A 137,063-nucleotide genomic window follows, 5' to 3' on the forward strand; every position below is an offset into this window, starting at 1 on the left:
TTAATGATATTGTGTTATCTACAAAATATCATTTAAAACCTAATATATATGCTGATGATAAAAATTTGTTTTTTTAAAAATAACAATTTGAATAATGACATTGATATACACTGTATTTAAAGGTTTACTTGCAACAAAATTCACATTACAGTTATTTGCTATCCAAAGATTCATCATGTTTTACTCTGCTGTGTTGTAGGTGCAAAATATGTGGAAATGTGATTACAAGCTCTTAAAAGCTCAAAAGCGAACAGTTAATCGCGGCCATCACGAAAACGTTGTAGTTTGGAATCAGTTTATTTTGATGACGTTCTCAAACATTTTGGTTATTGTTTTGACATTGTTTTGAATTGAAAGGCCAATAAGAGGCTCAATATAAAACGTCTCGTAGCACTAGTTTATGACAAACACTTTGGGTTTTACCAAAAAGCTCGTATCAAATATAAATGCTAGCTACTTTAAAGTTTCGTTTCAGCCTGGGCTGATCATCTAGTCGTAATCTGATCATGTGACCCATACTTCTTGCCAAGCAGCTCGAATAATTTCTGCAGCATTTTTCGACTATCATAGGTGACCGACAGGCTCGTCATGTTTATCAGAGGATGATGTGCACTCCTTCGAGCTAAGATTAAAAAATTAAATGAGTTTTACGGTAGGTTATAAGATATCAGTGCTCAAAGTGACAGCATTACAATGATGATGAAATAGACGCGTAATGACAATAGACATAATTATATTGAATGCGTGAAGTATATTTGGGAAAATATTTTGACTAATGAGGTTGTATGAAAATGTAAACAGAAGCCATCGTGTTCAATTACGTTCCATTTGAGCCGTTTTGGAAAGAGATTCTGATCTATGGCGTTTTCATGATGGCCGCGGTGAACTGTTCATGTTTTAGCTTTTGAGAGCTTGTAATCACATTTCCACACATTTTGCAGTTACAACACAGCAGAGTAAAACATGATGAATCTTTGGATAGCAAATAACTGTAATGTGAATTTTGTTGCAAGTAAACCTTTAAATACAGTGTATATCAATGTCATTATTCAAATTGTTATTTTTAAAAAAACAAATTTTTATCATCAGCATATATATTAGGTTTTAAATGATTAGTAGATAACACAAGATCATTAATATGTAGATTAAGAAGAAGGTTGGACCCAGGATAGTACCTTGAGGAATGCCGCAATTTATACTTGAAAAACTAGATTTAAAGTTTTCTATAAAAGTTTACCTGTTTTCTATATTCCAAGTAGTTTTTTATCCAGTGAATAGAAGATGATGAAAAATGTATATTTTATTTTGTGAATGAGTGTATTGTGGTGAATAGTGTCAAAAGCCATGCTAAAATCAAGAAATATCTATAGTACTGCTTTGCCCTGGTTCATTGTTGATAAAAGTTTATTTGTGAGCTCAATTAATGCTTGGCTATTGTTTCGATTTGTTTTAAACCAATTTGTTGTGTCGTAAGAATGCTTTTGTTTTCTAAATATCGGCATATTTGCGCATTAGCAACTTTCTCAAAAATCTTAATAAAAACTGGCAATATAGATATTGGTCTCTAACTTGATAAAAGTTTTGGTGAACCCTTTTTAAACCTTTTTAAACAAAGGTTTAACTTTTGCTATTTTAAGGCTGTCAGGGAATATACTTAATTGATAAACTAGTATTTATAATATGAGCTAGAGAATAACCTAAAGCATGTGCAGCAATTTTCACAAACTTTGCTGGAACTGGATCTACTCCTGTAGCTTTGTTGCATTCAGCAACAAATCCTCAACATAATCCTCACCAACACTGCTAAACTGAAACTGCAGGTCTGTTAGCAACAGATAAACATTTTCCTCATTTTTCCGAAGGCTTGGAGTGTTGCTAAAGGCCTCAGCTAATGTAGCTCCTACGGATGTGAAAAATTGATTAAAACAATTGGCTATCTCTTGTGAGTTCTTAATTTCTGCCTCATTGTGCATAATTGATTTTGGAGCATCGCTACATATTGCTGATTTTTCTAACTGCTGATTTAAAATTCGCCAGTATATTTTAGCATTCCCTGCTGACCCTAGTAAATTTTTAACATACAAAAAATTTGCATTACGTTGTCTCTTGTTCACCAAGTTTCGAGAAAATTTGAATTTTTGTTTCAATTTTGTATTCAGAAGGGAATTTAAAGATTTTTTAAATATGTCTCTCTTTCTCATCAATAATAGGTAGTCTCTCTTTCTCATCAATAATAAAATTTCATCAGTTATTCAAGGTTTTATACATTTTTGTTGTCTAGAAGACGCTGGATAGTTTTAAAAAGGGCATTTTTATCAAGTATTGATAGAAATTTGCTCAAAAATTCATTAATGGGTAGGCTATCCGTAGACTAAATTCATCAATCCGTAGGCTATTATGGTGCTCCGTAGGCTATTATGGTGTTTCGTAGGCTATTATGGTGCACTAGTGCTGTGGCAGTCGAGTGCGCTGTGAGAGATTGTCAGATGCTGATAAAACACAGAGAATAAGAATGTGCACAAATATTCTGTAGGCCTGGAAGATGGTTGTTAGCACGGGTGCTAAGATGGCAGGCTACCAGGCCTAATGTTTTGAGTTTGAATCCCGTATAGTGCATTAATTTTTTCCAACTTTTAACTGCAGCTCCGGAAGACAGGCATGCTCTTATTATTGTGATACGCTGGCAGGCCTGTGCTCCATGAGAGATCATCATGTGTAATACCTATGTGCACAAATATTCTTAGGTTTGGATTGGTGGGAAAGTGTCACAGATGGTTGTGTGCACAGTTGAGAATTGGATTGTGTTGTTGGATTTTTGTGTGATGCAATCTTTTTGCTAATGTTCTTAGTGTCACTTTAAACGGATGAGCACAGTTCTTATTATAATATAGATTTTTAAAATAATCGTGAAGTTATTCAGCTGTTGACTTTCCATGCAAGCTAGCTTTTGTATTTCCAAGCCAATCACAGAAGAGCTGGGCTTGGCAGTGCCATCACTGGTGCGGTACAATATTAACTAGTTTCAGCTCCTGTCTTGCCTTTCATTCTAATGCATGCTATGATGTCATAGCTAAAATACAAATATTAGAGTAAACATGAGTTCAAATCCCATACGATGCAATCTTTTTTCCTAAACTCAAACCGTAGCTTCAGATTGGCACATCTTTTATTAAGTTACAAATTGTAGTGGAACACTCACATTTGCTTCAAAGGTTATGATGAATACATACTTTTATTCATAAGCCATTAGGCTATTAAAATCCTACAACAGTCTTTTGCATACAATATTGAAAAGCCGAGTCAAAATATTCAAATATTTTAAAAAGGTCATTTAATGATGTCACGAGAAAGTCTGTCCGACTGGTAAAGCAGACAAACTATAACTTTTGGATAAAGAAAGGCATAAAAATGATTGAAATCGGAATCACGATTTTTCATAAAGCAAAGATAGAACTAATATATGGGCTTGCTGGTAATATTTAATTACTGTATATGTAATCCCTTTTTGGTTACCTCATAATACACATCAGAAGCTATTCTGATGTGTATTATTGAGGTAAAGTAATTCTATCATTTGGTAAAATAATTATATCACTTGGTAAGGTAATTATATCACTTGGTAAGGTAATTATATAACTTTTTAAGGTAATTATATCACTTTGTAAGGGAATTATATCACTTTGTAAGGTAATTATATGACTTTGTAAGGTTATTCTATCATTTGGTAAGGTTATTCTATAGTACTATTTGATAGACAGATGAAAAATAATAAAAATGTATTACAGTTTATATCTGACACTTACTAGTATATAATATGATTTCAATATTAAGTCTATAGTTTTTCTATCACACAAATTTGTCCAAGAGCAAAAAAAATAAAATATTGATGGACGCAAGAAGACAAGAATGTGTGTTACAATATAGTCGACAATATGTGATTTAGGTAAGTTGCTATAGTATGTACATGTACATGCACTTTATTTGCAAAAACGCTTCTATTAAAGTAACTACTTGTCTTACAAAACTTTAACTGCTCTTTACATTAAAGCTGAAGGGCTTCCCAATACATATTATGCTATACCATACTGTAATGAGTATTGTTAGAGTGGTGTTGTGGTATGCCTTTGCGTAGTGCTTAGCGTCGCTTAAACATGGCGGAAGTAGCAGCACCAGATAATTCATATCTAGCTGACTTATTCAACATATGGGAGGATACTTTACAATGCGCCATTTGCATCGGTCCATACAAAAACCCTGTGGCTTTAAACTGTCTCCACAGTTTTTGCAAATCATGCATAGAGCTCATGATGAAGACATTAAATAGCCGGAAGATTCCGTGCCCAACCTGCCGGAAACCAACCTTTATCTACAACAAGTCGCACGGAGCTGACCAGCTAGCTAGGAACTGGTACATTGAGGATATCTATGACAAGGTAAGTTCCTATTACCGTAGAATTTTAGAGTAAAACTATCCGAGCATATGGTTTACAAGTGTTAAACTTCATATGAAAGTTGGTCGGCCTAGGACAGCTAAGGTGGTTAGTATGCTTGTACAGTGGACCCCAGATTATGACATTTCAGCCTTACGGTTTTTCCATCTTACGATGTGGAATATGAAGTTTTTTTGGCTCCTCGTTACAGCCTTTTTCTTGCCATACGACGTCAACAACATTGATAATGTCTCTTGAAATTCAAATTTTGTGGTCGTCGGCCTCTTTCGAGAACAGATTCGCTTGGTCTTTCTTGGCAAATTAATTTTGAAAAGGTTTTCATTATAAGGTCGACTAAAAGTTGTAGTAAAGAGAAGCACTGAAACCAGGTAATAAAACCATTAGGATGATAAAAAAATTAAAGTGTAGTAAAATAGATACCAAAACTTAGTTTTAAGCGTGTTTTTAGTAAGTTATATTCATTTAAGTTAAATTCAAAGTTTATATTATGTCACATAGCATCGAAAAAATCTAGTGTATCGAACGAGTTTGAAGGTTGACTTGCAACAAAATTTACAGAACAGTTATTTGGTATCAAAAGATTTACCATATCCACTCTGCTGTTTTGTAGGCGCAAAATATAAAGAAATGTGATTACAAGCTCTTAAAAGTTCAAAAACAAACAGTTAATCGCAGACATCACGAAAACACCTAAGGTTGGAATCCCTTTTTAAAATGGCTCAAATGGGACATAGTTGAACACAATGGCTTCTATTTACACTTTTATGCAGTCTCATTCGTCAAAATATTTTCACAAATATACTTCATGTATTCAATAAAACTGTCTATTTTCCTTACACGTCTATTTCATCATCATTGGAATGCTGTCACTTTGAGAACTCAAAACCTATTGTAAAAACACGTTAAATTTTTTAACTTTAGCTCTAAGGAGTGCATATCACCCTCTGATAAACATGAAGAGCCTGTTGGTCATCTGCGATGCGACACACCACCATGTTGCGCTGCAATGTCATGATGGAAACAGCCATGTTGCTTTCATTCTGTCGTGATTTAGTGTCATTGTTTGGAAGTGAAATACCTGTGCGACGCGCTACTGTTGTGCCACGGAAACAGCCTCAGCGAGCAATAGCATCGCACTTGCGTGCCCGCGTAGGCTTGTTTTCCTGTTGCTTTGTATGCGACTCTCGCTCGACTATAACGCCTTATGGAACCATGATCTGCTTGCCAGCCCAGAGTAGCTTTTCTGCACAGGCTCAACAGCGGTGTTGTTACACTATCACTGTATAAAAACTTAGTATAATTTTTAGAAGAGAAATTGCGGCTTTTTCAATGGCGAATACCAGGAAGTAATTATTGTAACTAAACTCTGACAAGGCGCCGTACGTAGCTGCTTTCTTTTTATCGATGCACGTTTCTTGTTGGCTAGCGACGAAGGCCTTAACTCTGTCAGGCTACAGACATAGGAATGCAGAGGTTAACTTATGTGAGTACTAGTGAGAAGCTGGTGCATAAAGGTTACAGTTTTACCCTGCGGCAATGTGCACCAGACTAGAAAAGGGCAACAAGTAATTTTAATAGCTCAAGCAGTCAGCAATACAAAGTTTATGACACAGATGAGCGACTCCGCGGTGGTTCCACAAATGTTTAGAAAAGGGTACGCTAATGGCTAAATTGCAACTTTTTTTGGTATGTTTAGACTTCTTCATGCTGACCCATGAAGCATCCCATTCAAGGCCCACAAATCTTTTCTACATTTCCCAGCTAACGAAACATTACTGCAACAACAGGCTTATTAATGAATAGATGCCAAAGCAAAAGCAGAAGTATTGACTGCTGGTTCTTAATTGCTATAATTAAATTACTGTTTAAGAAGTGTTTGTTCTTATTTGTTCCAGATACGCAAGACTCAAGCGCATCTATCACAGCTAGTTAATCACGGCCTTGACCCGGTTTCAAGAGCTAGAAGTGATGCGGAGAGATTCGCTGCCTGCTCAGATCATTCAAGGTGTAGTGCTCCTTATGGAACCGTATGCACGATGTGTGTACTTGAGATGACCTGTTACTTACAGAAGGCAAGCACCCACACCCTTATCTACGATACAAACAAGAAACGATACCAACCGCTTTTACCATACATTATTGAGGTTTGTGATTTTTTGAAATTGGAAACAGTTAAGGCAGAAAACTCAGCATTGTCACGAAATGACGAAGTTTGTCGCAGTTAACTAGTTTATTAAATACTGTAACCTGCAGACGAGTAAAACAAATGCCACTACAATTGACACATTCGACTTGGTTGATGAACAATATATGAAAATACATAAAATTCTATTGATACCGGGATATAATACCTAGGAAAGAAAATTACCTAGTTATAACCCTTTATACCATGTTATACTTCATGTGGATGTATTTCCAATCGCTCACTTGTTAAAGAATTCAAAATTATAGGCTTTTTAATAAAACCAGATACTCACGGGCTTTATGTTATTGTCATGGTGTGTATATAAGGGTCTTATCTAAGTAATGTTTGACAGTCTGTTTCCTTGCAATAAACAAGATTAAAACAAAAATAACAAAATCTCGGTGCTCTGAAACCGTTGTACGTAATGTATTACAAATGCCTTACTAAATGATAAGCTTATATAAATGGGTACTAGTAATTCTGTTGAACTACTAGAGCATGCATGGGCAACCTTTGTTCACATGTGGGCCAGATTATGTTTTCCAAGACTGGCCACGGGCCAGGAGTCCTAATTATAGAATTGCACTATATGTATACATATATACTTATAATTTCATATATACTATGCAGATAAACATATATTAAACTACTGATTTTTTTTATCCATTTGTCTAATACATAGAAAGGGTGAGGAAACAAAAATGTAAAAGCTAAAAATATTTATTAAAAACAATTTATGGAAACACAGTTTATTAATATTATAATTACAAATGAGAAAAAAATATTGAAGCACATAGGTTATTAATCTTGTAATTACGAATGAGAAAAATTGTAACAAAACCTTATTCTAATGGGAAATTTGGGCTTGGTGTTTCTTCACCAGTCCTCAATGTTTGGTGAAATGCTGGAGGCGGCTACTCTAAGGTTATTTTCAAGGTGATTATCTGTCAGCCTTGTTTTTGACTTTGCGTGTTTCATTTTTGTAAACAGCTGCTCACATATGTAAGTACTCCCAAATAGTGACATTTTCTTTCTTGCAAAGTCTGTGATCCTGGGGAAACTTCTTTACATAGATTTTTATAAAATTCCAGTAATGAATAATCTCTCATTCCTCGTCTTATGTCTTCATTTCCGTGGAGTTCAACCAATTCCATCTGCAATTCTTCGGAAGCCTCTTCAACATTGACATCAAATTGTGAAGAGAAAATACGTAGATTAGCTTCTTGTGATTTGAAATCTTGAAATCTACTAATGAATTCTTTGTGAATTAATACAAGCTCATCAGCGTAGGAAGTACAGTCTGCTTTGCAATAATTTGCCAATGTAGGAAAATGGAAAGTATTACCACTTCTCAGCTGTTTTTCCCACAGTTGAATTTTGTTTTGAAATGTCCTGATATGACTGTACAACTGATGAACAAATTGGTCCTTTTCTTACAGTTTTGAATTCAACTCGTTCAGATATGAAGTAAAGTCAACAAGAAAAACGAGATCCCGTACCCAGCCATCATCACTTAATTCAGGGATAGACTTGCCTTTCATTTCCATAAATGTGAAAATTTCACCCCTCAGATCATAAAATCGTTTTAACATTTTTCCTTTGCTCAACAATCGCACATCACACTAGTAAACCAGATCTCCATGTTCTGCCTCGATATCTTCAAGGAATTCTTTAAACTGGCGGTAGTTTAAAGCTTGAGATTTTATAAAATTGATATTCGAAACTACTTTAGACATGACGTGCTCAAATTTAAGGGACTTGGCACACAAATTCTTTTGATGAATTATGTAGTGAAACACATAAAAATCTTTTGTGTCTATGTTCATAGAAGTCAACTCCGTCTTAATTTTAGAAGTTAAGCCAACTTTATTACCAACCATTGCTAGTGCACCATCTGTTGATATACCATAAAGTTTATCAAAAGGAAAATTAAATTTAGCCATTAATATTTTCAGTTCTTGGAAAATATCCTTTCCTGTATTAGTGTCTTTCATTGCTTGAAGACCAAGCATATCTTCTGTGATATTGAAATCGGCATCAACTCCAAGTACAAAAGCTGCAAGTTGGGTTATATTTGCTATATATCAGTACTTTCATCAATAGCCAAGGAAAAATACTTAAATTTCGAAGCAAGTTCTTTCAAGCCTATTTATATATTGGTAGCAAGTTCGTCAATCCGTCTTGTTACAGTTCTACGAGACAAACTAATATTATCAATTTCTTTTTTCTACCTGGACACAAAATATCAACTACTGCTTGTAGCCACTCTTTCACAAATTCGCCATCGGAATAATTTTTCGAATGTTTTGCGATCTTCTCACTAATAATGTAACTAGCACGAATAACATTGTTGGCATCATCACGTTTCTTGACAAAAATTGTCTGTTGCTCTTTCAATTCTTTCATCAGTTTTTCAACTTTTTTTCTCTACGTTCACCTTGAAAACTATCATACACTGATGAGTGTTTGAAAATGTAGTGTCTTTTCACATTATATTCTTTCATGACAAAAATTGACTCTGAACACAATAAACACATTGGTTTTTCTTTGATTTGTGTGAAAAAGTAGTCATTGATCCACTTTTCCTTGAACACTCGAGATTCGTTATCCACTTTCCTCTTTTTTGAGGACGACATTTTGGGTTGGATGTGTTCAAGAAATTTAAAAGAAAAAAAAATGTATCAGAAATATAGATTTGTTTCTTTGTGGAAAACTTTGCGGTTAGAAGTGAAATTTCACGCTAAATCGTTCTTGACTGCTAAAAATTACTTAACAAAACGTCATGTTAACATCAGGATATGGATGCTAAAGGATGGTTTTTATTTATTTATGATTATTTCTCATGAATGCAGAGGCTGATGAGATTCTCATAGAGGGAGTTTCATTGTCATTAAGGGAAATTTTATTTTTGAAATCATTTTTTTTCCTTTTTAAATTTAAGAATAAAAACTATATTTATCAAAGGTCTCCGCGGGCCGGATGAAAAGCCTTTGCCGGCCTGATTTGGCCCGCGGGCCAAAGGTTGCCCATGCATGTACTAGAGCCTCAACAAGTACTGCATTCTAAAGACCTAGTGGTTATCGTACCTGAGCATCTATTTCTTAACCAACATTTCGCAGCTCTGCTACTAGTTATGCTAATGTTTAGATTGCCCGCAGAATCATAAATCATTGCTAGTATGGCTACCTGCGTTTTTATGTTTCTAATCTTTAAAAATATTATTAGAAAAGCCTTTTTATAAGGAAAGACATCGGAAGTATATACTTGTGAGCCAAAACTCTCGCACATAGTTTTTCAGTTGTTTGTAAAAATAATTGACTGGCTTCCATTACTTTATCTATTTAATACACGATGAGACAAGCCCTATTAGCTCAGTAGCTCCGAATAAGGATATTTAAACCCTGTTTACCAAATGGACAAACTACATGATTAGTATATTTTTTTGGATAACTACGACGCACACAATTGAGACCTGATACGTTTTGTTTCATAGAAAACCGTTGTCTCTGAATTTACAAATTCTAAACCAGTATTCTATGACTTGAGCATTCAGGGAACAAGTAGAGAATTTTCCCTAATACATGTACTGTAGTTCTTTTTTGGTAGCGGTATTATATTTTGATATAATAAATTCTTTGATACCTGCTTGATTTGCCCTTAAATATTGAGATTCTGTATTTGCTGCGTTTAATATCCCTATGGTAGATGCCTATTGATGTGATATTTATTCCTTGTGCATAGCTGAAATTAACTTTAACCTTGATTGTTTTTTTATTGAGCAGAAAACTCCCAGTATGCTAAAAATGGTAGAAATGGTTGATAAGGTCTGCGACAGACCTCGGATACCACCAATGATGATGGCAGTACCTGTTTCTCCATCAAAGAAGCCAAGTAGCAAAGTAAAAGGTAGCCTATCTGGAAGCAAAAAAGTAAAAGCCAATATGCTTAATCCTGCAGAGCCTTGGGAAGGGCCTGGCAGCGCGAGGCAGAAGGGCCCAAGAGACTTTGGAGAGAAAGAGAAAACTATAGGTTTAGCCAGAACTAATCATGTAGGGCATACAAAGCGCCTGCCTGCTCCCACACATCAGAGACCACCTTCAACTCCATCTCCACCTCCAACGGTTTCTGTCCCAGTCACTGGAGCCGATGGGACTTCTTCAGGTATTGCTCAGAATACCTGTATACCAGAATACCTCAGAATTTGTCAGCGTCCAGAAACAAACCAAACCTCAAACCATGAACAACCTAACTTCTCCTTCCACCTGTCGGCTAAAAAAAAAGATCCGTTTCAAGGAATGGTCGCGCATGGGCAGCCACCAGGATGGAGTTTGGTTGCGAACAGATCAAGTGAATTACTTCTAGCTATGAACAAGATAGGAAAAATGACTGGCTATGATGAAGCACCAACCAATGACCATATTAGTATGCCAAACCTCTCTTTTCCGGATGATGCAGGAAAACCCGCAGTTGAAAATTACAACTCTGGTGACTTGTTCAAAGCGCAGGCGAATCCGTGTGAAAAAGATAAAAACTACGAAACGTCCATTCCCGATGCATTCCCTGTGGATGAAATACCATCGTCCACAAGTACCTTGCCACAAACTATCAACTTCAACTTTCTTTCTGTTCCAAAAGACTTGAAACTTTCCAAAAGACATCTAGAAAGATCATTGCCAGGAAGTAAGTGTAACTCGCCGACTCAAGGACATGCTCCACCAATTTTAACAGAAAACCAAAATAGGGAAGAGGATGGTGACCAATCAAGCAAAAAGAATACCCAAATATCAAATACCATGAAACCTCCAACATACTTCTATGCAATCCATAGAACTGATGCTAAAGAGCAGATTACAACAGTGGAAAACTTATACTGTCAAAAAGGAACCGAGTGTGACTTCAATCTGAATGCAAGGCAAACTGAACCCCAATCTGCAAGACCTAGTACTGAGGAGTTGGGAACTCGACCTAAAATTCCAAGGGTGCCCCAAGAGAAACCAGTTGAAAAAATGAAAGAATCAAAACAGAAAAATAATCCAGAGTCTGAATCAGACTATCAATCTTTGGAAAAACAGGAGAAGGCAACTGGATGGATATGGAAGGTATTTGGCCTGGGTGACAAAAAACAAGGGGAGAAAGCCATTAAACATTAAACTAGCAGTAAATACACTAAAAATCAAAAAACTGGATTCAAGCTGTAAATAGTTTCTTTTGAATATATCCGGGTAATACAAAGTATCAAATCTACTTATATGTTTTACTTGCTTAGAACTTTCATATTTCTTATCACAAAACCTTCATATAGAAAGCTTAGCATAGCACATTTTGACAGTGCTTCAACGCTAGTTAATAGTACATGTACATATACATGTATGGTGCAAATATTACATAAGAAAGAACGAAATGGTAGAGTCGCATTATATTACGTGTGGCAAAAGATTACATTTTTTCAATAATTACAAAACAACATCCACAAACGTAAAGTTTTTGTGCTGACACAAAAAAAAACTTACACAACTAACACAACTAATAAGCTAACGAGCTAACTAACGAGCTAACAAAACTATAAATACCATAGCAATACATAAAACAACATTACAAAAAACTTCAGCAAAATGATCAAAGGACAACAAACAAACACTTCTGTACCAAGCTCTACTTGACAACCCAACAGCGCAAAATGAGAATTCATAACCTTTTCCAGTAAATCATATTGGAGCAGATAAATATATCGTTAATAGGATATTGGAGAGAGCTGAGAAGAAGCGAAGTTGTTACTACTTTACTGTGTCTTATTGTAATTTTGAGCCTGTGACATTATCTGCATCTGGTACGGGTTCATCCATTTGGCATCTGATGGGAACATCATACCAGGGAAGGCCATCTGATTGTACCTAAATAAGGATGAAATACACCTCTACACGAATTACCTTTCATAGAAGTCAAACATTCATTTGAATAGAAATAGGCAAGATAATAAACATGTACTCAATGTACTAATGTTAGAGTGGAACACCAGAATTTGGTCTATGAATACCATAATGATACATATGATACTTCCATGCCAAACTATTTTAATACCCTTCGAGTCATTTGAACCTCAGTTACTAAACACAGGGCTATGTCGCAATATATGCAGAATTCACTTTGATAAGAAATGAGCTTCAGTATAATGTAGTTGTGAAACAACAATTTAATAACACATCTGTCGCCTGATTGGACAAATGTACTAAAGGTAAAACGATACGTTTAATTTTACAAATAAAGCAATACATTTGATTGTTTGGCAATGTCTCAGCAGGAGTCAAAGGCTGATCCTTATCAGACTCTTGGGCATCGTCCTCTCCATTGTCCTCTATCAGGTTACCCTGATCGCCCTTCTTCTCTGCTATCACTCTCCTGTGTATATAGATGCCCGATAGCAAAGTATGTAAAAAGTGCCAAATGCACTACATAGTTTTTCAGCAAACTCGCTACTTAGGATATACAGTATGCCATGCATACCCTATACAGTAGACACTCCTATAATGTAAATTCTATGTAACGTAAAAAATTTATGTAAAGTTTTGCTTCGTACTACGTAAAAAGCCCCAGATAATGTAAAGTGTCAAGTCTGTACAAATTCTCAAACTCTAATTGAATAATGATAATCTTGTAGTTGGCCTTAAAATATCGCTTTCTTTTACCACACTTCTGAGACAAAAAGACATACGTATAGTGTTATCTCTATTATTTATACAAGTTCCATAACACTCTAGTTTGCTGTGATAGAGCATCAGATGTGTCAACAAAACAGAGAGAATAAGTACCTCGCTATTGTTCAGTAATACTTTTATGGTGATCGATTGGTGCAGGTGTTATAGCGTCAATTTACCAAAGAATGTCACGAGTTGGAGTATCGTTAAAAAATATCTTTTATCCTACCCTTCAACCCTGATGACATACGGACATGTCGACACCACTCTTATTATAGTAAAAATATATTTTTGTTTGACTTTATCGTAAGCGCATAAAATATGTAACGTACTTTTCGGACTATTAGCCACTAATTTTTTTTGACGATTTGAGCCACGTGGCTTATATAAGGGTGCGGCTATTCTGTGGCTTTTTCTTTTATTGCTAGGGCGCATTAACCAGAATCTCCGGTTAGTGCGCCCCTAGCGGTGAAAAAAAATACGAAACAATGCGTAACAGTACTGTTCCGTTAGACACTAGGTTAAAAAGCTTTGGTTAATACGAAACAGTGCCGTTAGGCACTGTTCTGTTTTAACCCATTCAGGACTAATTAGTTATTGGTTGACTGCTCCCCCAGCCCAATTAATTTTTCACTAGCCTTACAATTAAAATAGAGCTACACAAAATTGAGTATAACTAGAGTTCTTTTCAAAATAATCTTGATTTGTTTTTTGCAGCATAACAAAGACATTCCAGGCTACAATGTGATATAAATTTTTGTGCACCTTTACAAATTCTACTGACCACAATTTCTAATAATTCTGTGAACTTTTTTTTATCAAAATTGTTTTTCATGTTTCGTAGCAGCTCACAAGCAGTTTTTTGATACTGACATTGTTGGACCTATGTTAGATTGATAGCAAACTTTATCAGCAGCAAATAAAAAAAAAGATTTCTCAATTCCGAGCAATAGAACAGGTGTTACTAGCTTTTAACCAACACTACGTCACTGACAGTTTTATCAATTATATAATCAAACAATTTGTTAATTTATATTGAAATGCATTGCAGAGGTTATTATGAATATATTATGCATAAAAAATACTCAAGTTACCAGCTAACAGACAATCAATTACTAGCAAAAAAAATAGGTGTAAAAATACAGTAAAATATATTGTAAAAAATACAGTAAAAATGAATATGCATGAAAACGAAACAATATATACATGTATAATAAGGGTGTGTTCATTAAAAAATTATGACACGGTGAGAGTTATTTGATGCCAACTACACATGCATATTTGCTGCCATTATAAGTTAGTTGATGCAGTATTCATCAGATATTGGTGTTGAAGCCCTTGGCTCATCAACAATGGCATCATCACTCACAAGCCCTTGACTGTCTTCACCTACATGTAGCAAATATGATCGGTAGTAAGCAACCTATTTGCTTTCAAACTTCTTGTACAGCCTAGAAAAAATTGTGCTTTAGTAGCTTTTCAGGGTAAATACCTAATAACAAATTGAAAATACGTAGTCTACTGCAGCTAACAATTGGTAATACAAATTGCAAATATTTTTTGATACTGTAAATATAAACACAAAAAGTCATGAAGATGATTACTGTGGTAAGTGTCCCCTATCGACCAATATTAGAGTTTAGTGGTTGAGGCTAGTTTATAGTAGATGTTGAGGTTGAGAACTATATGCTTGACTAATTGTGGGTTGAACAATTGGATATAAATGAAATAAGAAATTTTTATTATCTTGTAGTTCTACAAGGAAATCATAAAACTATTGTTTATTATGGGGTAATAGAGTGATGAGTTCATGCTGCAAAAAGATCTAAATTTTATTGGATTGAAAATGTTATAATCATGTGTATCATGAAAAAAATCCATATCTTACACTGTTAGAATAAAGTTTGTTAGAAATTCACAAGAAAAATTTCGGCTTTTTATCGTTTTTTTTTCGGTAAAATTCTATAAATAGCCACATAAAACTTACCTTCTTCCATCAGAAAATTCTCATTTTCTTCTTGAACATTACTTTTGTTGCTATTTTCTTCCCCTGAGCTGATTACCGCATCTAATTCACTTAAAAATTTTGCCATCGTTCGGATAAACCTTTTCCAATATGGCGATCATCAAATTTCCAAAACAGTTGATATCTATCACATAATTTGTTAGTTAAAACTTTCTTGTCCAATCACATATTTGGTATCAAAATGATGCCCAGACTCTTAAACTTCGTTTGGTGAATGAATAAAACCGATGTACCTAAACAGCTAAGCAATAGAGCAAATCAAAGTTTAACCCGAGTACTTCGGGAATGGGCCCTGGAGAGCACAACTCTTCCCGAGGTATTCGGGAACAGTCCTGAGTGGGTTAAACAGCAAAGTTGCTGCCGCGTTAAAAAACACCGTCCTGAGTTCTGCAGCCTATGCAAAGGTGCAGCCTATGTATTGTTTTATTATGTTTTTTTGGAAAACAAAGCAGATGCGGCTTATATAGGGGTGAAGTTGATAGTCCGAAAAGTACGGTGCTAGTTTTCCTTTGCGGAATAGACCTTGCTGTCTAGAGAAAATAAAGAAATCATTGTGAACAGACATCGAAGATGTGTTAAACTTGTTGTAAAATTACAACAAGGCGATTTACAATACAAGGCAAATTACAATAAAAAGGCAATTTACATGTATTTCATTGTCCGTATAATGCAAAATCTCTATAACGTAAATGTTTCTGAACAGAGTATTTACGTTGTAGGAGCGTCTACTGTATATTTAATAAAAATGTACAAAATGCAGACAAACTATCTAATGCAGTATCGATCCAATATAGAAAACAATCTCATCAAAGTACTTCATAAAACCGTAAAAGCGAAAATGTTGTATAGAGGGTTACACGAAAGTATTGCATGCAATATGAGACCAAATAAGAAATTGACAGAGTACATGGATCCCGGCTAAACAACTTTAACTCCTTACGGTGTTCCTTAACGCCTCATTGTAAAGCGAAAACGTTGTATAGAGGGGTAGAGAAACCCATAGTAATTATCTAATGCAAACACTTCCTGGTAAAAATCATCAAAATTTTATGTATGTACGGCACATACTAAAAAATAGTTACAAAAGAGATGTTAGCCTTAGTAACTATAGTTAACTACAATAACTTCAGTGTATTTAGTGGCTGTGATCTGTAAGAAAATGTAACATTACAATGTACTATGTGCAGTAGCAGCAGTAGATACCATAAGGTAAAAATTAACAAATTTTATATAGGTATTGGACATATTAAAAATTAGCAACAAAATGGTATGTTAACCTTCCTAACTACATGTAACTATAGTTACCAACAATACCTTTAGTGTATTTAGGTCACTATTTAGCATTTAGTGTATTTAGTGGTTATTATCTGCAATAAAATGTAATAATACAATGTAAAACGCTTATGTGCAGTAGCAGCAATGTACTATGTGCAGTACGTACCGTATGTAACTCTTACCTTCGAGACAGACGTCTAACATAAACTTTGAATTTAACTTAAAATGAAGTTAGCTTACTAAACAAACACTTGAAACTAAATTTTAGTATGTATGTTTTTTGAACTAAACTTTAATTTTAGCAATGTCTAAAATTTTAGAACACGTCTGTTTCCGATTTCGTGTTCTCTATAACTTATAACGAATAACGCTGAACCGAGAGTGAGCATTGTATCTCTTTCAGGCATTATGGGAAGGATTTTGGCAAATAGCAAATCGGCATTTTTGTTATTTCAACGTGTTCAGCACACCGACTGCCAAATTTGAATTTTGAGAGAAATTTTTTGTTGATGTCGTACGGCGGAAAAAATGTCATGTGGTGGGGCAACAAACCTCGTGTTCCACTTCGCAAGGCAAAAAACGTATAACAGGGTAATCATATTCCGGGTTGCAGTGTATATGATATATGAAATATACAATACATAGTGCAAAATTTTACAAGATGTAATATGCAGCAGGTAGCATATTTCATTTGCTAAAGGAAATGTGCAAAATCACTTGAGTTTTTACTCCTCTGACAATAGGTGACAATTAGTATGCGTGCAAGTGCTAAAGCTGTGCATGTTAGAGACTAATCACAACAAAGACTTAATAAATAAATAAATAATAAAGGCTCAATGAAGGCTAAAATAAATACAAAGTAGATGTAATCCACAGCAACAACTTTTTGACTTACTCAGCCTCTATCCTACAAGCAGTAGATGATCCAAACGATGAATGAACCAATAATTAAGAAAAAACAAATTTTGATAGAGAGAAAACTATTACAGAGAGAAGACGAATCCTTTGATGAATACATCAACGTAGGTGAGGAATGACAATCATCTCTTATGTAAAGAAGCACCAAGTTATTTAAGTCTATTTGGCAACTGAAATCATCTCATGCTTCTGAAATAATCATCCATAACAAATTAATAGCCAGGCTAAGACTACCCCTTGGATGAGCTTGAGGAAGTCAGTGACTATATCTATGTAAGTTCGAAGTCAGTAACTACGAGGTCTGATCCAAAAGTTCCCGGAATGGAGTTGTATTCTTGTGCATATTCGCATGACGGAAAAACCCAATGCAGGGTTGGCTGAGAAACACCTCTGGAGTGTTGTCACAAAATTTCAGGTTGCTATGACAATGCGTTCTCGTGTGAGCCGACGATATGTCAAGGTCTGTCCGGTGCTTCCATCGATTGTTTAACAAATTTATCGTCATGTCTAATCAATCAGAACAGCATATTTGCATTAAGTTTTTTGCTAAATTTAGGAAAACAAGTACTCAGACAGCTGAAATGTTAACTATTGCTTTTGGAGATGCTGGTCTAAAGAAAACACAAATTTTTAAGTGGTACAAATGTTTATGTGAAGGTAGAGACAGCACTAAAGATGACGCGAGGTCTGGCAGACCAGCGTCGGCAACAACCTGCTCGTAAAATGACAGTGTGAGGTCACTAGTCTTGCCAGATCGACGTTTAACCATTAGAGATATCTGAAGAGACTGGACTTAGTTTTAGACATGTTCAAAAAATTTTAACAGACAATTTAAACGATTTTTTAACAATTTACGAGGTCTGATCCAAAAGTTCCCGGAATGGAGTTGTATACTTGTGCGTATTCGCATGATGGAAAAACCCATTGCAGCCTTAGCTGGGAAACATCTCTGGAGTGTTGTCACAAAATTTCAAGCTGCTATGACAACGCGTTCTCATGTGAGCCGACGATATGTCAAGGTCTGTCAGGTGCTTCCGTCGATTTAAAAAAAAATTATCGTCATGTCTAATAAACCAGAATAGCGCATTTGCATTAAATTTTGGGTGAAATTAGAGACAACAAGGATATTACGACCTATGAAATAAAGTTTTGATCATTCCTGAAAGCTTTCTTAAAATCGTTGCAAGCGTGCATCCTGATCTCGTTTTGGTCATCAGTTAGCAAGCTTGGCACGAACTTTGCTGCGACTCGTTTACGAGTATATCTATGTAAGTTCTCGTATATCTATGTAAGTTCAAGGTCAGTGACTATATTTATGTAAGTTCAAAGTCAGTGAGTATATCTATGTAAGTTCAAAGTCAGTGACTATACCTATGTAAGCTCAAGGTCAGTGACTATATCTATGTAAGTTCAAGGTCAGTGACTATATCTATGTAAGTTCAAGGTCAGTGACTATATCTATGTAAGTTCAAGGTCAGTGACTATATCTATGTAAGTTCAAGGTCAGTGACTATATCTATGTAAGTTCAAGGTCAGTGACTATATCTATGTAAGTTCAAGGTCAGTGACTATATCTATGTAAGTTCTCGTATATCTATGTAAGTTTCTCGTATATCTATGTAAGTTCAAGGTCAGTGACTATATCTATGTAAGTTCTCGTATATCTATGTAAGTTTCTCGTATATCTATGTAAGTTCAAAGTCAGTGACTATATCTATGTAAGATCAAGGTCAGTGACTATATCTATGTAAGTTCAAGGTCAGTGACTATATCTATGTAAGTTCAAGGTCAGTGACTATATCTATGTAAGTTCAAGGTCAGTGACTATATCTATGTAAGTTCAAGGTCAGTGACTATATCTATGTAAGTTCAAGGTCAGTAACTATATTTATGAAAGTTCAAAGTCAGTGACTATATCTATGTAAGTTCAAAGTCAGTGACTATATCTATGTAAGTTCAAATTCAGTGACTATATCTATGTAAGTTCAAGGTCAGTGACTATATCTATGTAAGTTCAAGGTCAGTGACTATATCTATGTAAGTTCAAGGTCGGTGACTATATCTATGTAAGTTCAAGGTCAGTGACTATATATCTATGTAAGTTCAAGGTCAGTAACTATATCTATGTAAGTTCAAGGTCAGTGACTATATCTATGTAAGTTCAAGGTCAGTGACTATATCTATGTAAGTTCAAGGTCAGTAACTATATTTATGCAAGTTCAAAGTCAGTGACTATATCTATGTAAGTTCAAGGTCAGTGACTATATCTATGTAAGTTCAAAGTAAGTGACTATATCTATGTAAGTTCAAAGTCAGTGACTATATCTATGTAAGTTCAAGGTCAGTGACTATATCTATGTAAGTTCAAATTCAGTGACTATATCTATGTAAGTTCAAGGTCAGTGACTATATCTATGTAAGTTCAAATTCAGTGACTATATCTATGTAAGTTCAAGGTCAGTGACTATATCTATGTAAGTTCAAGGTCAGTAACTATATCTATGTAAGTTCAAAGTAAGTGACTATATCTATGTAAGTTCAAAGTCAGTGACTATATCTATGTAAGTTCAAAGTAAGTGACTATATCTATGTAAGTTCAAAGTCAGTGACTATATCTATGTAAGTTCAAATTCAGTGACTATATCTATGTAAGTTCAAGGTCAGTGACTATATCTATGTAAGTTCAAGGTCAGTAACTATATCTATGTAAGTTCACTGTCAGTGAGTATATCTATGTAAGTTCATCAGCTAGTCTGGATAGAAAAGACCACCGTTTAGATAGTATAAAACCAGGTTTTAAATGACTATTTGAATTTATTGAATTTTGAACTATTTTATTTGATTTGCTAGTTTTTTATCCCAATCAAAGTAAAAAAAATCAGATTAGTACTTAAGAGAACCATTTACTATTTACGATAAAAACTAAGTGTAAAGTCGAGACGACTGTGAGAATAGAGAGGCGGAGATCAGAAATGACCGCTCTATAAAGCTATTTGATCAGAAAGTATCAAGCTAATGAAAATAAGCATGAAAGCAAATAGTCTTGTGTGATGTCTAGAATAAAGAGATGCTGAACATGAAAATACGGGATATATACATGTAGATATGAACTTTGCTATCATCCGTCAATGCTGTTCAAAGTAAATTAGACAATGATAGAAAAATAATAAGAATTAGTCAAGTGAATTGGAAGAGAAAATTCTTTTTGCACAACCCGTTTAATAATGTGGATTGGCAAAGTGTTGGTGTAAAGTGTGGTAAACATTTTAGGGAAGTAGAAATGTAATGGATGGTCGGCAGATTAGAGACCTGAGTATTTTAAGCAGCAAATAACTAAAAATACAGTTAGTTCATCAGCATTAAGGACATTTAGACACTGACCATAACTGTTCATATTAACTCTAAATAACTCTAAAACATAATTTTTTGAAAGTGTTCTAATTTTTCTTACTAGTCTTCGATATTAAGAGATACCGACTTGGATATGACAAAGTATGATTCTAGTAGAAGAGCGATAGACCTTTTGGTGTTACAACTAGACTCTGATGAGCAGAGAGACATTTATTAGGCAAGTAATCAATCCAACAAACTGACCGAGTGAGTAGTCAACATGATAAATGAGAATTCAAGCATGGACTGAAAGGCATGCACTGTGAGCAACCACAATATGAAGAAATGCACCAAATACATAAAAATCTGAGACAGTTAAACCACAAATGAATATTTTTCCTACAATTATACTTTCTACAACAATCAGCTCTAGTTGCCCAAATGTGAAAATACATATGACATTGGCAGCATGCTGCCTCTAAAAAGACATCTAGTCAAGATCGACCAACTTACTGTTTCCAGTATATTGTGAGCAAGAGAATCCCAAATATTGCTGCGGCACCTATGACAAGCCCCATGACAATGAAGGCTATATCGGTAGCACCCCCTCCTCCACTTGATATTATGGGCTTAGCTGTGACAGTGATGATGTCAGAGAGGTTTCCAAAGTAAGAGTTTAGTTGAGCCTGGTTAGCGTTGAGAACCCTGTAAGAGAGAAACAGGTCTACAAATTATATTTGCTATAATGCCGAATCATAGAGCAAACATTGGCCTCTATCCACAAACATAAATGCGTATTTCAACAAACCAATATGATATAAATTGATAGCGTGTGCAAAATACTTCAGCAAAATCTTACAATCTTACTTAGAACTTACTTACAATCTTAGCAATCTTACTTCAGCAAAATCTACAGCTTTGACCCGAAATATTGTATGCGTTTATACTTGTACTGTATTATCAAAATGAAGAAATCGACCTTCTATTCAGAGCCTTAAGTTACATTCAATGAACGATATTTTAAAAGCAATTCAGTTAAAGTCCAGCTCTGCAGAACTGTCTTGGCATTCATATCTATACTATCATTTATTCTACAAAAAAATGTGTGTCAACGGAATTGGTCTACTCAAATTGATCACAGTTTATCCAATTTTACCCTTTTATAAAATCTTACCCAGAGAGTTAAGGCTTTTATTAGTTAAGATTGTAGCGGATCCCACTGTGCCATTTCTTTCTATTAACTGAACATTAATAAACAGCTGAACGTGAACAACATAAACTTGCAATAGTAAAGTTCCAAGTAAAAAGGACACAACAAAAATTATTTCTAATGGAATTTGTTGGTCTTGTTTATTTTTTAACTGAGAACTCCAACTTTTAAAATAAGAATTAATCCATAACTAAAGTGAATTCTTTTATTCTACATAGAAACAGATCCTTAAACTCTGTGTTTGCCACACATCGTATTACATTGAAAGTATCCCACTCGGTAAGAAGTTACCCAAGCAGATCTCTTCGGTCCATCATAGTATTCTTATCAGCAAAAGCAAACATAGTGATAGTGGAGATCGTTTCTGACACAGGTTGTGTTTGTTCAACTCGAACATCAATTCCTAGAATCTTGCTTAGGTTTCCAGCTAAGTGAAGGACAGCCGGTAAGTCTTTATATGGAATGCTAGCTTCATATGACACTCTGCTCTCATTCCTAGTCACCAACAACTGTAAGTATAAGACTCTCACTAGATGTAGTAGTAATATGTAATAATAATATATAGTACTAATATAACGATAATATAAGCTCGTCTATGGCTTAATTGGTAAGGCTGTGGACTGGCAACTGGGAGTGTCCGAGATCAAATCTTTTGCGATATGGATTCTTTATTTCAAGATTTTAATAGCTATCGCTGGACATACGCAGAGACAGATACACGAATTAGCAGAAACACAGACATACTTTGAGATATATATATATATACATAGTAATAATCTGGTAAGAGATATATAAAACTTCACGATTTCCAAAAATCAGCAGACGATTGAGTATTGCAAGTAGATGATTCATGATATATTGCAATATTATTATGCAAAAAAGCATGTAAATTTGTATTAATATTTTTATATACTTCAACTTAAAAAAAACTGTTTTGCATTCATGACAATTAGAAACATTTATTTCATGAATTTATTTTTATGACCTTGAGTGTGGAAGGCCATGGAATGAGCAGATTATAAGACTAGAAGGTCCGTGCGTTTTAGTTCCAGTATCACTCACTATAGAAATCATTAGGTGGGAGATAAATCACCATTCCATGATTATATCATGGATACGATTGGCGATATCTTTTAAATCATGGCGATGTATAAATTGCCATATCGTGAAGATCTACAGATACTAAAAAGAGTAGAGAAGACAACTACAAAGAACTGCTGAATAAGAAAACTATAATCGGAGAGTTCAGTGTTGAAAGACCAATCCTGAGTTCACACAAATTTTCTTATGTTAAAAATTCTTAATAGGCCATGGGGCTTCAAAAATATTTAAGCTTTTATAGAAAACCTTCTCCGTCATGTTTTGTCATATTTTATAGAAAATGACTTGGGCACTCCTAAGCATAAGCTCCAACTGAAGTAAACAGAAGAAATCTCTATGCAACAAATAATCACTACTTTGATGTTACACAGTTGTTTACTCGCATGCCATATTGCTTCTTCAATCACCTTATGACACTGTGATTTGTCGATCATTTTAATGACCGCTGTTGTTTTTAAACGGGCCATCTGAAACTTTGTCCAGTCTTGCTGCATTATTAGCAGCGAGGTAAAATTAACTGTGCTCAGATAATAAACTCACAGCAGAGCGTCGCATACCAACACTCTGCAGTTATTAGCCCATGGGAGGTATTGGCTTATAGGCAAAATAGTTTATCACCCAAAGGTTCTCATTTTGAGTCATTCTATGATAGCCGTGGGTTAATTTTTCTAAGAACAGTATATATATATAAAGCAAACCATCCACTAGCACTTAGAGAAATTATTATTGCCGAGTGCGCAAATCATTCTGCTAATATATATTTAACCTTGAATCGCTTGCTGGATCTTTGACCGGTGCTGTGTCCATTCCTGTCGACTGCCTCGACTAAAAGGTCATACTGAGAGAGAGTGATAGTTGAAGCCAACAATACTACTGCTCCACTGTCAGATATTATCTTAAAGTAGGCACTCGGTTGTATAAGACCAAAGGCTAATGTAGAGTTGTCTCCCTCGTCTGGATCTGAAGCCTATGAAATGTGAAAACGAGGATTATTTTCACACCATGAATTATATACCAAAAGCAGCTAAGCATTGTCTCAAATCTTGTCATCGGATTACTGAGTTTTATCCAATAAGAAGTAATAAAATATAATAAAACAACAAACAAACAATTTTGATAGAAATTAAATATGATTCGAACTCTATGACTATACAAACTACACTCATAATTCACTAGAGCTATGATCTACAATTTAATTTAATAAGCATGTCTATACACGTACAGACATGCCTATACATGTATAGGCATGTCTGTACATATATAGGCATGTATAGGCATGTCTGTACATATATAGGCATGTCTGTACATGTACAGGCATGTCTGTTACATGTATAGGTATGTCTGTACATGTATAGGCATGTCTGTATATGTATAGGCACGTCTATATCAATAACAAATACATATGGTCTTTTTATGCTTAGATAGCAGACACTTTGTTCCCTTTTGCAGTGTAAATTGAAAACTTGGCTGGTGATTGGCTTTTTTTACTATTTATTCTCCTGATTGGCTTACTTTTACTAGCTATGTTCTGATTGGCTTACTTTTACTAGCTATGTTCTGATTGACTTCTTTTAACAAATTGTTCTACTGATTGACCATTTTTCGTTAATTTTACTCCTAATAGCTACTTTATACTAATAGCCCTCCTGCTTGGCTCTTGATCACTAGTGTCATCCTGGCTAAACCATTGTTATGTTCAGATTTATCTCAGCCCAAAATAATGTTTTCCTAACAACAAATATGACAATAGAGCCCATCCAGTATCAGACAGTATACAGTACGTGTACTTGTTGTCTAAATTGGTATGTGAGATGTATGTGGCAACCACATTGTGCATAGAGCACAGCAAGGTAAGAGGTCACTAGACTTACCCTAATGTAGGCCACAGTATCACCCTGGGCGGCGTTATCTGGAATTCCAATATGACCTGCTGTGTCAAACCTTGGAGGGTTGTCATTTTCATCACGTATTGTCACCTAAAACACAGATAAAACTATATATAGCGCTGACATAATAAATCACAGCTTAGAAGAAGTTACCTGAACCCGGGAATTACCTAAAGTGTGGTAGAAGTTATTGCGGTACCAGTTTTTCAAATGCACATGTCATTCAGGAACTTAAAACATTAATGAATTTTGATAAATAAGTTACTTACATCGATGATACGATTATCACCCTACTTTTCAACTAATAACAAAGCACCCAAAGCAGAAGTCTCACATGCTTAGTATTATTATTGCTTGTTACCTTTCATTCTATTGGCTGCAATTAACCTTCTAAACAAAAGTAAGGTCCTTGACCTAAATATAGCAGTAAATGTTTAGAATAAATTTTATTAGAGAGTTCAGTAGAATACCAATGAGATCGCAAGGATTTTGTTAATTGTTTTGACAGATTCAAAGTTCGCACAGGCCAATGAGAGCAGGACTACCCAGCCATGTCAGCCAATGAGAGCAGTGAACAACAGTTATTCTAGCTAATAAAAGCAAGGCCACTCAACCAAGTCTACTAATGATAGCGAGGAACTGTTTAGTTTAACTAATGAAAGGCCACTCAGCAATGTCAGCCAATAAGAGCAGGAAACAACAGTTATTCCAACCAATGAGAGTAGGACTACCGAAACAATATTAAATAAATATAATGCTTCTTTTAATGATAATTTTTTTCAAACCAACACAAACGAAGATAAAATAATTCACAAAAAATGCTTTTCTATAGAAATTATTATTGAGAATGTGGATATTATCAAACAGAGTCAAAAGCGCTGCTTGTATGAGTAGAATCCGGACAAGGACAAGAAGTTTATAGACTTTTGTTGTGATTGTATAGCTGGCATGAGTAAGGGGAGATAAATGATGAACAACTGTCAAAAATAAACAAATAAATAAACAAATGCAAGTAGCATGGACTACTGAACAATATGATTGTTTAAAAAGATTTTCAGAGCGTTAATAACAATTTCCATCAAACAGTAGGAAAGCATAATTAACTGGAAAAATGCAAAGCATTGGGACGACTCTGTTACCATGTTACAGCAAAGGTACAATTTATTTCAGCTATTTGATGCATTGCCAAAGCCCATGATATACATGTATAGTCTATTGTAGCAAGTGTAGCCTGTGGTTCATACATTTTCTTTGACAAAATGTATGTGGCGGAAGCTAACAATCAGACAAGCAGAATGCCGACTCGGCCCGACTCGGGAACCACTCCTAAACCGACCCGTAAAGAGGCGGAGCGAAGCCCCACAAAAACTATATAAAGACGAAATGAAGGCCAAGAAAGCAGAGTTCCCTTTCTTGTCAATACATGTTCTGTATAATGTTCATGTAAAGTAAATACTTATATTCTCAACTGGAAACATACTGCATTGTATCTTTGAGTTTAGACGTAGAGCCAGCAAAGGGGACGCGGCAAATTCCTTTACATGTAAAAACTTACAACGCAGCATTTGCAAAAGAGCTTCATAGATGTATCGGCTTAAATATAAAATGAATCAATTTACAGCATTATAAAGGTTTTAAACACATGATGACAATTTATCAGGGGAGATAATGCCAAAAGCATATATACCTGGATAGTGGTTACATCAAGCTGTCTGGTTACCTCTCTTGCCATGCGTAGTTTGTGAGTAAAATTATATCCTGAATTGGCGCTGTCTAGTGCTATATTAGGGATAACATGCATTAGTTCTGAAATGACATCTTCCTACAATAAACCAACGAAATATTTGAAAAGAAAGCAATTGAAATACTGTATGTTTAAAATAGAGCTTTCCGGAGCTATAACATTGTTAAAACAAGTCAATCACCAGCATAGAAATGCAGGAATTTACTGCATACCTGTTTTAAACCAGTGACTTGTTCAAAGATGTCAGCACTTAACTTGCTGAGCAGGTATTCAGCATCCCTCTGATGTCTAGGGCAGTTTGACATGTCTCGCCTTTCGCGATACTCTTCACGAAATGCTTGAATTTTTAAACTGTATAAAACTCTCTCTTCCCGATCAAATGTAACATTTGAGAAGAGCTTGCCAGTAAACTGGTCCAAGTAGAACAGCCCATCTACAAGTTATGAAGGTTTAATTGCTTGAGCCATCTAAGCTCTGGCACAATGTACTTGAATGGGGCTTTGAAAAAGGAAAGTTGCTGAGGGCAAGAAGTGAAACTATAAAGTGGAGGCGAGAAGGAGGGCTAGAAAAATGAGCGAAAAAGTGAGACAGAGAAAGGGACATGGAAAACGATTAGATGAAGGCTGGAAAATAAAGTGAGGAAGGAAGGCAACAGAAGAGGATGCAATATTGGCTAAGAAAAGAAAGCTAAAAGAAAGGGTTACAAAGGTTGCTTAAGAAAAGGGGCTAAGAATAAAGGCTAGGAAAGAGACTTCGGGAAAAAGACTTCACATAAGGGAGGGCTAGAGAAAAGAGCCACATAAGGAGGGCTAGAGAAGAGGGCTACGAATGATGGCTTGGAAAGGGGGGCTATGAATAAGCGCCGAATGATGGCTTGGAAAGGGGGGCTATGAATAAGCGCCGAATGATGGCTTGGAAAGGGGGGCTATGAATAAGCGCTAGGGAAGAGGGTTACAAATGGGTGTAGGGAAAAGGGCCACAAAGGGCGGCTAAGAAAGAGAGCTACAAAAGAGAGCAATGAATGAGGGCTAGAGAAAAAGGCTATGAATGAGGAATAGGGTTATAAAAAGAAAACATTAGGGATTTACAATGCCAGTTATCGAATTACTTGAGCGTCTACCACACTACCTGTAGAGCTACATAATGTTATAACATTAACCATAAATAAGCATTATCCATGATTGAAGGATTTGTTATGCCAAAATAACAGCAATAATAATATAATACTTTTAACTAAAACTTTGAAAACAACTGAAAAAGTGAAATTTCATTTGAGAAGAAAATTCGCAAGCTCTATATAAAGCAATTCTCCAAGTCTGCTAGTAGGGATCAATGCCTATTACACTGCAAGTACAGGTAACCAATTATACAAACATACTAAATGGCAAGTATATATTAATAGAGCGATCTAATGTTGATTAACTTTATGAATGTCAAGCAGGAGCTGTTTATAGTTCTGAGCCATCTATGTGCAAAAGATCATGGGTAAACAGTAAGTCACACCAACTATACCCACGGTAATCACTGACAGTTCATATGAGCAGGTCTGAAGTGACATCACACGCAACTAATCGGTGATGACATGATGGTGATTGGCTGTTGCAAATTACTTGATCTATATTTCCCTTCATGATTGTTGCTGCGAGACCAGCATTTCACTTTTTTATCAGCCACATGGTATAATGAGAACGCTATACCAAGGGCTCTCCGCTGATGTAAATGCAAATGGTTTTACGATAGTGTGAACAGCGTCTATGCAACTAAAATCTAGTCCGCCAAACCCCAATAGGTGTGACAACCTTCACCTATGTGAAGATTGGACTACAATGTTTGTTATAGTAAAGAGTATTGATTACATCTAAGACTAGACAGTCATCGTGGTCATACTTTCCTGAACATGTAAACAGCTGATAACTAGCGTATGGTAACAGTGGTGCCCACCATAAACCAGGATTAAGCTATTAAATATTTCTCAATGACTAGCGCTATACAACAACCAGTTTGTTTGCTTGTATTTTGTATCATTAAAAGTTACTGATATTTAAAAGAAAATAGAAAAGTTATTTTAAAAGAAAATAGATTACGTAGCCATTGACCTTTTGCCATTATTAATTATTCCTTAATGAATTATTTTCCATAATGATACAAGCACACAAACGGCAGTTATAAAATGCTAACCTAAATAAGTGAGTAGCTAGCCAACTTGTCATGCAATATTTTAGTAGATTTGACTAGCCTACATGTAGATGTCTATGCTGATACAAGTTCAATAGCTCTAATGGGTAGCCAGTTCATAATTACTGCTCAGTAGTGCACCAACATCAGAATTTTTTTATTTTACAGTTGTTTATAATAGAGATATTTTTACTCAAAATTTACTCGAGTATATTTGCATTGTCTTCAATTACGTACTAAGATTTAAACGACTCTGTAAATACACATCATCAAAGCACTACCACTGAAACACATTACGTTCCCTTACTCGATACAAAGTTTATGATATATTCTGCTACAATTTAAGACGATAATGAACTAATTGGTTGACTTTTACAAAAAAGGGATTATTACTGTTAACTGATGCTTGTTTGACTTGATAAAATACGATAATATTGTTTCTGAATTGCCAGTATGTCAGAAAGAATTCGTGTTGAAGAAAGGTTGAGGTAGTGCATCGGTACCAGAGCTGACATGTTAGATTTGGTACAAACATTTATGTATTACATTTTCTAGACGCAGTGCACTTTAACGTTGCAAGTTGCTGAAAAATATAACCGATATAATAAGTCTAAAATCTCTCATATCTAGGACTCTTTTCTTGGTTGGCGGTGTTACAAGAGAATCATTATACCAATCCTTGTATACAGGAAGTACTTAAAATTCAACATGCATTTTAAATCAACATAAAGGTGAATCTATATAGATAAATCTCAGTGTTTGTTTGTCGCCTGTCCAGTTTTAGCGATTAAAATCTAAGAACAGAAAATCTGTTTGGCACTAGATTTGATTTCGCAACTTGAAAGTCTGCAGACAGACGTCCTAACCGCTAGGCCAAGCGGCTACATCCCTATACAATAGAATAATTGTGGTCATACTCCTTATACCGGTTAAAATATGTATGGTTGAAGCGCTTTCGAAAACACTATTGGGTACTACTAGTACGCTTGAAGATCATGATTGTGTGAGAGATCTTTCCACCCTATGTAACAATTGTTTGTTAAGCTGGCTTCAGACATGGCTCTTATTATTATAAAGATTTAGACTAGCTCTAAAATTGAACTAGTTATGTATACAAATTATGTGATAATAAGATGCAAAATATGTGATGATAAGCCATCGCGGTAGTTTTAACGTATTAGAAAATCAAAAACTGGTAGTTTCAGCCGACCTTAATCCAATATGCTCATTGGCTGAAATTAATCTTATGTAGATACTAGCCAACCATATCAAATATTGCGTGGGAATGGCATATTTCAGCCTTCCATATTCCTTAACTGGTAATACATGGATGTCTAGTCAAATATTTAATCATACCTTCATTGCCTTCAACAATCTTGTAGCGAACTGCTCGACCTCTTTGCTCGTCAGAAGATGTTAGATCAATGATCTCTACAGGAGGTGGAGAGTTCTCATCAACAAATCCTGCATATGTTTCTTTGGCGAATCGTGGTCTGGGATCACTTTCATCGACGACAACCTTTACCTGCACAGTGGTACATTCATGGTATAAGTGGCTTTTACCTGCACATTGGTACATTCATGGTATAAGTGGCTTTTACCTGCACATTGGTACATTCATGGTATAAGTAGCTTTTACCTGCACGGTGGTACATTCATGGTATAAGTGGCTTTTACCTGCACATTGGTACATTCATGGTATAAGTGGCTTTTACCTGCACGGTGGTACATGGTATAAGTGGCTTTTACCTGCACGGTGGTACATGGTATGGTTGATTGTACCTACACAGGGGTACGTGTTCTAAATGGCGTAAGGCTGTAATAAGTGCTGATAAGCAGTGTTCAGCTGTCACCAAGCAACCAATGTTTCACCAATGAAATTCTATATATCACAGAGTTATCAGTAAAGCACTATCATAGAGCTAGCCATTAAGCATTAAACCATATGCCGGTCTTTGAACTACTAGAATGACTGCCACATCAGGCATAGAACTACTTGCTTTTAATAAAGTAACTATAAATGCATCCTTATCACAACACCCATAGAGTTACCAACATGTGTATTGATAAACAGATCATAACTACCATATGTTGGTTAAACCAACCTACTACCTTGCTACTAACCCATTAATACATTCATCATAGAGGTAGCATCATACATCTAGACTAAGCATAGCAACCGTAGTATGTGCTATTATTTATAGAACTACGGTACTTGTAATTTCAAACTGCCCATAGAGCTACATGTAGCTATAGCAGTAAAAGCATTTTTATATAATCACTATTTTATTTATATATAACAAAAACAAAAATATACATTTTAATTATAGTACTAGATTGCTAAACTCCAGAAATATGGCTGCAATAAATTCTGTTTGCCATAAACTTATCTCACAACAATATACTCAATATGCTGACACCAATATACACAATATGCTGACACAATATGCTGACACAATATGCTGACACCAATATACTCAATATGCTGACACAATATGCTGACACAATATGCTGACACAATCAAACCTTTATTTACGATCACTTCAACGTATGGATGTCCCAACTTATGATGTAACATTGTAACAAATAATTTGTCTATAAACCCAACAACTTCAACATAGTTTTTCGAGACATGAAAGTGAAAAGGAGGGTAAAACTGGAAATATAACACAAAATATAAAAGCAATTAAAAAGCCATATACAAAGTTTGATGGAGTTATGTGACAATTTCTCCATCATCTACTTTCGACCCAATGCGCCATTAAGTCTACACTTCTAAGGTAAAAGAAAACAAATTCTTTTCTATTGATTATTCCTTTATATAGTTTTTATCACATAATCTAGATTGTTATTTTTTTTTAGTTTTTTAAATTAAAGATACATTTGAAATAAATCTGGAACATGACTCACCTACAATTCCGCAATTTATCATGGTAATACCATCTTTGCTTATCACAATTCAAACAACAAATGATCCCCAACCATATTATAGTATCAGTGATAAAGCTATTGTAAGAAGACAAGACTGTTAGGGTTAGCACTAAGGTATACCAACAGACAGTGTTAATGGCACGGGCTGGTGCAGGCTCCCAGCCACTCTGTGGGAGGGTGCTACAGGCCCGCCCCGCCACTCTGTGGGAGGGTGCTACAGGCCCGCCCCGCCACTCTGTGGGAGGGTGCTACAGGCCCCCCAGCCACTCTGTCGGTCTGCTACACAATACATCAGACTAGCATGAAACCACTGACGACCTTTAGCATGGGTTCCTACTTCCTACCTACCAATGTGTAAGCAATGGTCGGTGGTTCATAGAAGTCTGTTGCCCGCACACTTAGCTGATGCTCTGATCCACCCTGTAGTGGCTGGCTCACAGAGATATCACCACTAGAGGAATTTATGCTGAAAAACTTGCTTTCTCCTAAAAAGAAAACAAAGTACTAAGTATTTTAATGATTTTAATATAATATCATCACCAATACAGAGAGTAAGCAGCTGGGTTGGTATTGGCCGACCTGTCCGAATATAAAACTCTAAATACTTCCTACAAGCCTCCTATTGGTCATAGGAATACTATATAAGCCTACCACACTATTATATATATAATAAAGTGAAAGTTTCCACCATTGAAAATCTGATAAATTCTACTACTGACAAGGTACTTTTATTCATACCTGAGCAATGTAACTGATAAATTCAGTGAACAACTTTCATATTTTAGTCAGGAGGTCAATAATACCTGTCGCATTTTCCATTAACACAGATGAAAATTAATCCAACGGATTAATTTTGGACCCGCATTTCAGTATAATGGACCAACATCATGGACCAGCATTTCAGTATAATAATTCTATTTAATAGCATTGCCCAATTAAAGTTACATGTTTTAAATTTTAGAGAGTAAGAATAAATAGATGAATATGATATATCTTGTAACAAAAAACAAACTGTTGATCATGAAACGCAAAATATATTGATCCGGTCAGTTTAGTAAAGATCACTGGGTAAGATTTAGTAAATTTTTTGGTACAAGTTGGGCTGAATATTTTTCTTTTTAACTACACTACCATCAGATTGCCTCTGCAATTCATATAAAGCTCTCATCTGTTTTTTATTTCGCTATATTCTTTACTATAATAAGAGCTGTGTCCATCCAAAGTTATGAATGGAGGCTGGGAAAAAGATTGCATCGCATGGGATTTGAACCCATGTTTACTATGATAGTAGTGTTTTAGCTATGACGTTATAATATGAATTAGAATGAAAGGCAAGACAGGAGTTGAAACTAGTTCATTATTGTACCACACCAGTGATGGCACTTCCAAGCCCAGCTCTTCTGTATTTGGCTTGGTAATACAAAAGCTAGCTTGCATGGAAAGTCAACTGCTTAACAACTTTGTGATAACTTCAAAAGATCTTTACTATGAAAAGAATAGGATATAAAGGGTATTTGAACTCCTGATTTTCAGCTTGGTAGACTTACACTCTAACAACTGAGTCAATCAGTCACCCACTAGCACCCCAGAATAATTATACACATATTTATTCTAGCACGGCACACTAGACTGCCAGGTTACTAGTACAGTATATAATATTTATGACAAACCTTCGATAGTATAGAGGTAGTCACCATATCCTGCTGTGATCTCTATTATAACGGTACCAACTGTTACATTATCTGTCAGGAAGAGCTCATAGAGAGGCTGTTGAAACACTGGTATGGAGTCTGCCACATCCTAGAATAAAATATTATTAAATAATAATAACAATAATAAGAACGATACTGATGACCATATTTGGGTATTTCAAGCCAAGGAATATGTGAGTGTTGTCCTGAGTTTCTCACTAGCTGCCACCCTCATGACAGTGCTGGGAAGTTCACCCAAAAACAGGTTTTGCGTGGAGCCAGGAATCAGGCAGATTCCACCACTGAGACCATTGTGTTATCAGGCTGACCCTTTAACCGTACCATACCAATGGTGGTACACCACCATGGTACCGATGATACCACACCAATGCTTCAAAATTGTAGTTAAGATATAAACATGCACATTATATATATACATTATATTTGTGTTAGATGAATGTCTGGTATTCATTGGGTAATAAAATAATTAATTCATCTAACACAAATATAATGTATATATAATGTGCATGTTTATATCTTAACTACAATTTTGAAGCATTGGTGTGGTATCATCGGTACCATGGTGGTGTACCACCATTGGTGTGGTACGGTTAAAGGGTTAATATACTTTACATTTTAAGGGATTACACTTTAATAAAATAATTACCCAATGAATTTGAGTAACTTAAGCTGATAACTTAACCTAGTATAACCTTTTACTAAAATAAGAGCGGTGTCTGAAGCCAGCTTAAAAGTTGACTTGCAACAAAATTCACATTACAGTTATTTGGTATCATAAGATTCACCATGTCTTACTCTGTTGTGTTGTAGGTGCAAAATATATAGAAATGTGATTACAAGCTCTTAAAAGCTCAAAAACGAACAGTTAATCGCAGCCACACGAGACCGCCGTAGTTTGGATTCGCTTTCCAAAACGGCTCAAATGGGACGTAATTGTTACAGGATGGTTTCTGTTTACACTTTTATGCAACCTCATTGATCGAAATATTTTCACAAATATACTTCACGCATCCAATAAAACCATGTCTATTGTTTTTACGCGTCTGTTTTATCGTCATTGTAATGCTGTCACTTTTAGCACTGATATCTTATAACTTACCGTAAAAAATTGTTAAACTTTTTAACCTTACCTCGAAGGAGTATATATCATTGTCTGATAATCATGACGAGCCTGTTGGTTACCTGTGATAATCGAAAAGAGCTGCAAAAATTATTTGCGAAGTATTGGGTCACATGATCAGATTACGACTTGACGATTGAATAATGCCGAAAGAAAACTGTAAAGTAGCGAGCATCTATATTTGATACGGGGTCTTCGGTAAAACCTGAAGTGTTTGTCATAAACTAGTGCTATGATAAGTTTTACATTAAGCTTTTTATTGGCCTTTCAATTCACGTGAGAACATGCGTGATAAGACGATAACCAAACTGGAATGACTACGTCAGATAAATAAACAGATTCCAATCTACGGCGGCTTTTCGTTTTTGAGCTTTTAAGAGCTGGTAATCACATTTCCACGTATTTGACAGCTACAACACAACAGAATAAGACATGATGAATCTTTTGATACCAAATAACTGTAATGTAAATTTTGTTGCAAGTCAACCTTTAATAATCGTTAAGTTATGCATAAAGATCTCTCATGCAATCATGATCTTCAAGCATGTTAGTAGAAACCAATGGTATTTTCCACAGCACTTCAAGCGTGCATATTTTAACTGGTATAATGAGTATGACTATAACTATTTCATTGTATAGCAATGTAGCTGGTAAGTAACCTCGCCTAGTAAATAGAACGTCTGCCTGCGAACCTGGATGTTCCAAGTTCAAATCTAGTGAGAAGTGGATTTTTCATTTCTAGACTTGAATCGCTATAGCTGGACACAGGACAGATGACAAAGAAACAAAGACTATGATTTATATATAAATATATAGAATACACAGTGATATACATGAAGAAAAGGCAGCAATGCTGCTCTGCTCTTTGTAGTGCGGCTTCTCCTTCCATAATGTTGGAGGGAGTCTTTGTTCTAGTCTTGGCAAAGAAAGCTCCTCTTCCTTTTGCCAAGTGCTGGGTAAGTCTCTTTGTTCTAGTTAACCAGCGCTATTTGGTCTACTAGCTGAGTTGTCCAGCCGAGCTGGCCCAACCTTATGACCGGCTCGGCTTCCATCACACAGGTAATGTGACAGGTAATGTGATAAGCAATGTTGAAATATAGTTTTTTAAATATCATTGATAGGTAAGAGATATTGGAAACTGAAAACATGAAAAGAAAGATAAAAAAATAGAACTGCTGGAATAATTTGAAAAGCAAATGTCTTATTTGCACTTAAAAAGAGGTTTTCAAACTTGTACAGTGAAAGGTGTGCTAACGGGCATGCACAGCGAGAAAATAATTAAGAGAAGAAAGCACTACAAAAGCAAGTGAACAAAATTGTCTAACGCTCTCTTTCACAAATATTCAACTGTTATGATCTTGCGCCGCCATTACCTCACTATAGCCCCTCATAAGACTACGGCATAAAAATAAGAGCACAAACTCTGAGCTTAGCTTGTCACAGTTTGGTAACTCACCTGCCAGTAAACAGCATATAAGGAGGATTGAAAGACAACAAAACAAAGTGAGGCACCAACCTCCACATCAACCTGAATGAGTAGTTGAGATGTTCTGCGAGGTCGTCCAAGATCATAGGCTATGACTGTCAAGTTATACTCTGACACCTTTTCATAGTTGAGGAATTGTCTAACCAATAAAACAGCTACAATAAGAAACATGCGAGTTGACCAAGTTGGAGCTATGATTAGAAATACTTTAATGCTTTATTACAGAGGAATATTACTAATCCTCAGAAAGTCAGGCGCAAAGAACAGGAAGTGTCAAGATGATAAAATTAGCCAGTCATTACTCATACACCTTGTTTAAAAATATTAGTTTATAAAAGTATTTGAGACTTCAAAATACAGATGAACCAAGAAAGATACGGTCACCAAGAAAAAGTTGGAGAAATATTTTTGCTTCCCATTCAAGCTAATGATTCTACTAGCAAGTTTTGTTTGATTGTGCAAACGATATAGTATAGCATATTGTTATAGTATAGTACCATTATAGCAAACAAACTTTAAAAAAAGAAAACTATATTTAAGGTTGGGCAGGATAATATGATAACCCAATAGTATATCAGTGTCTTACACACCAGTGGAGTTGTCTTCTACTAGCAGAAAGTCACCAAATAAATCGCCTTCCAATAGAGCATAGTGGACTTCCCCGTTATTTCCTGAATCATCATCTATAGCACTGATCTGTGTCACCTGCACCTCATGAACATTTTCTTTTATCCTAAGAGGTCAAGGTCAATTGATATTAACACTCTTGTTGGTTTGGAACACAGGAGAAATGAAAGGCTATGTTTTACGCATTACAACTTTGTTTGATTAAATTTCTTGTACATTCATAAGCAGCTTGTTAAACTTTTGATGTGAAAAGAGTGTTTAAAATGTTTAAATTTAAAAAAGTAGCTCGAAGACTGCAAAATTTTGTGATATTGTACAGAAATTAGCTGTGACACGCAGCTTATCAACTAAGCTCATTTCACAAGAGTAAAAAGATGTGGGAAAAAGTTCTGTTTGAACTGTCATCCCCTTTACAAATGTCAAATGCCTTTACATTTGAGTTGTCACACACCGTTAGCAAGAAGCGACAACTCTGTACAGATACACATTGACATCAGATTACGCTTTTAATGAAAATTATTACTTACCAAATAAATTCACACTAGTTTTCATCCTAGTTATTGAGAGGAATTATTAAAACTGTAGTTTTATTACACATCACATTGGTGAAGGGTCTATCAATTTATTTACAGGTGATTAAGTCTTTGTCCGTAATATACTCTAATCCAGACTCACCGCAGGATTGACTTGAACCTTCTTTTGATACTACAAGAAGGTTTAAGTCAATCAATAAACACAAGATTTTTCCATGTAGGAGATCTTGATCAATGGTTCAAACTAACAGTAATACTCAACTTTGGAATACTGTGGAATCCAAATAATATATGTTTAGGCAGGAAATTGAGCTGATGAGTCTGCACTCTAACTAAACAGGGGGAAATAACAAATCGTCTCATGATTCAGTTCAATCAGAACAGGAACTTGGGTCACAGACGCAAGTTCGCAGGTATAAACAAAGGTGCCAGTAAATATTAATCCACTAGCAATGTAGCCAATGATAGCATGCGTTAAATGAACTCATAATAAATAGTTTGAAATAACACAACTTCATTTAATGGAAAATTTTAAACAACAATTGCCTACTTTACATAAAAATAAAGTAACTTTCAAAATAAGAAAAAATATGTCAATGACATATGTTGCATCTCATTATAGCATACTCTTATAACTTGTTCAGTGACCTAGTCTGAAATGAAGTAAATGGTAGACACTAGCAGGTAAACTCTACTATAAGATGATCTATCTACATTTAGGTATGCAGATAAAACACTTACTTGTAAGGTCCATAACGCGCGGACTCAAAAACTGGAAAGTTGTCATTCTCATCAGTAAGGTAGAGGAAAAGGTTAAGGGTGTCGGTGCGGCGCACAGACCCGTTATCTATGGCCTCTATGGTTAGATGCATTTGCCTCTCAGACTCATAGTCGAAGTCACCATGCATGTATATCACTCCAGAGACTGGGTCGATGTTGAACATCCCCTCTATAAATATTTGGAAAAGGCTTGACACCTGGTCTAGATATACTAGATGAGCCTTTATACAGTTGTTGAGACTATATTATTGTTATTTTAGTTAGATATAAAGAAAAAACATCGGAAAAAGTTGGTACATTCTATCGCCAATTGGTCATCATCGTACCATCAAATTATCATCCTGGCTTTTTTCACAAATAAAAATTTACAACTCCTTTTTATATACTTACAAAATAAATAAAAAGAATTCCTAGATTAGATCCAAGTCTTGTAAATAGTTTGAGCACCAACTAGTTTGACATAGTTAGGGTGTACCTCGAGAGCCCCCGATAATGCTGTAGGTAATTTCAGCATTGACTCCTATGTCTGCATCCTGAGCTTGCACTTGGGTTAGCATCGTGCTGTTGTATGTACCTTCAGCGCGGAACAACTCCAACCTATTGTTGTCAAACTCTGGTGAGTGGTCATTAATATCCAATAAGCTTATCATTACCTGTAAACAAGCCTGAAGTTGACCAACCATTTCCCTCAACAATGTTGGAAGTTGAACATGTAAACGCAGTAAACCCGTTAAAGCACATAAATTACATAATTTTTTAATGTATATTTCCATACATCAGAGTCTTGGCTTTCGAATGAGCTATTGTTTGCCATGGTGGGACAGACATTGGTTGGTGTTTATAGGATTTCCCCAGAGCTCTACCGCGAAAAAGTTTACTGGCATAGTCTCAAAAATTGTGACGTCACAATTCTCATATTCGTTGTTGTGTGCTCTTACCGCTTATTTATTAACTACGATAATGACGCTAGTGGCAGGCGAAGGTAGGACAACTCCAGAGAACGAATGAAGATGACAAAGGAATCAGTGTCATTAGTTCTCCATGTACATATTATTTTTATGATAAGTACCGCAGACTCCAAGAACCATACTATATTTTCCCGATGATATTATGCACTAGCTCTTTATTTTTAATGTGATGTTGCGGGTGACGACTGAGACTAATTAATTTCAAGCATTGCGTGATCTCGAAAGTGCGATTGATATTTAGTCCTAGGGTCACGCAACCGCAGGTCATAATTTAATTTGCAGGTCATAATTTAATCGATGTGATTTCATTACCTTTATCAACAACAGTACATCTATTGAAGCATAATTAATTAACCCAGAGCATGTGTTTGTATTGGTTGGCGTTAGCACGATCGAGGGCATTGTTGATTATCTAGAATCTTAGTTTATTATTACCACTCTCCGGGTTTAACAGCACCAATTGTCACAGAAAAACGCAGCCTCAATGGCAGCGAAAGGGATCGACGACCTAAGGCTAAATGAGAATTAAGACGGCACATTTTGAGTACCTGAACCAAGTATTTTTTTTGCAGGATGTACTTTTGACACCCCGTTTTTCATAGTTCTATTATTCTTTGTGTATTGAATATAGGCTCATTCGAAAGCCAAGACTCTGATGTATTCAAATATATAATAAAAAAATTATGTAATTTATGTGCTTTAAACATCACTAAACCTACTGTGACATAAGCTGTCTTAGGAGGAGACGCGTTATCCATAGCCTCAACAGTGTAAAGAAAGAAGGCTTCCAACTCGCGGTCTAGCACAGCCTCAATATATATATCTCCAGTCTGGCTGTCTGCGATTGAGAAGGATGGGTTGGAGCCGATGAGCTTGTAGAGAATGACGACTCCAACAGCTCTGTCAGAGTCACTCCCACTAGCAGATACTGTAGCTACTTTGGTCCCTATCATATGAAATTTAACAAAATACAATGACAATACAAATACAATAGTATTGATGGCAAGATCGAGACATAATAATAATACTGATACTATATTAGTTATCCCCAGTAATCTTTACTATAGTAAGAGTTGTGTCCGTCTATCCATTCCTCCGAAGCCTCGCTAAAAGTGTTAAGAAAAAAAGATTTCACCCTACATAAATTAAACTTGGCTCGTCCTCTTCCCAGGCAAACAGGCTACCATCTCCCCCCTCGACCACCTTGCCACATTGAGGAATACTCATGCAAATAGGTATATATATTACACATGACGATCTCTCACGGCGCCCGGAACTGTCGGCAAACTAGTAATCAATAATGAGATGGTAGATATAAAAAGGTAAGATCTAGTAGTAGTGAACAAGAAGAACGTCAAACTAGATACATTTGATGATATAAGAGTAATCGAAAAGGAAATTTGAATAAAAGCAAGAGTAGGAGTTTATTTAGAACTAGCAGTAAGCCTGTGTTCCCAGAAATTTCTTTCCTTCTGAATCAGATAGACTGCAGCAGGTAGACTTTTAAAGCAAATCGCTACTCTGCTTTTAAGACAACAACCAATGAATCCGTTCATTGGTAATCGTTCTTACTATATGCTTGAGTTTCTAATCAGATGGTGTCCTTAAGAGCCTGGTTCTCAGGAACCAGACTGAGTTCTGAAACCAATTATTTTAGCGTACGTAAGAGAATCCAAATTACAGCGGTCTCGAGTGGCTGCGATTAACTGTTCATTTTTGAGCTTTTAAGAGCTTGTAATCACATTTCCACATGTTTTGCACCTACAACACAGCAGAGTAAGACATGGTGAATCTTTTGATACCAAATAACTGTAATGTCAACTTTATTGCAAGTCAACCTTTAAGAGTCTGGTTCTCAGGAACCAGACTGAGTTCTGAAACCAAATATTTTAGCCACCTGGGAGAAGGCAACACGATATTCATAGAACATTGAGTGACTAACTCTTAACCAAATGGACTCCTCCCAAAATGTTTAATTACAGTCCGTGCTCACAGAGAAACTCACTCGCATAAAATTAAAAATCTCAATAAAAAATGTTTACCGATAGGTTCATGCTCCTTGACTTCTATCTGATACAAAGGCTGCTCAAATACCAGTAGATCTGCATCACTCGAGTGAATTTTTATTTGAATGAGAGCTGTAGAGGACAGTGCAGGCTGTCCAAAGTCTTTGGCCACTGCATACAAACTCAAGGTAGCATTCTCTGCTGTCATCATACCTAAAAGAGGATTGCCAGTTGCTACATCTACTAGTCTGGCTGCAAATCAAAGGCTAACATTAATATCTTGTAAGTTTTCCCTGTTCTAATTGAAATACTAATTATGTTAGTGTCATACTACTGGTAAGTGATTCATAATCTGAAAGAGCTAACGAGACCAAACTATAGACGTGTAATGAATGTTAGAGTTACCTTTCCTTGGTAAAATAAGTTTTTAAAGTGTATAGGCATCATATTTCACCTAATGTGTAATTAGGCTGTGGTCACATGACATAAACCTAATGATAATCTGTTAGTATGCACTATTAGCCTATATGATGAGCTGGTTAGGTGATAGGCTAACTCATACGTACACCCAAGAATAGAGGTCAGTAAGAGGTCAGTAAATAGTCAGTAAGACGTTATGTTATACTAACCTATGACATCACTGTCAACAACTAATCTATTAGTTACCATGTAAAAGTGATCACATTATAACCATCAATTTATTTTTATTTTTTATATGTACATTTAAATTTTACTTTTGTCTTATGTTTACTAGTTTACCAGAGGCTTAGAGTCAATGTAAAACATATATATCGTAAGATAAAGATGTTATCAACTCTAACATTGTACTGCATATAGTTATAACTGAACTTGCAATCACATCAACATATGATTTTTAACATACAAGGTAAAATTTTAGCAAATACTTGACTCTGCACCTGAAGTAAATTGAAACAATTGACGTTCAAAGTTTTTCGAAACAATTTACTGTACTTTCTAATCGATATGTTGGCTACAGCACGCAGCCAAAGCTGGCTTTTCATGTGCAATAGTCTATGTCTTTTTATGCGCAATATAATCAATCAAAAGCTACAAATATAATGTATATTTAAGAACCAGTGATATAAACAAACCATAAGTATATGACACGCAGCAACAAAAATAAACATTTTAAACAAATATTATTGTCTTGAACACAAAAATATTAACATTATTTGCTCAACCAGTTGCATTCTGATTGTTGCTTCTGTTTAGAAGCGTCTCAACAATAGCAGAGCAAAACGATGCCATTTTAAATAGAAACTTCTAGCGTGAATAAAGAGAAACCACGTGTAATCAAAATAGTCTCAAAATGTTACCCTCAAAATACATAGTAGCACATTTTTTATCAGAAATGCAAAAACATTTCCCCATGTACATCGAAGTATCAAGACTGGGTTAAAAAAGAAACTAATATTAGCCCGACAAAGTTACTAACTATTTCTATGGTGTTGCTTTCAAAGTTTTAACGAAAAAAATGAAAATGCTTTGGAATATGGACTTCGATACAAACCTAAACAACGATGGAATTAATTGTTGTTGATATAATCGAGTCATTATTACTACGATTTTGTGGACACTTTTCTACTGATCATTTATTATTATGGGTTTGCAAAGATTAAGAATGTCAAATAGTATCGGTCAAATAGAAGTGGTGTTTAAATGGAAGTGGCGCTCTATTTGTAATCCTTCTCTCACAGTGGCACTCAAATAGAGGTGGCACTCAAATAGAGGTGGCATTCAAATAAAGGTGGCATTCAAATAAAGGTGTCATTCAAATAAAGGTGGCATTCAACTACATGTTTTATGGTATATGGTAAGAGCATTAGGAATGGTAAGAATAGCTTAGCCTCGTCAGTAGACTTGCAACTTGAAGGTCAGGGGTTCAAATCCTGTATGGAGGTGGTTTTTTGTTGCTATAACTTTATTACTATAATTGGGCAGACAACAAACACTGAGATTTATATATCTAGATTTACCCCAAGATATAATATGTATGGAATCCAAAGCAAATATCAGAATGGCTTACTAAACTTCATGTATTTTCGGTTTTTCTTTACAAACATCAAATATTCATAGAAGACTAAAAAGTTACATTTATCTAACTCATAAGATTTTACTAAAAAGGTTACTAAACCATGTTGAGCAGATATGTTTGATTAACTAGTGTTGATATTATAGATGAATACTGCGACAAACCGAGCTGTATCAGTCGAAAGATGGTAAACTCCTCTGCGACCTTCACAAGACCTTCATCCGTTATGTTAAAGAGTTCATTGCCAGTCCCGTTCAAGCTGTACGCGACTCTGGAGTTATTGGTGTCCTGAATTAAATAGCGCATAGAAAAGTAACTCAAACTAAGTAAACACATAAAACTATTGGAGTTGTCTTCTTTATTATATAGTACCATCTAAATCAGTCAGTCTATCAATATTTTACTAAGTTTGAACAAAGAATTGAATTACAGGCTCATCCATATCTGTAGCGAAGACAGCCATTACAATGGCTGAGATGGGAGACCTCTCCATCACGCTGGCAAGGTAACGTTTCTCGGTGAAGCTTGGTGGGTTGTCATTCACATCAGTGACAATAACAAGCACTTGCGTATGGTTGGAGAGAGTTGAATCTTCTGCTTTTATCTGCCAGACCAACAAGTAAAGATAGCCATATAGCTAGCAGGAAAGAAGACGACAGAGCTTTTTGAAGTTGTATCCACATGGCAACCAAAGCTGAGAAATTTGAAATCAACTAGCTTCATGATCAACTTAGTTCAGTCTGATTGGAGAATTTAATGCTAGTGAATTCAACTGACATTTTATTTTTGAGTACTGGTTTATTCATGTGGCCTCTTCCCTCAAACTAAATTGTAGAACAATATGAGGAATCATGTTAGCTTCTAGAGATGGAAACAATTTTTAATGAGCCTGACTGAATGATCCTTGAAGAATTAGAAAATACAACGCTTTTCACTTTTTTACAATCATTGTTTACCCATTACAAATGTCCTTAGGTCAAACTCGCATAGCTTTCATAAACTTGAATTACAATATGCGCGCTCCAAAAGCTCTGGTTCTATAGCTATGCGACCACCCTGAGCTCAGGCTTTTATAGACTCAGAACCAAATTACGACTTGCAGTGCTCATTATCTTTTAGACTTTTGAGCAAAAGAATTTATTTCTTCAACAACTCTGGCTAAGTGTTTTAATTAAAAGTATTTGACATTTTTCAGTCGGCAAAATGCTTGCTTATAGTTAATAAATTGTGGGTCAAAAAAGACAGACTAGAGGGTACAACTTGGATGTATTAGCTCATAAAGTGAATTATGGCACAATTAAATCAATGGCCGTACTACAATAAAGAGAAAACAACTTCACAATAAATACGAATGAAAGGTAAATTACGAATGATAAGGTTTCCATGAAGTTAAAAACGTTGCAAACTTTAGTTGCAATTAAAACTAATTGCTACTAAAGATGATAGTTATTCACTAGAAATTGCACAGCTATGTTATTACTTATCTTGCCTGTTTGAAAAGTAAACCCTGTGAATTAGACAGAGGTAACTAAACAAATTAGTTGGTTTTCTTAACACAGCAATGTTTGTTTTGCAAGTTTACAGGCTTTGTTGTACTTGAAGCACATAAATTACATAATTTTTTTTATTGTATATTTCAATACATCAGAGGCTATTGTTTGCCATGGTGAGACAGACATTGGTTGGTGTTTATAGGATTTCCCCAGAGCTCTACTGCGAAAAAGTTTACTGGCATGGTCTAGAAAATTGTGACGTCACAATTCTCATATTCGTTGTTGTGTGCTCTTACCGCTTATTTATCAACTACGAAAGTGACGATAATGACGCTAGTGGCAGGCGAAGGTAGGACAACTCCAGAGAAGATGACAAAGGAATCAGTGTCATTAGTTCTCCATGTACATATTATTTCTATGATAAGTACCTCACACTCCAAGAACCATACTATATTTTCCTGATGATATTATGCACTAGCTCTTTATTTTTAATGCGATGTTAAGGGTGACGACTGAGACTAATTAATTTCAAGCATTGCGTGATCTCGTGAAAGTGCGATTGACATTTAGTCCTACGGTCACGCAACCGCAGGTCATAATTTAGTCTATGTGATTTCATTACCTTTATCAACGACAGTACATTTATTAAAGCATAATTGATTAACCCAGAACATGGGTTTGTATTGGTCGGGCGTTAGCACGGATCGCGGGCATTGTTGATTATCTAGAATCTCAGTTTATTATTAGCGCTTTCCGGGTTTAACAGCACTGATTGTCACAGAAAAACGCAGCCTCAATGGCAGCAAATGGGATCGACGACCTAAGGCTAAATGAGAATTATGACGCCACATTTTGAGTACTTGAACCAAGTGTTTTTTTTGCAGGACGTACTGTTGACACCCCGTTTTTTATAGTTCTATTATTCTTTGTGTATTGAATATAGGCTCATTTGAAAGCCAAGACTCTGATGTGTGTGTGTGTGTGTGTGTGTGTGTGTGTGTGTTTTATTTCACCTTTAAAGATTACACAATTGAATTAATACTCGAGACAAAATATAATTAACCAATGCGTGAAAAAAAATAACAATAAGTAAGAAATGATGATGGGGCCCATTGCGAAATGGCAAAGCCAGTGGTACGCGAGCCCGAGTCAGCAGCACAAAAACCAGACCGTAACACTCACTCTCCAGACTGGAGATGGTGCCTCAATTCCACCTTATATTTACCGAGACATTTTATTGATCTTATTGAATTAGGTAGTCGATTCCACAGCGCAGGTGTTGCAAAGTTTGAGGATCGTTGACCGGCTAAAGTTAGATGATTAGGTACGGGAAGAGAAAGTAATTGATGACGAGTATTATAAAATGGTAGTGCTGGATCACATTTTGAGTAAAATAATTTATGGGCTTGAATAAGCAACTTATATTTATGCAATTTATCAATAGTTAAAATATCAGAGGTTTTAAATAAATCGTTTGTTGGAAATCCAAATGGCTTACGGTTAATGATTCTGACAATTTTCTTTTGAAACTGTATTATTTTGCTAAGATGAATTTTGGATGCATTGCCATAAGTTTCTATTGAATAGCATAATTTGGAGTGAATAAGTGTGTAATAAAGCATAATCAGCAATTTTTTTGGAATGAAAGCACTTATGCGGTAAAAGATGCCTGATATAGGCCGTAAATCTAATAAAAGCTTACGAGCGTGGGAAGACCAGTTCAAATTTTTATCAATTGACACTCCAAGAAATTTGACTTCATCAATTGCTTTAATAAAAGTGTTATTAAAAAGAATAGGCTGATCAAATTTAATTTTGCTCTGGTAATTTTTAAAAACAGTAAAACAGGTTTTGTCAAAGTTAATGGTTAATTTGTTCGTTTGACACCAATCAGCTAGTTTTTCAAGATCAGATTGGACTTTAGGTAAATCGTCGTTTAGGTTCTTTGAACTCATAAACAAATTGGTATCATCAGCATACAATATAGGAGTTAGATGAGTTAAACAATCACAAAGATCATTTATGTAAATTAAGAATAAAGTCGGGCCTAGCACCGAGCCCTGAGGTACGCCACAAGTCAAATTGTCAGCGTTAGAAAAAGTATCATTAATTTTTGTTGTTTGGGTTCGGCGGGTTAAATAGCTTTGTATCCATCTGATGGTTAACTCACTAAAATTAAATTGCTCTAGTTTTTTAAATAATATTGCGTGATCGATCGTATCAAAGGCCTTCCTGAAATCTATAAAAATTCCTATAACACATTCACTTCGGTCAAACGATTCTAGAATTTGGTTAGTAAAAGTTGAGATGGCATCAGATGTGCCTCTAGCTCTTCTGAATCCAAATTGGTTTTTATATAAAAGTGATTTATTTTCTAAATAATCAACAATTTGTTGATTAACAAGTTTTTCCAATATTTTACTAAAGACTGGTAGAATTGAAATTGGACGAAAATTACCGCATTCATTTAAAGAACTCCCTTTGTGCAAAGGTAATATTTTAGCTTTTTTAAGTGCATCAGGTACCTTCCCAGTCTCTAGTGATTTGTTAAAAATCTTACATAAAGGGTAAGCAATACTCTGTGAAACCGATTTCATAAATTTAGCAGTAATTTGATCTAGGCCAGAGGCTTTGTTTGAATTTATTGTATCTACAATTTTTAATAAACCAGTTATATCGATGTATTGGAAATCAAAAGCTTCACCAGCATTATTTTCAAGCCACAATGCTTGATTTTGGATAGGATTTTTTGATGTATTGAAATATATAATAAAAAAATTATGTAATTTATGTGCTTTAAAAACTAAATTATTAGCTGCTAAAAAACTTTGTCAATTTAGATCGAATGCTATCGACCACTAAAATACATTGCATGCTGTATTTTTCGACCAAACATATAGCTATTAGTAAAATGTGACCTTAATGATCAGCTTTGCCAAATTTCAAATCAATGTATTGATTGATTTCCACCAACCACCGATAGCTGCCTGCTTTTGATTCGCTATAAAAAAATACTGAATACAATTTTCACCCACAATCGATCCTGCACCAAACCAACAGTCGTCCTTCACATAGTAACTCAATGTGTCATGTGGAAGATAGCCATGATCTGTATGGTTGAGCAGAAAATGTGGTAGTTGCTCAGCAACACTCAAGTTCAAGAGAGAATTACTTCATGACAATATAAGATAATTCTAGACGGTATATGGCCATATGAGAAACTAAAAACACACTCTCACATTTAGGCATTACAGTGGATCGGTTAGAGAAAAGAAAAGCATCACTGATAAAGCACTGTACCACTAGCAAGAGAGAAGGTGACAGCAACCAAGTCTAAATTTTATGCAGAGATTGTTATATACAGACAACATTTACATCAGGACGCTAATTATTGGTGATTTCTATTTATTATTGCTAAGGAATGAAGTCTGTTACATGTCGATCTCTACCGCTTGATATTACTATATCACCATTAGTGATATGCTATATCACCATAGCATGTCACTAAAGGTGATATCAACTTTAAAAAACAATGCTATTTCACTAATGGAAAATTCCAAAAGTTGACAGTGTATAGCATAGACCTATTAACTACACTAATAACTATAGTTAGTAGGTCTATGGTGTATAGTGGTGCCTATGGTGTATAGCTTCACTTTAATTTTTGCTTTTTCATAATTTTTTGTTTTCAAAGTTTAATTTTAAGTTCATTTCAATTTTTTGTATAACTTTTATTAAACTTGTTAGTGATTACTGAAGCAGCCAAAACAGAATCTCACACTTTTAGCTGCCCTAGTAATACGAAAACAGGCAGTTTAAAAAAATTTAAGTTATATACACAAAGATTTTTTGCATAAGCAGCAATCTTTACAATGATAAAAACTGTATACATACGTTAGAAGCCTTGTAACTTAGAAGGCTCCTAACTTACATGCGTAAGTTAGGAGCCTTGTTAAGAATGCTAAGAAAACAATTGCACCCTACAGGATTCAAACTCGGATATTCAGATTACCAGCAAAGCACACTACCAACTGCACCACTATACCACCTTTCCACAGCCAAGAATAATTTTGCATATACTTATTACACAGGAAGATCTCGCTCGACTAACAGGACAGCCAGAGTACTAGAAAAAATACATAGTGACCAGCATTTGAGCACGTAAACGGCAGACTGAGGGAAGCAACTCTAACAATGCTTTTGACATACAGTGTAAATCAATATATAAAAAGTTATCAGAGCGTGAGGTTTATAATAACTGAAGTGTCACTCCCTCTAACTAAGAGAGATAACATAAACATGCACAAACAAAATAACTTCACATAAAAAATGAACTGATTTAATCAGATCAGATCAATGCGGATAAAATAAGCACACTGTATCACAACTAACCATAACTGCAGACATAACCATAGTTAACCAAGGTCATAATCACGACTCACCATAAATCTGTAGTGAGATATTCTCTCTCTATCCAGCAGTTGACCCAAGGTAATCTCCCCAGTTAGTCGGTGGACAGTGAATGGTAAATCTACACAGACCAGCATGACGCCTGTCAGATATCTTACTTGAAACTTTATTATTGATGTGTTTTATGGTATTTATCGTCTGCACCATTATTTAGACATTAAAAGCAATAGTGATTTGCCTGCCACAGGAAGTCAATTTGAGGTAACACCAACCCTGAGCATTATTGATGTATATAAAATATTTGCATTTTAGTACCCTTTTGAGCACTTGTAACCAAATGTAACATATCAAACAATCAATAAAATCCGATATTATTAGTTGAACTGAACATACAAGTCTTCACAGCCATCGGCTACATTGTACATAATAAATACTAATCTTGACTCTGATTGGTCAGACAGAACATGGTAAATATTAATCTTGACTCTCAATGGTCAGACAAAACATGGAAAATACTAATCTTTACTCTGATTGGTCAGACAGAACATAGGGAAATACTAATCTTCACTCTCACTGGTTAGACGGAACATGGGAAATACTAATAATGACTCTTATTGGTCAGACAGAACATGGTAAGTACTGATTTGAATTGTTATTAATTGCCTGACCATAAAGAATCATTGGTATAGGAATCTTAGCAATCATTGGTCAATAATATGTGTAACTTTTATTAAATTTACAGAACATTACACATGAGCAACTATGATTGACAGTGCCAGATAGCGTAAAACACTAACCTTGACTGACATTCGCCACACTGAATACTACTGTATCATTATCTAGGTCACCAACAGAAACAATGCCTATGACAGAGTTGACAGGTGCATCCTCTGGAACCGTCCAGAAGTAATTTTCCTAAAAACAGCATTCAATATTGACAGAAAAATATAAAGAGTATATTAAAAGGCATGTACAGTCGTATCTCGACATACGAGCTAAATGCGTTCTAGGACTAAGCTCGTATGTCAATGTTCTATATCTCAATGTCATTTTTCCTATAAAAATAAGTAAATACAAATTAGTCCATTGCCATACTATGAAAAAGCCACTTGAAACAGGATGTTTCTATGGGAAAACGTGTTTTTAATTGCTGTAACTCAGTACCTATGCTCACAAAATAACAAATACCTATTTAGTGGTTACATGCAATAAAATGTAACATGACTGTGTACACTATTGTATAGAGTTTTTACCTTTGAGACAGACGAAGCGTCTAAAGGCAGTCTGATAGAGAGACTTACCAGTAACACGTTCAATACACTGAACTTTTGTGACACTACGTAGCATAAAATAAACTTTGAATTTAGCTTAAATGAATTTAGCTTACTAAACACAGACTTAAAGCTAAGTTTCAATCTTTTACTAAACTTAGCGTTAATTTTGTCATCGTCTAGAACTATAGCCTGTTTCCGGCTTGGCGATTTTTGTCTCAATTTCACCACAACTTTTAGCCAACCTTTTTAAAGCTTTTTTCAAACTGATTTGATGGAAAAGAACGAGTGATGCTGTTCTCGAAAACAGGCTCTGGCAAGCTTGGCCATTTAGTGACCATTAAGAACTGGTTTGCATCTCAAGGCAAAAACTTGCTCGAAATTTTGCTCACAGCTCGATTTTCTCGTATGTTGGGGCATGAATGTAGCTAAAATAGTAGTTAGCAACGATATAATATTATTGATCGAATGCTTAAACAAAGCAACATTCTTATAATCTTTACTGTAGTGAGAGCTGTGTCCACCCAAAGCCCCAAATAGAGATTGGGAAAGAAGATTGCTTTATGCGTCATTCAAACCCAAGACATTCAGCATGACAGTCCAGCACACTAACACCTGCGCTAATCCTTCTTCACCATCCAGACTTTTATAATAGCTATGAATATAAGTATTCTTTATACTTCATTGACACACTTGATGAACTCTCATGGCACACTATACTACCTGGGTACTTGTAAATATAATTTGATAAAACAGAAAACACCGGGTCAAAGTTCAGAGATCAAACTGCATACCAGTTACTGACATACACTAGATCAGACACTGACTAAACATTACCTGAGAAAAAGCGGGAGAGTTGTCATTGATGTCTTCAACTATGATGGTGATAGACGCCGTGTCATAAAAATCAGGGTTATCCCGATCTCTAGCCTCAACGTCTAAATGATGCACGGGATATGTTTCTACATCTAACCCTCCCGTCACTCTCAGTACACCTACCAGCACAACAGTAACACACCCTATTTACTGTCTTTCTGTGATAATAGTACTGACTCTTGCTGTCCAACCATATATTTCGTATACTATAGTAACATTGTTCGGAGAATCAAACTGGAGTATAGATGAATCAGATAGATGATTGACATAAAAGTTAGCAGACGTATCTTTGCGACGTCTACTGTTCTCCAAGTGTGTGTGGGAGCTGACTCAATCAACCAATCATTTAGCAGACATAATATTTGGATATTTAGTAATAGGAACTCAACTGCAAATACACCTAGGCCAAGGCGATATATTGTAGGATATAAATTGGGCTTGAGGCCTCAAGTTTTTAACACTGTTATAGGGCCCATCCCACCCCACCCCACCCCACCCCACCCTCTCGTCGAAGGCCTTCAGGTTAGCCGCTGTGTGGCTCTAGATCGCTCTGAACTTATTTAGGCTTTTTCAAGACTTTAAACAAATATTTTTTATATATCAAGCATAATTTTCTACGAACCTAGTACAACTGAACAAAAGTAATTAAAATCAATTTTACAACTAGTCTCATCAGCTATGCTACATTTTTTTAAACTATTGAAATAATTGAGCTTTGCCTATCTTACAGGAGTTGTTTTACCACTTTCTGTCTGATGCCAATTGGACTCTCCGAACAGCCAAAGCTCGCTAAAGATGAGTTCTGTACGACGTACAGTGGTGAATCGTTGAGCAACATTCGCCAGCACACTCCATTATCTTCATTCATCAACAAACCGAATTTTCAAGGTATGATACTTTCATGCTATGTTAGTGCTAGCTGCGGTACTGAGTACCACCTTGCACAGTGTGACTGAAAAACGCCTGCAGAACGAAACAACTTGTACTCATGAGGTGTGCAGATATTTAACTGGCACAACATAGAGAATGAAATTTGTTTGAAGGGCAACTTACCTGTATCAGCATCCATCAGAAATGGTCCAGAATCACCAATAAGTCTATACAGGGTTTGAGCATCTGTATCAACATCTGAAGAAGTCACCCGACCAAACACCATGTTACGGGATCCTTCGCTAACAGTGAAATTGTATGATGTCTGGCTGAATACTGGAGGGTTGTCATTCACATCTGTGACATGTATGGTCAGGCTAGCTTTCACACCCCATCCAAGTAAATCACCCGCCACTACCTGTCCAACAGAAGTTATGTGGGTTGAACTGTGAAGGTGAACTGGGTGATTTTGTGGTTTAAAATCACTTATGACAAGAAGTGCAACAATGCAGTTCAATTGTCCATTTGACCAACAGAAATTGTTCAATGAACCAAAATGACCGATAATACGTCTATATCGGACATCAGACATCTATATCAGTTTTTTGTTCTCATGGAAAGCACTTTAAAACATCTGTTACACACATGTTATTGCTAAAACAACGATGTGATAATATTGGAGTTGCGATACTTTGTGAAGAGAATCTAATTCTAAAAACAACATTCACCAGGACTGTTGGAGAAATCCTTCCACAGATAAAAAGGAATCAGTAAAACAAACATGTAAAAACTTCTTTTTATTTAGCAAGTAGCTAGCACTAAACCCTCATCGCATGGCGCTAAAATATAAACAATGGTGGTGACAAGCACCTGCCCCATCTCTTCACAGGCAGCAAATTTAACATAATCACAACGTTCCCTAAAGTCATAGCTGAACCGGCCCAACATAAGTGAGTGAAACATAGCCTGGGTTACATGTTACGTGTCAAGCCTAAGTGAACAGAATTTAAGTTTGCCAGCACACTTGATGATAATGATATATAGACATAGACCTGCAGGTAATACACGTGTGTCTTCTCATAATCCAGTTCAAGGTCATTGTCAGTTTTGACATAAACAGCAGCAGAGCTTTCTTGGATGGCAAATATACCAAATCCATCTTGTGGCTCCAATGTGTAAAGGAGTGATGGAAGAGCATTGCTGTCAGCCGCGTATATCTATGAACAGATGCATCAACAGGGTCATTAAATATTAGACACAGTTTTAATAGAGGCATCAGCATTGTGGGTGCACTTGAAGCGCAAATGCAGATTTCCATAGAGTCGTATTTCTGCAAAGGTTATTCTAAAAAAATTTCACTATTGTGTTTTTAGTTTATTTAGTCCATAAAAGTATATTTCAGTAATTTAAAATAAAAACGCTTCAGCACCTGGTTTCAACATAATTATAATTCGGTCTATAGTTTTCAGTTTTACTGTATAAAAGATTATACCATTTTTTAAACTTAAAATAATTATTTTTAAGCCATTGGGCGTTGCTCCTTGACAATCATAAAAAAACATAAATATGAATATACTGTACATATAATATCAAAAACCCATGAGAAGGAACAGTTGTCTCCCTTGCTTGGCATAACTAAATATCTGATATACATGTATTTATATCCGATATATTGTTGTAGCAAGATTAATCAACCTTTAATATTTACAAAGAGTATTTCTAGATGATTTTCAATTAGTGCCATTGAAAAGTTGTGAGTTCCTTTGAGACTGTTTCTTGTATCAGCAATGAAACATCTTTTTACATTGAAGTCAAATTTAACACCAACATAGATTTGACTTCTTACTAACATAATAATAACAAAACCTATATTTCTGTGTCAAGGTCATACATGCTTTACAGCAAATGAACACACATAGTTGAGCCACTAGCTTCCAGCCTACCATCTACAATTAATACTTACGATACAATTTGATTACCTAAAAAATTGGTGATCTTTATAAAATATAAAACTGGTAATGGTAAAGCTCTGTGAGATGATAGCAAACACTTGAACAATTAACTCAGAAGTAACATATAAATTATTTGTATTGTTATATACTTCCAAAATTGAATTGGAATTATACTCTATCAACTTTTAGACTCTCCCAATAGCGATACAATACGTTGATAGTGATAGACAGTAGACTTCACTCCTGAGCAATATTGACTAAAAATGTTGGTACGATAGCAATGTACTCGTATTGATATTCATAGTGAGATATGTGAAAGATATTAACTCTATAAAAAGCCAATATAGACTGTAGCTTATAAGATTAGGTTTTCTACTTCACCAAGTACTGTAGTTAGTTCACAAAGTAGTTAATCAGCTACATAATTATAAAGACAATGATTCACTATATATAATAGACACAGAAGATTGCTCTTACCAAGCTTGAAACTAATAGTAATCAAGTGTTTTATCTAAAGTTATAGTCTGTTTTATTGATTTTAATATACACTATATATATTACTTTATTGGCAATAATTTTATTTCAAACAGAAATGTTTTTCAAATTTTGCCATACAACAAAAAAAGAAAAAAGGCAACAGTTAGCCCTTAAAATCAAATAAATGGTTTGACATATAGTGTTTAATATATCTTATAAATGTACCTCATGTAGATGCTAAGAGACTCTAGAAGAATATCTTAACATACACGTGGCTGGGTTCCACCTAACAATAAACATTTCTCAGAATTACATATATATATATACATGTAGAATTAAAATAAATAAACTATAAAATGTTGTAAAAAACTAAAATAATTATGAATAAAAAGCTTCTATAGTTACTTCATATTGAAGAAACTGTCAGCTTGGAGGTTGAGGTGACATGAAGAGTGGCTCACTCTAATTTAGTCTAGCTGAAGTTGAGGTGACATGAAGAGTGGCTCACTGTAATTTAGTCTAGGTGAAGTTGAGGTGACATGAAGAGTGGCTCACTCTAATTTAGTCTAGCTGAAGTTGAGGTGACATGAAGAGTGGCTCACTGTAATTTAGTCTAGGTGAAGTTGAGGTGACATGAAGAGTGGCTCACTCTAATTTAGTCTAGGTGAAGTTGAGGTGACATGAAGAGTGGCTCACTTTAATTTAGTCTAGGTAAAGTTGAGGTGACATGAAGAGTGGCTCACTCTAATTTAGTCTAGGTGAAGTTGAGGTGACATGAAGAGTGGCTCACTTTAATTTAATCTAGGTGAAGTTGAGGTGACATGAAGAGTGGCTCACTCTAATTTAGTCTCGGTGAAGTTGAGGTGACATGAAGAGTGGCTCACTCTAATTTAGTCTAGGTGAAGTTGAGGTGACATGAAGAGTGGCTCACTCTAATTTAGTCTAGGTGAAGTTGAGGTGACATGAAGAGTAGCTCACTCTAATTTAGTCTAGATGAAGTTCAAACTGAACTAATACATTAGTAGTATTATTTTTTATATTTTTCACAATTTATTTTTATAACTTGTACTAGCCTATTCACCTTAACTTAAAGATAATTTGTAAGTCATGTGTATGCTGAAAATTACTCCAGGTGTGAAGTGAAGATTTAAAAAGCTGGAGCATTTATATGGTAAGAGCAAATAAAGATTTGACTGTATTTTGATGTACTCCTGCTACAAGAATGCATGACTCCAGTTTGAGATGATGTCATACTTTAACTACACAAGGTTTTAAGAGTTTCTTGTAACCGATGGCAAGCAAATAGACATAATCAAGCTTTATGGATAACACGTCTCTTGTACTAAACTAGCAAATATTGCTTTCAATTTATTACAATTTCACAATGATATCCCTACCGGAGGTTGAATCTTCACAGTGTGATTAAATACAGAGCGCTCTTCAATCGTCCCCGTATAAGAGGAAGAACTGAAGGCTATGACTACCACTTCCACAATAGCTCTATTCATCTTCCTTGGGATACCTAAATTATAAAAATAATAATTAAATTATAAAACTTTGTTGTCAGTATGAAATCGCCTATTTAAAATAATCCATTATCCGATGAGTCACCTGACAGTGAGTAAATAAATGAGTTATTCAGAATAAAACCATTTTTAATAAATTATGCTATAAATTAGTATAACAAATCTTTTTTCAAAATTGATTAAAACCACACAAATTGAAAATTGTCACCTTTTTCATCGTGCAGCATCAGATTTATCTATAAGCTAGGTGAATGTCTGGCGTTGCACGTGTAATAAAAAGTTTTTGCATAAAACATTTATTTTTAATTGGCTAAGTTTTTTTACCCAATGAATTTGAGTAACTTGGGCTAGTCTAAATCTTTACTATAATAATAGCCACGTCCGTCCCTCTGAATTCAGCATTAGGAGAAAAGATTGCGCCATGATCTCTTGGTCAATCATGATCTTCAAGTGTGTTAGCTGAAGCATGCTATCTCAATAATTTGGCATTAAAGATTAGCAGGTGTAATAAGTATGATGTGCACAATTATTCCTTAGTATCATCAGTTAGATGCATAGTGTAATGGATAGAACGACTGCCTGTAGAACTGTAGGTTGGAGTTCAATTTCGGCGCACAGCGGATTTTCATTCTTATGTTTTTATTGATATAACTGGACACACGAACAACAGACAGACAAACACTGAGATTTACATAAATTGTTTGTTTTTGAGGCGTTTGTTTGTTGGTCTGTCATCCGTGTGTCAAGTTATAGCAATTAAAATCTCTTTAGAATTACCATGAATGAAAAAAAACATTTTGCGCTGGAATTGAATCTGGAAACACTGATTCTGCAGAAACGCGCACTAACCACTACACCACTACTACCACTACACCACCTTGCCATACTGTGAAATAATTGTTACCACTAGCATGTTTGAATATCATGATTGCGTCAGAGATTATGACGTGTAACGTTTATAAGTACAATTATTCCAAGACGTGGCAAGCTGGCTGCATGACTTAGTGGAGGTGCACATGGCTTCACATTCATGCATCAGCAGAATGTACAGGTTTGATAACTGTAAGGTACAACCTTTTTCTTAACGCCTGGATGGTAAGACAGACATGGCTCTCTTTATAGTAAAGAATTAGACTGGCTCAAGTTACTCAGTTCATTAGGTAAAGAAACTTAGCCAATGGCTATTCTATTACCTGTAACTGTTTATAAGCTGTTTCAAGTTTTGAATCAATGTGTAGCATAAGAAGTAAGAAATGTTTTTAACAATCTGTTGTAACTATTGTAACTATTAACTAACTAAGTTTTAGCTATGCCTCGAGCTTTTGAATATTTGAATTATGCATTGGCAGGACACGCACATAAATAAACAAACACCTTCATTTAGAAGTTAGAATGGTAAATGTTGTATATGCTGATTAAAATTAAATTTCCTGTGTGAAACTTTTGTATTATTTTAACGCCGGGCATTCGGTCATTTAGCCATAAAGTTGCAGGCTAACTATGCTTCACAATCAATATCATTAATCTTCATTTGACAAACTATATAAGCTGACCATGAAAATGGTCAAAAACTATTCTGCATTGAATAATTATTGATTATCAAAATGCTAGATTCATTTGTAACCTGTTTCATATTTATGAGCTGTATCTAACCCACCTTTGTCATGGGCAACAACTCCGAACAAGAAAGTGTTTGAAATAGTGAGCTCCCTAAGCGTCGTGCTGATAACTCCTGTAGCATTATCAATGGAGAATGGCAGCTCCTCTGTGAAGAATTGAAGACTGTAAAAGATCTCTGCATTCCAAGGCTCGGTATCATTATCTCTAGCAAAAACCTGACCTACAAAGCAACAATAACCAATCAAAGATGAAAACCTGACCTAGAAAACAACAATAATCAATCCAGGAAAGATGAAAACCTGACCTAAAACACGATAATTATTGACCTAAAAATTAAAATATATATATATATATATAGCCTGTAGTACCTATTGAGGTCGCTTGACTACAAAGCTGAATTCAACCTACCAACTGTATTGCTGTCAAAATTTGTACTTAGAGGAAATGTATATCTGAGCTGGGAGAAAACCGGAGCATGGTTATTGCTATCCAGAATATGAACTTTGACCTCAGCATCATCTTTAAGCTCATTAGGGTTTGAAGGGTCAAACACAACGATTTGCAGTATGTGTAGCCGAATGTCATTGGCGCTAGATGCAACCTGTCGTGTCAAGTAAAGCTCCCCAGATAGCGGATCCAAAGAAAAGAGAGAGGACAAATCCTAAATAAAAAAGGTATCATGTCATCAGGAAATAGCTACTCAACTAATATTAAAATGTAAGGAGAAAAATACCCTATCAGAAGATTGACAGGAAGTCAAGCATTTTACAGAGTCGGTGTTTTCTATTTGATTGTAAAATAAAATATACTATTTTTTTATAATTTCCTAATTCTATTTTACTATTAAAATTCAAAATTGTAATATATATACTGCATTTTAAAGTCTAGTATGAGGCGTGAACTTTGTATCGCATTAGCTACTGTTTTATGGACACTATATAAAGGCAGCTGACTCAAAGAATAATTTGTTTCCTTATCACTTTCTTCAACAATTTTTCAAACTATCAAATTACTTATCAGAAAAATAGCAATAAACATTTTACTTTGTGTACAAAGAAAACGGATTGCGTTGCCTCGAAAAAATAAATAACATACAAACATACATTAAAAAAACTTAAAGCTTGCCTTTTGAAGTTGGAAGATCATTTGCTTGTTTTCTGTCTCATAATCCGAGTCAGTCGCTGTCACGTATCCAACTGTGAAGTTTACTGGAGAGACCTCAGTGATGGCCCACTCAAAGCTTGCAGTAGTGAAGCGGGGTGGAGAATCATTTGTGTCAAGAACGCGTAGTCTCACCTGCGGCATGCAAACCTAGACTCAGTTAAAAAAGCATCAACTGGTAATATACCCTACCTGAGTCATCTAAAACTATGTCCAGCTATGTTTGAGTCAATGCTAATGCATATGGTTAATAGCTACAGCATGTACAGCTTGATTACATATCTAACAATTTGTTGAAGCAAATACGAAGTTCTGTTTATGGATAAAAATCCTTACTTATTGGCAATGTTTGATTTATTAAATGATAATTTGTTTTGAGAAAATTGCCCCACAATGGAAACTTTTATTTAAAATCCAAACCTCCTAATACACCTCATTTAAAAGAGAAGACAACTTCACACTTTTACTGCATTTGCATATTAAACGAGTAATGCAAAGTAGGTTTCTTCTTATTCAATCTGATTCAGTTAAAAAAATAAACACAGAACTGGTTGTACAACTAAACCGGATGTACAACTAATCTACTAATTATTTGTAGAAATGTGCAACCTAATTCAGCCAAAAGCTAGCTGACTTACAGGCTTCTATCAGATGAAAGGTTCTCTGCTACAACCAGCTAGCAGCAGTTGGTTAGCTGCCAATTGAAAGTTACTAACACTCTGTCTAGCTAACAGCCGTCCAATGGTTAATCAGCTATTAAACCAGCCATCAACCAATAATTGGAGCTTTGCGATTTTCAAATATCACCAAACGACTCGATAATGTAAATAGACGATTATCATTTAAAAAACTTGTAAATTTTTGTTAATGTTTTTGGTAAATTTTAACTTTTAAAAAAATTGTTTTATGTTCATGATAATTAAAAACATTTATTTTCATGACCTTGAGCATGGAAGGCCATGAAATGAGCTTATTTTAAGACTAGAAGGTCCGTGGATTTTAGTTCCAGTATCGCTCACTCTGAAAATCACCAGGTGGGAGATAAATTGCCATTTCATGATTATATCATTTATATGATTGGCGATATCTTTTTTTAAAGTAGATATTTAAGGTAGACGATTTTTAAATCGCCTACCTTAAAAATCGCCACCCAACAACTAAATCTCCATAGCGTGAAGCCTACTAACAATAGCACCTCTTTTTAGAGCCATTTTAGCTTTTTAATTCTCTCCACCACAAGACAGACGACTTAAAATTGACTACCATTTCAGTTTTTTGAGAATGAGTTCTCATGCATATCAATTGACAAGTACTGTCTGTCTTCAAGTTGAATCCACTCACTTTTAAATGACTACAATAAGTTTGTAGTATGACTGCTATCATACTATTTACTTTCCACATGAAAACGGCTAAGCATTAATAGTTCAGGTGCTGATTGTAATGAAGCTGAGGAAACTATGAGCTAAAAGGAAGCATCGTCACTTGTTGAAATACATTGATTTTGTGTCACAATGATTCAGTTTAGAGTTCAGTAGAGAGCCTGCTAGAGATGAATTTATAAAAAATGTTAGTAGATCTTATGAGAAACTATTATTAATTTTCTATCATTTGCGATTGTTTTTGATATTTGAGATGATTCGACGGCCAGGATGTTTCAAGATTAAAATCGACAAAACTTCATCGTGATTAAAACGCTCAGAAAAAATATGTACATCATGAAGTCACCAGTTAGCATTGTTGCTATAGTTTATATCAGCTACTGTGTTCAAGTTACAGCGTTCAAAATTTCTAATCAGTCGGTTTCTTTGCAACTATAAACATCACAGTCACACTTTTACTTGATCTGAGCAGTTTAACCGCGATCAAGTTTTATTGATTTTAATCTTGAAACATCTCAGCAATCAGATCACCTCAAGGATCAAAAATAATCATGGATGATAGAAATATACTGATACTTTCAGATAAAATTTACTAAAAATTGGTGCGAGTTCATTTTTAAATACTGATCACATGCTGCCTGTTTACTAACAAAAGGCAATGCTTGATCTATAAGATACAGAGTATTTCTCCAAACTGCAAGTTACTGTACATACCATTTTGGAAGATGAAAGTGGTACCAAGCCATTATCAGTAGCAGTGATAAGACAAGAGAAGACAGCTGTGCCATCTTGTAGGTGAGGAGTTGATGTATTCTCTCTGTCCATCTCCACAATTGACTCAACAATGAGGCTGTGCTGTAGCATATGGGTATTTATGTAAGGGTATCTACACATAGATCACCTGTGGTTATTTCTATGAATCGGGTAATCCTGATGCAACTGTATAAAACAGCTATGGCCAAATAGTGGATCTAGATCCAAATCTTTGTAGGTTTTTTGTGGATCTTTCAAGATAGCTGTTAGCAATTTTTTGAAGTCTTTTTTAAAATTTGGTTTAAAAAAGATTTTTGTAAACTTTCCCTAAAATTTTTGTAAATTCATTGTTTTCAGCAATGAATTTTGTAAAAAACAATCACAAAACACAACTTACAAATACTCATCTTTATGAACTTTAAGAGTCGCTGTAAGTAGCAGGAAACCACTTTTTGATAGTATCGTAAAGTCAAAGCCTACTCATTATTTTCACTGATATCAGACATTTATTACAGCACTGATTTGTAGTCAAATTATGTATATAAGAAAAGTTTTTTTAAATCATATTTGATGCCTTGTTTGAAGATGTACATAAATAATTGCATGTTTATGTACGATAAAAAAAAATGCCCATCTTCAGCTCGTTGTGGATCTTTAATTCGTCAGATTTGGCTGTAACGGATCATGGCCAAAATCATTTGGCCATCCCTGTTCTAAAACATGTAAATCAAAGCTCCTCAGAAACTAATGAACCAACAACATTATTTACAGGAATCTGATTTCTTGAACAGTTTCTCATTTTGTATATCATTAGTTTTTTCAAAATGAATAACAAAAATGTTTTTTCTAATACAGTGATGTTAACCAATCAAACTCACCGATACATGTTATTTTATAATTACAACAACCGGAACTTTCTTCTACTTTTGTAAAAGACCACTTACAAGATGCTCATCTGTCCGTTGCCATCTGATATTAAAATAATCACATGCCAAGCCAGTCTTATAGAACATCAGCGCAGAATTCTGCTCAAAGTCGGCATCTCTGACAAGCAGCTCAACAAGAATAAGGCTGTCAGGACCTTCGAAGACATCAAAGTCAAGGGTATCATTGAGGAACTCGGGCTTGTTGTCGTTCCTGTCAATCACTTCAATCTCTAATTGAGCTTCTCCCTAGACACGGTGGAAGGTGGCATTATACGATACATTTCTCCCTAGACACGGTGGAAGGTGGCATTATACGATACATTTCTCCCTAGACACGGTGGAAGGTGGCATTATACGATACATTTCTCCCTAGACACGGTGGAAGGTGGCATTATACGATACATTTCTCCCTAGACACGGTGGAAGGTGGCATTATACGATACATTTCTATATAGGCTACTAGACATAGCAAACAAAATCTGTATGTTACGCCTCTATAAAGACTACTGATAAAATTTCAAGTCTTACTTCTATGTATTTGCATTAAGCAAAATCAACGATTGTAACGATGTTATTATTTTATATAATAGATACACTGTGTATCATGGATGGCCAAATATTATTAGCGATGATCTGCTGAAAAAACATCAAAAGAATATAAAATGTAACTTCTTAATTTTATACTTTGTCATTGTCTGCGTGTTTCTATGAGAAAGCACAAATTCTCAGCCAAAATGATTAATGGTTTGAAGGAGAAATAATGAACAACAAATAAAATTTTGAGAAATTTTAAGGATAGTCTAAAACTAGGGCAAAAAGACCATAAGAGACTAGTAAAGTACTAGTACATGGGCTAGTAAAGTACTAGTACATGGGCTAGTAAAGTACTAGTACATGGGCTAGTAAAGTACTAGTACATGGGCTAGTAAAGTACTAGTACATGGGCTAGTAAAGTACTAGTACATGGGCTAGTAAAAATAGTAGACAAAAACATAAAAGTTTAAGGAATAATGAGTTATAACTCAGGCTAAAAGTTAAAAGAGAATTATCCTAACGCAATGCTAAAATAAAATCTGAAAATTAGACTTGACAGGTCCACAATCAACGAGAAAAGATACACTATTGGATCTGCCGCTTGGTAACACCTGCTAAGGATGCAAAAGGTTTCTCCAAATATTTAGTCATTAAAGATTCTATTTCTCCGATGGTAACGGCTAGAAAGTATCAGGTGAACATATCATCTGTAAAAAGAACAGTATCATCTGTTCTTTTTAACAAGATTTTAATTTGTGGCTGAAAATTGTCATGTAATGAACTTTACCTAAGCAAGTCTATCGACCACACAGCAGAGAAAGTTAGCGAGAAGCAGTTAATGGTGTTGCAGAATGTAAGCGGCGGATGTTTGCACAAAGCGAAAGGCAACTCTTCATAACCAAGTTGAACCTTGTTGAACTAATACATATCACTCACGATATGCCCAGCGCTGTCGAGTGCCTGTACTGTGAAAGAGAGGTGAGAAGTTGTCTCCTTGTCAATAGTTCGATTGAGCTGCACTACTCCATAGACGGCATCCATAACTATGACATCACTTTCTTCCAGCAACCTATATCTCAATTTACCTGCAAGTATGTGAAGCCAAACTGACACCAGTCGACAAGTGTGACAAAAGCAAACCTAAACTGACACCATTCAACAAGTGCATGCATTGTGATAATTGATTTTATTAAGCAAAATAATTTGTTTCCACCCTCATGCTACATAAACTAGTATAAGTAAAGGATTTCAAATAGGAAGTGATGAATTGAAGGGTTGATCAGTAATGCTTAACACCAAACTCTGGAAATGAAATAGCAACTGAATTATGCATCAAAATTATTAGTTATTTATTATATAATTGTAGATACAAAAAAGCTGCTGACAACTTTTTTCTTCATTCATCATAGGCTTAAATCTTTTTGGACAGCATCATATTAGTTATTTCATTTTCATGTGGAATATAATTTTAACGTATTTAATAACCAGGAAAACCAGTTTGATAGTCATAATTATTTATTATTGAATGATTTTGGAAAGTTGAATGAGATTGATTGGTTTCTTTTTATTTTTAATGAGAAAAGTTAGTGAAAATTTTTAAATATGACTGTTGATTTGGAAATGGAATAAGTTCATACATAGAGATGCCACTGTACTAGCTAGACAAGATCTTAAATATCCAATAAAAAATTCTTAAGGACCTAAACATTTTTCTTTCGCGTATACAGCTAAATCAAATCTCTTTAAATCGCGCAAAACAAAATAATCACTAGAAATGTGTTCTTGACGTAAAGTGAAAATTCAAATACAGCGGAACCTCAGCTTACGAAATTAATTGGTAGAAAATTTTGTAAGTAACACCCTATTTTACCATATAAATGCCCTAATCTGTTCCAAGCCCCACAAAACTTGGATATAACATTTGTAAAAATTATAAATATATGTAATGGTTAAAATCTGTAACAAATACATGTTAGAATTACATGTATATTACTACATAATAAATATAAAATGTACACATTGAAAGCAAAAGGAACAGAGAAATTATGAATAAAAACTACAAACGGCATGTTTGTTTGTTTGTTTGTTTACCTTCAGCCGTTCAAACGAAGCTTACAGTGGGAAGACGACGGTCAGAAGAGGTGGGTGCCGTTGCAACGAAGCTTACAGTGGGAGGACAAAGGTCAGAAGAGGTGGTAATGTGGTAGAAGAGGTGGGTGCTGTAGTGTAGTCTTGGTTTTGTTCTTTGCAGATTAAATGCTTTGAGGCACGTAAATAAAAAAGTTTTTTCACACCGGTACTAACTAAGATACTATATCATCATACGGTAAAACAACTTAAATTCCTAGAAATGACAGTTGTCCTACTCCCTATGTGATATGATAACTCCAAATCATACAACTGGTAAAAACAAAAAATTGTTGTTTACTGACTTTAGCTAAAAAATGAAACAGAGTGAGAAGCGTTGTACTCACGGGAAGCAAACGACCCAAAACACGAAACAAACAGGTCAAAATACAAAAAGTACTTCGTATCTAGAAATGTCTTTCACAATTTTCGAAGCAAAATTTCTACCAAAAGACACTTCATAACTTGAAATCTTTGTATGTAGAGTTATTCATAAGTAGAGGTTTCACTGTATATATAAGCTCTGAAAAACGTGTAAGATGTAGACGCTAAAGATGTAGACAATTTAATTCATCAAAAACAATTGGAGCAACCGTCAGCCTTGCTTTCTATTAGTTCCAGCAACTATGGTAGCATTACGTTTCATTTTTATACAGTTATGATAGCTATAACAGTTGCGATCAACACACATACCAATATCCACCTTATCTTTGTCAGTCGCTCTGATGGTACCAAGGCTAGCCGTAGCCGTAGGTTCAGTTTCCTCTTCTGTGTCAAACCAATAGAGTGATTGGATGAAGATTGGAGAGTTGTCATTATCATCACGAACTAATACTTGCACCGTAGCGTTGCTTAAAGCGGAAGGTCTTGTTGGGTCGTAAGCTTCTAGCTGTAACACGTCATACCGGAATCAGAATGGTTGGAACATTCCAGGAGTGACCAGCCCACATTAAAATAAATATGGTCAAAAATGCAATCGATAACTTGTGTCAGAATAAACTTTGGTCTCAAATCACATGCTTCAAGATGGAATTGTATCAAAATCCGGTTGGTCATACACAGTAACATGAGGTCATGTCAGAGTCAAGGGGGTCCATGAGATTGAAGCTGCAATATAACGTAATGTCAGAATCAATGTGACCATAAAATTGAAGCCGCAACATAGTGTCATATCAGAGTCAAGGGGCTCATGATGCTTAAGATGTAACGTAATGTCATGCTAGAATGACTAAACTAAAATGCTAAAAACTCAAGTATTACATTAGATTAGAGTTATGTACATTTCATATACAGTTTTTCAATGATAACAAAAGTTATATCCGAGTCTAAATAATTTTAAATTCACAACTGTAATCTGTTATGAGACAAAAGCGAGCTTGATCTGTGTCAATATTTCTCTTTGGGTTCATAACCTGTAAATAGATGTTTTATACACTAGTGAAGTGTTCATAACCTGTAAATAGATATTTTATACACTAGTGAAGCATTCATAACCTGTAAATAGATGTTTTATACACTAGTGAAGCATTCATAACCTGTAAATAGATGTTTTATACACTAGTGAAGTGATCATAACCTGCAAATATGATATTTTATACACTAGTGAAGTGTTCATAACCTGTAAATAGATGTTTTATACACTAGTGAAGTGATCATAACCTGCAAATATGATATTTTATACACTAGTGAAGTGTTCATAACCTGTAAATAGATATTTTATACACTAGTGAAGTGATCATAACCTGCAAATATGATATTTTATACACTAGGGAAGCATTCATAACCTGTAAATAGATGTTTTATACACTAGTGAAGTGTTCATAACCTGTAAATAAATATTTTATACACTAGTGAAGTGTTCATAACCTGTAAATAGATATTTTATACACTAGTGAAGCATTCATAACCTGTAAATAGATGTTTTATACACTAGTGAAGTGTTCATAACCTGTAAATAGATGTTTTATACACTAGTGAAGTGATCATAACCTGCAAATATGATATTTTATACACTAGTGAAGCATTCATAACCTGTAAATAGATATTTTATACACTAGGGAAGCATTCATAACCTGTAAATAGATATTTTATACACTAGTGAAGTGTTCATAACCTGTAAATAGATATTTTATACACTAGTGAAGTGTTCATAACCTGTAAATAGATGTTTTATACACTAGTGAAGTGTTCATAACCTGTAAATAGATGTTTTATACACTAGTGAAGTGATCATAACCTGCAAATAGATATTTTATACACTAGTGAAGTGTTCATAACCTGTAAATAGATATTTTATACACTAGTGAAGCATTCATAACCTGTAAATAGATGTTTTATACACTAGTGAAGTGATCATATCCTGTAAATAGATATTTTATACACTAGTGAAGCATTCATAACCTGTAAATAGATGTTTTATACACTAGTGAAGTGTTCATAACCTGTAAATAGATGTTTTATACACTAGTGAAGCATTCATAACCTGTAAATAGATGTTTTATACACTAGTGAAGTGTTCATAACCTGTAAATAGATATTTTATACACTAGTGAAGTGTTCATAACCTGTAAATAGATATTTTATACACTAGTGAAGCATTCATAACCTGTAAATAGATGTTTTATACACTAGTGAAGTGATCATATCCTGCAAATATGATATTTTATACACTAGTGAAGTGTTCATAACCTGCAAATAGATATTTTAGGATGGTGTAAGCTTCCCTGTACCAAATACCAACAAGTACGTGAGATAGAATACCTAAAACGAACTAAAATTCGAATCGGATTATGATTGAAGTATTTGTTAAGTCCTACACGTATTCATAAGCTTGGAGTTATCATCTACCCACTGCTTTCAACAATATGCAACTGACAGCAATTGCTTTATAGACCCGATAACCGACAACCCGATAGAAATCTGCTATAAAAATTCAAAACCTGCGCTGAATGAGTTTTTAGAACAACAATCATTCGATTATCACACCTACAAATATTATATATATAAAATATATTTATATATATAATATTTGTAGAAGCTGGATATATAAAGATATTAAAATGTTATTAAAACGAAGCAGCACCATCGGGTGAGCGAACACATCTAACAAGATTTCTACAATGAATAAAGCAACGGCTATCGCTAAAAACTTAGAGTTTATTCATCTATTTTGTTCACCTAAATTTTGAAAAACTCACCGTTATTGAATAGATTACAGAGGCAACTGTTTCATTGCTAACAATATCAGCATCGAGTTGGTCAGTAAGTATGACATCACACTGCTGACCTCGTGGCAGCAGTTCAAAAAGATATGAATCAGCAGATGGTAAAATTCTATAATCCACTTGTATATTTTCAGAGCTGCTGTCATCATCGGTGACGGAGACAACTGTTATGACCTGTCAAAAAAGGAAAGATTAGTCAAACACCTGCTAAGTGATGGTGAAAACTATAGCTGATAACGGATGACTGTAGACAGCAGAACTATCATAATTTGGGTAAAGTGATGGCTTCACTAACAATGGCTATTTTATCTGGTCACTTTGGTTAGTTAAGCAACTCTATGAGAGCTGCTCAAAGCGTTCATTGTAACGATAGTTAGAGGGTGAAAATAAATCTTTACTGCAGTTAAAGCCGTGTCTGTCTGTCCGTCTGTCTGTCTGTCCGAAACCACGCTAAGAGCATTAGGAAAATATTTCACTGAATGGGAATCAAACTTGAATAATCGAATTTGCGGCCAAGCACGCTACCACCTGCACCACTATGCCTCATCAAGGAATAATTGTAGACATACTTATTACATATGGCAATCTCTCACAGCACACTAGTCTGAAATAAATACTAGTTTTTTGTTCATAATAGCTAATACAGTATCATGATTAATATTGACTAATAATATTATAATTATTATATACGCATAAATATCAATACATACATATTTATATAATTATACATATAATTATATATATAATTATATAGAATTGTAACATTAATTAATGATAATGACAACTAATCATGAATAATATTTATGCAATCAATTACCTTCATCTAGCAATTTCACAATACGAAACTGCTTGCGAGTACAGGCTTTATTCAATATATCCAAATACTATAAAATATAAGACTATTAAATCGATGCAATCAGTGATGTATTTTACTCCAAACTATATTAATCATAGACCCGTGTCTTATATAAAGGTATACTATGCATAAAGGCATAGATTTATAAACACAAAAAAGTGGGAAGGCTACTTACATGACCAGCAGATGTAGCGCTTTCTACAGTCTCCACTCTAAACTCTGAGAATACAAATACAGGAGGTTCATCATTGCTGTCCAAGACTTTAATATGCACCTAAACGGACAAACAATGCTGTGTGGTATGTTAGTGTAAACCATAGATATAGTAAACCCTAGGTAAATAAGTAGGTTTATTATATCTATGGTGCAAACTTACATAGCTAAAAATGATGCTGTTTGTGTAATACTTTAACATTTATTTCATAATTTATAAAACATGTTAGTAATTATTTAATTTTATTTTTGAGCCCATACATTAGCAAAAGCCAAGTATTAAGCCTTCAAATGAGTTTGCAATTACAGGTAGTACTCGCTGAACGACGGGGTTCTGTTCTGAAGACCCCGTCATTCAGCGATTCTGTCATTCAGTGAGGAAACCTGTGATTGTTTTAAATTACAAAAGCTAAATTTGAAGGATTCAAATGCCTTCAGAATTAATTCAGACTTCAGAACTACCAAAGATAGTTTAGAGCGTCAAAGATAGTTTAAACACCAAAGATAGTTCAGAGCACCAAAGATAGTTCAGAGCAGCAAACATAGTTCAGAGCACCAAAGATAGTTCAGAGCACCAAAGATAGTTCAGAGCACCAAAGATAGTTCAGAGCACCAAAGATAGTTTAGAGCACCAAAGATAGTTCAGAGCACCAAAGATAGTTCAGAGCACCAAAGATAGTTCAGAGCACCAAAGATAATTCAGAGCATCAAAGATAGTTCAGAGCACCAAAGATAGTTCAGAGCACCAAAGATAGTTCAGAGCACCAAAGATAGTTCAGAGCACCAAAGATAGTTCAGAGCACCAAAGATTGTTTAGAGCATAAAAGATAGTTCAGAGCACCAAAGATAGTTCAGAGCACCAAAGATAGTTCAGAGCACCAAAGATAGTTCAGAGCACCAAAGATAGTTCAGAGCACCAAAGATAGTTCAGAGCACCAAAGATAGTTCAGAGCACCAAAGATAGTTCAGAGCACCAAAGATAGTTCAGAGCACCAAAGATAGTTTAGAGCACCAAAGATAGTTCATTGCACCAAAGATAGTTCAGAGCACCAAAGATAGTTCAGAGCACCAAAGATAGTTCAGAGCACCAAAGATAGTTCAGAGCACCAAAGATAGTTTAGAGCACCAAAGATAGTTCAGAGCACCAAAGATAGTTCAGAGCACCAAAGATAGTTCAGAGCACCAAAGATAGTTCAGAGCACCAAAGATAGTTTAGAGCACCAAAGATAGTTTAGAGCACCAAAGATAGTTTAGAGCACCAAAGATAGTTCAGAGCACCAAAGATAGTTTAGAGCACCAAAGATAGTTCATTGCACCAAAGATAGTTCAGAGCACCAAAGATAGTTCAGAGCACCAAAGATAGTTCATTGCACCAAAGATAGTTTAGAGCACCAAAGATAGTTCAGAGCACCAAAGATAGTTCAGAGCACCAAAGATAGTTTATTGCACCAAAGATAGTTTAGAGCACCAAAGATTGTTTAGAGCATAAAAGATAGTTCAGAGCACCAAAGATAGTTCAGAGCATCAAAGATAGTTCAGAGCACCAAAGATAGTTCAGAGCACCAAAGATAGTTCATTGCACCAAAGATAGTTCAGAGCACCAAAGATAGTTCAGAGCGCCAAAGATTGTTTAGAGCACGAAGGAGTGTTAAATCATTTGAAGTATGCAATGGATACCTCCAATACTTATCTTTCAAGCAAACCAGTGAAACACTGAATAAGACATATTTAAATCATTTGACTACTACATTTCTGTTGACTAACAACGATCATTGAGTCAGCTCTCGATGTAGTTGCTTTATAAAATGCAAAAGTTCAAGGTAGAGCATAGTGAGAACTCTAAACTATTTTAGAACATACACAGTCTCTCCTCAGCAACATCTTTTGGATAAAACTAGGTGCTTTGGTACACACTACCTTCTTCAATATAGACAGGCTGACCTAGGTTCTCTAGTTTAAACAGCTAGAACTAGATGTTATAATATGGACAGATTGAATTAGGTCCCCGGGTATAAACAATTTGAGCTATGTGCTGTGGAATAGACAGGTAAAACTAGGTGCTCTGCAATAGACAGGCCCACCTACAGTAGGTGCTTTGCGATAAATAGGTTAAACTACATGTAGGTGCTTTGCTATGGACAAGTTCAATTAGGTGCTCGGTGATAAACAGGTAAAACTAGATGCTCTGATATAAATAAGTCCAGTAGGTGCTCGGTGATAGACAGATCCAACTAAGTGCTCTGTGATAGACAGGTCTAGCTAGGTGTTTTGCGATAGACAGGTCCAACCAGGTGCTCTGTGATAGACAGGTAAAACTAGGTGCTCAGCAATAGACAGGTCTACCTATGTGCTCTGCAATAAACAGGTCCAGCTTGGTGCTCTGCGATAGACCGGGCCAGCTAGTTGCTCTGTGATAGACAGGTCCACCTAGATGCTATGCGATAGACCGGGCCAGCTAGATGCTCTGCGATAGACCGGGCCAGCTAGATGCTCTGATATATTAATGATGTCACATAAGAGGACTCTGACTAGAACATATTTTGTGTTATACTTATAATCAGTAAAAAGACAAATCCTTTTAGAACTCACGTTTGCAGTTGCAATTCCAGCATCTCCATAAGCAACAATAAACAAGTTATACGCATCTTGCTTTTCTCTGTCAAGAGGTGTAGTGTGCCAGATGGTATTGTCAATAAGGACAAATAAATCATCATATAGCTCATTGGATATCATGGTCAAGTTTACTGGCCTCTCTGTGGTTTGGTTGGCAAATATCTTCACCTGTACATGACAATCAACAGAGTCAACGAATGGGCGACTCCAAGCAAGGAAGTACTTGCAGAAAGAATAGAGTAATTCTATGCAATCAAATGATTAGTGAAAAATGTGTAGTAACTCTATGCTATGAGGTACTATGTAAAAACATAAAAATTAAGTGTGGAAACCCTTGGCTAGGAGTGGACGTATGATAAGGTTCAACTGTCTATTACAACCTAATTCCACTCATGGATAATTTATCCATGATACGCATGTACAATCATTTCTATAGCGGTCCTGTAAAACCTGCAACGCAATACGTGTAACATATGAACAACCGTTACGTACTATAAAAATATCTATACTATAAAAATATACATTCATATATATATTAATTGACCAACAGCACACACTAATAATAGATAGACAACAATTACTATAAGAGTTATAAAGTACAGCGCAGCCTCTGCTTACCGTAATTCGTTTTTGAAAACGTATTATAAGTAAAACATTTCGGAAATAGAAACTGATTTCGCCAAATAAATGCCTTAATCCATTTTAAGCCTCCACAAAACTCAGATATAGCATTTGTATAAATTACTACTGAATCCCGGCGTTGCCAAGGTAATAAAAAAGTCTACACAGAAAATTTATTGTTATTCAACATATGACAACAGCTACATGATTTGAAGTTACAGAAACTTCATATCATGAGAAATTCATTTTGAGCAGTTGGAATAAATTAAGAAAAAAATAAAACTGTAAAAGTGTTTATATGTAAATGTGAAATAATTAGCAAGCAATGGCTAAATTAAGTCTGTTTTATATGAATTTAATTTGTTTCAGTGTTGGCATCGAAAGGTGAAAATGTCATATAGAGTGGTAAAGAAACCCATAGTAATTATCTAATGCAAACACTTCCTGGCGAAAAACATCAAAATTTTATATATGTTCTGTTCTGGCACATATTAAAAATAGTAACAAAATGGTATGTAACCTTAGTAACTATAGTTACCTACAGTAACTTTAGTGTACTTAGTAGTTATGATCTGCAATAAAATGTAACATTACAATGTACTACGTGGAGCACGTACCGTAAGGAGTTCTTACCTTTGAGACAGACATACAACATGAATATTGAATTTAAACGAGTTTAGCTAACTAAACACACACTTTTTAAACCTAAGTTTTAGTGTGTTTTTACAAAACTTCAACTTTGTCATAGGCTAAAAGTTATCAATTATCTGTTTTCGGTTTTGTTTTTAACTCTAGCTTATAATGAATAACGCTGAAGTGAGATAGAGGGCAAGCAAGCATCATATTTCTTTCAGGCGTTGTAGGAGAGGTTTCCCGAATAATATATCGACATTTTTTTTTATTTCGTCGTAATCAGTACACCAACTGACAATATTTAATTTCGAAAAAGTTTTTTGTTGATATCGGATGACTGAAAAAAGCCGAAAAAATTTGTATCCTCGTATTGCGAGAACATAAGAAACATCATGTTCCATATTGTGAGAAAAAAAATTCTCATAACAGGGGCATGGTAACCTGAAGGCAGTTTGTAGTAATTTAACATGTGCAATCGCGAAAAGGATATACAGTATATGGTCGGAGCGGTTGGTGTAATAAGAATGGATTAGACTTGTGATTACACGTACTTGTTAGTAAACTTGTGATTTGGATGGGGCGAGTTCTAATCCAGTATAAAGGTGATTATTTGTTGCTAAAACCTTGTCGCTATAACTGGACTGATGAACAACATACAGACAAACAATGAGATTTATATATTGATAAATACATGCATGCAATGATTAAAACCTGTAACAAATACATGTTAGAATTATATTACTCCATAAAAAATAGAAAAGTACACATCAAAAAAGAATAAAGAAAGAAATAGCAAATAAAAACTGAGAATAGTATAAATGAATGGTTTGTTTACACTTGGTATTGGCTGTTTAGACAAGGCCAAGAAAAGACTACAAGAAGTTGAAGGATGGCAGTCAGAACAGGTGGGTGTTGTATTGTTGTCTTGGTTTTGTTCAGAATATATGTTTTTAAAAGCGTAAGTAATATTTTTTACTTACATTGGCACGAACTGAAAAGCTGCTTTTACACAGAAAACACAGAACTTAAACTGCTAAAAACAAAAGTTGTCCTACTCTGTATGCGATAAATAATAACTCCAAATTATACAACGAGCGAAAACAAAATACTTGTCATTTATTGACTTTTACTGGCAAAAGAATCTGAGATACGTTCCAGGTTGTACGCAGGGAAAGCGAATGAACCAAGGGACAAAACTAACAAACGAGCCAACGTACGAAAAGCCTTTCATATCTAAAAATATCATAGTCGAAACTAAATTCCTTCCAAAGTAATTTGAAAATTTCGCTCATAGAGTTTTTTGTAAGTAAAAGTTCTACTGTCCTCACTGAAGGTAAGGTATATACAGTGTTGAAGTCTGGGAATATAATATACTTACTATTGGAAATATGGATGACCTACTAGAGGTAGGAACCATTTTAAGAGATATAAACTACTTACTATAGGCGAAGAAGCAACATTTTCCATAACTTCTCCGTTAAAATATGAGGTTGGAAAGAATTGAGGTAAGCGTGGTTCATTTTTGACCTTGAGAATGACCTCAATATGGCTGCATAGCTTAGTCTCTAGTCCACCAAAACACTCAGAACTGTAATGAAAATTAAATGATGAATTTTCCCAAGACAACCATTGTTTATACTAATTAAAAAGGAAATATACTGCCTACCTCGTAGTTGAACAAGCTGAAACGTTAAGAAAAGCATCGGATGGTGTGTCAGAAGTCAAGGTCAGATGACCTGTGACGTTATCTATTTGGTATTCATCGTTCAGCGGTACTACAGAGAACCTAAAATAATGCATAAGACCTTCTAGCCAATTTTGACTACCACTTCAATGTCATAAACATTTGAGTGAAAATTTTACTAAATTAAAGCAAAAGTTTTAAATTGAAGTTAAAATTTCGTCAACAAGTTTGTAGACTTGACGACTAGTAGACTTGACGACTAGTAGACTTGACAACAGTAGACTTGACGACTAGTAGACTTGACGAACTACCATAAAAACATTTTATTCCTACTTGGGTACAGACGAGAGTCAACAGTCAAACAACTACAGGTCCTCAGCATCCACACTCCACATAGTATCAGAGTTGTATTTACCTTATTTCCTTATTCGTTGAGAAAGCTGCCACTATCACATTTAAAGATAAAGTATTTTTTAATCATTTGTGATTGTTTTTGATGTTTGAGTTGATCTGACTGCCAGGATGTTTCGAGATTAGAATCGACAAAACTTTATCGCGGTTAAAACTCTCACATCAAGAGGAAGTGCAATTATAATGTCTATAGTTGCAAAGAGACCAATCAAATAGAGACGTATAATGCTGCAACTTGAATGAGTGAGTTATCTTTGGCTGATAATGCATGGAGGTGTGGCCTTATCAGTTACTGTAGGATCTGCTCACACCAGTATGCTAGACTGTTTCAAGTCATGTTAAGATCTTGTTGAGAAACTTGAAGGTCTTTCGTAGTTTAAACCTTTTGGTTTGTAATTGTGAAAAGTCTTTGCAGAATGAAAGATAAAACTGCCCATTTATTCAGTTTATTTAATGCTTTAAGATGGACTTAGTAGAGTTTATTAAAAAGTATGGGTATTTGTCTACCATTGGCGATTGCTTTTTATGTTTGAAGGTGGTCTGACTGCCAGGATGTTTCAAGATTAAAATCGACAAAACTTGATCTCGTTTAAAACGCTCAGAAGAAAAACTCATGCCGAAATGATGTCACTAGATTTTATCGTTGCTATAGTTGATATAAGCTGTTGTGTTCAAGTTACAGCATTACACGTCTTTATTATGTCGGTCTCCTTGCAACTATAGATGTCATAATCGTACTTTCGTTTGATCGAATTAATAACCATCAAGTTTCATTGATTTTATTCTTGAAATGTCTTAGCAGTCGGATCACCTCAAACATCGAAAACACTCGCAAAAGATAGAAAAATGCTGATACTTCCTGACAAAGCATTAAAATTCTGTACTAATTCATCTTTAATCCTAAGCATGCTACAGATAATATACAAACTAATGTCAGTCTCTCAAACTTAAAGCAATGTTGTAGCGAGTTAAGAATTCAAAGTCAAAAGACGTGAACAGAAACATAGAGATTAATGAGCGGGTTGACTGAGAAGTAAGGCTTCTACGACATGGAAGCGGAGTGACAGTCAAAAACATCAATATTTGAATAATTTATAGCTGCCACCTCAAAGATCTTTTCTCGTCAGTGCCTTTGACTAAGGCCACGAAGGTATACACAACATCTCCAGCACGGGCCTTATCAGAAACAGTGATCTCTTCAGCCACGACTGGCTGAATCAGCGGAGGGGAGCTGGAGCCACTCAAAAGTCCTACAGACATGAATTAACAGGTAAATTCAAAACTTACCATATAAAATTAATCTGTTCCAATATTAGCCCCATATGCCAAAATCATATGTCGAAACATATACTACTTGCATCATTTCAGAACTAAATAAAGATACATATTCTAACTATAATCAGAGCATTTATCTGTTCTTTAGCTAATTAGGTAATTAGCTGAAAAATTAGCTAATCATATAATTAGGTAAATCATCTAGCTAATCATATAATTAGGTAAATCATCTAGCTAATCATCTAATTAGGTAAATCATCTAGCTAATCATATAATTAGGTAAATCATCTAGCTAATCATCTAATTAGGTAAATCATCTAGCTAATCATCTAATTAGGTAAATCATCTAGCTAATCATCTAATTAGGTAAATCATCTAGCTAATCATATAATTAGGTAAATCATCTAGCTAATCATCTAATTAGGTAAATCATCTAGCTAATCATCTAATTAGGTAAATCATCTAGCTAATCATCTAATTAGGTAAATCATCTAGCTAATCATATAATTAGGTAAATCATCTAGCTAATCATCTAATTAGGTAAATCATCTAGCTAATCATCTAATTAGGTAAATCATCTAGCTAATCATATAATTAGGTAAATCATCTAGCTAATCATATAATTAGGTAAATCATCTAGCTAATCATCTAATTAGGTAAATCATCTAGCTAATCATATAATTAGGTAAATCATCTAGCTAATCATATAATTAGGTAAATCATCTAGCTAATCATATAATTAGGTAAATCATCTAGCTAATCATCTAATTAGCTAATCATCTAACTATATCAAGCTTGAAAACAAATGCATTATATCCAACTACAATGTATGTGAAAAGCTATATTGTATGTAAACAATCAATTGATAAAGGGATAATCTGTAAATAGGTTTTCATTTTTATTGCTAATTTACCTTCGAGATACGTGAAGAGAAGTGAGAAGAGAAGAGAAGTGTAGGCTCAGCAATGGTTCGGTTGATAGATTTATGGAAATATGTGCAAAACTACTTACAACAAATATAGTTTTAATTAACAAAATTTTATTTTAATCAACTTAATTTATGTTTTTAATTATTTTTACGTCTTATCATAACTTTCTACCGCAATCTTTTAATAATAAAACTTTAGTGTTTTAAAAACTTCAAAAGTCGCATGCTGAAAATTTCTTTCAATATCAAAAAAAAATTTCACTCAAACTTTACATAGCAAGCTAAAAAACTTGTATGTAGAGATATCTAACTCACTGACTATAGCTGAGAATACGTTATTAAGCAGCAAAAAAAGGATTATTATTGTTATTATTAATATTATTGTTATTATTAATATTAATAATAATAATTAATATTAATCAAATTATGATTTTACCATGAATGTGAGGTAGATATAAGTGGTGAAATGTATGATGAAATCATACATTTTATACATACCTTTCCTAATCCTATAAATCATGATTTCATAGATTTTTCCCACTGTTTATACTACTTTTTTGGTAATAATTTTCAAACAGAAATGTTTTTCAAATTATGCCATACAACAATAATAAAACAAAAAAGGCAACAGTTAGCCAATAAAATCAAATAAATGGTTTGATATATAGTGTTTAAAATACTTTCCTCTGCTAATAGAACGGATATTTGGTAGAAGATTGTTAAAACAACTGGAAATGATATTTTCAAAATAATTGTTAGATGCTGTGTACAATTTGTTCATATCACATAAGTTGAAATGAGTTAACTGTCATGTAAAAAACGAGGACACAAACCATGAAATTGCTCATCGCTAACTCTGCCCACAATACTTCAGTCATAATATCCAAAGGAAGTCTTTAGAAGTAGACACAAGGAAATCATCATTTCCACATATTTCACACCTACAACACAGCAGAGTAGAGACACAAGGAACACTCACTAATAGTAGCACGAGAGTAGTCATATCTGGGATAGCGGGCCGCGTCTGAGGCCTCCAACTCCAGCTCAAAGTATGGCCTCTCAGCAAATACTAGAGGCTTGACATTGATCAGTTCGAATGTGTTAGGATACTCATCATGAGGCCTGGAAAAGGAGCATGAAAAATATTCACCAAACAGAGGAAACCGATGAGATAAATTTTTGGAAAATCAAAAATGAAACCTTAAATCTCAGCACTGAAATAGCTGTTATCTGCATTAAAATTTAGAAATAAAGTTATGTATATTAAAAGGATTTAAACTATATCAAGTGTTACTAACACTTGATATAGTTTAAATCCGTAATTCCCTAACACAGTCTGTGTTAGGGAAAGTAAATTTCTATTAATCACTCTGCCTCTGGGCTTATACATTTTTGAACCTACACTTTCTGTTCACATGTATCCAAGGAAACAAATTTTAAACATTTTTACAAATTAAAAGATAATACTCCCCTTGCATACAAAAAATCAAGTAGAAAACAAGCCTACACTTCAATTCATGCGTTTCTAAAGTTTTATATATACATGTAATATAGCTTTTATAGTTTTTTTTCATAGTTCTATATAATGCCTTTGTAATACTTGGAAGTAGTTATTGCTGTTTTTTGTGTTCTGGACCGAACTAAACCAAATAGAGGTAGTCGTCACTTACCAATTTGCCAGCTTAATGACAACTCGGATGTACGGCACCATGTTAAAAATTGTCAAAATTTTGCCTAAAGAAGCTAACTGAAAATAAAAAGAAAACATAATTCTTAAAACCATTAAAGTAACCATGAATTTATACATATTACACATGTATACTAGCTGTGACATTGCTTTTATGTAGGATATCGGGTGTAAGGCAAACATCTGCCATTTAGGAACATACACATTGTATAGTATGGGTGTCGGGCTAATACCTGCCGTAGCTGAAGCATTATGGGAATGATTTATGGTACATACAAATCTTTATTTTAAAAAAAGTTCATCTGTTTGTTAGTCCGAAGGTAAGTGTTAGAAAGAAAAATTGTGCCACACCGGAATCAAACCCAGATATTCGGATACCAAGGCAAGCGCGTTACCATCTGTCCCGCTCAACCACCTTTCTATACCTAGGAATACTTGTGCACATAATTATTACACATAATGATCACTCACAGCCACAGGACCACCAGCGTACTAGTATTAATTGAAAAGAGAAATGCTAAGAAGGTAAACATAACAAATAGGTAAAAATATGTAACATCTACCGCAACGTGTTCTATGGTAGCCTAACATTTGTCTTCAGAATGTAACCCCATCGTTAAGTGAGGACTACTTGTACCATGTATTCTTCCAAGAATATTTGCTTTGACATACGATGGTTTCGACATACAATGGGAACATTGAAACGAATTAACTTGAGTGTCAAGTGGATTATGAAGATAATAAATAACATCTATTTTATGAAACTTTCAAAAGTACACATTAAAACCAGTCAAGGCAACACTAAAAATAAGCTTGTGAAACTCTTTGAAGCAATTTAAGACAGTTACACTCGTTAGTCTTGGAATCATCCACACATTTCAGGGCTTGTCATAGCTAATCATAGATGCATTCTCAGAAGCTGCCAGAGGATTGTCTGAGACAAGTCATGAAACTTGCAGTTGAAGAAAGAGACAAAACTAGCAGATAATTATATCTGTCCTCTTTACTATCTTAGATGTAGAGATATAATCGCAAACGCAATCAACTAAATTCAAGAAAACAGACGAGTCCCAGCCGTCAAACACTTACTGAGATTGAACTCTCTAGCTTCTATTCAAAGTGACAACAAAAGGATCGATTCAACAGCTTGTAGATATTTTCAAAGTCTGTTTTATATTATACATTAGCGAATATTTTAGTGATAAAAATAATCATAAAATATCCTCATGTTTCAAATATCACGTTGGAAAGGATACTTCGCATCCTTTCCTTCCTTCCATCCTTTGTATTGATCACTGGCTGCTAGTTCTTAATTATTTTTTATCGATTAATTTAACCGTAAGCACCTTAATCAAGTACCTTTCATACGATTCCTTAAAAGCCATCTTAAAATCAAATCATTGTAGAAAATGTTGCACCAAATTATACCGGCAGACCTAATTTGAAACGAGTTGTTCCAGTCTCCGTTAGTGATTCTAACATCCACTATTCCATCAACTCCATCATCCTCATCTGTCACTGAAAATTCCATGAGTACCTGTCCCAACTCGTCAGTCTCACATATTATCTCATGATACGCAAACTTGGAGAATCTAAAAATATATTTGTTTAGCTAGATAAAGCGACGTTAGTGTGACACATAAATCTTTTACCAAAACATAGACTTGAAAAAGGGCAGCATTCAAATAAATAAGTCAAACTTGGAGAGTGGATGCTGTAAGAGTGATGAGGCTCAGATATGCAGAGAAATACGCAGACATTTAATACAAAATCCACTCCAAGCATGCATGTATTCAAATTTTACAGTTTATTTTCATATATCATTAAAATTGCTCAATTTATTTGTTTAGATCTTGTGAGAATAACAAACCTGCATCAATATTTGGCAATCTGTAACAGTGACTGTAGCCAAGAGCATTCAGCAACATGAGGCAAGAAGTCACTTCAAATCTTTGGTCTTCAAACTATTGAAGTTGGAGTATCAGCCAACTAATCTAAGTAAAACACTTTTCTTAGCTAGAAACTCACTCTGGGGCATAAAGATTTGCTTCCTGTATAAAGATAGTGATGAATGCCTGCACTTGGTGAGGGCCGTCGCTGACATGCACCGTAACATAGTACACAGGCACCTCCAAAGCTCGTGGTGAGCCAGTGATTCTTAAAACTCCGCTGCTTCAATTAGAAATGGTAACGAATATCAAAAATATTATTGTTGGCATTAATTCAGTCAGCTATTCTAGGCAGAACTGCTATCAGAGCCGTATAATCGAGTTAACTAACATTGCATTAAATATATTTTGTTAAATTGAGATCAAAATTAAACTTGTTTTCTGTCATTAAAATTTAGAGTTGTTATTCAATATATGAAAGTCCTTCAATAATTCATGAACTTTAAAAACTAATCAATCAGAAATGCTAAAATAAATGTAAAAATGAATGAATTGCTGCTGCTAAACCAAAGTGCTTATCATGATGCAAAATTAGAGGAGTGCCTCTGCATCCCTTGCTCTGCAAACACTTATCAATTACCGTAGATTCTGGCACACAAGTCGACCCGGCGTATAAGTCGAGGTTTAATGTTTGGTTTAAAAATCCTGGTTTTGACATGTACCTGCCGTATAAGCTGACCCCTTCTTTGGCTCAAATCGTTTGTTTGCTAGTAGTTCAGTCGGCATTAGAGGCGAGCGATGCGTAGCTGAAGAAATGACATTAAAATATGCCTTCAGCAAAATTGCCCACGGTTTTTTTTTGTCGTTGGCAATACATACAATTAATAAAAAAATGAAAGACGATAGCTCTAGTGAAGACCACAAAACATAAAAAACAATTCTTCACCATCGTATTGGCCAGCCTCGTCAATAGAATGAAGCTGCTACGTTTGATAATATGTACGTCTTTAACAAAAAAGCTATGCCGCAAGTCAGGTTTTGGTCAGGAATCGTGATTCAGGTGCTAGAAAAAGGATGGATAGACGATAGTGGATATGTCAAAGGCTTACCCATATGTAGGCTTGTAGGTGGACACTAGGAAAAAAGTGTTATATTTGAAAAAACACGTTATTCCAGAGGAGAATCCTAGCGATGACAATTTGAATGATGAAGAATGATACATTGTGTTTGATCCATCTCATGTTGAGTAGGATTACTAGTATTTTACTATTTTATAAATAATTCCCTATATGTCATATAATGTAATTTTGATTTGCGATAATTTTTGGAGGTGAATTTTACCCGAATCCGTGTCATGAAAAACATGACCACCATATAAGTCGATGATGGATTTTTAAGCTTGAGATTTAGTGACAAATTTTCGACTTATACGCCAGAATTTGTAGTATATCCGCTGACATGGAATTATACACTAGTCTGGTTTACTACTCATAATAACACAGAGAAGAGAGTTCATGAGATGCATAGGCATATGGTATATGCACTCACCTCTGATCGATGGACAGCAAATCAGCTGCACCGGTCACCCAGTATGACAAAGTGTCATCTCTATCTATATCAACAGCAGTTGCATTCAATAAGATAGTACCATAAGGTGTGTCCTCAGTCACATTGAGCTCTCTTGGAATCATCAGAAATTCAGGGAAGTTGTCATTGACATCAGTAAGGTAAATCTGCAGACATTAGCAATATATATCTGCAGACATCAGTAAGGTAAATCTGCAGACAGCAATATATATCTGCAGACTTCAGTAAGGTAAATCTGCAGACATTAGCAATGTAAATCTGCAGACATAAGTAAGGTATATTTGCAGACACTAGCAACGTTAATCTGCAGACATTGGTGAAGTAAATCTCCCGACAATAACAATGTAAATCTGCAGACGTCAGTAAAGTGAACCTGCAGACACTAGCAATGTAAATCGGCAGACAAAAGTAAGGAATATTTGCAGACATTAGCAATGTTAATCTGCAGACATTAGTGAGGTATATTTGCGGACATTAGCAATGTTAATCTGCAGACATTGGTAAAATAAATCTGCAGACAATAACAATGTAAATCTGCAGATGTCAGTAAAGTGAACCAGCAGACATTAGCAATGTAAATCTGCAGACATAAGTAAAGCATATTTGCAGACATGAGCAAAGTTAATCTGCAGAAAATAGCAATGTAAAGCTGCAGACATTGGTAAAGTAAATCTGCAGACAATAACAATGTAAATCTGCAGCCGTCATTAAAGTGAATCTGCAGATATTAGTAATGTAAATCTGCAGACATAAGTAAGGTACATTTGCAGACGTTAGCAATGTTAATCTGCAGACAATAACAATGTAAATCTGCATCCATCAGTAAAGTAATCTGCAGACATTGGGTAAGATGTCTGACATTAAATCAACAATGCAGATCAACAAACAGGTGACTATCCAAATACAAAAACAACATACTATAACTTTTGTAGCATCTACCAAACCATTTTTAGGGATATGGCAGCACAACTTACATGAAGTTGAACAGATGAACAAAGTCCATAAGCATCACACGCAGATATAGTAACATTACGGTGAGTCACCACATCTGCGTCCAAGATGGCAGCTGTTACTACAATTCCTCTGCTATTGATAGAAAAGTCAGAAGTGGAGTTGATGAAGTAATCTACACGTCCATCACCATCACCGTCTGTTGCGGATACCTAAGGAGCAATGTAAACATTCTTATGAATTCGTGTTTACCTAAACATTCAACGCCACAAGAATGACATATTGAACTTTCCATTATAAATGCGCATTCGATAGTCCACATATGAAGAAGGCAACTCCCTGTCTTAATAGACTGATGAACTAGCAGTTTTTGAAACAGCTGGAAGGCAATTATCATTTTTTAGAGTTATTTGCATTCATTATCAAAACGAATCTGAAGGCAACATGGTGATGAAGTTACATGTATTTTTAAGCAATGCAAATGATGAAAATAGGAATGCTGCTGGCAGCAGACTTTAACCTATGACAAAGATATGGTGATAAAGGTTAACTGACAGCATTTTGATTGCATTAACAGATAACAATAGAGATCGCTGTTTGAATGATTTTTAAGACATTTCGCTCAAATACCAGGTTTTATTAACATTTTCAAGCTGTAAAAATGGACATAAGGATTCGTAATCTTTACAAAATAGCCACTGGAAACAGCTATGACACTATATAGTTATATTAAAATAGCCACTGGAAACAGCTATGACACTATATAGTTATATTAAAATAGCCACTGGAAACAGCTATGACACTATATAGTTATATTAAAATAGCCACTGGAAACAGCTATGACACTATATAGTTATATTAAAATCTCTCATTTTACAAACTAGACCATCAAAATTCAAATTCATGAAAGCAGAGCATTTATCGGTTTTTAATAGATAACGATAACTTCCAAGAATCGCTAATTTTTATGAACAATTTCAAAATTTCCTATATGAGTGAAGGAAGAATTTTTTGTTAGAGCACTTTGCTATAACTGCATGCACAAACTGATTGATATAATTATATAACCACTAATCATAAATTAATGCGGGACGTATTAAAGCGGCGCAGACCTTTTCGATATTTGTAGCATCTGATTCAACCTTCCATTAGAATTATTCGCCATGTTGGCAAATCAAAACATGTAGCTAAATAGGACAATGTGTTAGAATAGCGGCCAGCTAAAGGGCTTTTGTCTCGTGTTCAAACATCGGCTAAGCGCCAGCATTGACATGGTATATCAGGGATGGCCAAATGATTTTGGCCATGATCCGTTACAGCCAAATCTGACAAATTAAAGATCCACAACGAGCTGAAGATGTGCATTTTTTATCATACATAAACATGCAATTACTTATGTACATCTTAAACAGGCGTCAAACACGATTTTTAAAAACTTTGCTTATATACACAATTTGACTAAAAATCAGTGAATGAATGTGCTGTAATAAACATGTCTGATATCAGTGAGAAAAATGATGAGTGGGCTTTGACTTCACAATATTATCAAAAAGTGGTTTCCTGCTATTTACAGCGACTCTTAAAGTTCATGAAGAGGAGTATTTGTGAGTTGTGTTCTATGATTGCTTTTTATAAAAATCATTGCTGAAAACAATGGATTTGCAAAAATTCTAAGATAATTTTACAAAAATCTTTTTTAAACAATTTCTTTTTTAAATATTTCAAAAAGTTTTTTGACAGCCAACTTGAAGACAACTACAAAAATCTGGATTTAGATCCGCCATTTGGCCATAGCTGTGGTATATCATACATGTATGTTTTGCCAACAAAATGGCCTTATGTCACAGCTTGGAGCTTGCATTGTGATTGTTTTTGTTTCCAAAACTGCTTTTCTGTTTTCAAACATCAAAATCATTGATGAAGTGTTGTGATCATATTGGCATGAATAGATAAGACTCGAAAATACTGTCAGTTAACCTTCAAGACAGCAAATTCTCCGTTGTATCAGGAAGACAAATTATAAAGAGCTGGTCTCTTAGATACTATACCATGCATGTTTTGGTTTAACATCACATGTTAAACTATAACAAGTGATTACAAAACATTCCTGTTGCAGCTAATAACACATTCAATGCAAAACACTATGTAAAAACAATCTATATTACACAGCTTATGCAAAAATTGTACAATTACACAAATATATTTTGTTTCACTTCATTTTAGACATACAACTTTTTCCATTGCAACATACACTTTGCTGTTGAGAAAAAAGTAAAAAAACAGATTAAATTATCATTGAAGGTGTGCCAAAGAAAGTAAAGAAAAATAGAAAGGTTGTCAGTGCAAACCAATAATACTGCAGTTACTTGGCACTCATTAAATTAAAAATTTATCTAGTTTTTTTTCTGAGGGCCAAAGGAGTGAATTTAGTAATGGATAAGGCAATATACATGTATTTTACTGTCTGTATAATGTAGAATTCCTATAACGTAACTGTACTTGGAACGGCTTATTTACAGTGTAGGAGCATCTACTGTATATAAATCAATAGCAGTATATGGTCAGCTATAACCACCTACTTGGGCTACTAAACTGTTGATAGGTGAGTTCTCAGGAACTGTAGCCTGATATCTTGCAGCGTTAAACTGTGGGGCGAATTCATTGACATCCTCAACTTTAATTGTTATACTGAGAGTAGCATACTGTGTAGGAAAACTGTAAAATATAACAAAAGAAAATGAGAAAATATTGGACAAATAGCACAATGCCTGTTGTATGACTAAGAGAGAAGACAGTCAGCTGAGAAGCAATATTCAGCAAAACTCTCAATCATGTGGAGGTACAGTACAGAGGGCAGAGAGCCAACAGCGCTTTTGGTATTAAATCGTGCAGTATTGTTCAAGGTAGCGGACACACAAATGAACGGGGTTCAAAGCTTGCATAGAAAATGATTGTGCAAAAACAGTTTAAGTTCTCAGTTATCCTATGTGTTGGAAAAACCGATCAACATTTAACCATAAAGAAATCCTATCAATAGAAAAGTATATCATAGATAGTGCTGGGCACGGGTAATAAAACTTGTTGAACTCGCAGGTTTATCTTCTCTCGAGTCTCGGGTAATAGAAATCTTGAGTATTTCGATCTTGCGGGTTCGGGTTTGGTACACGAATCCGACGAGTAGAGTGCACAGCAACTCGGTCTATTGCGCCCTGCGCTATGAGCACTGTCTAACAACCGTCTGTTAACGCTGCGAGCACGAATATCGGTCAATAGAAAATAGTAAAAAGTAATAAATAAATTGAATAGAATTATAATTGCATTGTAAATTTTAAGATACGTCTGATGTTTAGAAATGTTAGACATAAAACCAGTATCAACAAACCCGATACCCAAAAGACCCGTTGGCCAAGAAGTACTCATGCCAAGCACTACCAGTTACCCGATATTCGAAAAACTCGAACGGAAGGTGGCAGAATCTAAATCAGCACCAGCACTAATCATAGATACACCCCGACACTCTATCCATAAACTTGACAAGATAGTCACGAAGGTAGTCAAGCTCTACCAAGCAGCACAATAATAAATATGGAACATGACCTATGTGGTAGTCCCGGAAGTGTGGTAGTCCCGGAAGTGTGACGCAGCGGGGAGACGATTCAAGACGCTCCAGCTCGAGCTCTCTGATCTGCTAGCGACCGAGAAGGACATGCCTTGACCGACGCTCTGGCTACACTCAGCTATACTGCAACGCACTACCAGGTATAGTACATGGTGTCAGATAGCGGACGTCAATACTTACGCGTGCAAAAAAAAAAACGAGGCAGCCGAGGTTTGGTTGAACCTGTGTTTTCGAACAATAGTATTAGCATTTAGGTTAAGGATTAAACAATAATATACACTAGCTAGTGTGGTCCTTTCTCAATTCAGAGAGCGCAGTGTTTATTTACCCAGCACTGGGTTGAGTAACTGGCAAAAGAATACATTGTTGTAATTGCAACAAGTTTGATTGTTCTAATACTTATAATCCATTGTTGATCTGCATTTTCTCTGTGGTACGTCAGTGTCCATCTGTTAGGTTGAGTTTGGTTGAACTCCCTGGTCACTGGTGAGCGTTGAACATCCACAATAATGGCCGAAGACAATCACTCTAAGGATGGCCGGTTTGTGCAGAGATTGAGATGGGCTGATGGAAATTTAGCAGTAAGTTGGAAAGTTTTCCAGGGACAACTGTCAATTTACATGATTGCAAAGAAATTCAGCACAATGGACAAAGATGAGAAAATTGCCAATGTATTGTTGTTGATGGGTCCGGAGAGCGTTCCTATTTATGATCAGTTTGTGTTTAATGAGGAACAAGAGGCACAGAAGAAGACCTTAACGAATGTGTTACGTTACTTTGATGCGCATTTCGAACCTGTAAAAAACATTATATATGAACGGGTCAAGTTTAACAGTCTGGTTTAAGGAGACTTATCAATACACAAATTTATTACTACGATTCAATCTCAAGCTGATGTATGTGAATACGGCACCATGCGGGAAGAATTAATTCGTGACCGCATCATAGTGGGTGTCAGTGACAACAGTTTGAGAGAATACTTGATCGACCTTGAAAATAATGACCTGCAAAAATGTATCAGTAAAGCTAAACAATGTCAGTCATCATGAGCAATCAGCTAAGATGAGTAGACAGACTGAGGTCAACCTAGATATGATAGGCAAAGGGAAGTCTGAATATCAGCCTAGGGGTCAACAACAACAGCAAAGAAAGCATCAAAGAGAAACTGCAAAATGTTTTTACTGTCCAAGAGGAAGCCACAAGGCAGAGTTCTGCCCTGCACGTAAATCAGTTTGTAGGGTATGCAAACAGAAGGGACATTGGGCCAATTCACAGGCATGCAGAGGTAAGCAGGGAAAGCAAAGAGCAGCTCATGAAGTTGAAGACATTGATGTAGATGGCTTATACCTCGGATCAGAATCAGATTGACTAGAGGTGATAAACGCGAGCCCCATGACAGAAACTAATAAGGCATGGTTTATTGAGATATTAGTCAACAAACAGCCGATTAGATTTAAGGTAGATACTGGAGCAGCAGTGACCGCAGTCCCAAGTTCATTGTCTAGTATGTTCCCAGAAATGGAGGAGTCGTCCAAAACTTTGAGGGGAGCAGGCAACTACAAGTTGAGCATAGCCGGAAAAACAACGGCCGAGCTTCACCTACGAGATAAGCAGGTGATGGAGACAATCTATATAGTTGAGGGGTTAGTTACACCGTTGTTGGGGAAGCCAGCTATCTCTAAACTAGGGCTGATAAAGTTTCTGCATGAGATACAGGAAGACAGGTCCTGGGTTGAGAAATTTCCGGAGGTCTTCACAGGACTAGGCGCAATGCAAAATGAAGTTGTGGTCACACTTAAAGATGATGTCAAGCCCTTTGCTCAAACAGTTCCCCGAAGAGTGGCAGCTGCAAGGAGAAAACCTCTCAAGCAAGAGTTGCTGCGAATGGAGAAACTCGGGGTAATACAGCGTATAGAGGAGCCGACAGATTGGTGTGCACCGTGTATTGTTGTGCCAAAAAAGAACAGAAAGATCAGGGTATGCATCGATTTCACCCGATTGAATGAGGCAGTAAAAAGGGAGCTTCACCCATTACCCAAAACAGAGGAGACGCTGAGTGAGCTTGGGTCAGCAGTAAAATTTTCAAAGTTGGATGCTGGCAAACTGTGGATACTGGCAAATGAAGCTCAGCCCAGAGAGTCAAAAGCTTACCACCTTTATAACGCCATTCGGCAGATACAAATGCAAACGCTTACCGTTTGGGATTAGTTCTGCACCAGAGATCTTCCAGCGGGAAATGCAGAAAGCATTAGTGGACAGCGAAGGCGTAATCTGTCAAATGGATGATATTCTGGTTTATGGTGCTAGCCAACAAGAGCATGACAAAAGAGTAGAAGTCGTCCTGCAGAAGCTGAAATGAGCTGGAATTACCTTAAACAGTGACAAATGCCAATTTAACACACCAGAGGTGGTCTTTCTGGGCCATGTTATTTCTAAAGAGGGCATTAAAGCAGACCCGGAGAAAACTGAAGCAGTGCGAAGTTTTAAGGCACCTACCAACAAGAAAGAGTTAAGGCGGTTTTTCGGAGTCCTAAATTACCTCGGAAAATTTTTTCCTACATTGCCTCGAGGAACGCACAATCTACGGCAACTGCTACAGAAAGACAAGGAATGGGTCTGGGAAAGTGCGCAAGCTAATGAGTTCGATCAGTTGAGACAGACGATCTCTAAGGCACCCACGTTAACACCTTTCTGTTTGGAGGAACCAACAAGACTGAGTACAGATGCTTCTTCATATGGGCTTGGAGCCGCTGTCCTACAGCTGGTCAATGGGGAGTGGCGACCGGTGGCATATGCATCGCGCAGTCTCACTGCAGCAGAGCAAAGATATGCTCAAATAGAGAAGGAAGCACTCGCAATCTGTTGGGGGATGTGAGAAGTTCCATTACTATTTGGCGGGTCGTGAGTTTGAGGTAGAAACAGATCACAAGCCACTCATATCAATCCTCGGAGACAAGGAACTATCCAAGCTGCCATTACGTGTTCAGAGGTTTAGACTCCGAATGATGGCTTACAACTACAAAATTATGTATACACCAGGGGCAAAGCTAGTTTTGGCAGATGCGCTGTCTAGGTCTCCATTGAGTGTAGCGGAAGTTGAGGGGGACGCAGATTTGGTTGAATCTCTTGTTGTGTGTGAGTTGGTTGACTTACTGGCTATATCTCCTAATCGACTTGAAAGGATCAAGGCATCTCTTCTGGAAGATGCTGCGGGGATGAGATTGTTGAAATACATTGCAGAAAGCTGGCCGCAATACAAGGATGTAGACCCGACTGTGCGCAGCTTTTACACTTTTAAGGATTTCCTCTCAGTAGTACAAGGGATTGTGTTTTACAACAGCAGGGTGTTCATCCCGGAGCTGGAAAGACAGTCAGTGCTGGCCTCAGTGCACAAGGGCCATCAGGGGGAAACGAAGTGTATACGTCGGGCTGTGGAACTAGTCTGGTGGCCAGGAATGACCACTGAGATCCGGGACCTGGTTAAAACGTGTCCTGAGTTTGCCGAGTTCCGTAGACGGCCCAGAGAACCGCTGATGTGTGCAGAACTGCCTGAGAGATCATGGTGGAGGTTGGCTGTGGACATAATGGAGAAAGCGTCTCGGTCATACTTGGTAGTAGTGGACTACTTCAGCAGATTTATTACAGTGCATGAGTTGGTTGACTCAACCTCGTCAGAAGTCATCGTTAAAATTCTCCAAAAGTTGTTCTGTCTGATTGGAGTACCAAATTCGGTTATGAGTGACAACGGTCCACAGTTTAGTTCTGAGAGTTTCAAAAAGTTTATGAGAAAGTGGGACATACAGCATGTCACAAGTTCACCTAGGTACCCTCAAAGTAACAGTGAGGCTGAGCGGGCGGTACAAACTGTAAAAGCTCTGATGAACAAGAATGTCAGTCTTGATGCGGCACTCTGTTCATATCGAGACACACCATTAGCCAATGGCTACTCCCCTGCACAACTGTTGTTCGGAAGAGGGCTAAATTCGATGGGATTTTTGAATGGCCGCAAGATCAACTATGCGAGGCTACTGGAGACAGAGAAGTTGCAACGGAACTACCAAATGTATCAGTATAATCGAAGGTACAGGACTAAGGCACAAGAATCAGTCCCGATTGGACAAGATGTAGCCATGCAAGACCCAGATAAAGAGCCAGTGAGGGCAAGAGTTGTGGCGGCACAGGGGCGTGAGGTTGTAGCCATAGGACAATCACAAAGGCTGTGGAGGCGAAATCGGCACTTAACCAGACCTTGTAGGAATTCAGAAGCATCGGTTCCAGGTGTGGTAGCACCTCGTGGTGAAAACTCAAGTTCACAGTCAGAGTCAGGTGTGGTTGCACCAGCGGTTCAAGCTGAGTTCGGCACAGGGGTGGATGTAGAGGATACCGCTGGATGTCGGGTACCAGCGGTACCCGACTTTAGACAGGTGCCGACAATTGCTGAACCGGAGCCATTGACGGATCATGACAGTGGTACAACGGAGAGATGGTCAGAAGAGAGTCAACGAAGATTTGAGGTTCAACCCTGTGATCGTAGTGCCTCACCAACAGTGACCAGGAGGGTGACAACCAGAAGTGGCCGGGTAAGTAGGGCACCTGAGAGACTAAATATATAACTTTTGTGTGTTATTATCGCTTTCGGCTTAGGTTTTTGAAGGATGGCCTTCACCCAACCCGAGAAATTGTGAGGCAGTAGGTGAGGGAGCTTAGTCGTGATGCTGAATAATGCTAAATGGAGTGGTCTCCATTAGATTTTGATTATATTGCTAATAGGACAGCTAATTAGTTAAGTGTACCAGGAAAGACCTTTCGTTTTTCCTTCAATTTCTTGAGAGTGACAGTTCATAAATAATGAAAAAAAATATACTAATAATGTAACTCCATGCACTACTCAACTCGTGATACTGCACCCGTGTTTGGATTGTCAGTTTTAGGTGTGGTTGCACCTTCACTAACACTGGATTGGAAAAGAGCTTAAGGGGGAGGTGTGGTAGTCCCGGAAGTGTGGTAGTCCCGGAAGTGTGACGCAGCGGGGAGACGATTCAAGACGCTCCAGCTCGCGCTCTCTGATCTGCTAGCGACCGAGAAGGACGTGCCTTGACCGACGCTCTGGCTACACTCAGCTATACTGCAACGCACTACCAGGTATAGTACAACCTACCCAAGATCTTTTGCCTGTATTGTCAGCTGAAATTCACTGTTCCTCTCAAAGTCAATTAGCTCCGGTTTGCTTATGCCAACAATTCCAGTAGAGATATTAATGCTGAAGATAGCATCTAAATTCCCAGAGAGTATCTCGTAGATCACCTCAGCATTGACCCCAACATCAAGGTCATCCACAGCTCTGACCTATTGCATTAATATAAGTTATAAATACTATCCAAATTTATTTGATACCAACAGTGAACCACCAAAGTACTTACCAGAAAGTGACACAGAACTCATATCAAGGTTGAATAATTGACAGAAAAATGGCCTATGATTATAAAGCAGTTGGTTAGGCATAGAGCAAACCATTAATAGAGTTGGTTAGGCATAAAGCAGACAACCAATAAATGGTACAAAAGAAATAGCGGTAGTGGAACTAACCATAAAATAGTAGAAGCTGGAAAAAAAATGAATTTTCAAGAAGAGTTTAGTGAGGAGATAAGAACTATCAAGAGGAGCTAAGCAACTAAGTAGGGGTTAGGAGTTATCAAAAACTTAGAAGTTATCAGATGTGTAAGAGAATAAAACAGGAATGACAAGATAAGTGGGTGTTTAGAAATTCAATAAATAAATGGAATATGGGAAAAATACATACTGGTAGAGTAAGAAAACGAAGAAAAAATATAGCTATGAAAAATGCTAAAAAGTGGCTCATGGAACGCAAGATGCAGTAGTCAGGACTATTCAACAAGGCAAAAGGAGCAATGACCAAGATGAAAAACATAAAAAATATGTTCAAGAAGGACCAATAGAGCTGATTGAGCAATGGTTCTCAACATTTATCAAGATATATTCATCTCAAGCTCTATCAAATGAGTCGAAACTTACATTATTTAGGGATGGAATAGATAGCCCCCTCATTCAAATTGTATTTTTTAATTTAAGTTCTATCTCTAGTTCTTCACATTACATAGAGATATATCTCTACGATATATTATAGAGATATATCATAGATATATTTGAGTGCTGATAATTGAAGTGAGACTTGATATAAATACAAAGAATAAGGACTTTCTCATAAGGTTATTTTTTAATACTTATATCTTTACATATCTGTACTGAGGAGATACCAGATGTATCCAAATATCTGTAGTTAACAGATACCATCTTATACAGCAGATATCTGTACTATACAGATACCATCTACTAACAGATATCTGTGATTAACAGATACCATCTTATACAGCAGATATCTGTACTTAACAGATACCATCTACTAACAGATATCTGTACCTAACTGATACCATCTTATGCAGCAGATATCTGTACTAACCAGATACCATCTACTAACAGATATCTGTACTTAACAGATACCATCTTATACAGCAGATATCTGTACTAAACAGATACCATCTTATACAGCAGATATCTGTACTTAACAGATACCATCTTATATGGCAGATATCTGTACTAAACAGATACCATCTACTAACAGATATCTGTACCTAACTGATACCATCTTATGCAGCAGATATCTGTACTAACCAGATACCATCTACTAACAGATATCTGTACTTAACAGATACCATCTTATACAGCAGATATCTGTACTAAACAGATACCATTTTATACAGCAGATATCTGTACTTAACAGATACCATCTTATACAGCAGATATCTGTACTAAACAGATACCATCTACTAACAGATATCTGTACCTAACTGATACCATCTTATGCAGCAGATATCTGTACTAAACAGATACCATCTACTAACAGATATCTGTACCTAACTGATACCATCTTATGCAGCAGATATCTGTACTTAACAGATACCATCTACTAACAGATATCTGTACCTAACTGATACCATCTCATGCAGCAGATATCTGTACTTAACAAGCACCATCTTATCATCCAACCAATAGCTGGCAAACAGTATGATGTGATAGTGAATACCTGTAGCGGACAGGCTGTACAGGCTACTAAAGTGCATCCCTTCACGTAGCTAGGCTACACACTGTACCAACCTGTAGAACATGGTCATCCTGCTGATTCTCTCTAACATAGTAAGCACTTTCATCAAGGATGAATACTGGAGGGTTGTCATTCTGGTCAAGGACACGTATGTAAGTCCAGACAGCGATAGTCAGCTGAACAAACAGAGGAAAGAGTTAGTTTTCTACTTAGACTATACTCTATACACCATATAACAATTGATTGACTTCCTAAGAGCATAACTATGTCAAGGACCGCCACAGCCTCCACACACATATTTTCAAGGCAGACAAGACAAGCCTTCAATAAGATAAAATACTAGTGCTTCTGGCTAAGATTGAAGCATCCACAACAGAAAGTAGCTATATAAAATACTAGTGCTTCTGGCTAAGATTGAACCATCCACAACAGAAAGTAGCTATATAAAATACTATTGTCTTTACTAAAGAGTTTTGTTGTAACCCAGTCTGTTATATGTAACCCAGTCTGTTATATGTAACCCAGTCTGTTATATGTAACCCAGTCTGTTATATGTAACCCAGTCTGTTATATGTAACCCAGTCTGTTATATGTAACCTAGTCTGTTATATGTAACCCAGTCTGTTATATGTAACCCAGTCTGTTATATGTAACCCAGTCTGTTATATGTAACCCAGTCTGTTATATGTAACCCGATGTAATGTGATAATTATTGAAGCTGGATGACAAATACGACATAAGCAGGTACTTGTAACAGTGCCAATGCTATGGTAAGTATACTGTAATAGTGTAATTGTAGCAAATTGAGGGGGGTTCAGTTTTCGAACCTTCTAAAGAAAAGCCTATGAGAAACAGGCGCTATTTAAAATAGGAAATTTAAATGTCAGTAATCAAAATGAAATAAGGAAGATAAGGAACCGAAAAGAAAAATACGATGATAGAAGAGAAAGAAAGATGGCCGTTGTAAGTCTTACCTCTCCATCTGATGCTGAGACCTGAATGATATATTCCTCTCGCGACTCTCTGTCCAAGGGTCGCGTGACATAGAGCAATCCTAGAGAGCTTATGCTGAATGTCTCTAAACATAAAAACAACAGGTCATGACTTTACAAGCGTATCATTATTGCCCTTGACCACTAATATATTGTGCTTACTATCAGACTGTCAAAAAGACACCACAATCAATTGTAGGAAAACTTCCTACAAAATGTTTTTGGAATGACTTGATGGCATTTTATATCCTCATAGCACGATTACAGTAAAGATAGACCAAAAGAACTACATATAGGACCAGAGATGCTAACAAGAGTTGTTTAAAACCTAGCCTGTCTTGACAGACTGATGTTTTTGCAGAGTTGTCCCCCGTTGAGCGGGGCGAGCAAATCTAAGTTCTACTAAAGTTTACCACAGAGACTGGTCTCTGGTTAAACGTTTATATCTCATTTTTTTCTACATAAATTTTGTGCGAAATCTGTTATGATTACCAATGGAGCGACCGAAATAACATCGTAGCCAAGCCGCATAGACGGAAGAGAACAACTCCCTTTCAGTGCAGCTGATGCATCAAGTGCAGTGCATTTTGTGACAAGCTGTTGTTTTGCTCGCCCTGCTCAACGGGGGACAACTACGCAAAAAAAAACAGTTTGGCAAGAAAGGCTATTAAAAATCATGAAAAGTTCACCTGACATAGATAACTGGTGATAGATGCAAAGACCAGTGAATGAGAAACAATCAATTTCACAACATCAGTTTAGCATTGGTTTTACTTAATTGAATGTTAACAAGTTAACACAGCAAGTTGATAACACTTTTATTCCTTTTGGACAGCAGGCTAAAGAGCAGGCTAAAGCACCTCTAATATCAGGAGGCTGAAGAGAGTACGTGAGCTCATCCAAATCAGAATCCATCGCTCGTACTGTACCGACTGTGAACTGGCTCATGATATTCTCAGATACATTGAATGTGTAGCTCTCTTTCTCAAAGACTGGAGAGTTGTCATTCTCCGGCAGGATATTAATAGTGAGCCACGCAGAGCTAAAGATAAAAAATTTAAAAAAACATGACAGTAATCTAAACTCGGCTCTATTACCATTAATATCATTACTATCGGTATTATTATTAGTATTATTAGTATCATTACTAGTAATAGAATACAGAGCGAAACCAGATTTTAGTCTGAGATCAAGTATTTTCTACAAATTGACTTGCAACGAAATTCACATTACAGTTATTTGGTATCATAAGATTCACCATGTCTTACTCTGTTGTGTTTTAGGTGCAAAATATGTGGGAATGTGACTACAAGCTCTTGAAAGCTAAAAAACGAACAGTTAATCGCAGCCACACAAGACCGCCATAGTTTGGATTCTCTTTCCAAAACGGCTCAAATGTGACGTAGTTGTGGTAGATGGTTTCTGTTAACACTTTCATGCAACCTCATTCGTCGAAATATTTTCACAAATATACTTCACGCATTCGATAAAACCATGTCTATTGTTCTTACGCGTCTGTTTTATCGTCATTGTAATGCTGTCACTTTTAGCAGTGATATCTTATAACTTACCATAAAAAATCGTTTAATTTTTTAACCTTAGCTCGAAAGAGTACTTATCATTGTCTGATTATCATGACGAGCCTGTTGGTCACCTGTGATAATCGAAAAATGCTGCAAAAATTATTTGCGAAGTATTGGGTCACATGATCAGATTACGACTTGCCGATTAGACCAAGCCGAAACAAAACTGTAAAGTAGCGAGCATCTATATTTGATACGGGGTCTTCGGTAAAATCCGAAGAGTTTGTTATAAACCAGTACTACGATAAGTTCTATATTGAGCTTTTTATTGCCCTTTCAATTCACGGGAGAACATCACGTGACAAGACAATAACCAAACTGTCATGACTACTTCAGAGAAATAAAGAGATTCCAATCTACGGCGGCTTTTCATTTTTGAGCTTTTAAGAGCTTGTAATCACATTTCCACATGTTTGGCACCTACAACACAAGAGAAAGACATAGTGAATCTTTTGATACCAAATAACTGTAATGTGAATTTTGTTGCAAGTCAACCTGTTTAAGGTTTTCAGAGCAAAATTTCCCTTCTTAACTCTTCATCTAAAATACCTTCCTGGGAATGTAAGTTGTTTCCAGCAGAGCAGACTTTTGAATGGTTTCAAATGAGTCTGCTACATCAAGCATGGCCTGAAATGATATCAGGCGATCAGTTATTATTGTTCCTCGTGCCCCAATTTGAGACGAGATGACTGTTGTGTTATTTTATTATTATAAAAAGCATCTGACCTCTCATCCTTCAGCAGGTAATGGTGTTACTTTTCATTAAATCTCATGGAATTCAATAATAATCCTAGAGGTTTGAGCATACATTTTAATACTTTCGAAAACCTGAAAGGAATGGTCTTGAGAAAAAGTATTTTTTTGACTTCTTTTAATTCTGTAAAGTCAAAATTAATTTTCAAAAATATTTCAAAATTTGATGTGGCTATATATATAATCTTTCATAATTGGAAAATGAATGGATACATCTTCAACCTAAAAAATTCATCTTCTTCAGCACAAAATTTTCTTTCTAATGATATACAAAATAGCTAGCTTTATTAAATTCTTCCACTCTATAAAAATAGAAAAACAATGTTTTAGAGAAATAATCTTTAAATTGCCACTAAAATGCAGGAAATTTTTAGCTACAAGAAAAACAATGGTGACAAATTTTTTGTGACCTCCTATGTTAATCCTGTCCATCGTAGTGAGCACTGAAACCTTGACATTTTAGTGCCTTTATTAATTTGCACTACAGAAAACATGTTTCCATCATGTATCACGAGAAGTCATGAGTGGGATTGTAAAAGTTGTGTGATAAAAGCTTTTTTTGTATTTTCCGAAGCTTAAAGTGGGGGTTGTTTGAAAGTTTGTACAATATGAATGCGTTAACTTGGGCTATTTGTATGAAAAAAAATCGTTTCCAGGCCTAAGACTTACAGAAAAACTTCTGAAATCAATGTCTGTAAAAAGACGATCGTTTTTAAAAAACAATAGTTAGATAAGGGTATCAGTTAAAATCGGTTGATCAAAAACTTAGCTAAAACGCTTTCGATTGAATGAAGCAGAATTAAAATCTCCTATAGATTTCACATAACGAAATTAACATTGATTGTGTTACTCGTTTTATAAAAATTGGAAAAATGAAATCGGATGCTTGGCTCCAGCAATTTTGCCTTCGCTTTAGATTGCTGATTTGGATTACCAATTTTTGAAAAGAATAGAATCTGTCAATTTCGTGATATAGTATTTCAAGCAGGTTGTATCTTGTAGAACATTTTGTGGAGAACATGACTAAAAAATTATTTAGCTACTGTTAGTGATTGCCATGCAACAAGCAAATAAACTAGGCCGTGTCAGGTACCCGCTGAGAGCGGCTTGTTGACTTTTTAGAGTTAATATCAGACCAAACGCGGGAGGAGCATTGTGGCCACAACTCCACAAGCTTTATTCACAACTCGATATACTGGTCATAATTGCTATTGTTATTATTGTAAGTAGGCCACAAAACCAATTTATTATATCTTATCTATTTAGTGTGGCTATATGGGATAGACAGGACTTTTTACTCTGAGGTTGATAATAGAGAATTTCTAAATAATGTTTAAATTCTTTGTTCTTATTATCACAGCTTTTAATAATATTACAAAAGTGAAGGAAGCATATTCAATGTATTTTGCATCATAGTTTATCATGTTCTAACATGGCTGACTTTTTACACCCAAATACTACACCCACATTTGAATGTGCATTTAAACTTGCATTTAAATCTACAGCAATGAGATTATACCAACCTCAAGAGGAATGGCTGACCTCCGTCTGCTGCCGAGATGACCATATCTATCAGTTTAACTTCCTCATAATCGACTTGTCTAATCAACGTCACAGTTCTGCAGCCTTCTATGCTCAGGTAAAGGGGTGGAGCAACAGAGCATTGAACAACACCATTGTCACCTGAGTCTTCATCAGTCACAGAGAGAATAATAGGCAGAGTGTAGCCGGCAGTCTGTGATTCACTGATGTCAACCTCAAACTTATCTAAAGCAGAGATAAGATGGTTAATATGTAAAGATTAACTTACGGAATAAAAAAATTAAATCAATGTCAAAAAAACGGAAAGTGAAGGGATGAAGGAGACAAAAGAGGAAAAAGATTAAAGACAAAATAAAGAGTAAGAAAAGAAAACAAAATAACAAGAAAAAAGAGATGAGAACAAAGACAGAAGAAATCAAATTGAAAAGAGATCAGAGAGGGAAGAGATCAAAGAGGGAAGAGAACAAAGACAGAAGAAATCAAATTGAAAAGAGATCAAAGAGAGAAGAGATCAAAGTGAAAAGAGATCAAAGAGAGAAGGAACCAGAGGGAGAAGAGCTCAAAGTAAGAAGAGTTCAAAAAATGAAGAGTTCAAAGACAGAAGGGATCAAAGTGAGAAGTGATCAAAAAGTGAAAAGAGCAAGGAGAAAAGTAATCAGAGAGAGGAGAGGTTCAAGAGAGGGAAAAGGAGACAAGAAACAAAAACAAGAAAAATGAGGATCACAATGAGAGCTGAACTGAACTCACAATGAAAGAGGAAGTCAGCAAAGAGGGAAGAAGAGTGAATCGACCACGTTCAAAAGAAAAGAATAAAAGAGCTGATGAGATATAAGAAAATAAACTACATCCATATAGCTGGAAGTAGTGATTTAGGTAACTATTGACTGTAACAAGACTAGGTTGGGGTTAGACAACTTATTATCTGCAAAGTATATACATATACATGTATATATGGAGGACAGTATCAAACAGTATCGTACAGCATTATACAGCATCGTACAGTATCGTACAGCATCGTACAGTATCACACAGCATCGTACAGCATCGTACAGCATCGTACAGTATCATACAGCATCGTACAGTATTGCACAGCATCACACAGCATCGTGCAACATCGTACAATATCGTACAGCATCATACAGCATTGTACAATATTGTACGGCATCCTACGGTATCGTACAGCATCATACAGTATCGTACAGTATCATATACCAACTAACAAAGACCAATATAACTTGCCTATATTGATTTGAGGAGCATTGTCATTCACATCTACCACAGTGATGTTCACACGGGCTAAAGAATAACGCTCATACGGGTCTCGTGCTACAACCTGAATGAAATAAATAAATAATTTCAAATACTTATTCAAAACAAACATATGACAACACAAAAGTATAAACCTGCAAAATAATTCATCAAAATATTATAAGCAAATGATGTAATGCTAATGGTATGGCTACCTCAAATAAATATGGCCCAGAGAGAGCCTCATCTTCCGCGTCTACACCTTGCGTGAGGGAGACAACTCCACTTTCTCCATGCATCTCGAAGGTATCAAGTATTAATTGTGAAGTGCTGCTAGCAAATGCATAGGTAATCAGATCTCCATCTCCATCACTGGCACGTAAACTGGCAACGAGAATGATAACTTTAGTATCTCGCAATTCTTTCAAAAGTACTTCCACAAATGGCAGTCTTTAATGGACACTTGTTCATACTTTCAATTTGTTGCAAAAAATATTCCTGATAATACACTCGAATAGATAAACCTCGCAAGCAAATTGGTGTAATTTTTCGGTGCCGCCTCAAATCCTTTTAAGACCAATGCAGAACGCACAAATGTGATACAGGCTAATGCTTAGTGTTAGAGCAATGTGTTTAGATGAGGCTCAAAATTAAGGTAACTGTAGTATCACATTCATTCACAGACTAGTTCATCTACTTTGCTATAAAGATGTTTTATGAAACTCAGATGTCCATGTTTTGCTTTGCTATATTTTGAGTTATTAAAATAGCTATGTCATGTCATTGCTATGAAATTTAGTTGTAAAAAATTAAAAGCGCGATAGTACTGTTAGAGACAATTTTAATGTTGAAGTTCTGTCAGTTATCTCTTTAGAAATATATGAAATCATAATTTCAGCCATATTGATCATATGGCTGTAAAATAAACTTGCAAACCTTGAAACACTCACGTTAGCACATTGGAGCCAATCTCCAGGTTTTCAAGAATTGCTACAGTATAGACCAGTTTGGTAAACTGGGGGTCATGCGTGTTCACAGAAGTAACTTGAATACGGATTGTAGCCGTGTTGTCAGCTGCGGGTGGGCCAACATACATCTCAGTGTTCTCTACTTTTAAAACTGCAAAATTCAACCAAATTTATCTAAATTTTATCAAAATTGACTAACTATATGATTAAACATGAATGAAATACAACAATCCGAGTCTTGACAGCATTGCTGCATAACAGAGTGTACCATGTCAGCCATATCTTAGCTATCAGTCACTTGGTGTGTGAGGCCAAGTTCTACTAACTTGCACAGATAAAACTATTTTTTAGCATACAAGAGCTGTTGCTGTTGTAAGAGATCAACATAAACCGTCAACCGAAATTAAAATAAAAGTTGCTTTTTGGTTTACACAACCATTAAAATCATACAACTACAAGAACTAATATAAACCAATTGATATTATTACTAAACAATGACAATCTACTTTACCAATCGCTAGAACAGAAATAAGAATCAATATAAATGCAACAATACAAAATATATTCAATATAATCAACATACAAATAAATTAAATTGAAATATTATGTTGAAATCCAATTTTCTAAAACAACCTTTGATCTTTAGACTCGAAATCAAAGCTTAGAAATCCTTATAGCTTAAAAATAAGCTTGGAAATTATTATTTTTAAGCTTAAGTTATTTCCTTACACTTAGAAATAATATAATTATCAAGCGGAGTGTATAATTTAACAATAAATAATCACATAAAGCTTTTATATTTTAACATCATTGGATGTGTTTATCTGGCAAAGGTTTATCTTCACACATCACAAGGGGACCCAACTCCAACCTTAGCTATGATACTGATAAATAGCTCACCGATGGTGTAGTCATAAGAAAGAAATGCAGGGGGAACAGACAGAGGTTGTAGTAAGCTGACGCCTTCAGTGGTGAGCCTAAAAAAGTCTGCGCTGCCACTGATCATGCTGATTCGGTACTCAGTATTAGGTGAAAGATCGGCATCCAGCACCTGGTCATTATAGAACCTTATTGTGTACTTAAATTCCATCTGCTCCCTAAATAGGTTCAGTTGTAGTTGGCAGCACAACACTACTCCCCACGAACTAGTAGATTAGAGTAAAACTTGAATATTCATGAAAAAAGTGCGCTTACTAGATCATGGCACACTTTGAAAGAATGTGTTGTTTTGCACCATTACTTCAGTACTTCTTTGAACAAAAAATTAAAAATGGATTAATTAGTGCACCAAAGCTCCACTTATTATCATTTTAACATTTTGAATTGTTTTAGGAAATTAAGTGAAATCTGAGCTGTACTAGAGTCGATTCATCAACTAATCAGATAGATTTCAACAACTCAACTCAATTTGAACTCAACTCGCAAAAAATAGATGCAGAGTATAGAAAATTTTAATATAATCACAATGTGTTATTTATTTATTGTTATGTTATTTATATCATATTATACTATTATTTATATATTATATTATATTAAATACTATTTATTTGTTATATTTCCAAATATCAACAAAAAATCAAATTTTGTTATTTAACAAAGTTTGATTTTTTGTCGTTGAATTGAAATCCACAACCACAATCTAACAACCCACTGACTAGTCATAAATTAGTCACATGTAAACTTTATACTTCGATGCTTTTATACCTCATGTTGCAATCATCTAACAGCGAGGCATAAAAACCATATCAAAGTTCCATGGTGAGGAAGTTAACCGCTGGTCCAACATAGATAATCAACTTACTGGAGGGAAATCAATAAAACCGTTGAAACCCTCCCTGTAGTTGAGAGTGTAGTGTGGCTGGGAGAATACAGGCTTATTATCATTGACGTCAGTGATGAGAATTGAAACGAGTGTGGTTCCTGTGAGTTGACCTGAGGTCAGTATTGCGCTGCCGCCATCGACTGCATATACCACTAGCGACAGCATAGATTCAGTTTCTCTGTCTACGCATCTGCTTATGTTCAAGAGCCCAGTTTCTGATTGTATGAGGTAGCTAAAGAAGAGGTACATAGCTGAAGGGGAAAAAGAAGAAGATATATTCTAGCGATTCTATAAATATCTATCTATTTATTACGCAAGTGTTGAGAAGGTCTCTGCTACAACTGTTGAAAATGTATGATTAGAAAGTGCATGGCATGGTAAAGGTATAACAAAGGGCTGAATTGTTAAAGGTATTTAATCATATGACTAGGAATGTTTTACCATGAATAGCACCATAAATACAGCAAAAATTATATTTTCTATTGTCTACATGGAAGCCCTGCTCATAGTTTTGTCTACAGCATCACACAAGTGTTGTGTAGCTCTCTGCTACAACTGTTGAAAATGTATGATTAGAAAGTGCATGGCATGGTAAAGGTATAACAAAGGGCTGAATTGTTAAAGGTATTAAATTATATGACTAGGAATGTTTAACCATAAACAGCACCATAGAAACAGCAAAAATGTAAAAACTGTCTTTCCCTATATGCAATCTATTGACCTAGCTTCAATTCCACACTGTTACAGCTACCATAAAGGTACTACAGACACCAGCCAGCATAGAGGTACCATAAGTACCAACTATTATTGAATACCACAGGTACCAGCTACCATGATAGCGGTACTACAGGTATCAGCTACCATAGAGATACTGCAAGTACCAGCTATCATAGAGGTACCACAGGTACCAGCTACCATAGAGGTACTACAGGTACCAGCCATCATAGATGTATTACAGGTACCAGCTACCATAGAGGTACCACAGGTACCAGCTACCATAGAGATACTGCAAGTACCAGCTACCATAGAGGTACTACAGGTACCAGCTATCATAGAAGTACTACAGGTACCAGTTATCATAGAGGTCCTGCATATACAACATAAAAATTATCTTTATAGAATAATATGTTCATGATTTATCTTATTTACTTCTATCTTATTTAATATGCTATTTTATTCAGGATTAAAATCAATAAAACTTCATAGTGGTTAAAACGCTCAGAAAAAAAATACGTGCAAAATGACATCACTAGTTGTTATCATTGCTATAGTTGATATAAACTATTGTGTTCAAGTTGCAGTATCATGTGTCTATATTCTGTTAGTTTATCTTCGTAACTATATGTAGTCATAATCGCACTTTGGTTTGATTTGAGCAATTTAACCGCTATCAAGTTTTATCGATTTTAATCTTGAAACAACCAATCAGATCAATTCACCATCAGAACATCAAAAACAATCACAAATGATAGAAAAATATCGATACTTTCTGATAAAATCTATGAAAATTTTGTTTAAGTTCATTTTTTTAAGTACATTCACATAGCAGGTTTGCAAACAACACCAATAATTGAAGTCGGCACTAGTTGCCGTAACAAATACATACATACATACATACATGTATGTTTTGAAGCACACTTACTCATTGCTATAGACATGGTAGGTGATAGCAGCATTGCTACCAATGTCAAGGTCAGACGCATGCACTTGACCAAGGTATCTGTTCGAACAGCCCTCTGTAAAACCAGGTAGTAGACAGGGGTGAAAACTATTGGAGTGCAATACTAGCTTTAATCTATTGTGATAGAAAGAGGAGACAACTCGCGTATTACTATCAAACTAGTTCTCCTTTAACCATATGCTTTCAAAATTTGCATGAGTCATAAGCATTTGGAAAATATTGTTAAAAATACCCTAATCATCTTGTCTACAATTGGAAGTGTGTAGATCTGTTATAGTTTGACAGTGTTTCATGCTGCCATGTAGGACAGTCTACCAGAAAGGTAAAGTATGTACAGTCAAGCCTCTACACACAAAGTTAATTACCCTAGTTCTAAGATCTGCTTTGTATGTTAAAGCAGTCATATGTTGGAACAAAATTTCATATAAAAAGTGCTGGATTTCATTTAATTTGTTCCACAGCCTGTAAACCTCTGTTGACTTTTTTATAAATACTGTAACTAATTACAAATAATATTAAAAGAAAAGCATTATAGAACTCTATGGAAAGAACTAAATTACAAATAAAATGTGCTAATAAACTATAATAAATATAAATAATCAATTAACAATAATCGACTACAAGATGTTTTAACATTTACTTTTATTCAGGCTCAGGTCAGCGGCAGCAAAGCATAGATTCAAAGGTAGAGGTGGGGATAAAGATCCATAGCATATCTCTGACTTAGACTAGGTGAAGTTTAAAGTAACTTATGTTATACATTTTGATATTCGTATATTTTTTATAATCTGTTTTTAATTTTCACCAATTTCTTCACTTTCATTTACGAAATTGCAAACTTATAAAACTGCAAAATTTCAGAATGCTTTAAACATCATAGTTTAAAAATTACTTGAATGTAGACTTGAATATCTGCTCAAATTTTATGCTGTATGTTGGAAATTTACATGTTAATGTGATCATAAAGTAGAGGTTTGACTTTATATAATAACATGTCTTAAAAGCTGCTAAGGTTTATAATAATTTTATTTTTATACAAAAATGTTATAGATTTTTTCTTAAAATACTGTTTATAATTTTTAAAGTATGCATACATGTACAGCAGGTTATAACTGTGGTGTTATAATAATGAGAATCAAATCTTTCAGTATTTCATAAAATGATAACAAAAGAGCTAAATTGTTCATACAAAATGTCTGAAGCAGTTAGTAAACTCACCACTAATGGAGAAGATATAGTTACTATCAAAGGTTGGACTGTTATCATTGACATCTACGACAATGATCTCTACAATAGCTGACGGAATGCTGTAATGATAACCATCAAATGCAGTCACCTCAAACCTGTATGAATCTTCGCTCTCTCTGTCTGGTGCTGCGGTCAACAGCACTTCACCCCTATAACAGCCAATTGAGCAATTTGGTACTCATCATGTAGAAGGAAAAAACATCGACACATTGAAATATTTGGACAAAAGTCATAAGGTTTTTTACAGTATAACGCTGTAGTCATCTAGACGCCAAATCGTGACAACTTAATTGAAAAAATCTCTCCCAATAAAAAGGCCATTCAACAGCAATCCACTTTTCTAAGTTCATGTAAGTCCTTTTTTTTCATTTGTATACAATTAATTGCATCAAAAACAAAGCCCCCTACCTCACCTCCCTAAGAGCCCCCTACACCCTACGTCACCTCCCTACGAGCCCCCTAACCCCTACCTCACCTCCTTAAGAGCTATTTGTATCGTATTGTAAGTATGACATATGTATTGCTAGCAATTCAGAGTGATGAGAGCATTCCACATCTTGTTGAAGTTGGTTGCATAACGATAATATAATCTTATTCATTATTGCAAAGCTTCTTTTTCGACTCCGCCAGATCTGCTACCTTTTTATCAAGGAAATCTTTCCAAGCTTGTTGTTCAAACTCTAGCTCTGAAATGAACCTGGTGAAACTTTGAAGTAAGTCTACACGACGAGTCCATCCAAAACAACTTACCATATTACATACACAAGTTCGAATCCCGCACTAAGCAATCATTTTATTCCAGACAGAGAGAAAGACAGACAGACGGGAAGACAGACACAACTCTTACCATGGTAAAGACTAACGTAACTTACCATATTCCATACAAGAGTATAATTCAGTAGCCCTCAACAGCATGTGTGACACGCTTAACTCAAGCTGTCATCTCTATTTTAACTTAAGCTTCAATCAGTGTTTTAATGAAGTTTATAAAGTGCAGATGAAGTCTCTAAAGATGCATGCGCATTTTCATGATGCAAGAACAACAAATTATTATTTTATGTTTAAATTTAACTGACCTTTTCATTGTGTTTTAGTTTTTTTTAAGTTTTTTAATATGTCAGTATTCCTCGATCTGAATTTTGTATAGAGACTCTTTTGCAATAAGAGAAAAAGGGATGACTGTCATTCATCATAGCAGATGTACCATTATTAACCATTTGAACCTTGATGGCAAGTATTCCGGCACACCTAGATCTGTTTACAAATGCTGTTTCCAAGCAACAACGTATACCAATCAAATTAATTTTACGTAGAAGGTTAGACCAGAAACTTTACCTTGACTTTTTACGGTTTTCCAATATCTTTACTGACTTCTTTTGTTATTATAGCAAGTGTAGTGGGATGATATCATAAAAAATTCGACCCAACTCAGGTGTTGAACAAGATAGAAGTTGTGATGCAGACAAAGCATTATGTGATACTAACTATAAGTTTGCTGATGATTTTGAGTCGGTAAACAATGATGAACATGTGCTCGATAGATATCATGATATTGAAAGCATTTCCAGAATATGTTAAAATCAGATGATTTTTGATGGTTTTAGCCTAAAAAGTGTCAAAAAATATTTATTTAGTAATACTGACAGTGTGTTATGGAACTTTTTTTCAATGTTTCACTGAATATAATTGGATCATGAAAAGATTCAGATATATTTCATAAAGGTTTCAAAATGTCCTACTTTTTGGCAAATTGCCCAGTAATACTGACACACATTGATGAGGACAGTCAGGGGTCAAAGGATTAAATGCTTAAACTCCTTAAAGATCACCTACGTGGAGTTGATAACTCTGAACCAGTTCTCCGGTGAATTGCTAAGAAATCGACGCGCTGACATCAGATACACAATCTCTGCCCCAGAATCTTCATCCGTTGCTTCTACCTTGACTACTGTAGACCCGATGGCTGCATCTGTTGTAGTATTGGTGAAGTTCGGTGAAATGAGACACATTCAATGGCTTCAGCAGCTGACGCAGCTTCAGCGGTGAACATTCCAGAAAAAAGTAATTAACATGACTCATTTTTTCCGCTTAATTGATACAGGAAAGAGGTAAAACTATGAGGTTAGCTTTCCTGCTCGTTAATGAGCACAACACAATCATCAACAATAGCTGCAGTGTTCAAGGCTTAGCTTATTCCATAATAGAAAACCTATTTTAATGACATATTTTTTCAGTTTTCGAGAAATGTACATTTGCGCATCTAGTCAGTAAGAGTCTGCTGAAGAACCAGGACAAGACATGGATGAGCTTATATTGAGTTGACTTAAAATACTGATTCAATTCCACTGTGTCCTCAAGTAAACAATGAAAACTCATAAAAACTGAGGGTGCTTTCAGATACTATAAGGGTAAGTATGACAAAACATCGGTAGATTTCTACCGTTGAATAGGCTGTAAGAATTTGCTAAAAAATTAAAAGGAAACATCAAAAAGCCTTCATCTGAAATGCTGACTCCTAGAATATTAGTCAGTATACGCTTAGTCTTTACTCTTAGACTTACAAAAAAAAACTATATAGAAACAAACTAAAGTTGTCTTACCCAAGCCGTTACCTACCTTCCAGAACTCGCACCTCGTAATATGTTGAAAGGAAAACAGGCCTCTGAGTGTTGAGGTCAATGACTGTGATTCTTACATTAGCCATTGAGAATAAAGGAGGGCTGCCGCTATCAGTAGCCACCACCCGCAGCTCATAAGAAGGTAGATAGTTTACACTAAGGTCTCCAACAAGTTTAACTTTACCACTCGTAATATCGACTTCGAATAATTCTGTAAAACAATCAGGTTTAAGAGATTATAAATAACAAATATGTAGTTGAGCATGACAGCCACCTAAAAAGTAACTTGTCACTTACCTAAAACATAAACTGTCACTTACCTAAAACATAACCTGTCACTTACCTAAAACATAACCTGTCAGTTCAATCTATAACAGTCATAGACTTTTTTCCTCTGCAATTATCTTCATTAACAAAAGACAATCAAAAGAAATGAGTAGACAAAAATGTCGGACATTTTACTCATTACAGAATGATATTTGACACTCGAATGGTGAATATAAAGATATTTAAGAGGTGTGAAATTGAATCCAAATTTGTAAAAGGAAGGTAACTCCAAACAGATAATTATTAATTGTGCAACGAAAAAATATTGACTGAAAATCTTTGCAGAAAAAATGTTTACTGCTGTTATTATCACCTTTTGACGCTATAACATACTTCATCATGGAATCACAACTCCACATATGAGTGATTCAAGTATAAACAAACGGTGGCGAATAGGTGTACTAGTCTACTCAAAACTATAATGATATCAGTATCTCTAGATGTTCTTGTATATTAATGTTTTGATCAATTTATTCCAAGCAAAGCCATTTGATTATGATTAATGAGATTAATGTACAAGCTTCAATGGGCAGAAGACTCCTCCGACTAACAAGCTACGAGTAAAAACATCTTTTTACCACCCGACATACGAGAAATTTGAGATACGAAAAAAATTCCGAGCACATTTTTGCCTTGAGCTACGAGCATACGCGATGGTTCTTGATGAGGTTGCTAGGTGGCTGAATGCGTGAGAAACTGCCTATGACAAAAGCATTGCTCGGTCTTTCTCGGCAATCAATTTGAAAAGGTTTTAAAAGAGATTTAAAAAATTAAAAGGTCAGCTGGAAGTGCAGGCTAAAGGCGAATCAAAAGGTGAGGGAATAAAAGCCATGCTGGAAACAGAAAAATAAAATAATAAGATTGAATTTAAGTTTAATGTAACGTGAGATTAAAACTTATTTTTAAATGTGTATATATGGTATGCCAAGATTTTAAACCATAACTGTCACGAACAACTTTTATTGTATTTACTAGGTAAATCAGACACACTGATTCCGATTTTGTACTCAAAATAAAGATTAGTCCACTAACTTTCAGAGTAATGAAGGCTTTTTTACAGCGTTTTAATATCGGTCTCGAAAACAACACGATCGGCATAACATGCTCCGCCCATAAATACGTGACGTAACCTAGCTTTTTAGGAACAGAAGTTACGTAGGGATGTTTAGACCGATTTAGAATAATAGAGATGGGTGTTTTAAAATCCATTAATATCTAAATTCAGCCTTAAAAATAATATCAGTCTTTTATGAAAGGTAGATAGGCTATTTAGCATTGCATATTTAAAAAAACGCGATAACAACGCTAGCTTGTGATAAAACCGCGCCTTTTGAGCTCATTTTTCTCGGCGTTCAGCCCATTTAAACGTAATGTAACAAGCTACGAGCAATTTTAAATAGTTTATATACCTTTCATAAAAAACTGAAATTATTTTACAGGTTGGATTTAGATAATAATGGGTTTTAAGACACCCATATGTATTATTCTAAATCGGACTAAACATTCCTAACTTCCGTTCCTGAAAAAGCTAGGTTTCGTCACATATTTATGGGCGGAGCTTGTAATGCCGATTGTGTTGTTTTCGAAACGGACATTGAAACGCTTTAAAAAAGCCTAAATGACTTTGAAGGTTAGTGGACTAATCTTTATTTTGAGTACAAAATCGAAATCAGCGTGTCTGATTTACCTAGCAAATACAATAAAAGTTGTTTGTGACAGTTATGGTTTAAGTTAACCTTAAAGTTTATGTTACGTAGTGTCACAAAAGTGTAGCATACCAATGGTGTTGCAAGAGAATGTCTCTCTCACACCACTGTTAGCTGCTACTATCTGTCTCGAAGGTTAAATTGCAGGTCATAACCACTAGATAGGTATTTGTTACTTTGTGAGGGTAGGTGTGAACTACATGTAGAACAGTTAAAAACGTGTTTTCAATCGTGATATCCTGTTTTAGGTGGGTATTTCAGAGGGTGGGAACGGATTAATTTGTACTTATTTATTTTATATAAGAAAAGCTGATTTAACATACCAAAGAATTGACATATGATTTCAAAACGTATTAAGCTCGTATGTCGAGGTAATGGCTTTAAAACTACATTACTAGCATATTATGACATCACAAAAATCAACCAATCGGTGAAAAGCTTTCTACAATCTTTAATTAATAAATGTTGTTGAAAGCTTTCTACAACAAGTCTAATGTTGTTATAGCAACTGCGAAAGATAAAATATGATTGGTTATCATTGCAGACTTTCACAGGAATACCACAATCCAAGTGCTATACTTGGCAAACTCTAGTATACTTACCGACATCTCCCACTAACATATGATATGTGACTTGGCCATTTACTCCTGTATCAGCGTCCGTTGCTGCCACTTGTCCAAGCAAATAGCCTACTGACGCCGTCTCGTTAACAGGAGCGAAGGAGTAGACAGCACGAGTAAAAATAGGGAGATTATCGTTGATGTCTGTGAGAGAGACGTAAACAAGAGCACTACTCTGTGTCACTCTATCACTGACCAGGACTCTTAAAGTCAAAGAAGAGAATGACTCCCTATCAAGGAGGTCGCTGAAAGTAATTCAGAGTGTTTTGACAGTCACACATAAACTCTTACCACTGAATAAGAAAACATGAAGACAGAGCCTAAAAAGGTCATGAATTTATATTTAAAGCTACCACTACTGCGCATCTAACTGTACTGTTCTTCTTTTTAGCGTTTGTTAGAATACTCGCAGTTCGAGTCTGAGGCATGGAAAACTCAAATGTTCACCAACTTTACTACCTCTACTATTTCCTAGTCACGATTAGAGTCATGACAATGAAGCTGCGTAATTCACAACAAATGATTTTGCTCACAATGGAGGCTGAAAACTAAAAGTATTTGTAATCGCTCAGCTTATTTTAATTTGGTTGAAAGCCGAATTTTGTGGACTGAAGGTTTCAAATTTTTTAGTCAAAATCCAACTTGGTCGAGATCAAAACGTCAAATGTAAAGGTATGACTGTATGTCCCATAAATGCAAACAGCACAAGTTAAGTCTTACCTGTTGTAAACGTACAGTTCAGCCTTGTTTATTCCTGTTTTTTCTATTGCGAATATCCCACCATGGTCTCCCAACAGGAATGTCAGATATGAGTTCTACAATATATAGCACGTTTTATAATAATTGATAATGCATCGTTGTAAAATTGCCTACTGGAAGAGAAATCGCTATAACATTGTAAGAAAAACAACCAGCCACAACTACAGCAGTACTAATAGAAGTCAAGACCACACATCTACACAAAAATTTAATCCATTCCCTCGATAGCGATATTAGTAAATACAATACTGTTTATTATGTATATGATAACTACCACTATACATGCCAGCTCCATTCTATTTGGTCCTTTATGAAGTTAGTTTTTTTTCAAAATACTCATATATTGTGCTGTATTTTATCAACTTAGCATGTGACCATCCCTTCAAGCTGAAAGTTTACAAACACAGCAAACAAGATTCACTCTACTAATAATCGTGTTCCTTTTGTTATGAAGAGAGTGACCTACATACAGCCTGTAAAATGGGTCACTAAGATAATTTTTTAATGTAACTCAAATAAGACTGTTATAAAATATTTGGATACGTCAATGTTACAACTTTTTGCGAATTCTTTATTTATATAAAAATATTTGGATATACTTATTATATTTACTATATACTGTATATACTATATTTATATAAAAAATATTTAAGCAGAGTAAGATATGAAAACTGTATGCAATCACAAATTACATGTATCCCTGGTGTTAAACTAAATATTGTGTTTTCTATAGCATATTTAGTAGCTGACTAATAACAAATTGTTATAAAACCATAAACTGCCATCTCTTGTAATAGGACTAATACTAAAAAGTACATGACCTCATCAATGTCAAAACTTCAATCAGCAAATGACACAGATCTGCTCAACAAAGCAATGACAAGATCCATAAAATTTTGTTTTACAGAGCTAGCTTAAGTCAATCTATTGGAGCTAAGCAAAAATCTCAGTCTACAGTTGACCTTTGAAGGCTGACTTTAGATCTCATCAGCAACTACGCAACTCACAAACTCTCAATCCCTTAGCTGACCACCATAAACTGAGCACATGAAGGAGTATTTGTGGTAGAGCCCTACCAGGTCACCATCGCTAACTGAGAGCTCAGCTATAACTGTGTACTCTGGGCTGTGCTCTTCTAGGATAGTGGAGTACTCCGGTTGGTCAAACTGTGGAGGGCTGTCATTAACATCCGTAACATTGACTATGAGAAGAGCACTGGCATACTTCTCAGGGCTATAAACCTCTTCAGCCTGCCAAAAACCAGTCATATAATATCGTCTAGAATGCATAAAATGAATAAAGGCTAGATTTTTATAAACAACAGCTAAGGGTTTAATATAGTCTAAAACAGTGGCATTGATTGTTCTGAAATAAGCTACCGTAACTTGCCAAACCACAAATCTAGTAGTTAAAATGTTATTTATAAATACAGTACACGTTCCTACAACGTAAACAATCCGGTCCGAGAGTGTTTATGTAGTAAGGATTTAACATTGTACTAAAAGTAAAATACATGTACATGTAAATTGCCCAGCCTGTTCCAAGATCTGCCCAAACTCACACCTTTGATCCTTCAAACAGTAAAAAACTAAACCTAGCTTTTTAATTTAGTGACTATACAGTAACTGTGGTATTATTAGTGACTATACAGTAACTGTGGTATTATTAGTGACTATACAGTAACTGTGGTATTATTAGTGACTATACAGTAACTGTGGTATTATTAGTGACTATACAGTAACTGTGGTATTATTAGTGACTATACAGTAACTGTGGTATTATTAGTGACTATACAGTAACTGTGGTATTATTGGTTTGTATCAACAACTTTTCTACTTTTTCTTCTCACTTTCACTTGGTTTAGGGTTTATGATTATGGTAATAAGCACACACCTTCAATGTCAATTTAAATTGACTTTTTTTTCTCTAGACAGCCAGGTCTATGCTGGAAAGAAAAAATAAAAACTTATTGTATAATCTAAAATAAAGTAAAACAAATATATATACATATATATATATATATATATATATATATATATTAGAATAAAACATTGATTTCAAGGAGACTCCAATTCATAACATTCACATCGGTAGACTGACACTCTAACACCTGTACAAATTGACCGCCTTTCCGGTGTTTCTGAATAATTGTGCAGCTACATAGGTAATCATTCTCTGTGCTTTATCAGCACTCCTAACGATCTCTCACAGAACACTAGACTGCGGGGTACTAGCGCGTGTAATAGAGATACTAATTTACGCCGTTTGCTCTCTCATGTGCGGCAAGACAGAAAACACTATTTTTAAGGCTAGCTAAAAATACTTGCACCAACTTGATGCTTTAAGTTGTATGGAATTTCGTACGTAATACGTACAAAGCAAAACTTTACATCAATTTTTTAGATTAAGTAGAATTCACATTATAAGAGCTATTTGTTATAGGAACGTTGACTGTAGGTCTGATGTAAGCTCATACAAAATGAGCTTATGTCAGGCTTATACGAAGATAATCTCTCAAGTGCAAACTATTTGGCCAACAACAAAAAACACAGGAAAAAAGAAATTTAGCTGCCTCGAACACTACTGAGAAACTTAAATAAAATAAGCACAACATATATAGCTTTAAATACTACCAGGTACCACTAGGTGCAAGTGGTATCACTATATTCACTTTCAACAACAATTTAATTTTCTGTAATTTATCATACACCAATAATTTTATGTTTCACATGACTTTTCTGGAGATCCTTGCCTCTGCTCATACATCACATTCTCTTATATAATAATGCAATTATGTCGGCCCTTGCGTTAGAGTAACTTCTCTTGCCTACCCACGACACACCTTCAGCAAGATTGTGTAACTAGAAACTCGCTCTCGGTCAAGTTCACTTTCCACAATGATCTCTCCAGTCCATTCATCTATAGAAAAGTATTCTCTTCCGAGGATGCTATGGCCTAAAACAGTGTGCATGTATATATGTAGATCCTGGTGAGGCATTGGTAGATCAAAAATGCCAACTTTTGAGTCGTTTTCGTCTCAGCAGTTTATTTAGAATGTAGTGAAAGATCTCATTACTTGAGACTCGTGCAACATAGGCCTAAGTAAGAAGAGATGTACCAGAAATAAGTGAATAGCGGAGCCTCTCTCCAATGCCTCTATCTTGATCTTGAGCTGCAATCGGAGGAGTCGTGTAGAATGTACTGCCAGGAGGAACCTGTATGTGTAAGAGCAGAATATTGGAATAGACAGTTTTTTGAGGAAACAAACTTCATAGCACTCTCGACACTAGTTACACCTAACTATAAACTAGAGATCTAACTTCTTATAGACTCCCTATATTATATATATATATATTACTTTATTAGCAATAATTTCATTTCAAATAAAAATAATTCCAATTATGCCATACAACAATAATAACACAAAAAAGGCAACAGTTGGGGACTAAAACCGAATAAATAGTTTAATATATAGTGTTTAAAATGTCTTTCTCTGCTAAGAGAACGGATATTAGGTGAAAGATTGTTGAAGCAGCTGGCAATCATATTTTCATAATAGTTGTTAGATGTATGCAGTCTGTTCATATCACACAAGTTGAAATGAATTAAAAACCTGTAACTGTAATTGAACCTGTAACTGTCATGTAAAAAATGAGGACACAATCCATGAAAGATCTTGAAATATTGAATTGAGGTAAAATAAACATTTAGCATGGTAAAGTAATAAAATGCAAAGATTCGGAAAAATCATTTGTTGGAACAAGATAAGCTGGAATATGATGTAGATTTGCAATTAGGCGAAATGTCCTTTTTTGCAACAAAAATAAATCATTTGTGACTCATCCTGGAGCTAGATTATAATAAATATGGATACCATGAACAATATGACTAAAGATAAACTGATTTCAAATTGCAAAGGCAGATTTCGAGTTTGTGTATGGCCTGCAAAACTGGAGCAGAGTCAATGACTTAGTAACCTTATTACAAATAGTGGCGACATGATTACTCCAAGAGAGTCGATCTGTCAAAACAAATCCTAGCAATTTTGTCTCACATCCACAAGTGATAGATTGACTGTTAAACTTTAAGAGTAAACTATTTTGAAGGTTTTCATTTTTATTATAGACGAGAAAATGCCATTTTTGTAAATTGATTGTCATGAGATTTGAAGTACACCAGTTGCTGATAATTTTCATGATGAGATTCCAGTTCGCCTCAAGAGGTTGCACATCATTGTGATGACTCACAAAGACAATATTATCAGCATATGCAAAGCTTCTTGGAATAAGTCTGAGAGGATCATTTATATATATTAACAAGTAATATTGGAGCAATAAGTGACCCCTGTGGAATACCAACATCTATTTCTTGCGTCAAGGATTCTTTGTCATTCATGACAACCTTTTGATGTTATTCATAAAAATAGGATTGAAATATTTGCAGGGATTTACTTTTAAAACCGGCAAATTTCAGTTTATGAAATAATATTTTGTGATTGACACAGTCAAAAGCTTTGCTGAAATCCAAAAACATTAATCAAGTCTTTTCACCTCTTACTTTTAGATCTAAACAGTCTGAGATTAGTTTATGAACAGCGTGAACAGCGCATGAGTGAATTTTTTGAAACCACACTGATAAGGATATAAAATATCCTTTTTGGACAAATGAGAGTAGATGTGGATATTTAAGAGCTTTTCAAAAACTTTAGATAAAATAGGAGTACTGAGATAGGCCGGAAATTTGATTTGTTGCTGCTATCTCCTTCTTTAAACAGCGGAGTAACCTGTGCATGCTTCCATACCTAAGAAAAACAGCCATCAATCTATGTTCTGTTAAACATATCAGTGATAATAGGTATAATGAATGGAAGAAATGCTTTTATCATTTTCACAGAAATATTGTCTAAGCCTGATGCTTTTGAATTAAGTATGTTACTGATGTATTTTACAATATCATGAGGAGTAAATTTTAGAAACTCATTCAATGTGGTCTTCAAATCAGTGTTTTGACAAGATAAATAAGGATTAGATGACAGTAAAACTGAATGAGAAAGTTTACTTGCAATAGACACAAAATGTGAGTTAGAGATGCATATTAACCAGATTTATAGAGAGATATTAGCCAAATTTCTCTATAAACGAGACTTAGTACCAACTCTCAATATCACTTATATCTGCAATGTACAGTCAAACATGAATAACTCGCCCTGGGATAGCTCAAACACATGGTTAACTCGAACGGTTTCTTTGGTCCGTTCCCGCGTAATGATAAATTGCTTCAGATAACTCGACCTCAACTCTGTTAACTCGAACAGTTTTTTGCCCAACGGTTGTTATCGCTTTAGAAAATCACCTTAGTCTAAGCCATAGAAGTAAACCTCGACTTTTCGTAATTTATAGGCGTCATTATTACCAGCATCGGCAAAATATTTTTGTCAATGACTATTCTAAAGGTTTGGTGAAATTTGATTTTTACCAAACATCCGCTTAGCAATAGTCCTTCGGAAAAAAAGTGAGGTAACCTTCGCATAAACTTTAAAAAAAATCGGCAAAATTGATCTTGGGTAAAACGCTCAAAAGAAAAAGATGTCTTTTCTTCTGAGCATTTCAACAACGATCAAGTTTTGCCAATTTTAATCAAAAAAACGTCCTGGCAATAACATCACCTCAAACAACAAACCAATGTCAACTGATAGAAAAATCTCTATACTATTTGATAAAAAAGTTTTAAACTTTACATTAGAAGCATTTAATTTGAAAAAAGCCATGTATGCTTTTGATTTATATTATAGTTTGTATATGTACATGTATCTACTAATAAATAAATAAATACATGGACTTGTGACAGTGCTCTGATAACTTGAACGCTCTGATAACTCGAACACTTTCGCTCGGTCCCGTGAAGTTCAAGTTATCCATGTTGACTGTATATACATTAGTGTTGGGCCGGTATCTAATTTAGTGCCGGATCGGATATCCTTGCACTTTTTTATCGGTTTTCCCGGTATCGGTATCTTCGGTATTTACCATCTTCGGTATCCTTTGCCAACTAAGAAAGTTCGGTATTGTCGGTACTATTGTCCGGTATATGGTTTTCAGTGTGTGTCTTTAAATAGTTTAAAGTTTAATGGTTTAAATTTTAAACCATAACTGTCTCGAACAACTTTTATCGTTGTGCAAAAAATAGCCTGTGCAAAAAACATTCTTTAGTCAGCAGTATATTGTTACGGCAAGGAGACTCCTCGTTTTAGCAAGCCAAAAAAGAAAAGAAAGATGGAAATATAAGTTTCATGATAGATGTTTTTATTGTTTATTCTATTAAAAAATATAGTTATTGACACAAACGTTATGTATAATAGAGAACAGATAGATAATGGCAAGGAGCTCTCGTTGTTAAATATACTGAAACAGTTTACAGAAATCTTACTATCACATATTGTAATCAGGTAATGTAATCACATAATTATACGCAGTCCAATTAGAGTCCAGTCCCGTTAGAGTCTTTATACATCCTTCCATCTGTGGAGAACTCCCAAACCTTCGAGGCTGGTGGCATTATCAATTTAACGTAATATAATAGTAGAAACAGTAAGCGTGGAAATTTTCGTTGAATTTGTTCGCCAATGCGTGCTGAGATTAGCATGTTCATAAACGCAGCGTTTTAAAAACCTATCCGGATATCCGTATAGCCATTCACCGATAGGCTTTTACGGATAAATACCGATGATATCAAACCGGCCGCGGATAACTAGCTGTCACCAAAAATGATTGGTTTCCGCGGATACCGAGAATCCCTCGGTATCGGTAAGAGCGGATAACCCAATACCGGCCCAACACTAATATACATGTAGATATATACTACAATGTATATACATTGTAGATATATGCATTTATATATACTATTATAGTATATACATGTACATAAATTTCAGAGTTGGTCTTTTTGTTTGTTAACCCTGTATCCAGTTAAAGCAATTTTTCCTTGCTAGAGTAAAATATTGAAAAATGAAAGTTCCACACACCTCTAGATTTGATCTCAGAACATCAAAACCTAGATGCGGCAACCTTAACCATTAGACTACGTCGCCAAAGCAAAAAATTATCGTTATGACATTCGCTACATCAGTTGAAATACCCACTCTTGAAGTGCTTTGGGTCAGGAACTAGCACAGTTTGCAGTTAAGCAAATGAAACAATTACTAAGCCATCTACAAACACGGAAATCATTTTAATAAAGGTAAGCTTACCATTACCAGCATCCCATGTAAGTTACTCAAATTCGTTGGGTGGTTATCTTGATACCCGTGCAATGCGGGCATTCGGTTAGTCCCTTGATAAACATAGAGTAGCTAGAGACTCGTATATTAATTATGCTATAACTTTTATTAATAAATCTTATATTGGTCATAACATTTATAATACAACAACTTACATTCTCAGCAATCACCAGGCTGTATGAGGAACTGTCAAACTTAGGTGGAAAATCATTCCCATCCTTGATTGTGATGACAAGTATTACTGCCAGCCTGTGCCCCACCAAATCCTACAATGCAAAGAGAACTTGCAATAACTGGCTAATAACCTTACAAAATTAGATTCATGTTTTTTTAAGTTTTGATTGCCTATTCCTTATAATGAATTTAGTCTTTTCAGTCGATATCTGTTGCCAATGAATATTAATCCTTTATGTAATGTTTTAAATTTGTAGTTATCATCAATTTTTTATCCTTCCTCGTTTGCATCAGTCAAATTATTTAAAATTAATTAAAATTGAAATAAATTTTAATGAACTCAGAAGCATGCCAAATTGAGAAACAATGCAACAGACTGACTGAAAATCACCATAGTTCAAGCTAACCTGGTAAACATATTTGATATTGGCCATTTCACCAACAATATTGCATAAGTTAGTTGTATTTTGAGAAATAAATCGAAGTGAAGCATGCTAGTAGTATCAATAAATAGTATGGCACAATGAAATAATATGCCCTGAAGTGTAACAATGGCATGCAAACCTCCGGAATGAAAAGCAATGGTGAGACCACAATCTAAAAATCTAATTTTCTAATGAATATGAAATCTTGTACATATTGAAACATGTTGAATGCCTTAAGTAACCAAACAATGCAACTATCCATAGAACTATCCATAGAACTATCCATCCCATCCGCATACAATATAAAAGTACTCTACAATGGGTGGTTCTTAAAACTGCCTTTACCTACTGCAGTCCTTGAGAAATGACAACTTACATCAGCAAATATTTGGTAGACATATTTGAGCTGATCACTCTCATAGTCCAAGGTACCGTTAACCTGAATGTGCCCGAGGCCAACATTGTCTATCATTGTGAATGGATAAGAATCCTGCATTGATCCAGAGTAGGCTCTCTGAAATACAGAAATCTTAGAGTTTGAGACAAAAATATAGTAGAGACAACTCCATGATTGACTCCACCATCAAATGAGCCTTGTTTGAAGCAAATAGGCGCAATCGGGCTCTCAGATTAAAGCTCTATCAAAGTTAAAGAGTATATCACCAGTCATGCACTCCTAAACAGGTTTCCAGGTTAAAATAAATGTGGTGACAACTCCATCCCTTACTTCTGACTCAGCGCTAGTTTAGTTGATGGTAATTTTTTAAAACAGAATAAGTCCTTCTTTTAATTCTCAAAAACAAAAATAGCGAACCTACTTTTGATATGAGAATCACAGGAACGTTGTGTCATTTTTATACCATTTAATTTTATACCATCGAAAAACACCAAGTTTCCATGTAGTCAACTAATTATCACACTGTAGTGACACATGTGTAAGCTCAATTTGTGGAAATTTATGCAGCAGCTCACAAGTGGTCCGTTATTAAATAAAATCCTTTACAACTAAATTCTGCTACTAAAACAAACACTAGTTGTAGAGAGGCAAAGTCAAGGAATATTACAATCGTATTAATAATATTAGTCATGGAAACAATGAAACCCTATTCTTCCAAGCAACATCGCCATGAACTATTGTCAACGATCTCTTTGATAAAAACAGCAGTGGTGAAGATAGCTAGGCATGATTTTATGGGTCTATACATGCTGCCATCTAAAAGCAAGCTGATTGTGACACAATATGGGTGATTTTTAGCCTAAAATCTCACACATAGAATGATGTCCCCCTCAGGCTTACTTAAATATAATTGTAGCATTGATAAGGTACATGAGGGTAAACGATACCCAAGTGGATAGGCTGTAATGACAGCGGGTATGAACATGTTGACCAACACATCATTAAAGGCAGAGCCTAGAATGCTTAGAAATAGTCAATGATTGTAGGCTACGATAATCACACAGTCAACATACAACAACGAATGCTAAAAATATTTTGATTGGAATCGTCTGTAGAATAATCTAGAGCCAATAGAATAATTAATCGTGTCAATCACATATCATCGAAAATGACATTTAGATGATAATTCCAATTTTATAAATATGCAGTCTTAAACAGTTAATTCTTGGGTCTCTTGGTAATCAGAGATTATCAGGTGTAATAAGCGTCTGCACAGTTATTCCAAAAGGCAGCAAGGCGGTCAACTGGTGCAGGAGAGAAAGTGTAGGTTTACAAATAACTAAGTGACTGTATAGAGACTTACCATAGAATAAGTGATGACATCACCAGGGTCAGGGTCATCTATCTTATTAATTAAGGCAAAAGGAATAATTGTTCCAGGAGGAGAACTCTGCAAGAGTAAAAAGTATTGTGGATGCAGTTACTGCACGAGATCTGACCAAGCTTACTGCCAGTTATAGATGGTCAATGTGTTACTGTTGCTAGCAGGGCTTTTCCTATATTGTTTCGTGAGCCTTTTAACCGTGATCAAGTCGATTTTTGTCAATTTTAATCTTGAAACATCCTAGTTGTCAGTTCACATCAAGCAAAAAACAATCGCAAATGATAAAAAACATACCAATGAGAGAAACATACCAATACTTTCTGATAAAATCTACTAAAATTCCGTGCAAGTCTATCTTTAAGCAAGTAGTACAAACTTGTGACTTAAAGGCAAAATCCGCCATTGCTAGGCATTTTGATAGCATTGCACGGCTTAATGATTGGTTTTTTTCTTTAACTATGTTTAAAATATAGGTATTGGAGAAAATTTTGAGTACTATAACGTACAATAACATGTGTGAGAACTGCTCACAGAGAAACTAGCTTGCAATGTTGGCCCTAATGTTAAATCTTTTGGTTAAATTAAAAGTTTTTATTGCTATGAATCTCTATGATTTTTTAATAAAACGAATTGCAACTATTATCAACTAATATTTGTTTGTTTATATATAAAATCAACATTAACCCCACAGATACTTGTATGCATTATCGCATTCAGTGCACAATGGAATGGTAAAAGATTATAGTGTACATATTATGTAGGTTGAAGTGTACATATCATGTCAGTTATAGCAATGATATAAACCACCAGGATAAGCGACGGCTATCATATGGGCGGGGTTTAATGATCGAGCCCTGTTCAGATTGTGCTAGCCTGGGTTCCGAGGCTAACACAGTTTTCGTGGGGCGGTCGCGTTGCCTTATCAGATTTTGGAAAACACGACTCGTTGTTATCGTGTCATTAGCTCATTCGTTCAGTAGATCCCGTGGTTCACAATAGCAAACCTTGAATTTCTACAATGTAGGGGTAACACCTAACAAAAAACATGGATCCATGGAAAACAAAACATTTCAAATTACCTACTTTTATTAATTTTGAAATTGGTAGGGGTCGTAGTATATGCTTAAAGTTAAATATAATTTACCCAAAATCACCTGAACAACGGCCTTTTTTCCTAGTTTTTGATTAATATTTTGCCACCCCTAATATAAAATGACAAAGTCTTTTATTGTTGTCACATTTTTTTATCTGGCCAATAAGATGTGACAACAGACAAAGTTGTGCAGTGTAGTTTTCATACTCAAAATCTAAATATAAAACCGAATTTGGGCAATTTTACGATTGCGACTATTAATATCGTGAATGCTTGCGAATGGCAACTGACTGATCATAACAGTAACAATATTGGGCAACTGTATTTATTTGACAACAAAATGAAATCAAAAGATCAGTAAAATAACCACTATTGTTCATAATATTTGTAAATTTACAGGGGCCCTTATTCAGCATATTTTTTGTTCTAGTGCTATGTTCGGGTTCATCCAACAGAGCTTGATCATTAAACCTTGCCCATATAATGGCCGTCGCCTATACTGTGGGGGTTTATATCATTGATTTAACATATAACGACAGTTACCATTCTAACTTTCAAACTACATATCATGAGAAAAGTGTTTTGTGTAGTTCAAATAAATTAAAAGAGAAAATAAAAACAACTGTAAAAGTTTTCAAACTTTGTTAAACAACTTTTAAACTTAATATCTTATCATATTTGAAACTTCATATTTTAAACATAATTATATCATTGGTAATAGTGTACATATTCATAGGTCTTTAATAGCCTTTAAGAAGCAGTAACTATATAAAAGCATTTTAAGGGCTCTAATGCAAAATATAGCACCTTTACAGGCATAAGAATATCTTTGTAGTCCATTGTAGTGTCTTAACAGACACAATTGTCATTTTTTTATAAGTTTTTCCTTAAAAAATGACAAAACTTTCCAGAGATTGTAATCTTTTTCCACAAATCCCAAATCCAAACTACTCCAGGTCTGTGTGACTAACTTATTTTAGTTTGCACCTGATTAGACTTCACAGTTCAGGTTGAAATGGACACATAATAAATTATTTACGTTATCTGGAATTTACGTTATAGGAGGTATACGTTATAGGAGGTATACGTTATAGGAGCGTCTACTGTAATAAAATAAAACAGCACAGGGCAGCCCACCTCACTGACGTCCACGTAAAAGTTGCTATGGATTACTCCTTCTACTAGCATTGGTGCTTCATCATTCTCATTGTCAACTCTCACCTCCCACTAAAACATCAGGAAAAAGTGTTATAGATGAATCACTAAGCTCCTAGGTACAACCATCAAATTATCTTACAGATAAAAGCCAGCAAAGACTAGAAGATATACCTATATATAGTTGTATATAGCTATAAATACTTGAATATACTTGTATAAATCTATATATACTTGTATATACCTGTATATACTTCTATATACCTATATATACTTGTATATACTTGTATATACCTATAAATATGTGTATATACTTATAAATATGTGTATATGCCTATATATACATTTGTATACACCTATATATACTTCTATATACCTATATATACTTGTATATACCTGTATATACTTCTATATACTTATATACACTTGTATATATATATATATATATATATGTATAGGCTTCTATATACCTATATATACTGGTATATACCTGTATATACTTGCATATATCTATATATACTTGTATATACCTATATATACTTGTATATACCTGTATATATCTACATGTATATATACTTCTATATACCTGTATATACTTGTATATACTTATATATAGTTGTATATACCTATTATATATACTTGTATATACCTGTATATACTTCTATATACCTATATATACTTGTATATACCTGTATATAGTTGTATATATCAATATATACTTGTATATACCTATATATACTTGTATATACCTGTATATACTTGTATATATCAATATATACTTGTATATACCTATATATACTTGTATATACCTGTATATACCTGTATATACTTGTATATACCTGTATATACTTCTATATACCTATATATACTTGTATATACCTGTATATAGTTGTATATATCAATATATACTTGTATATACCTATATATACTTGTATATACCTGTATATACTTGTATATACCTGGAAAAATAGTTGTATGTACCGATGACTACAAGATTCAAATGATGGTTTGCAGGTACTTTAGGTACATAGAGCCTTTTTACCCGAGGCATGATCAGTGTATAGCATGTGGTTGGTTACATGTAATGTAACCAACCGTAATGATGTATAGCATGAGGAAACATAAAGAAACCTTCAATTCATTGGTTGCATGTAATCATGCAGAAAGTTTTTGCAATACCTCCTAACATAAATTTATACATGCTTTTAACCTTGAAAAATGTTCTGCAAACTGCAGTATCTTCCATACGCTGCCAGCTTATCAATATTGACCTTCACTCTGTGTTATGAGCACATAAATCCTCTAGGTTTTGCTCAACTCAATCATGAATTATGAACCAATAAATCCATAACATCCAGTATAGGCGGTCTAAGTGTATCATAAATTGGGCAAAAGAAGTTGCCTTTCCGGTATCCATCTCACTGACCTATGTGACCCAGGTCAATATGATAAGAACCACAGATCAGTATATGCACTATGCTTACCAACGCCGTAAATCCGCCACTCTCACAGATTATCTGGTAGCGAAACTTGATCACCTCTAAACCCTGGAAATATAAAAAACGTGTAACATATTTTACAAAGCTTTCCAAAAGTTTTACAAAAAAACACAAAAACTATAAAATGTGAATTAACATGTTGCTCACCTTGGTATAAGTATGCCTGTCCATATCAAATGAATTGGTGATAGAAAACTCCCGCCCATCATATCCCAGTATATCAACATTCAAGGCCTGAGGTTCTGTTGCCACTAGCTGAGGAGCTGAGAAACCTGGGTAATCACTTGCTATGACCTGCCCTAATATGTTAATAAAAAATCATCGGCTATTGCAGTAGCCAAGCAGCTATTTTTGTGTAGCAAACAAAAAAGTATTAGTAACAATGTGAAAATTCACTAAAAGGTCAGTTAGCGATTCGTCAAAAAGTGTTTGATACATTTATACTATAAGTGTTAACACTTGCCTAGGCCATCCTAATTATCAACTCACAAAACAACATGAAGGGCTACTTAATACTAGATCTTTAATAAAAACATATTTGGTAAAGGTTTGATTGAATCTGATACACAAACCTTGCACCGCAGGTCGATACTGTATATCTACATCTAAGAAAGAGATAGTCTAGCTTGACCACTTCTCTATCTGATTATCCGCAGAACAAAGGCTCTCAAATCATTCAGCGATTATAAAAATAATAACTCAACCCACCATCGATAAAATATGATTCTGGAATGACGATAATCCTTTGACGATCGGCATTTCTACAGCTTTCTAATCTCCCCACAGTCAGCAACAGTATTGCTAAAAATAGGTAGATTCTACATTTGCAACTGTCATCAGTATAAAGATATTGACTTATCAAGTAGTCCTTCCTTAACAACGGCAATTCGATCATCGATTTCCTTGTTAACTAGGTTAGGCCATTTCATCATCATTCGCATCATCTTTATGCTTTATTTACGGTTTTGGTAGTTATTAAAGTATTATTTAAGATTTCAAACATAAATTTCAAGAGTTTAAAAATCTAGGCTAGACTAAAATAACAGAAGTGAATCAGCCTAACAAATTCACCATCATTGACCATGACTAGGATATTGCACTATCGTAGGTCATAGGTCAATCATGCAATAGTGCACTATAATACATGCAGTATTTTATTACCTTTATTATTTCTCATTTTATTATATAGAGTGTAAATGAATTACAAATTGAAGACCAGTGAATCGAATGAAGTGTAATTTGATTGCATTTGGGTGAAATATACCATGTGGATACAGTAGACATAAAGTCATGATACACAAACTTGGATGTTACCAGCAATAGTAATAGATGTCAGACTATTTGCTTCAAGCTCAACACAGTAGCCGCTATGAGCGTTTGTGGGCTACAGCTTTGTACAGGCAACATTTAATTCACTTCTAAAAAACTTTATGGCCCGGGTGAAACAAAACTAAGCTGCCATTGGTTTATTAAATTTAGGGTCAGCTCAAACATTCAGATTGTGAAAAAAATGTTTACACCAATAAAAATGACTACTGAGAAAGTGCCAGTGCTGAGGAAGAAAACACGTGAGGGATTAAAGCTGATTATAGTAGACAAAAGAGGTATGAAATTAACTTGACAAACACAGATGTGAAGTTGTTTCAAGGTTTAGGGAAGCTGACACACGAGTGCACAATCAAACTGACTGAATCTGCTAAACCCCTTGCAAAAAAAAGAATGCTTGTATCATTCGCGGACCAGCTGTTACAACCACACAATGAGAAAAAAACTCTTCTGTCAGTAAATTAAGGTTTTTTTATGTTGGAGAGCCAATTCGCCATAGTTCTCAATCTAAGAATAAAGGTCTTAAAGGACAAACATAATGATCATCTAAGAATTAAAGAGTGCCAAACAAGAACACAAAATAGCCTTTGATGGCCTGCTAGGGGAATAGCTATAGAGGAGATGATAATTCAGTGTGAAACTTGAAAGAGGGAATCCCATAAGACAGCAGAGCTCCTAACCCATACAGCAAACCGGCCAAGGCCCTAACAAACTCTTGGCTCAGACCTGTTGCAGAGGACAGGTTTACTTACTGGTCATAGATTATTACTCCATATTCCCCGTAATCGCATTAATGAGAACAACACAACATCTAGGAACATCATTACACATTTGAAGAGCAGTTTTACATCATGGAATACCAGATTGTATAATTTTGGACAATGGACCCAATATGCAACACAGAAAATCGAGGTGTTCTCCAATGAGGATGGCTTCACTCACTTGACCAACAGCCCTCTGCCTCTCCAAAAAATGGCCAAATGGAGCTCCAGAGAAAGCTGTGCAGACAATAAATATGATTCGCAAAAAGGAGCCCGATCCTTATCTTACATTGTTATCATATAGGTCTGCTTCAAAACTAGGCCAGAGCTCTTTTGCAGACCTAGTAATGGGAGGAAAACTTCGAACTACTGTTGTTACCTACCCAGACAATGTTATACAAATTGTCTCATCACGAAAGTTTCAATGCAAAAAATGATTTATATAAAGATAATATGACAAACAATATAAGTAATCCAAAAGTAAAGACAACTTTGTTTCGAGTTGGAGAGATGGTGTATCTGCGCTAATTTCTGAGTTATCTTCTCTTTTAATGATTTACGAAACAACGTTCCTGTACTTATCGTACTTAGTGGTTTGTAAAGGATTAGAATAAAACAGTGTTCCCTTCCGTCAAGTCAAAGTAACATGTACCAAAGTTGTTTGTCCTATTGACCACGATCTAAATAAAGGCCAATAAAAGACGATTCCGTTGAAAGTTAAAATGTTGATTCAAGTGCTAAAAAATAACGGCGCGTCTATCTTCGCTCAGAAGAAGCTCGAGTGTTCTGAGCACAATACCTACGTCTATGCATTCATGCGACCGGCATGAGCATGGCTAGGTAATTTTGGAATATATACAATCAAGTTTAATTAGGTAACTGTGCAAAACTTGCAGTTTAATACTACAATAAAGTTTTACTACCTCATGAAATTAGATATGTATGTGATGCAATTACATATTTACTTCATTATTGGGGCTATACGACAGCCTGTTCTTCTTACTATGTGCGGCGATCGTCGGCTACGCATTTTTTACGTATAGTCTACGGTTCTGGATTTTACACACATTGATGATAGGTTTGAGTTGAGGCGAATATAGTGTTTCTTCATAATTACGGCTTTATGAAAAAGGCTTGCACTAATGTGAAGGACAACCTTCCAAGCCGACTGTGTTAGCAGTGTTACCCATTCACTTTTTTAATGAATACATATTATTATCAGATGCATAAGTCTGCTGTTATATATTACGATAAATATATTATAGGTAGATGATTATAGGTAGATCATAGTGTTTTCAATTTGGAACAAAAAATTTGGGTTTCATTATTCATAAAAGATTTTCTGCTTCCATGAGCCACGAAATTGTCATTTGCCGGTAAACCATTGTGTTAGTGTACGTTATTTGTGTGTGTTACTTTGCAAATTAGCTCTTTGTGGTTGGCCTTTTGAAATATTATTTTGTTGAGATATGTTACGTCTTATATAGTTGTAGGATTAGCTTTCGGTGGAATAGGTAGCATGGTTAGATCTATAATTCTTTGGTTTGTTGTAGTTCTCTCTTTGTAAACAATTTAATTTATAAGCTTGTTCAGTTAGGGTGAACATTTGCTAAACAAGATATGTAATGTTCTTAGTGTTGAAATCATGAACTCCTGTCTCATTAGAACTTGCTATCATTAAATTTAATGTGTTTTAAACTAAGAAGGCATTGATTGTGTTGATGGATCCTCTTAGGCCTATATGGCACTTCGTAAAATGCAGTTTGGAATAACCAAACTAGTATCTCATAGTAGATAACCATAAAAACATATATTAATATGAAAAAATGGTAAGAAGTTACAATATCCAAAATGTTCTCGTGGCTTGTCCCATCAGCTTGACCTTGCGGTTGCTAGCAATTCAGTTCAAGAGACTCGCTCTTTATGTTATGGTTTTTTCAATGTTATTTTCTTAGTCATAAGTTTTCCAGTTGATCTAGCTGTCATAATTTAAATATATATAGGATTATTTAACATTTATGGAGACACCTAGATTGTACCAAAATAACTTTTTAGTAGATTTTCTTGCAGGCTCAGGCAACACTAGATCACTGTTCAAAGTTTGGTAATTTCTATCTAAAACACTATGTTAGACCTGTTGGCTTAAAATGGGAGCCATATGATATGGCCCATATCTTTGAAGAGTGTAGGAACGGGGTCAAATTAGGAGAGCAAGGATTGCTCAGAAATTGTTGAAGTGGGCAAACTAGCTTTTATAGTTTTCTAGCCAATAATGCATCTTGGTAAATTGGCCGTGAGAAGAAATTATGCCTCATGATAGTACACAATAATCTTGTTGCTGCTACTCAGTTCAAAATTGCCAGCTTCCATTTAATTGCTTACTATTTACCAAATTAAACATTTTAGCGTCACGATTATAAAATGACACGCTGCTTATTCGTTGTGAACAATTTAATTTATAAGCCTGTTTAGTTTGAGTGAACAATTGCTGAACAAAATATGTAATGTTTTTAGTGTTGGTATCATTAGCTTCTGTCTCATTAGTCCCTGCTATCATTAATTTTAATGTGTTTTTAAACTACAAAGGCATAGCTTGTGTTGATGGGTCCTCCTACATGGCACTTCATGAAGTGCAGTTTGGAATTACTAAACTAGTATCTCATAGTAGATAACCATAAAAACATATATTAAAGTATGAAAAAATGGTAGGAAGTTACAATCTCCAAAATGTTTTCGCTGCTTGTCCCATCAGCTTGACCTTGCGGTTGCTGATGGGACAAGAAGTATGTCACGATTCAGTATATCATTTTTTTGCTATCCATGATCACTGGGTTTCCATCCTTCGAATGGCTTTGGAGTTGACCTCTGCCGATGAATCCGCACCTTACCTTTCCAACGATTCAAAGTTGCACTTTCTCAATTTTTCCCAAACTAGCGATTTACTCCTCAAGACCGAAATCGTTAAACTAGACTCGCTTTTGGGTCACGGCTGCTTTTTAATTCATGTTTCATACATTTGTTGCACTAACGATGCCTGATGCGTATTTTCTTTTTGTCTTTTTCATAGCTACCCCCTATATTACAAAACGGCAACAGGATTTACTACTTGCTATACAGTTATTATTTCAGAGCTGGCATGATAATCTCTTTTATGATGATGACGATTTCGATATTAAATTGAATAAGAAGAAAATTTCTATTTTTAAACAAGATGAAAGTGTTATATTAACAACATAGATAATGTAATCAAAACAAATGATATTACAAGAAATTGTACCCATAAACCATAATACAATAAATAAAAATAGAATTATCTTGTTGTCGTTGTATAAGCGACCCATCCCTTGCGATAGTAGTTAGAAGAGACCCGTGTGGTTAGTGTGATGAAATGCACTGAAACTTTTTACCTCCACTGGGGAGAGCTTAGCCGGTTATTATCGATTCGAATCCATACGCACTGAGCATTTCTGTGACATCAAATAGTAGTCTCACTGCGAATTCCTCCGTACCAATTTAGCAAAGTGAAATGGCATCGAGTCCATTCGGATTTCACCATTTCTATGATTCAGAGTAGAAGAAACTCTAAATCCATTCGAGCATGGCAACCCAGTAAACATAAGCTGTTCTTAAATTTGAACAATATCTGGCTTTTTAAGTTCTGAAATTAAAATGCTCCGCTTATGTATTTATTCACCTATATTTTTAGTGAACGATGAGGACATATTTCTTATCCCGATGTATCGCTACCCTACAATTATCGACTGTGCCTAAAGTAATCCGTACTCCTCGCTATTGTATTACAAGTTCAGCGCAGTTTGTTCAATGTCGTCTCGCTGGCCACAGTCATTGGGCTAATATACGTCACATTAAAGGAGCAAAGGACCATGAAAAAATGCTTGTAACTCAAAATATAGCTGCCAAGGTCCGCATAGCACTAAGAGAAACAGGTGGTTCGAATCCCAAGATGAATGCTGCATTAGCTAAAGTCATTGAGCTGGCTGAAAAAAACAACATCCCAGCTAAGGCTATACAAGCAATAATCACAAAAGCAGAAACCCAAAAATGCGAACAGACTGTCATAGAAGCTAAAGGTCCTAGCGGAAGTTTGATCATTTTAGAACTTTCCTCACCAAACTTTCGCAAGACCCGAAATGATGTGTCAAGGATAGTTGCAAAACGTCTCGGCGTTGGAGCTCTTATGAGTGAAGGAGGTTCAAGGCATTTCTTTCAAACTAAGGGAATTATAACAGTCATTCCAGAGAGTTCTGATCCAGTTACACTAGAAGAAGCAACCGATATTGCTATCATGGTGAATGCAGAAGATGTACAACCCGCAGTATCAGAAGACGAAAAAGAATGTTTTGAAGTTGTCTGTGAGCCCGCTATGCTTTATCAAGTGCTGGGTGGTTTGAGAAGCTCAGTTTTAAAAGTGGAAGACTATGGTGTTAAACGGATTCCAAATGAACTAGTTGATTTATCTGAGGCAGAGAAGGAAATAATTGATGATGTAATGCAGGCTATAGGTAAAAAAGATGATATCACTATTGAAAATGTATTTGACAACATCCGCTGGTGAAAATATGTGAGAGCTTGTTTTGTAGTGTATTTTTTTTGCATATTCTGTATTTACATGAATTGTATAAATTTATACTTATTGACATGATAGCTACAGGCAATTTTAAATATAAAACAGTTTCTATATTCATCTCAGTTGACTCGTGTTTATCAGTCTGCTATAACTGCCAAAGTCTGCTTGTGATCAGAATGAAAAATGGTGGATGTTTTCTTCAGATATGTTAAAAAGAAGGAATTACACTTCTCGCTGGCAGCTCTATACAAACATGCATAAGCTATTTGGATGATAGTAGCCACACTTCTAAAAAATATGTGAGAGGCCGCATAGTATTGTAATTTTGTTCCATATTTTATGTTTGTGTAAGTTATATGAATTTTCACATATTGACATGACAGTTACAGACAATTTTATATAGAACAGTTGCTGTATCCATCGCAGTTGACTCATTTCGATCACAAAGGACTAATCATTGGCTGAGCATTACTACTAACAGATGTGTCTCAAGCTAGGATCACCTACGGTATGCTATGTACATAACAAAGGCCGCAGGTATTACAGCTTAATTAATGCTTTTACATTTTAAAGACAAACGACTAACAGTGTTCCTTTTGAACTGCTTTTAGGAAGTATTTCCATTGAACATAAATAGAATAATTCGACTATGTTATAAAAACACCAGCTCATGGGCAATAACATCATCTCCAATATTTATTTGTGAAGAAATCCCCCACAATCTTCTTAAAACTAATGAATTATTAACTGCAATTTTGGCACATCACCAATCAACTATCTTGATTTCATGATCAGAAACATCTAAAATATGAACGCGTATAAAATCCTAGATTACAATTATGCAAATCATTTAGGAAACGTTGGATTCTTACTTGCACACACTAATCCTCACACTAAATACTATTATGCCTACTTGTCTAGACAATGTGGCAATTCATAAAACTACTTTTATGGTATTATATTAGGTGAGTGCTCAAATAATTACAATAGGCATCTTTATAGTGTTTGTAACTCCCAAGCTGCATAAAATGTATTGGTTTAAACAAGTCTGTCTAAGCTTGCCGACTTTTTATCTACTGGTCCAACAAAATGAGTCCAGTAAGCTAGAGTGGCTAGCTTATACAGACATTATTTTGTTGTGATCACACATAGTAGTAACATTGAGGCAATGCAAGTTGTGTTTCAATGTCTCTTTTTCTACTGAGCTCTATATGCCTTTCCTCAATACAGTTGAGAAATTAGATGACCTCTATCAATTAGAGTGTTCAAGTGCTATTGATCATCTTTTACCTGCAATATTGAAAATTGTCTTCTGATTTTTAGTCATCCAAACAGAGTAGTGTGTCTGAGGCATATCGTCTGATTTCAAGCAGTTAGTGGTCAGTCAGCATTCTGATCTCCAAAGAAAACTACAACCATGGATTTACAATTTGCGCATCAAAATTCCATAAACCTTGTTACCAGTTTCCTAAAACGGCTTCACTTTTCATATCATATATTGATATAAAAATCACCAGAAGTATCTCAACATGGTTAACAAACTAAGTTTTTAACAAAGCACAAGGTTTATGCATGGTAACAGATAGTAGCATCATATAATAAGTCATTTTTTATTCGTATCAAACTGGTGTCGTTTTTCAATTATTTTAAACACGGGTAGAGTATGCCAATAAATCATGAGCAGAAAGTTTCACAAGCGAGACTGAATTTAAACATAAAGAAAGCAAAAGATTTTACCTTATTCAACTGTCCTATAGATATCGTCATCAGTAAGTGCATCGATAACACACTAAGTATATTCAATAAACTCTGGAAGAATGCAGTATACTTACGCAACTGTATTACAGTTGTTATTCCCAGGAGGTCGGAGAGAAAACAAAGGGGTCCTTAAGGACTGAGTCATGGGACTGCGTCATCTTTGAACAAATCTTTTGATAGTTACTGATCAATAACCTTTGCACAAACAGCATAATAGTCTACTCATCATGGTAGCTATTAGTAGAACAATAAGTAAAATAGTAATAATAAGTAATAATAATAATCCTCACTTTATGGTCAAACTTCTATCACGATTAGGTTTTGATACCTTTAGTAATTTATTTACTGATATTGAAATTTGGGCTAATGTAGTGTCGAATTAGTGAAAGAGTTGTCTTCTTTTATACTGGCAATGTTTAGGATTTACAGGTAATGAATGCTTTGTAACCTTGAAATGATTAGTGTATTAAATCACAGGTGAGGAATACATGTGGAATCTGAAACCTTACCATTTGGCTAAATATCTGGAAGGTAAAATTTGCTTCTGATAGTACAACATTGGAATTATAAGCAACCAAAAGCTTGTTTGACTACATTGATCTCTTCTGATGATAGCATGTAGACATATCTTGGCATGACTTTTTTTATCTTTGCATTCTGGCAAAGAGTAAGTGTAGCGGAAATGATGCAAACTGTACTTCATGCTTACAAACCTTCCCAAAGCAAAGTAAGATTGTTAACCATGGCCGGGCTGAAGCATGGCAGCGGGATGAAAGCGACACCAGAAATAAGTATGAGCACTTTGTCAAGGGTTGTCACTCAGAAGAAAAAAAAACAAATTGTATGTTTGTTGTGAAACTGGCAAAAGACATGCTCATCCAATAGCAGCTGGTGCATTTATACACTACTACATGTAATCTGTTGAGTGAGTCAGAGTGACACAGATGGTAGAGTAGCTTGGCAGGCCTCTGTTCAATTCTAACAAGAAGTCTTTAGCAGGCTTTACCTCATAACTGTCAAAGTCTGTTTGGGATTAGAACGAAAAATGGTTAATGTTTCCATCAAATATGTTAAAAAATTGATTTCACTACTGGCTGTGCCAGCTCTAGACATATATGCATGAACTATTTAGATGACCAACAGTGATTTTCTGCTGCAAATTGTAGCAAACATATCAATGAGTGCAATGAGCTTTTAATCAACATTGTTGAAAATAAATATAAAATAAAAATGTCTTAAAATTTAGAATGAACTAAAAATTGAAAGCTCCAACAATTTGCAAAGCAGGGCACAGGCTATAACATTGCAGGTTAATTGCAAGCAATAGATATCAACTGGTAGTAATATTTCTCGGATTCCCAATGCATATTTATTTACATATCTACAATAAGTTGGAAGTAAGTTGGCAGATTTATAGCAGCCAAAAGAGCTAATATCGCTCCGCCCAAAGGAGAGTGCAAAATAAAGGCGACATTAGCTTCGCTGTAAACGGTTAAATTTAACTTCCCAAAAACTCTGATGAGCTATTTGAAAAATACAATGCCTGCCTCTATTTGAGCCCCACCTCTATTTGACTGTCACTATTAGGAAAGCATTGAAAAATTAGAGCGCCATGGTGTTCAAATAGAGGTTTTACCGTAACCATTTATTGTACTTGGAGTTGTCTACATATATTTTGTGTAGCATTGGGTACAGTTATAGGGCACTTCCTTCAGAGTCTAACTGAAAAAATATGAGCGGTTTATCAACTGGATATCGGACAAAAAGCTTGAGCTGAAGACACCGTATTCCAAAAACATTGCATAACTCATGTTGCATAAATATGTTCAGGGGAAGAGAGTAGGCCATTTTTATACATTCACCTAACCCAGATTAGACAACCAGAAACCACTGAGCTCCATTGAAACAGATAAATCAATATGAAACTACCATAAACATAGATGTATGCATATAAATAGTAGTATATGATAAATACGATCAAAAGTACTACCAACCGGATCAGGTTAACTTGCGACGAGGCATCTGCTTACAACCGATGCTTGCAGAGTTTAAACATTTTACTAGAACGGATTGATTACAGGTATACCTTGCATAATTTAAAAATTCATCAGCCTTAAGTATTATTATCACATATAGAGTGATACTGTGACAAGTCACCTGACAAAGAATTCAGCTGTGGTAACTATTTTCTTAGCGACTAGTTTTGTTGGTCCGATGGACATGGAACTGTATAATAACATAAGCTAACATAAGGAAAGTAACATAAGGATTGGCAGGAATTCATAAATTAGTGCTCACCTATAGCCACTGTACAGTTTATACATGTATATTGATTTGAACCATATATCTACATATATGTTTCGAATCCCAGATCAAATCACGCACAGGCAGTGAGATTTATATATATATCTTATATTTATATATATAAATCTCAATGTTTCTCATTCATCTGTCTTTAGCTTGTCTGTCCAGCTATAGCGATAAAGTTTTACCAACGGAAAATCAACTTCGTTCTCTATTAGAACTCATGAATTTTCAAATTGCAGGTTGAATAAGCGCGCATAGCCGCAAGTCTGAGCCGTTCTTACTATTACACCCATCACTCTTATCATATACCATATAGCCTTTCCGTGATTGCACACACTGAATGTGCACTATTTATTATTAATTGATACAGTGTGCCCTCAGGTCACGATGCCCCTATTATGAGATTTTTTTCTCCTTACTGTATAGATTACGATGTTTTTTTCTGTCGTATCCATATGAATATAAGTTTCTTTTTCGACTTTTCTCACCATACGATAACGAAACTTTCTCTCAAAATTAAAATTTAGCAGTCGGTGAACTGATTAAGACAAAACAACAAAAATGCCGATAAACTATTTGCCAAAATCTTTTCTACAGCCTGAAAAAGATATACGGTGCTCGCTATCCAAGTTCTTTATAAGATATAGTAAAAGTCTGTCTCAGTTACACCTGTTTGAGACAGCAAGTTTTACTTGCTCAGTTCAGTGTTATTCATTATAAGTCATAGCAAAATCGAATTCGAAACAGAGAAGTAATAAAATTTTAATGTATAACAAAGTTGAAGTTTAGTAAAATACATTCTAAAACTTACCTTTAAGTATGTGCGTAGTAAACTAATTTCATTTAAATTACACTCAACGTTTATGTCATACGCCTGTCTTGAAGGTAAGTATTTCTCACAGTACGCACTGCACGTAATACATTGTAATGTTATATTTTCTTGCAGATCATAACCACTAAATACACTAAAATTACTGCAGGTTACTATAGTTACTAAGGTTAATTTTAGTTACTAATTTTTAATATGTATGGTATCGTATATACAATTTTGATAGTTTTTACCAGGGGCTGTCTGTATTATATAATTACTATTGGTTCCTATCCCGCTCTAAGGAATATTTTCACCTTACAATGCCAACACTGAAACGAATCATATAC

At 35.3% G+C, this 137,063-nt stretch overlaps 4 protein-coding genes across 5 annotated transcripts; 1 reads left to right on the forward strand and 3 right to left on the reverse strand.

Annotated features, from left to right (window-relative positions):
- Positions 1 to 12,104: 12,104 nt before the first annotated feature.
- LOC137394378 (protocadherin gamma-B7-like) lies at positions 12,105 to 36,413 on the reverse strand. Its single transcript, XM_068081091.1, has 12 exons — positions 36,273 to 36,413; positions 33,595 to 33,724; positions 32,273 to 32,406; positions 30,350 to 30,518; positions 27,031 to 27,251; positions 26,762 to 26,896; positions 25,060 to 25,164; positions 23,955 to 24,155; positions 22,379 to 22,596; positions 21,391 to 21,582; positions 12,907 to 13,032; positions 12,105 to 12,527 (listed from the first exon to the last, which is right to left on the reverse strand). Exons 1-12 carry the CDS (start codon positions 36,411 to 36,413, stop codon positions 12,416 to 12,418), a joined length of 1,884 nt encoding a protein of 627 aa, XP_067937192.1. The 3' UTR covers positions 12,105 to 12,415.
- A 411-nt stretch (positions 36,414 to 36,824) lies between these two features.
- On the reverse strand, positions 36,825 to 86,576 carry LOC137394380 (protocadherin Fat 4-like). Its single transcript, XM_068081092.1, has 33 exons — positions 86,539 to 86,576; positions 85,736 to 85,871; positions 83,180 to 83,368; positions 82,167 to 82,351; positions 80,758 to 80,901; positions 80,166 to 80,321; positions 78,022 to 78,164; positions 75,945 to 76,089; positions 74,411 to 74,530; positions 74,185 to 74,332; positions 71,467 to 71,658; positions 68,840 to 68,938; positions 67,782 to 67,982; positions 65,278 to 65,473; positions 63,394 to 63,542; positions 61,942 to 62,169; positions 60,959 to 61,099; positions 58,830 to 59,000; positions 58,113 to 58,365; positions 57,742 to 57,924; positions 55,956 to 56,080; positions 53,182 to 53,346; positions 52,313 to 52,547; positions 51,221 to 51,378; positions 49,910 to 50,027; positions 49,145 to 49,233; positions 43,640 to 43,813; positions 43,374 to 43,497; positions 41,193 to 41,369; positions 39,870 to 40,096; positions 38,658 to 38,835; positions 38,144 to 38,351; positions 36,825 to 36,975 (listed from the first exon to the last, which is right to left on the reverse strand). Exons 1-33 carry the CDS (start codon positions 86,574 to 86,576, stop codon positions 36,825 to 36,827), a joined length of 5,346 nt encoding a protein of 1,781 aa, XP_067937193.1.
- A 5,353-nt stretch (positions 86,577 to 91,929) lies between these two features.
- Positions 91,930 to 126,249, reverse strand: LOC137394381 (protocadherin Fat 4-like). The gene is made up of 26 exons (XM_068081094.1): positions 126,237 to 126,249; positions 125,313 to 125,464; positions 125,151 to 125,213; positions 123,649 to 123,738; positions 121,398 to 121,484; positions 120,014 to 120,151; positions 119,194 to 119,304; positions 114,881 to 114,977; positions 114,605 to 114,717; positions 112,839 to 113,012; positions 111,724 to 111,818; positions 110,986 to 111,248; positions 108,349 to 108,561; positions 107,566 to 107,701; positions 105,703 to 105,881; positions 104,446 to 104,539; positions 102,783 to 103,035; positions 101,882 to 102,032; positions 100,964 to 101,132; positions 100,229 to 100,397; positions 100,005 to 100,098; positions 98,747 to 98,990; positions 95,748 to 95,929; positions 94,870 to 94,973; positions 93,949 to 94,071; positions 91,930 to 92,121 (listed from the first exon to the last, which is right to left on the reverse strand). Exons 1-26 carry the CDS (start codon positions 126,247 to 126,249, stop codon positions 91,930 to 91,932), a joined length of 3,699 nt encoding a protein of 1,232 aa, XP_067937195.1.
- A 1,823-nt stretch (positions 126,250 to 128,072) lies between these two features.
- LOC137393701 (translational activator of cytochrome c oxidase 1-like) lies at positions 128,073 to 131,951 on the forward strand. Of its 2 annotated transcripts, none has more exons than XM_068080356.1 (2): positions 128,073 to 128,127; positions 130,959 to 131,951. In XM_068080356.1, the coding sequence occupies exon 2, from the start codon at positions 130,965 to 130,967 to the stop codon at positions 131,826 to 131,828; it is 864 nt and encodes a 287-aa protein (XP_067936457.1). In that variant the 5' UTR covers positions 128,073 to 128,127; positions 130,959 to 130,964; the 3' UTR covers positions 131,829 to 131,951. The 2 variants fall into 2 exon arrangements, with proteins under 2 accessions (XP_067936457.1, XP_067936458.1); XM_068080357.1 differs by lacking the exon at positions 128,073 to 128,127 and adding an exon at positions 128,474 to 128,531.
- The last annotated feature ends 5,112 nt before the right edge of the window (positions 131,952 to 137,063 follow it).

Source organism: Watersipora subatra, chromosome 4, assembly GCF_963576615.1.
Source record: "Watersipora subatra chromosome 4, tzWatSuba1.1, whole genome shotgun sequence".
In the NCBI taxonomy this organism is placed as follows: Eukaryota; Metazoa; Bryozoa; class Gymnolaemata; order Cheilostomatida; family Watersiporidae; genus Watersipora; species Watersipora subatra.

Bases quoted from the DNA above. Each gene is read 5' to 3' on its own strand.
- LOC137394378 (XM_068081091.1), bottom strand. From the start codon at position 36,413: ATGTTTCTTATTGTAGCTGTTTTATTGGTTAGACAATTCCTCAACTAT. The intron at 25,165-26,761 runs GTATATATGCTT...TCTGTGTTTTAG, and splicing joins TTGATGTAACCACTATCCAG to GTGACAATACGTGATGAAAA. The intron at 21,583-22,378 runs GTAACTTCTTAC...TCTCTCTTACAG, and splicing joins GACCGAAGAGATCTGCTTGG to GGTTCTCAACGCTAACCAGG.
- LOC137394380 (XM_068081092.1), bottom strand. From the start codon at position 86,576: ATGAGTACTTCTTGGCCAACGGGTCTTTTGGGTATCGG. The intron at 56,081-57,741 runs GTGGGTTAGATA...TTTATAATTTAG, and splicing joins AGTTGTTGCCCATGACAAAG to GTATCCCAAGGAAGATGAAT. The intron at 38,836-39,869 runs GTAGGTTTAGTG...GCTTGTTTACAG, and splicing joins CTAAGACAGCTTATGTCACA to GTAATGATAAGCTTATTGGA.
- LOC137393701 (XM_068080356.1), top strand. From the start codon at position 130,965: ATGAGGACATATTTCTTATCCCGATGTATCGCTACCCTACAATTATCG.
- LOC137394381 (XM_068081094.1), bottom strand. The intron at 104,540-105,702 runs GTGAGTTTACTA...CTGGTTTTACAG, and splicing joins CTATATCTTCTCCATTAGTG to AGGGCTGTTCGAACAGATAC. The intron at 102,033-102,782 runs GTAAGTTGATTA...TATAATGACCAG, and splicing joins GTTTTATTGATTTCCCTCCA to GTGCTGGATGCCGATCTTTC.